The following is a 144,179-nucleotide window of genomic DNA, read 5'->3' on the forward strand; positions in this document are numbered from 1 at the left end:
ATTTGAAAATGTTAGGGAAACTACAGAATCTGAAAAGGGAAATGCTGATGCTTAATCTAGATTAGTGGGGCTCAAAGAAGAGAAATGAAAAGTAGACTAGGATTTCTAGTCAGATGAGTATAGGGAAATACCGACAGCAGCAGAGAATGATATAATGGGAATAGGATTCGTAATGAATACAGGAGTAGAGGAGAGAGTGGCCTACTGTGAACATTTCAGTGATAGGGTTATTCTCATCAGAATCGACAGGTAACCAACATCGACAACAGTAATTCGGGTATAGACACCGACGTTTCAAGACGAAGATGCAGAGATAGTGAAAGTATATTTTGATACTGAACTGATAATTCAATACGTAGAAGTAGACGAAAATCTAGTAGTCATGGATGATAGGATTGCAGTTGTAGGGAAAAGATTAAAGAAAGGTTACAGGAGATTATGGCCTTGCTATTAGTAATGAGATAAGAGAAAGAATAATTGAATTCTGTAATAAATTTCAGCTAGTAACAACGAATACTCTCTTCACAAATCACAAGAGGAGGAACTTAAATTACATGATGGTCAAGCAGGGATACCGAATTTAGATACTAAACTGTCAGGCGTACCCAGGAATAGTTATAGACTCAGATCACAATCTAGTTGTGATGAATTTGTGATAAAGTTAGGCTGAAGTTTAATAGAGTGGTCATGAAAGAGTACACCAAAAAGCATGCTATCGAAGTACTATTGGATGAAGAGATACGCTAGAAGCTATTTGTCGCTATAGATTCTGCGACAAGAAATAGCTCAGGATGCAGTTCAGCAAAGAGGACTGGACACCTTAAAAAGGCCAGTCACAGATATTGTGATGAAAAAGATAGTTACAGACAAGATAAGTGGGAAGAAACCGTGGGTAAGACAAGAACTACTTCAGTTAATCGATGAAAAAACTAAATACAAAAATTTTTAGGAATACAGTTACAAGCCACTTTGGAATTTGGCAAATAGAAATTTATAGGTCTTACGACGGTGTAAGGCAGAATGGACGGATAGCTAAATTTCTAAAATCATTGGGGAAGTGAGAACAAAACAACTATTGATCTTGGTGTGCAGAATGTATGAGAAGTGATATACCATCTGATTTTTGGAAAATCATCATCCACAATATTCCTTACACAGCGAGAGCAGAGAATTGTGAGAATTATCGCACAATCAGCTCAACATCTCATGTATCGAAGTTTGTTGGTTGGTTTGGGGAAAGGACCAAACAGCGAGGACATCGGTCCCATTGGATTAGGGAAGGATAGAGAAGGAAGTCGACCGTGCCCATTCACATGAACCATCCCGGTATTTGCATGAAGCTATTTCTGGAAATCACGGAAAACCTAAATCAGGATGGCCAAACGTGGGTGTGAACCGTCATCCTCGCGAATGCGAGTCCAGTGTGCTAAGCACTGTGCCATCTTGCTCGATTAACGTTGCTGACAAGAATAATATACAGAACAATGGAAAACAAAACCTGAGTAATGTACATAACGATCAGTTAGGAGAGGTAAAGGTGCCAGAGAGCTAATTCCGACATTGTGCAAGACTGAAAATAAATCCAGATTTGTTCGTAGGATTTGCCCACATCGAAAAAGTGTTAGCCTATGTAAAATGATGGAAATTGTTCGAAATTAGGAGAAAAATGGAGGTACACTATAGGGAAAAGCGTGAAATATGCAACAGAAATACTCGGCAACATAAGATGTGGGTCATTGCTGCAGTCCAACGTGTAGGACGAACCTGAATGTATGCATCCAACATAGCATAACTGCGCCGCAGGTCCTCTAAAACCTCAGCAGTACACTCGTTTGACTTCACACAATGAATACCACTAGAGACTACTAGACAACACGGCTCATTATCGCAATGAGTCCAGAGGTAAACCAACACTGTCAAACAATAAGTATTAGAAAACAAATTATTAAAGATGGGACAGACCCTAACACTCGTAAATTAAACTTCATTACATAAAGTGACACTAAATCTTGCCATACTCATTAAATGACGTGACGAGTTGTTGTTCATGATACGAATTTGAACGCACCGTTAACGAAACAAACATTGCGGGCAGATCCAAACTCGACTAGGCATAAAGAGATGTAAAATATCGAAGTGTTTACCAGTATCCGTTTACAAGGATGAATGTCCGAACCTAGAAAGAAATGACTATACGTTTATCACTGCACGGGAAACCCCATGAAGGTTATATTGTCCCTGAGAAGTGAACAAGAGAACTATGTAATAAAGTGCAACACACAAGTGTGAAAAACAATAGAGTAAAGTTTTAATGTTGGACACGGAGTAGAGCCCAGAGTTGTAGCTATGAACAGGGAATAGAACCCAGTACCTATATGAATTGTTAAATAAGCATCATCAGATGTCAGATATTAAATATGCTCACAACAGCGTGATATTGTAACCTGCAGTGACGACAGATACGAAGGGATATGAAACGCTGTTTCTTCACCAGTAGCGAGATGCCAGATGTGCACCAGTTCGGAAATAAATGACAATACATTTAGCACTGCACAAGGAACAACGTGAAGCTTATGTTGCCCCTGAGATGTAACCATGAAAGGTATGTAATGAAGTTCAACGCACAACTGCAGTGATAGACAGGCTTGGCTCTGAGCACTATGGGACTCAACTTCTGAGGTCATTAGTCCCCTAGAACTCAGAAGTAGTTAAACCTAACTAACCTAAGGACATCACACACATCCACGCCCGAGGCAGGATTCGAACCTGCAACCGTAGCGGTCTCGCGGTTCCAGACTGCAGCTCCTAGAACCGCACGGCCACTTCGGCTGGCAGTGATAGCCAGGGAGTAGAGCTCCGTACCTATATGAATTATGAACTAAGCACTATCAGGTGTAAGACAGTAAATATGTTAACCAATAGCATGATACTTGAGCCTGAAATGACGATAGAAATGATTTTTGTCTAGTAGGGATTTGAACCCGGCAACTTTCGCTATTTTCTTACAGCTACGTATAGACATGAAACATTTATTGTTTCTTCGGCAGTAGTGATATCTGAATATGTCAGCTACATGTAACGCAATGAATAGTTCTGTACTGCCTGGAACTCTAACCTCTCACGTATCATCGTTGGTGTCCCCACACGTGTCAATTATCAAATTCCCTTTAACTGGTCGTTAGGATCACTCCATTCGTACGGACCTGGAGAAGTTTGGCATCGTGAGGAAACAACGAAATGATGTCACTGTATCGTCTCTAAGGGATCAATTCCAGAGAAAAATGGGATTCAGAGCTCGAATCAGAGTGGGTTATCAAGATTATCTGTGTCACTTCCAATCAGAAATGACGTTACAAGAACATCAGTTTGTCAACTTAAATAACATTACTAGCATAAGAAATCCTACTAGAGTTACAGCGACTACCGTCTCTGACCGCCAAAACCAAGCCATTTCCGTCCCAGTTAGTAGTGAGTTCACGTGTTTAACGCTGACTTGGAACCATATCACAGTTCTGCGTTATTTACCTGGGTTACTGGAAGTGAAGACACTACGCCTTTGGCTGTTAAAAACTGGTAGTCCCTCAGCGGGAATCGAACCAACACCTTAGCCATTACAAGCTAGCCGCAGTCAGACAACCACGGAATTTCACATGCGTTAACATAAATTTTTTTCTCATAATGAGGTATGCAGCACACGGCACGGAAAGTGTCGAATTCCACTTGAGCTGGTGTTATGAATAACCTATTCAATGTCTAGTAGTCAACGTCACGCTGCGCGAAAGCGAAGCTAGGCTATCAAACCTACCCATATTTCTTTCTCCTTTCAGCAGTGTACCGTGTGCCTGCTAAGATCATCAGTCGACAGAAGGTCAGAGACGGTTTCGTTCATTTTCTAACGAGCCAGTAATATAAAAATATTCTCGAAACATATTTGTGAAAGGGGTATTGGGTGCCTGACATGGCACGATCAGTTTCAATGCCATCAGCCAGCGGCCGCTTGATACAGACCAGTGTCCGCCCAGGTGATCACGACGCATTGTGCATAGAGCCCATGACCTCCAGAGGACATTTCTGGACTATAATATATACACTGTATAACGTTGCACATGATATAATACTATGTGTATTTAACTACGCTCTTATTTTGTTGAAGTCTCATTTTTAACGTTATCAGGAGCGTTATTTATGTATTACAAAGCGGAGTCTAAAACGGGGTAAAGTCTAACATCTGTGACATTGTGTTCAGTTTGTGTTTCATGAAAGTGTGAAAACTGTGGCGGTAATTCGAATCTCCTATGCCCTGTATGGGGTGAGTACAATCGAGAAAGTCAAGTTGTATCTTATAAAGTACGATCGTTCTGAGATAAATTAAGCACCACATTCTGTTCTTCAATTTACTACTATGGCCAATGACAGTGTATCTGATTACTGGCTAATGTGACGACCAATTAATCTTCGTGCAACACTTGCCTTTAATAGTCATACTGACGTCAATAAAATGGAATGGTGATTATAGTACAACGTGTCAGTGGAAACGAGATTAAGGAGGAAGAAGAACCTCGAACTGGAGCAAATGGGGAACGAAGTCGTCTGTGCCCTTTCAAAGGACTGGTCCTGGAATTTGCTGTAATAGATTTAAAGACGTCACCGTGAAGCTAAATCAGTTCCAGTATCGTATCATAACTTGATAAGGAGAAAATAGCGGGCAAGCCACAATAAATATTATCTCAAACGATGGCCTGTATATATCCACAAAATATTTGTGGTAGCACAAAGAAGGTTTCTTGTGTTACGACCTGCTTCACAGCAATGTGTTCTTCGCAGCTGACATTTGTTACTAACTAATGAGATGTCTTGCAGTTGCAGAATAACAAATGCTACCTTGCAGTCGGCACCAAGGAGGCTGGTAGGCAAACACACCTACCGTACGGCTTCTAATCTGGGACACGCATGTGTTTACCTTTCTCGTCCCTGATCGATCAACCGCCAAGATAGTTTTGTTTTCTTTATTTATTTCGTTTTGGGGATTGCGCTTTAAACGTAGCTTAACTCAGAGACAGCATGTTTCTACAAGCATAAATCTAAAAACTAGCTGTACATCATAAGACACCTTTCGGTATTGAGGTAGAACATATAGTTGGCAATTTCTCTGATGTTGGTGTCTATTTTGTTCAATAACGTAACGAGAAACCATACAATGTATGGTTATCTTAATTAAACCTGAATCTTTTGTCATATTCATGTAGTTTTAGCGGACTAGGACGTAAATACGACAATGTGGCTGTGAGAATAGTTGCTGAATGAAACATAATTAAGAGAGTAGTCAGCGATACGATTGCATTAACTGACTTGTGTAGTTTCATTACCCATGCCGCAGTATTTTATGTTCGTTACCTCTAAATCTGCTGTTTACTGAACGTAGCGAGACGTCTTAGGGTGACAAAATTTCTAAACATGTCGTTCTTGATTCGTTATTGCTGTTTGTAGCTCTGTCATGGTGGCGGTAAGATATTACTCTCGCGCAAGATGGGAACTGAGAGCTGCTGCATCTTACTCTTTACAATGTGTCGATATTTTGAAGGAACAAGAGGTCAACTGCAGCTCTCATCACCTTCCCATTACCCTTGTAATTGCTGATACTGATAACGTGATACTGTGATAATGTTGACAATGAGAGTAGTTGTGGTTGCTGTGTGAAAGTAATCTTCCGTGTCTATAAACATTTATATGATACGTTGATGACACACCAAAGTGGAATTCATTCAGAGTCTTTAATTGGTGTTGCACGAATATGTCAGGTGAATCTTTTAAGCTAATTCTGTCATTCCAGTAACTAACACAATTATCACAGCGAAACCATACAGGTTTCAGTAAGTTGTGATGATCCAGTCATAGTTGTAATAAGAATATTATATTTCTCCAGGCTAACAATTTAGCGATGCATCTTATATATCAACGATACAGCAGCTTAATTATTTTTCCTACAATATCATGAGGAATATTCTAGAATTTATGGTGAGAGAGAAGAATGGAAAATTGCACGGACCACTGCAATATGTACGATAGAAAATATACGTAAATTAGTGAGTTACAAATCCATTTCATCGACATGTTGCAGGATGAATGAACAAACACTTTGTTCCATCGCTAACAAATACCTATTGACAGCAAACGAGCATCTATTTGCAAAGCATCACTATTGTGAGATACAGCAGACACTTTATCTACACCATGTATTCCGTGCAGGACATCTCAAGTTGATTCCCTATTTACGGAGTTCCGAAAAGGCTTTTGATGTCATTCCTCATAAGCGCCTTGCAACCACATTGCTTTCCTGTGGACTACCGTCTCAGCTGTGTGACTTGACTCGTGATTTCCTGTCTGAAAGGTCACAATCCGTAGTAGCTGACGGGTTATCAGACAATCACAACATTTCCCTTCGGATTGTGCCAGGTAACGCTACAGTCTGTAAAAGTCCCCAGAAGAGCAAGCCGAATTGGTTAATGACTTTGAAGTTTCATCTTCACGGTGCAAAATATAACAATTGACCCCAAACAATAAAAATGTGAGTTTCTCCACAATATTACTCAGAAGGTTTCCTCAACCTTCGAAAAGCCGACAAGTAAAACAAATATGAGAGCTATAGAACTAACGAGAGTCCTATGAGTTACAAATACAAATAACGCAACTGGGGTACATCACATGTTATGGCGAAAGTGAAACATACGTTGGAATATTGACAGAATCTACTACGGATAGTGCCACCACTATGTTTGTTCTATCTCTTCCGGAATACTGCTGAGCCCTGTGCGATCTTAACCTGACGGACTGACAGAGTTCATAGAAAACATTCAAAGAAGTTAGTTGATTTTGTAATATAGCGAATTATTGGAGAGAGTGTCACAGATGTTTTTCTTTTTTTTTTTTTTTTTTTTCTTTGAGGGGGGAGGGGGGAGCAGGGGGAAGAGTTGGGGACGCAATAATAAAAGAAACGCTTTTGCACTGAGACACATTATTTCCTCGACATTTCAACCACCATCTTTCTCCTCCGAAAACAAACAGGTTTTGTTGCCATCGTCGTACAAAGTATGATATTACAACTGCAACAGCATAGTAGACATTAGAAGTCTCACATAAATACATTGGTGTTCATTTCTCTCGAGCTTCGTAAGTGAGTGGAACGTCGAGAAATTGAAGCTTTTCTGTGAACTCTGTGAATTACAGAGTAACCGGGTATTATTGCGATGCAAATGAAGTGTCTCAGCAAAACGTAATTTTCTTCGTCAAGCAGTTATTGCTTCAGAGACAATGAGTACACTTTATAACTGCTTAAAATGTGAATAATGTACTATATACACACAATCAATTGATAAGACTTCCACCAAAACTTTTTACTTTTACAATGCGCTTAAATGGCTTGGTATAAGTCTTGAGGCAATTGCGATTGGTAACTAGCTGAAATGTTTTGTGGTAGGTACGCAAAGAAACATCGAAAGTAAACGTGGTGGCTCAAGTTATAGCAAAACAGCTCTTGCTGCGGTAGTTTTATACTACAGAGTTGGGTAGGTTGGATGACACGTTTGATCCTTCAAGGGGTGAGCGTGGCTTTGCGGCCTGGGTCAGTACTAGATGCGGCTCACCAGCTACGGGCCAGCCAGGCTGCCCGGCTTACTGTGCTGGCCGGCCAGCTACAGCCTGGTGCCGAGGCGAGTGAGACTGCGGCGGCGGACCAACAGCAGCCCCCCTCCCCCCCTAAACCCATTCCCCGCTGCTTGGGACGGGCCAGCACGGTCGTTGGGTATGGGTCTGCCTCTGGTGCTATTTCTGACGTAAATATATTTACTACATCTCCTGGCATCAGTATAAGGCGGCAAGCGGAAATACACATCAGGAAGTCTGTTGCATTGCCTTACAGGGAGAGACCGACTCGAGAAGAGTCGTCGCCCTTGTTAAAGAAGGTAGATGTTCTATCAGAGAAGCTGGCAGAAGGTATGCCGTGCTACATACCACTGCAACGAGATGGTGGCGGATCTGAAAGATGCACTACCAACAAAGCTCCTCGATCGGACAGGAGGAGAGTGAGCTCAAAGCAGGAGGACAGGGAGCTAATGTGTAAGAGCGAGACAACCCCTTTCTGAATGCGAAGCAATTGCGTACCAACTTCCCCAGTCTAGCGTCACGATTCGCCGAAGGCTGAGAACTCCGGACTGCACGCACGGCAGTCCGCTGTAATTAAGTCAGTGAAGGTAATGTTTTATACTGGCTGGCATTTGCGGAGCTCCATTTCAGTGCGTCGTTGGAAACGTCAGTTTCACTAACTAGAAGGTGTTTTCCACCAATAACGGAGATCCAAGAGTCGTTTACAGACCGCAAGAGACTCGTCATCGACGCAGATATGTAACCATGACCAGAAAAAGTGGTCTGCTATGCGTTTCCTGCTGGGGATGCATTTCTGTGAGAGGAGCAGGAATTCTTCACAGGATAGGAAGAACTCTCGACAGCGAGCAGTCCACCCTCGTATTGGAAAATAAGATGCTTCCGTCAGTGCAAATGCTATATGAAGATGGGTACTTCATATGGCACGAAGACGTTTCTCCCGTTTACAACCTTGAATTCGTTCAACAGCGGCTCTCCACGATTCGCCGGAGGCTGAGGAACTCAGGACTGCACGCACGGCAGTCAGCGAAGCTAATGTTTCATACTCGCTGGTATTTGCGGAGCCACAAACAATTTCAAATAACAAACGACTGTAGGCCTGAATTAGAAGTCAGGAAAACAATTCTAAATAGCACAAATCTCAACAAATACCTTGCTTTTAACACAAGTTTGCTTCTTTTTAAGAAAAGAAAAACTTAATTTAACACGGCTGAAGCCCTTATTATGAAAGAAGTGACATTATTGCTTCGCTGAAGGCCACACCAACAATAATTAGAAAATACAAATATCCTTAAAGCAAATATTACCATCTAAGGAATCAGAACAAGCGGTTCTCACCAAGTGTTTCAAGGATCAGCCTGGGAAGGTAACTCAAACATAAGGTAAGGTGAGACAGGCAGCAAATAATTGTACTCACGTAACAGGATGGCAACTCAAACTAGAGGCAGCGCTGTCGATAAGCGCTGCTGCTGCCACTCACGGAGAGACAAGGGAAGCAAATGCAGTGGAGCCAGTGAACACACTAAGAAAACGAGACGTCACTATCGCTATTACAAGATGCCTAGCTATGAACGGCATCAACGCGAGCCGCACACGGCTCACAGACTTGTGTGGGAGAGATGTCGGAGGGAAAGTTGATTGTGGGATGGTGGATGACGGGATATGCCTTTGTAGCGGCTTACCTGGAAGTTGTGCCATTGTTTGAGCGGGACTGACGTCTGTTGGTGCGTTGAGGCTCGTGGAAGCGTTGACTAAGACTTCGTATGTTGCTACTGTTGCCTGTTCGCCTGTGACGCATGTAGCTGTGGTGGATGTGGTGGCATTTGAGTTACAACTGAATGAAGGGACGTGGAAAAGGACAGATATTCCTGCGTTGCTTTTGTAGTGGGAGAGTATGTGATAGGTAGGGCATGACAGACAGGTAAATGGAGGTAAATGGAGGGAGGGGAATTATAGCTATGACGTTCTCTATGTCGTGATGGGGAGGTACAGTCTTAGACAAAAAAAATTGTCGCCGGCCGAGCGCCACGGAGGCTAAGTCGGTGCCTTTTACTTAAGGTGGCCAATAAAGTCGCTAGCCCCCTCAGAATTCTAAATACGGCGATATGCATCGTGTGGCAACACTGTAGAATGCGGAAGAGGCTGTAACTGTGTGTGGTCTAGTGGTAAACGTCGCACAATGTGACCAGCAAGTCACGAGATCAAATCCACTCCATTCCGCCTTCCTTTATAATCGCCTTTTGGTTGACTGCGAAAGTAGTCAGTGTGATGCAGCTCAAAAATAATTCCCTTCACTTTCTAAACCACCCCCGGAAGTCTCCGCAACAATTCCACCACAGTTCGTGGCTGTGTCAAGAGCAAGTGTACGCTAGGGGATTTCGTCGCCCTAGAGCCGCCCCTGGCAACCGGCTACCAGCCGCACGCCACTCGCCAATTTTCTCAGGCGTCGTACGGCCAGGACAACGTGCCGCTATGATTGTGTTTGCCAATTATCACTTTCTGATTTGAAGTTCTTTCATCATGCAGTTACGTACTGGATTTTGCCTGCTCGAATCTTATGAACGTTGTTCTGGGCTTATATAACAGAGTCGCAAGAGGAAAAAACATATTGTTTGTTTTGGGTTTAACAGAGGTGTGAAGGCAGGAATGCAGCTCGAACGAACTGCGGGTGGAGCGAGTGCTTTCGGGCAAAACATATCAAGAAAGGGTTTTATGAACTTCCAGCATGCATCTTTCAAGAAAAGTCTGTCCTTCTGCCATGACTCATTTTCCACATTCAGGAAGTCTTAGTAACTGACGTACGTGATCAACCTCGACCATTTAAAAGTATTACGCCAACTGCACACGATACAGTAGGATGAGATGTCAGGTGTAGGAGTACAACAGCCTGTAACTGAACGCAACAAAAATCAAAGGGAGCGACTCTAACTGCAACACTTGGTTTATGAATAAAAAACGACCTTTCTTGCTTGCATGTATTGTCTCTCTCTCTCTCTCTCTCTCTCTCTCTCTTTGACGTGCTTACCCCTTTTTTCACTTTGCCGGCCGGAGTGGCCATGCGGTTCTAGGCGCTACAGTCTGGAACCGAGCGACCGCTACGGTCGCAGGTTCGAATCCTGCCTCGGGCATGGATGTGTGTGATGTCCTTAGGTTAGTTATGTTTAATTAGTTCTAAGTTCTAGGCGACTGATGACCTCAGATGTTAAGTCGCATGGTGCTCAGAGCCATTTGAACTATTTGAACATTTTTTTCACTATAAAGCATCATCAGTGGGGTGAACGGCGACACAGTTTCGTTCTAATATGTGTTACGTTTCGCTCAAGTCTCGTTTTTTATACAAATAAGTAATTACAGTTCTATTTGGGAGGCAGCCACTGAGTGGGGCGCACGTATGGTAGAGCCGGACATTCTTCCGATGTAAACAACGATGCATGTTACCGCGTATCAGGTTTAGTCTGAGCTGTTAGCTACTTGTGCGCCTCACCATATTGTTTTGTAATAGATATGAGTATTTCAAATTATCAAAGGAAAAAAAGAATTATGTTCGGATTTTACCGTAACTTTGTACGATCTAAGGCGATTGAAATCAAGATGTGATTACAGGAAAAAGTAGAAGTATTTTCAGACGTTATTGTGGACATTCACTTATCTATTGTTACAGATGCTGTATGTTTGAAGATGGCAACTACGGAAATATGCTGTTCTGTTGTGGAGAGATATGGTGGTGCCGTGAAGTTCAATCATTGGGATGAAATAGTTAGCCACTCGCCAACGTCTTCAGGCGGCATACGACCAGGTAAACACGGCGCTATGATTGTGTTGATCAATTGTCGCTTTCTAATTTGAATTTCTTTCGTCTTGCAGTTATGTACTGGAACTTGCATGCTCATAGCTTATGAACGTTGTTCAAGAGTTGTAAAATAGAGTTTCAAGAGAAAAAGAGTTTAACATTTGTCACATATTGTTTGCTCTGGATTCAACAGAGGTGTTAAGGTAGCAAGTATCTCGGAACACTTGCGCTGTGTGTGGACCGAGTGCATCTGGCAAAGGATTTTGTGAACTTCCAGCATGCTTCGTTATTCTGAAAGGGTTTTACTGTTTTGTCTTTCCTCCTGTGATGGTTCATTTTATACATTCACGAAGTCTCTCTAACAGACATATGTGAAGAACGGCGGCCATTAAGCGTAGTCCCCGTTCGCACTCAACAGACAAGGTACAGACATCGTGTGTAGAAGTACAACAGCCCATAACTCGAAACAACACAAATTCTTCAAAGGGAGCGACAATTACTACAACACTTGTGCTATAAATAAAAAAAGCCTTCTCTTGCTGCTTTGTGTTTTATTTCTCCAAGACGTGATCCGCAATTTTTCACTTTAAGGCTTCATCAGTGGGATATGCAACGATACAATTTTGTTTTGATATGTGTTATTTTCAGATTATAAAACAATTCACGTCTCGTGTTTTATGTATGTAAGTGATTACTTGCAGTTTTTTTGCAGTTTCAACTGTCGAACTACTATAAGGAACCACTTATTTGCATAAGAAATAACATGTGAACTATACTCCTGGAAATTGAAATAAGAACACCGTGAATTCATTGTCCCAGGAAGGGGAAACTTTATTGACACATTCCTGGGGTCAGATACATCACATAATCACACTGACAGAACCACAGGCACATAGACATAGGCAACAGAGCATGCACAATGTCGGCACTAGTACAGTGTATATCCACCTTTCGCAGCAATGCAGACTGCTATTCTCCCATGGAGACGATCGTAGAGATGCTGGATGTAGTCCTGTGGAACGGCTTGCCATGCCATTTCCACCTGGCGCCTCAGTTGGACCAGCGTTCGTGCTGGACGTGCAGACCGCGTGAGACGACGCTTCATCCAGTCCCAAACATGCTCAATGGGGGACAGATCCGGAGATCTTGCTGGCCAGGGTAGTTGACTTACACCTTCTAGAGCACGTTGGGTGGAACGGGATACATGCGGACGTGCATTGTCCTGTTGGAACAGCAAGTTCCCTTGCCGGTCTAGGAATGGTAGAACGATGGGTTCGATGACGGTTTGGATGTACCGTGCACTATTCAGTGTCCCCTCGACGATCACCAGTGGTGTACGGCCAGTGTAGGAGATCGCTCCCCACACCATGATGCCGGGTGTTGGCCCTGTGTGCCTCGGTCGTATGCAGTCCTGATTGTGGCGCTCACCTGCACGGCGCCAAACACGCATACGACCATCATTGGCACCAAGGCAGAAGCGACTCTCATCGCTGAAGACGACACGTCTCCATTCGTCCCTCCATTCACGCCTGTCGCGACACCACTGGAGGCGGGCTGCACGATGTTGGGGCGTGAGCGGAAGACGGCCTAACGGTGTGCGGGACCGTAGCCCAGCTTCATGGAGACGGTTGCGAATGGTCCTCGCCGATACCCCAGGAGCAACAGTGTCCCTAATTTGCTGGGAAGTGGCGGTGTGGTCCCCTACGGCACTGCGTAGGATCCTACGGTCTTGGCGTGCATCCGTGCGTCGCTGCGGTCCGGTCCCAGGTCGACGGGCACGTGCACCTTCCGCCGACCACTGGCGACAACATCGATGTACTGTGGAGACCTCACGCCCCACGTGTTGAGCAATTCGGCGGTACGTCCACCCGTCCTCCCGCATGCCCACTATACGCCCTCGCTCAAAGTCCGTCAACTGCACATACGGTTCACGTCCACGCTGTCGCGGCATGCTACCAGTGTTAAAGACTGCGATGGAGCTCCGTATGCCACGGCAAACTGGCTGACACTGACGGCGGCGGTGCACAAATGCTGCGTAGCTAGCGCCATTCGACGGCCAACACCGCGGTTCCTGGTGTGTCCGCTGTGCCGTGCGTGTGATCATTGCTTGTACAGCCCTCTCGCAGTGTCCGGAGCAAGTATGGTGGGTCTGACACACCGGTGTCAATGTGTTCTTTTTCCCATTTCCAGGAGTGTATATTGTAATCGCCGGCCGCGGTGGCCGAGTGGTTCTACGCGCTTCAGTCCGGAAAGGCGCGATTGCTACGGTCGCAGGTTCGAATCCTGCCTTGGGCATGGGTGTGTGTGGTCCTTAGGTTAGTTATGTTTAACTAGTTGTAAGTTTTAGGGGACTGATGACCTCAAATGTAAGTCCCATAGTGCTCAGAGCCATTTGAATCATATTTTATGTTGTAATCCACAAACAACACATATGAAAACAAAACTGTATCATTGTAGAGCCCAATGATTGTGACTTAATAAGAAAAAGGCGATAAGCTTCTGCTGTATCAGAAGGCGTATTTTATTTCCAAAACAAAAATTTTTGTGCTTGGTGCAGGGGATGGCCACGGAAGCAAACTCGTAAGACTATTACTGCATTTTAGTTTGAACGTCATTTTTCTCACAGAGAATTCGTATGCAGTGTTGTTACTGGTGTGTAGTTATGACCTCTTCATGTTGAGCCGTAAGAAAAGACATTTCCTCGAACAAAGGGTATTGTGAACGTAATATTTTGCAGTTGGTGGCTCAAGAAGGATGTTGTGCCCTACGAAACCCTCCCTATGGCCAAGTCAAACGAAGCTGGCCATCGTTCTAAACAACTAAGGACTGTAATTCAGGTGGCCCCGCTAACCTTACGAGGTAAGTCGAATTTAATAAAACTGAAAATACTATAAGACGAGCGTGCCTATTACAACACAAATGAATTAGATATTAGTTATTCTGGTCTGTGTTTATTTTCTGTCCTCTTTCAAACTATAACACTATGAACCTTTCGCAATTCGTAGTTATAATTAATTTATTGATTTAGGATCTTACTGCCTGTAGTTCTGTCTCGAAAGGGCTAAAAATTCTTGCCTTTACTGGCGTTGAAACCCTGATCGAAAGCAGTACTTGCTTCAGAAGCAAACACGTCACATCAGCGCCGCTGAAACGTCGTTGTGTTTATCTGTTCCTAACTGTACGAAAGTAGCTATGTCACTCCTTTAAGGAAAATAACCCAGATTATTCAATCAAACAAACAAAGAGATATGAAGTGAATCTGTCAGCACATTTATATGTGATCCTGGAAGTAACTCGGCAGTCAAACAGTTGACAAATGTATTCTACGGCAGCGGAGAGTGGCTTCGTGGTCACAGGCGCCATGTCACGGATTGCGCGGCCCCTCCTGCATAAGGTTCGAGGTTCGTGTTCTCCCTCCAGCATGGGTGTGTGTCGTGTTCATAGTATAAGTTAGTTTAAGTTATATGCAGGTCTACGGACCGATGACCTCAGCAGTTTTGGTCCCTTAGGAATTCACACACACACACACACACACACACACACACACGCGCGCGCGCGCGCGCGCACACATATTCTACGTTGCTGCCAAGTTTCAGTTATACTACCAGCGGAAAGAATTCGTTCCACCATACGTACTGAAGCCTGGCGCAGAAGTAAGCAACTCTTGTTTCCGATAGACATGGCGAATGAGGGCCTGAATACCAAAAGTATAAGTCAATGGATTTTTTTCGCGTTTCTGAACTACAGCGTAGTTACAACTTATACTCAGATGCTCCGACTGCAGATTAAAAGTTATAAATCAGTATCTGTCACATTTATTTCAGTTTTTGTGTCATAAGCACATTTAAAATCGAGCAGCTACATCACCAAATGCGATCCACATGTTCGGATCATCTCGAGTGGTTATACTGCATACGTTATCAGCAAGTAACACGCCTTTTGATCGTTAGAGGATTGGAAAATGTTTTTCTGAAATTCTGTAATATGCATCTTCCCTGAAGCAGAACTCAACTGAAAGGAAAGCTCATATTTCACTGTAAAACGTGAACATCCAAGGAGAGGCTTCGTAATCTACGAGTAACTTTTCGTTCCAAACCAAGAATTAGCACAAAGGCGGTGTAGTGGCACCACGATTTAGGATAGGGAAAGTTAGTTTTGTGTGATATTCTGAGCACAAGTTACAGCCAGGTGCGGGCCGGATTGCAGTAAGTTACGCTGACCAGTGGTTGCGAAGTGAAATCGAAGCCACAGGGCCGTCGAACCGTTGAAAAGAGTAAACACAGCGGTTCGCATGGTGCAAGCTATAGGCAGAAGTAGTCCACTGGTGCAACTGCGGTGTGGGGCGTAAGTGAATCGAGCGGTGCGTTAACGAAACAGAAGAGTGCAGCCGAGTATAAATAGGTGTTTTTTTCTAACGAGATTCATTCAAGTGTGGCAGCTCTCCTGGATGGTAGGGCGTGTCACTCCGCCGGTCTACACGCAGGAACAAATGTGGCGACAGCGTCACAGTTCACTGCGGGTCGTTGGTTCGACCCTCTGAGGCCGATGCGGAGTCCACAGCCAGCCAAGTTGGGGCACTCTTTGGCTCGCTACTATGGGCAGTTGTCTCGGCTCCCAACATACGCCGGAAACTTCCATGCCAAGGGCCGCGGATTCGGAGACCGGATCGTGGGGCAGTCGTTGTCGCCACATTCCCAGGTACACCAGCCAAGGAAGAAGCAGCTGTGGGGCCAGCCTACGGCTCCCGGCAGTGCATAGCGAAGTTAATGGGGATGGTGACCACTGAGTCGGAACTCTGCAGCTGGCGAACAAGGCCGGCATGACACAGTGTTGCGTTGCACAGGTCGCCTCAGCATTACTGGGTCTGTGACGCGGACCAAGGTGAACTAAGCACTATAGTGGAAATGAATAGATCATTTGGGAAGTTCTCGCCGAGTTTTAAGACGGCACCTCCTGGCTCCCACCCATTACACTTGGTGTTAATACACCACATTCTGGCACAAACCACAACAGCGGCTTCAAAAAATTGTGTAAACATTTACTAATTGATGCCAGCGTATATGTACAGTGTAGCTGGATTCGAGCTGCTGCTAAGATGAAAGGAGAAACGGTTGTCATCAGAATGGGGAATAAGGAATGAAAAATGTAGACAGTAATGTCTAGAGTAAGTCAACACGAAGCAAAACTGCCATTAATCCTATAAATACTGAATGAATGCCAAGCATCTACTTATAATGGTTAATGTGCAACCATTGTTAATGTTTTGTCAGTGAAAGCGAAGAGCACCCATGTTGAAGAGCTTTTCAACTCGTATTATGCTTAAGACAGAGATATACCGTGAGTCCCTTGTGGTATCATTTATGAACGACGCCTCTATCCCGCTACAATACTTAAACGAAAATTGTCAGGATGCGATACGACGGCATAGATGGGGAAACGATTCTAGAATTTTCAGAGTCTATCCATACGCTGCTGATTCATGATGTCGAACTACTACGACTTTGGATTATAGCTCAGATTTATTTTCGCTTCACGAAAGAGTTTCTCAGCAGTGGATGAACGGCATCCGCACCCTGCTACATCCCACATATCACAGACCCATAATATGCCAGTTAACGGCAGTGAAGTGCTATATGCTCGCGTCTTTCTGGCAGCGTATGTTTTTTTCTTGTTTCCTTTTTTCTTCTTTTGCAGTGTGCTGTCTCCTCGTTTTGGAAGCGATAAACAATTGTTACAGTCTACCATAGCGTAATTCACACCCACTCCCTCCCCTCCCATCCCCAACAACCATGGATGTTCCTCAAAGTTTGACACTGCATGCCTTTTCATACCTACCTTAACCGGCTTTTGTTGTCAGTGTTTTTGGGTGGTTATTGTGCTATTGCTCTGAAGATGAAGACGTAACGTAAATACTAAAATTCACATTCCACCACAAACATATGTTTAAGGCCAGATGCTTTTCCTCTTCTTCTATTTTAATGGAAAACGACCGCAACGAAATCAGCTATAGGAATTCTGCGAAACATTTGAGTTTAATCGTCAGATGACTGATGGAAGTCGCCACACTTTGGCAGTTACTGCTAAATATTGCATATCAGTCATAAGCGCTTTTATGTCTCTCACTTTCACCGTATTTCGAATGGTGGAGCTGAGTGAAAAGAGACATTGGATGTTCACCATCGTTAAATATTAGTATTTACGTTACATATTTATCTGCAGAGTAGCAGCAGAATAACGACTCAGATAAGCTGGCAAGAAGCCGATAAGATAGATATGAAAAGGCATGTAGTGTCAAGCTGTAAGAAATTCTGGAGGGGAGGGAGTAGGTGTGAAATTTGGCGTTGTAGACTGTAACAATTCTTTATCGCTTCCAAAACGAGGTGACAATTTACTGCAATAGGAGGAAAAAAAAAAAACAAAGATTCGAGCATGGGGCATTTCACTGCAGTTAACTAGCTTATCATAGGTCTGTGTTACGTCTGAAGCACGAGTGTATATGCTGTTCCCCCCCCCCCCCCCCCCCCCCTGAGTAACTCTTTCACGAGCAGAAAGTAAGTCTGAGCTACAATTCAACTTAGTGGTTGTTTGGCGTCATGAATCTGCCCATCTCTGTCGTTGTATTAAACCCCAATAATTCTCATCTTAGTACTGTGCAGGATAGAGGCGTCGTACAATAGAGGCGTCGTTCATAAATGATACCATCAGGGACTGAGTTAATAACGATGTGCATCGACTGTGGAGCAATGCAAAAAAAATTAGCACAACGCTCAGCACGGTGAATGTATTGTTATCTCGATATCTCTCTGTCTTAAGCATAATACAAGTTGAAAATCTCTTTAACACAGATGCTCTTCACTTTTACTGACTAAACATTAACAGTGGCTATACTGTAAACATTATAAGAAGATACTTGTCATTCGTTCAGTATTTATAAGCTGAAAGGTGTGAAATTCTTTTGAGTCGAGAGAGGTCATTCCATGCGGAAATTTCAACTATTATCGTCATTTACGTTGCAGTTTATCAGTTCTAGCCACCAATGAGACAATAAGGCAGAGACGATCACAACACCGTTTCAGTGGCAGTGAGGTGACGTGTTTGCTTCTGAAGCGAGTGCTGCTTTTCGCCATGGTTCCAGTCCAAGTGAAGACCAGAATTTTTAGTTACATGTGAAGGTTGTATCTGTTCCCGAAAGAACAACTACCGTTGATGACCATGCAGGTTCGCTAGAATGAAATGATAATTAAATTGACACCCCAGCTACAAACAGGCGTTGATATACTTCATTGGGGACATGTGTGCCCCGACCGGGACTCGAACCCGTGATATCCTGCTTACATGGTAGACGCTCTATCTATCTGAGCCAGCCAGGGCACAAAGGAGAGCGTCCAATTATAAGTTCCTGCAGGTGCCCTACTCTCTGTGCTGTCGGTGGCTCAGATGGATAGAGCGTCTGCTATGTAAGCCTGAGATCCTGGGTTCGAATCCGGCTTGGGGCACGCATTTTCAACGTGTCCCCAATGAAGTGTATCAACTCGTGTTTGCAGCTAGGGTGTGCATTTAATTATCTTTTCAGAATTTTTAGTCATTACGTGACAGAACAGACAGTAAGACGCAAAATCAGTAAATTAATTATATCTATGAAATGCCAAATTTGCATACTGTATCAGTTTAGAGAACAGCAAATAAACGCAAACCATGTATAAGTCCGGAGTGAAAAATTTCTTTTTCCTTTGTGCTCTAATAGGCACGCTCGTGTTATAGTACTTCCTGTTTTGTTATATTTAACTTTCGGTGTAAGGTTAGCATGGTAAGCTACATTACAGTCCTTAGTTGTTGGCAACAACGACCAGCTGCATTAAACAAAGCCCTGGGGTGAGTTTCGTAGGACACAACATTCTTCTTGAGCCACGAATTGCAAAATATTACATACGTAGTACCTTTTGTTCGAGGAAATGTCTTTTCTTACGGCTCAACAATGAATTTTCTCTTAAGAAGTTAACATAAAGAGGTCACAACTACACACTAGTTACAATACTGCACGGAATTCTCAATGAGCGAAAGAATAATGTTCAAGCTAAAATGCAGTAATAGTCTTACGAGTTTGCTTGCGTAGCCATCCTCCACAGCAAGTACAGAAATATTTGTTCTGGAAATAAAATACGCCTTCTATCACAGCACTGTATTTTATTTTTCCCAGATGCTTTTCGCCTTTTCTCTTATTAAGCCACCGTAAATAAATGGTTACTTACAGTTCTTGGATAGTAAAAAATACAAAGATCTGAAAGTAATCACTTACATACATAAAAAACGAGACGTATACTATTTTATAAGCTCCATGTAGCACATTTCAAAATAAAACTGTATCAATGTAGATCCCACTGATGATGCCTTAAAGTGAAAAACTGCCAATCACGTCTTGGAGAAATACAGAGCAGCAAGAGAAGGCCTTTTTTTATTTACAAATCAAGTGTTGTAGTAATTGTCTCTCCCTTTGATTTGTGTTGTTTTCAGTTACGGGCTGTTGTACTCCTACACCCGACGTCTGAACGTTGTGTGTTGAGTCTTGAGTGCTAACGGTGACTACGGTTAAATGGCCGCCGTTCTCCATATATGTCAGTTACAGAGACTTCCTGAATATACAGGATGTTACAACAAGGTACGCCCAAACTTTCAGGAAACATTCCTCACACACAAAGAAAGAAAATATGTTATGTGGACATGTGTCCGGAAACGCTTACTTTCCATGTTAGAGCTAATTTTATTACTTCTCTTCAAATCACATTCATCATGGGATGGAAACACACAGCAACAGAACGTACCAACGTGACTTCAAACATTTTTGTTACAGGAAATGTTCAAAATGTCCTCCGTTAGCGAAGATACATGCATCCACCCTCCGTCGCATGGAATCCCTGATGCGCTGATGCAGCCCTGGAGTGGCGTATTGTATCACAAAAAAATGGTTCAAATGGCTCTGAGCACTATGGGACTCAACTGCTGAGGTCATTAGTCCCCTAGAACTTAGAACTAGTTAAACCTAACTAACCTAAGGACATCACAAACATCCATGCCCGAGGCAGGATTCTAACCTGCGACCGTAGCGGTCTCGCGGTTCCAGACTGCAGCGCCTTTAACCGCACGGCCACTTCGGCCGGCATTGTATCACAGCCGTCCACAATACTAGCACGAAGAATCTCTACATTTGGTACCGGGGTTGCGTAGACAAGAGCTTTCAAATGCCCTCATAAATGAAAGTCAAGAGGGTTGAGGTCAGGAGAGCGTGGAGGCCATGGAATTGGTCCGCCTCTACCAATCCACCGGTCACCGAATCTGTTGTTGAGAAGCGTACGAACACTTCGACTGAAATGTCCAGGAGCTCCATCGAGCACGAACCACATGTTGTGTCGTACTTGTAAAGGCACATGGTTCAGATGGCTATGAGCACTATGGGACATCTATGGTCATCAGTCCCCTAGAACTTAGAACTACTTAAACCTAACCTAAGGACATCACACAACACCCAGTCATCACGAGGCAAAGGCACATGTTCTAGCAGCACAGGTAGAGCATCCCGTATGAAATCATGGCGGTGAATCGAGGAAGTAGAGTACATACTGACGAAACTAAACTGAGCTCTAACATGGAAATTAAGCGTTTCCGGGCACATGTCCACATAACATCTTTTCTTTATTTGTGTGTGAGGTATTTTTCCTGAAAGTTTGGTCGCTCCTCTTTGTAACATCCTGTATAAAATGAGTAATGACAGAAGGAACGAAGTTTCTACAAACAGTAAAACTCTTTTCAGTATAACTAAGCATGCTGGAAGTTTGTAAAATCCTTTCCTGGTGTGTTTTGCGAAAGCCGCGCGGGATTAGCCGAGCGGTCTAGAGCGCTGCAGTCATAGACTGTGCGGCTGGTCCCGGCGGAGGTTCGAGTCCTCCCTCGGGCATGGGTGTGTGTGTGTGTGTGTGTGTGTTTGTCAGGATAATTTAGGTTAAGTTGTGTGTATGCTTAGGAAATGATGAACGTAGCAGTTAAGTCCCTCAGACATTTGAAAATTTTTGTTTTGTTTTGCGAAAAGCACTCGGTCCACACACAGTGTAAGTGTTCCGAGATGCCTTGCTGCCTTAATACCTCTGCTAAACACGGAGCAAACAATATGTTGTAAATGTTAGAGATTTTTCGAGTTGAAATTCTGTTTTACAGCTCTAAATCTATTTTCATGAGATCTGAGCATGCAAAATCCAGTATGTAACTGCAAGATGAAAGAACTTCAAATTAGAAAGCGACAGTTGATAAACACAATAATAGGCCCACGTTCACCTGGTCGCACGACGCCTGACGAACTTGGCGTGTGGCTTGCGGCTGGTAGCAGTGTGCCGGAAACCGCTGTAGAGCGAGGAAAAAGCCGAGCGTACACCTGGTCTTCAGACAGACGCGACGGTATAGACACAGCCGTGACCTGTGAGACGGAAGTGTTGTGGATATTTCTGGTACTGCAGGTGAGTTAGGAAGGGAGGGGAATTATTTTTGAGCTCCATTGAACTGACTACTTTCGCACACTATCGAAATGCTATAGAAAAGTCTACACTGCGCGATGTTTACCACTGGCTTTCTTTATTTATTCATTTATTTATTTTTTATCACTGTATAACCAAGAGACCCAGCCTTACAGCCTCTCTACGAAAGGATAACACTGCTTTCAGACATTTCCGCATTCTACTGTGTTGCCAGATCGGGCGTATCACCGGAATTCTGAGAGGTGATCGGCTTTATTGGCCAACTTAAGTGATCGACTTGGACAGCCTCTGCAGCGGCTGACCGACGATCAAGTCTTTGCTCTAAGATTGTATGTGATGAATGTTGCGGAATGATTGATTATGGTGGATGGTAACTGAAGCATTTAACAGATGTAGGCGACCGCTGAAGCGGCGCTGCGGACGAAGATACTTAGCTGTGATGGGCTCGTCGCCTGTAATTAGGCGGCCGGCGCTGAAATGTCTTTGATGTGACTGGGAAGACTGCAGGATGATACGGGCAGATGTAGTGGTGATGGGAAAAGAATACGTTGGCAGCGGTGACGAGGACTTTGTTGGCGATGAGACTTTGGCGGCGAGTCGGAAGCGGCCAGACGTTGGCGGTGAGAGGCCGGTTGATGGGTAGTAGATGGTTGGCAGCGACGAGGAACTCCGCGTCGAGGGGGGGAAGCAGCGAGATGGAGACGGCTACAATGATGAAGATCCTCAGAGTTAGGTAACTATCAACACACACGCTCTCACACACAGGACAAGTCACCAAGATGCAAGTGAACTACACACTCCAACAAGTTCTCAATTGAAGCATGGGAGAGTAACCCTGCCACTCTATGCCTAACGATTACTGTAGCCATGTGCAGTACCCTAACCAGTCTATTGCAGTAGCTGTCGGAGAATGCATAACGATCTCGCCTGCAGAGGTTGGTTTTACGACGAAAGTGTGGGACATGACGCGAGCTCTTAAGTTAGATCGCTCTATAGAATGGCTGAAACTAACTGCAAAGAACGTCAGCTGTATACTAGTATTGTTGTGCTCTTCTTCATTGGCAGTACCATCTTTCTGAAAAATATAAAGGAGAACGCGAGCAGACTGCTAGCAGTCTTGTCTGGCAGCCGGCACTTTGCACTCGGCTGCAGACGCCATCTGGCAGCTCGCTGGAAATCACGGTCGTACTGAAACTTGATATTCGCTGCGCTATTCCAGAAACAGCAGTGCTGATATTGCGCCCTAGGTTTCTACCGAGCCATTGCCCCACTTTACCTCAAACAGTATCTTCGCAGGTTCTTACTGTTTCCTTCATTGGAAACCACAGTCACGATACTCCTTTTTCAGACTATAAAAGAGAGAAACAGTGGCTACAGCAAATGTGCGCCACCCAACCAAGAACGTTCTAAGAAACACTCCAACACAGCTGAGAACGATTTTGAAAACCTTAAGCCTTTGCTTTGGGACAGAGAAAACTGAATATTTTACATACCGGGTGATCAAAAAGTCAGTATAAACTTGAAAACATAATAAACCACGTAATAATGTAGATAGAGAGATAAAAATTGACACACATGCTTGGAATGACATGGGGTTTATTAGAACCAAAGAAAACAAAGTATTGCTAGACGGGTGAAAGATCTCTTGCTCGCGTCGTTTGGTGATGATCGTGTGCTCAGCCGCCACTTTCGTCATGCTTGGCCTCCCAGGTCCGCAGACCTCAGTCCGTGCGATTATTGGCTTTGGGGTTACCTGAAGTGGTAAGTGTATCGTGATCGACTGGCATCTCTAGGGATGCTGAAAGACAACAGCCGACGCCAATGCCTCACCATTACTCCGGACATGCTTTACAGTGCTGTTCACAACATTATTCCTCGACTACAGCTATTGTTGGGGAATGACGGTGGACGTATTGAGCATTTCCGCTAAAGAACATCATCTTTGCTTATGAAGCGCCATCTGTCGGGAATTTTTTGAACGTTTGTATTTTTTTGGTTCTAATAAAACCCCATGTCATTCCAAGCACGTATGTCAATTTGCACTTCTCTGTCTACATTATTCCGTGATTTATTCAGTTTTCAAATTTTTACTGACTTTTTGATCACCCAGTATAATACACAGGTTGTAAATATTTAATGAGTCCAATATTAAGAATAAGTCTGATTTATTTAACCTCTAGTTTATTTACTAAAGATCGTCAAGCACAGTGCTGAACAATAAGAAATTTAGACTGCCAAATCACAAAGAATAAATTGTAACATGTGTCTATGTATATAAAGAACATTGCACAAAATTCAATTCTAAAACGTTAGTATGAAATTGTCGTGTGTGTGGAATCTAAGAAAACGAACATTATTGCAATGTGGCTGTAAATTACTTTTTTATGGTGACTCTTAAAATAAATGTGGCTGAAGGTACCTCGTACCACACAAACAAAAACTAGAAAGAGTGATAGATTTCAATATCACTTATAAATTATTTTTATTATGAATAGCTACCATCACTGAAAGTGCACTGAAAATCAGCCGGAAACACAAAATAGCTGATGTATATATGCAGCTTGAAACCAAGATTACCATCTTCACATTTGATGTTTTGATTACGTTTGTTAGGTCTATTTATTCAATTTATATTTACGGTTCGATGAAAATTGTTTCTATAATCTCGAATTCTCCATCCCCACCAACAGGTGGAGAACTGTACGGGTCGCACTCTTTATAGATCAGGCGTGCTCTTCATGCAGAAAGCAGCTACTGAAGTGGCGGAGTACCTGTGACGTACATGCACGTGGGCTTTTAGATTAAAGAGGCCATCTGCCCTCCTTTCCTTGCAATCAGTGAAGAACTGCTTACAGAAATCGAGTATGCTCATTAGCGCCCACTATCGGCTGTAGCTTACGTATCAAGTATAGGACGCCTTCAGCCCACGATTAGCACTAGCCGCATACCATCGTGTACATATTATTCGACATTTGTATTTACAGGATGACAATTATTGAACTGTATGAAAGCGTCATAACTTCCGAACGGTTTGCGTTAGAACGTTCAAACTGCAAGGCTGGCGCGGGGCATGATGGAAGTTGGTATGCGAATAATGGTTTGGTTTAGCGACGAAGCTCACTTTAATTTGGAAAGGTTCGTCAATAAGCAAAATTGGGGCGTTTGGGGGATTGGGAATCTGCATATCGCTATCGAGAAGTCTACTCAACCTCAGCCAGTGACTGTGCGGTGTTCACTGTCCAGTCACGAGATAATCGGTGCGATATCCCTCGATGCCACCGTGACTACTGAATGGTACGTGAAGATGGTTTCATCCCCATTATCCAAAGTGACCCTGATTTCGACAATATGTGGTTCGTGCAAGACGGAGCTTGACCCCCATCGAAGCAGGAGAGTTTTTGATGTCGTGGAGGAGCACTATAGAGATGGCATTCGGCTATTACCTACCAGAGGCCACTGGCATGGGCTTTTATTGACCAACACAATCTCCGCATAGGAACATGTGGCGCTATATTTAATACAAGGTGTATAGCAATAACCCCAAAACCATTTCTGGGCTGGAAACAGCCATTCAGGACGTCATCGACAGCACCAATGTTCCGACACTTCAGCAGGTCATGGAGAATATATCTATTCGTCTGATCCACATCGTCGCCAATAATGGCAGATATATCGTACATGTCGTAATCCAAATCTGAATATATGTATTGACGGGTAAATGTTGAATGTAGTGTGTGCACACCGTAGTTTGTAACTAATTTACGTTCTTTTTCATATAGTTCAATAATTGTCACCCTGTACATCACAACATTTTTAACGGTATGTTGCGGCTGTTCTCTTCTGTTCCAAGATTTTATCTTTTTTATGTATTCTTGGACTATCGGTTTATTTATTCTTTAGCTATTTGAACTTACTGTTGTAACATTAGTGTCTTTTTTTTCTGTTTTGCAACAAGGTGAAGATGTTAATAAGCCGATACCGGTCATTGCGAATTATATTCTTACAAGCCATCACGGCATAAATTTACTAAACATGATCGAAGACACATTTACAGATATTTTAGCTTCAACTGAAAAAATGTTTCCTTTAGTAAGCAACTTACGTCTATGTGACGTTCTTCAAAATTTATATTACTAGAATCGGAAATTATGATATTGAAGTTTAGATCCCTTTAGCGCAGATAATTCAGAACAAATAACAGACCTTTCTGGAGAAGTCAGCGTTGAATTGTCTCTATGACATGAGACTATATGTTGCTCTTCCAGTTGATATTAAGTTATCACACTGCTGACTAACGTTTTATATCTGATAATCCACTCCTGGAAATTGAAATAAGAACACCGTGAATTCATTGTCCCAGGAAGGGGAAACTTTATTGACACATTCCTGGGGTCAGATACATCACATGATCACACTGACAGAACCACAGGCACATAGACACAGGCAACAGAGCATGCACGATGTCGGCACTAGTACAGTGTATATCCACCTTTCGCAGCAATGCAGACTGCTATTCTCCCATGGAGACGATCGTAGAGATGCTGGATGTAGTCCTGTGGAACGGCTTGCCATGCCATTTCCACCTGGCGCCTCAGTTGGACCAGCGTTCGTGCTGGACGTGCAGACCGCGTGAGACGACGCTTCATCCAGTCCCAAACATGCTCAATGGGGGACAGATCCGGAGATCTTGCTGGCCAGGGTAGTTGACTTACACCTTCCAGAGCACGTTGGGTGGCACGGGATACATGCGGACGTGCATTGTCTTGTTGGAACAGCAAGTTCCCTTGCCGGTCTAGGAATGGTAGAACGATGGGTTCGATGAAGGTTTGGATGTACCGTGCACTATTCAGTGTCCCCTCGACGATCACCAGTGGTGTACGGCCAGTGTAGGAGATCGCTCCCCACACCATGATGCCGGGTGTTGGCCCTGTGTGCCTCGGTCGTATGCAGTCCTGATTGTGGCGCTCACCTGCACGGCGCCAAACACGCATACGACTATCATTGGCACCAAGGCAGAAGCGACTCTCATCGTTGAAGACGACACGTCTCCATTCGTCCCTCCATTCACGCCTGTCGCGACACCACTGGAGGCGGGCTGCACGATGTTGGGGCGTGAGCGAAAGACGGCCTAACGGTGTGCGGGACCGTAGCCCAGCTTCATGGAGACGGTTGCGAATGGTCCTCGCCGATACCCCAGGAGCAACAGTGTCCCTAATTTGCTGGGAAGTGGCGGTGCGGTCAGCTACGGCACTGCGTAGGATCCTACGGTCTTGGCGTGCATCCGTGCGTCGCTGCGGTCCGGTCCCAGGTCGACGGGCACGTGCACCTTCCGCAGACCACTGGCGACAACATCGATGTACTGTGGAGACCTCACGCCCCACGTGTTGAGCAATTCGGCGGTACGTCCACCCGGCCTCCCGCATGCCCACTATACGCCCTCGCTCAAAGTCCGTCAACTGCACATACGGTTCACGTCCACGCTGTCGCGGCATGCTACCAGTGTTAAAGACTGCGATGGCGCTCCGTATGCCACGGCAAACTGGCTGACACTGACGGCGGCGGTGCACAAATGCTGCGCAGCTAGCGCCATTCGACGGCCAACACCGCGGTTCCTGGTGTGTCCGCTGTGCCGTGCGTGTGATCATTGCTTGTACAGCCCTCTCGCAGTGTCCGGAGCAAGTATGGTGGGTCTGACACACCGGTGTCAATGTGTTCTTTTTTCCATTTCCAGGAGTGTATTTTTTGAGTTAAAATTACCAACGTGAAATGGAGGTACAGTCTTAGCAAAAATGGCTACTTGATTAATGATATATTCTGAATCATGAATGTTGTAATGCACACAAATAACAAAAATGTGTTTAAGTAATGGTCGTCGTAAATAAAAAAAAGGAGAAGTAAGTAAATTTTTCCTGATTCGGTAATGATGTTGCTGTTAATGAATACCTGACATGTTTCATGCGTTGGTAAATGTTATGTAATAAATAAGTGAAGTATCTATTTCACCCACCAGATGGTTTTTTTGTATGTTTTCTAAGTATTTGCGTGCGTGTACGTGTCTGTGTGCTGAGTTACAATACAATTTCGTAATTTATTCTTGACGTACGTAGCTCATACATAACGATATTTTCTACAGTAGTAGCTTAAAGAACTACAGATACATAGTGGGAGACTGTTCCCATGGACTGAAGGCAGTTGAGCAGCGTATACGAGTACGTCACGATTTTGTTATATAGCGTGGTCTACTGGGGGAAGCACATTTTCATTGGCTGATTAAAAGATTTATCGTGTATTTACACGAAATATAACTTATAGAGGACAGGTCTACACACATCGACTTTAATAAAAAAAATGAACACAAGATTAATTCTTGATGGTTGGGGATTCTAAATGGTCATTATTGTGCAGTCGTTGTGAAAAATCTTTGTTCGTGAGATGGCCTTGCAGAACATAAAAAAGTCAGCCGCTGTTTTTTTATGTAAGGTTATTTCAAAAACAAAGATTTTTCACAGCGGCTCCACAATAACGATCAGTTGGAAGCCCCAATCATGGCCGAGACAGGTGCCGTTCCTCAATAAGTGGCTCAGAACTCAAGTTGGGTCCTTCGTGGTCGTCTTCAGTGTGTCGACAGTGATGAATGCAAATGTGTGATGCTCTTTGTAAGAAATAGTCTTGTGTTTACATTTGTCCAAGTGTCAATGAGTGTAGGCTAGTTGTGTATGACTTATATCGTTGTAAATATCCGCTAACCCTCATAAAAACAAAATGAAAAATTTCTCCTTCCCGTGGCTAGCCTGTATGACGGAGGTATAAGGAGCAGCTCGCTACGTGATAACTTGTTCTCTGGCTGATACATCGGGGATGATTAGAAGAATGCCCAATAAACAATCGCAACTTTAACTATAAATAACTAATGTTTATCTTAGTTGTGGCACTATTGGTGTGCAGCATCGAGCATCACTAAATAAATAACGTGAGCAGAATAGAAATAATACGAAACCGTACGATGTTTTGGTAACATATTTGGTAGCACATAAAGTCGATCAGTCGAAACCGGTGACTGCTTTCCGCTGAAGCGACACCATATGCGTTATGACACTTTGCAGTAAAGGTCGCGCTACATGGCGCTTATCCATGTGACACTTATGCCCTCACTGGAGCTGTACAGCCAGCAACAAGGCAACACGAATGATGTTTCTGTATCAGCTGTAATCATGAACTCTTCTGAATAGGACGTCGTTGTGTATTACTACTACTTCACGCTCAGAAAACGGAAACGTACCTGCTCAGTTTTGCAAGTATCATAGTTCGACTACGGGTTCATACAAGCTCATTCAACATGAACAGAACTTTTACGAATTCCACCGAATGATTCCAGACTTTTTTCAGGTTAGGGTCAATGAGAATCAGCTTCTCTGTCAAGGCAAGACACAAATATTTGATCATTTCTCCTGCTGAGGAGCTACTCACTACAATGAGTTAAACTGGACAGGTGTTTTAATGAGGCTGTAAATGCGAGTATGAAAAGTTTGTTATTAATGAGAACACCTTTTTCAGTGAGATAAATGTATAACTAATGGTTTCAAGTTAATAAAACTACGCTAGTCTTTCCTCAACTATTTAGCAAGATAGTATGAGATTCAGTTTGTGATGTATTCAAAGAAACGTTGCTGGATTGGAAGTGAGATCCGTTGCCACTGATGGTGTGTGGTGAAATACGCAGAGCTGCAGGCAGTTTTAGAGTTTGAAAGCACATGTAACTGATCACTTCGACTTGTATCGGCGGCAACTACATAAAGGAACACGAGTCAAGAGCCCCTGTGTGCGGGGAAAGCTTCAGAACTGGCCAGTAGTTGCCAACTTCGTTGCAGACAATGTTTAATAAATATCATCTATTTACTCGAGAGTGGAAAGTGGTATGGCTCTCCTTCCACCGTTAAAAACAATTTCGATGTCTCAGCTACATTTCATATGCTGAATATATGGACTAAAATGGACGAAATGTAAACTGGCCTTCGATTACATTTTTTACCTTAAATGTTTTCAAAACATGCATGATGGTTTACTTAATTTCATCATCATGCTGAGAGGCAAGTCTACAAGATGTAAAAAGATCGTTAATAAATTATAACAAATAAATAAATAACAAATAAATTATTCTTTTAGCGAGTAGAGTCGAATGAGGAAGACAGCATGTTCAAGAACACAAGTGAAACTGAGAACTGTTATTTTTTTTTTCACTGATAGTATGGAGAAGGATTTAGTTTTGCTTAATTTACATAAACCAACTTTTTTCAAGGAACATAAGATGAAACGAAATTTGTTTATAAAATCCTCTTCCCACATATCCTACGATACTGCCGTTCATATGCACTCTACAAATTGATGTTGGTTCTGCTTCGTATTGTGCGCCACGTCATGTAGTACATCATATGCATCATCTCACAGAAAACGGCAACTTAAGCTATGACTATGCTGCAACTTCCTCAATAGCACATGGCTGGTGATTCGTTGTGAACTTTACTATCATTAGTGTGAAACGGTGAGTGATCTTCAAGCAGCTACAGCAGGTTTCGAGCCATGCAGGACTGCAGTATAAACATGGCGTTACACATGGTCCATATGAGGTTTTGGTGTAATCTTTTAGTTAATGCTTCCCATTTTCAAGTTACTTGTGTTGATTAATATCGGAAGTATATTTGCAATACATTCACTGTAGTGGCTCCCCTGTTTTTCATTTATTAGTAGTAGGTTCCTACAACCCTATCAGTTTAGAGCACATTTGTGCCACTGACTGTGAGGGACACCAAAGGAGAACTATAACACCGACTGGGTACGAGGAAGTCTAAATGCTTATTCAAGAAGTTAATTTGGAGACCGTGTACCTAATTTTGTCTTCTAGGTGAAATGATTTTCTCTCTTGTATACCTACGCCATCAGGTTCAGTGCTTACTGGCGAAACGTCTGTTTCTAATTAGTAACATAAGTACCTGGGCCTGAGAGGGGTGTTGCAACGGCTCCGCTCACATTTCAAACAGTTAAGAATGGACCGCAGAATTTAAATGTGATCGGAAAGCTCTTCATGCGTTTGAAGTGAAAAACTGGCTAACTGAGACAAAAACATCGAGAAAGGGATCCGTTTGTTATTAGACATTTAGTAGTTATAGGGGAGTGAAATACCTTTCCAATTGAGAAAAACAAAATGGAAGGACACAGTGGACATCGGTCAGGCGCTTCTTGAATGATGAATAAAGTGAAACACAATATGAGCATTCCTGCAATATCAACAATACTTAAAAATTAATCTGCCTATAGGTATCTGCAGACGAGACGATAACTTAATCCTTCACTGTGTCATGCTACAGTTAAATTCAAACTGAAATGTTTCAATATTTTGTTTAAACTGTATCGAATGAAAATCTTTTCAGTGAACTTATCGATCTTCTACCAAAGGCTATTATTAAGGATGTTATCATGACGACGAACGATTCGTCGCCAATGTTGACTGGTGGCCAATGCTAAACAGAGACATATAAATCAAAGCAGGTTTGTCAGTAACGTCGGTAAGGTGCTGGCTGCGTGGTCTGCATCTGCAACGAATATAATTATAAACAGATAGCTATTGAGGCCTCACTTGGGCGATACGTTACTGAGCGCCCTGTTAGAGGTTGCTTCCTATCAGCTGAAGGCTATGCTACTTTACCACTTGACGTCCCGAGCAAGAGTGGACGAGCGCTCGCTAGAAACTTGATACCAGGCGCGGAGCGGAGCTAGCGTTGCTGGTCGTGACTCGCGGTATCAAATGTGGATACCACAAAGGAAACCTTTGTAACTATGTAAAAATGTAGAAGTGTTATTTCTGCGATAAACATGCATTGGAAGGAGTGTGTATTTCGTGAAAACATCAATAATTTTATGGAAGATAAAGTATGGAAATGAATATAATTTATAAATGTAATGACAGTAATATTCTAAGGGTCTTAGAACATGCAATTCGCTTAAACAAACAGACATAATAAAGGTAGGGAATCCACTATGGGTTTTCGACTGGCAGTCTTTCGGACGACCTTGTCGGAAGCAGCGCTAGGGAGGAAGTGACCAGAAAACCTGAGGAGTTGCATTCGAGCCTTGGCAGTGTACGTATTGTGGGGTGCTGTGTCTGGCGATGTGAGGCTTAAACAGTAAGTATTTGGCATGGAACTGCTTAGTAGTTGGTATGGCAGTGGATTGTACTTCCTGGTGTCGTCTCCAGCTCATTTTATGTCCGACTGAGACAATGTTATGGAATATGGAGCCGACAGCAATTAAAAGTGGCAACAGAATGTGCTTGGTAGTTTTACATTAATTCTGTCACTGGAGACGTGCAAAGCGTATCAATATTTACATTCGCAAGTAATAATTTCAATACCGGTAGGACGGAAACCAACAATGTAAGACATTTTGATATTAACCCTATTCAGCAGTGTATCAGTATGTTACAGTCATCCCCATAGTTTGCCATAGTTTTAATACAGTTCTGTTAAATGTATTTGTTAGAATCGTTGTCCCTATGTTATATCGACCCAAAGTTCCTTGCCCGTTTTATTAAATGTAAATTTTGTGTCACTCTGTATAGTCAAAAGATCGTAATTAATGTATTTTGGTGTCATGAAAAGCTTTCAGTGTCATATAAAAGTAATTTCCGACAATAATCTTTAGTTTCATTTTGAAGAGACAATAAGTTTGGCCGCTTTGATATGCCACTGCAGAATTCAATTTTATGGCACTTCTTAACTTAAAATTTGCTTTAGCAGAATATCAGTTTTACATAATTATTCAAATTAAAAAAGGCAGCCACTAAATTGCATAAGTATATCTCAGCCTGCCTGCACCTTGTTTCAGAGTACAATGTTGCCACAAAAGTCATTAATTAAACTTATTTGTGGCACATTCAAAAACGTGAACTGAAAGAAAGTATTTAAATTGTTCCCTGGGAGCTGGCGGCCATATATAGTGTTGCTTCCAGTGCATCTGTCGTAAGATAAGGCTACGAAATAGTAAGCTGTTTGCTATGGGTTTGCGGATTAGACCAACTACAGGGATGCCATACAAAGTGTGAGTAATAACGTGAGTGGTGTACCAATCCTGAAAACTGAGCCCCATTACCACACCTCACTTTGGGGCGAAGTTTCAATCATAAACATGTGCCTTGCTAACAATAGTACTCTACCAGCTAACATGTGCCAAAATTTTTTGTTACAGATTGTTAGAGAATGTTGGTAAAGACAGTGTAATGTAGTGCAATTCTAATGTAAATTCTGTACTAGGCGATCTAAACCCTGTATTTTTCTATGAAGCAGCACCCAGGCAGCGCAGGATGGACCAAAGTTTTTTTTTCTTTTTTTGGGCAGTCCCAGCGGCTAGCAGTACACTCATGTGGTATCGTAAATTCGATCGCCAACCAGGTTCATTTTCCACAGTGCGTCAACGGCGTATTTTCACTTCCGGAGTGTGCATTGTTATTTCCATTTTAAGCAATATTAGCGGGTAATACGGTTAAATATTGTCAAGTTTATAGTTCAAAAGCATTTCATTCCCTGCTATGTTACGTTATAAAAAGAGGTTCCACTACTCGTGAAAAAAATGGGTCAAATGGCTCTGAGCACTATGGGACTCAACTGCTAAGGTCATTAGTCCCTTGAACTTAGAACTAGTTACAGCTAATTAACCTAAGGACATCACAAACATCCATGCCCGAGGCAGGATTGGAACCTGCGACCGTAGCGGTCTTGCAGTTCCAGACTGCAACGCCTTTAAGCGCACGGCCACTTCGGCCGGCCCCACTACACGTGATTCGGATATTTAAAATACAAAGGCGAATCGGTCACACATGGAATCTGCAAGTTAGGTTACAACTATCAAGAAGAGAAAGAGAGCAGAAAAGAAAAGAGATCGAAAGAGAAGAGAATTTCATTTACTGTTAAAATACTACTACTACTGTGTTCCAGAAGATAAATTACTAGGTATTACGTACCACGACGCGTAAAAAAATGTTAGAAAACATTCATGAGAATGAAGCTATCCTGAAATAAGAGAGCGATATTTCATGCTTGCCAAGAGGTGTTGATGAAAGACGCCATTAATAACTACACGTCACCTTTCTGTGGCATAAAATGGGAAAGTCTTGCTGTGTCGCCTAATAATGTAAAACCCATCCTTCCTCATATTGCCATACAGACTGCTGTAAATAGCTTACTGATACCTGAAGATAATCAAACTATCGAAATGAGGATTTATTTCACGAGCAGATCTTGGAATTTCTAAAGTATGACTTCTCACGAATATCTATCGTTGTATGACATTATTTGTACGAAGTATTTATAAATAAACTAAATTCGTGGTACAGGTTACTGAAACTTTCATCGCTTTCACAAAATGTGATTTGTTGTTATCACCCATGTTCTCATGAGTGAAGATATTTTTTGACGAAAATCTGTGAAGTCAATCAAGATGTTATCGCTGCTGCAGATGAATGTTTTTCAGAAGACTGGAGAAGCATTGTGCGTACAGTCAGCATTAACAGCAACAGGAACTGTACTTAAGCCTTTAACAGAGGTATGTACGTGACACACATGCATGTATTTTTGTCAGATTGAGAATACTATTTGAGACAGAGGTAGGAATGCCTCTGTAGATCCACCCATTCTCTTTGTCAGTCTTATGGTGAGAGTCAATGTTGATGGTGACGGTTACACATGAAGTAATAGCTGTTTTTTTGAAATATCTTGGAGTCTGTGAAAGAAATATTTTCAGTTTTTTTCCATGCCTATTAGACATGCATTTCCGAAACCAGTTCTTTTATTCCTATTGAGCAGAACGGGACGCAGTGAACTGTCTTTTCTTATAGACATTCCATTAATATATCATACAGATGCAAAAGGAAAAAGAAAATGGATCAAGTTCTACATACGTCACGAATAGGAAGACGAACAGCAGTGCTGAGAGGAAATTATTCAAATTTTGAAGATAAACTTCCTAGGATGCAGGAAGGAGTAGACAGAGAATAAATGGATGTAGAGGATTTATTTTCTATAACCCTTCAATTTCTCTGATGAAAAGACTGCTGCAGGTGTTGACTTCCATTGAATAGATGACTAAGCAAGTAACGAATTAAACTTCCTTTTGTTTACAAAGGGAAAACGGGTTTTACGAGTATTAGGAATCAAAAGAGCCAAGTAAAGCTAGACGACTCTCTCGTGATAAAATAATTTCGCGATTTGGGATTAAACAAGGGCTGCTTAAACTTTAGAGGATGGTCCTAAGGTCAAATGTATTTGGTCTTTTATGTTTCTTCATAAGGTAGAATATATTTCTTCTTTGATTTTTGATGATGAACTCATAGAAGTAATTGTGAAATAGCCAAATTTTAAACTGAAACAATACAGGAACAGAATTGAAGTAAATGAGGAATTTCATTCAGTCTTTGTCCTTACCAAACCACTCCAACACTGTGCGTAAGTGTGTGTATGTGTGTGTGTGTGTGTGTGTGTGTGTGTGTGTGTTTGTGAATTGTGATAGATCTGTATGCCTGCAATATTCCTGTAAATGTGTGTTAAGTGTTTAAAGGTTTAATTAACTAAAATACTTGTGAATTTAAAACCTATCATTGATATTAATTTTTTATTTATACAACTAACGTAGTTCTGTAGAGCTCCGTTAAGCGACTTCTTGTAGAGCACATTGAGTCTGACGGTCAGTGTGTGAGCGAGCATTGTCTTGTAGGAACAACGCATCACCTTCTTGTTGCAAGAATGGTAAAAGAACGAGTCTAACAACATTCTACACATACCGAACGAGGGCTGGCATATACTCCAGAAGCACCACAGGTGACTGATTGTTGTAACCAAACGCACCCTAGACCATAAGGCCCGGTGTGCGGCCAGTGTGTCTTGGACGAATGGACTCTACAAGACAGCGGCCACAGGTCTACGTCATACCCACATGACTATCAATTGCGTGCAGACAGATTTTGCTGTCATCGCTTAAGACCACAGGGCGCCATTTTAGTTTCCAGGTGATCTGACAGCACCAGTCGGGCCAGAAGTGCGCATGCCCGTAATTCCACTACTAATAACAGGTCGCAACAGCTAGTGTTGACATGTGTGGTATCAGAAGCCTTCTTATCTGCGCTGTGGTATCAGTGTGATCTGTCGTTGCTGCCCTTACGACAATCCTCGCGGGGGGTATATGCTGCATGGCCGTCCAGAATCTCATCTACAGGAGTGGGAACTTTCACATGACCACTGATGCCAATGTCATTGTACAATTGAGGTATCACGTCAGACTTGTCTGGCAGTTCTCCGAAAGAACCATCCCACCACTCGGAGGGCCACAGTTTGACTCCTTTCAAATTTGCTCAGTTGGCCGTACGTGTGTGTCAATGTTGCCTTCGTGCTTCAGACGTCTGCACTGCACTCAGCCTTCTGGCTTTGAGTATTCCCTATTAAAGGGCAGACACAGATGGTGCTTTAGTAGCTGTGCCACTACGCTATCTGTTGACGAACGACGTTGAAGTCATTATCAGAATATGTATTATTCCCCGGCATGTGCCGTCATGGGATCAAAATCGAAATCTTTCCGAGTGTACTAATGTTTCTTTTCCACCAATGTATGTTCCGACCTTTAATTAATGACTGTATTCTGCACGTCATACCATGAACCACATTATATTAATATGAATTATTAACTGTAAGATGTGCATGAGACTGAAAAGTGACTGACTTGTAAGCCCCTTCACGGTGTCGGCTTTGATCGACTACAAAACCGCTGCCAAAGGAGCGCGAGGGTCACGTTATTGGAGGCAAGAGGCGAGTACAGTGTCGTTTGGAGGGGACCGCTAATTTCGTTAGCAGCCCATCAGCTAATGCGCAGGTGAGGCTGGAGAGCCCTGCGGTGGCTTTGTGTTTCCCTGCACACACACACGCACACACATACACACTTACATTGGCGCGGCACGCGCACACACGGGCGTGTACACAGTGAGGAGCAGGTCCCTCACGTCACGTGATGAAACGGGAGGCTCCGGCTAGGCTGCGCGTAACAAACGGGCGAGCGCACCTGGCGCCAGAGTTGTGCTAATTAGCCGGTCTGCGGCGCTCGCGCCAGTGCCGGCGTTTCCCGGTCTAATTGCGGAGGGCGACCGCGGATGGCCCACAGGTTCCACCACTGGCGCGGAAAGTCGCCGGGATTAACGACCAGGTCGGTACCTGGCTGCGCCGTGTCGCGCCGGTCTCCGATCGCCTCGTTACAGCTGAAGCTGTCATTTGGCGTTTGCGGTTACCACCGGACGGACGCTCCCCACAGCATCGCTTGGTAGTAGGCTCTAAGCAGTAGGGAATACTGATGCCCAGTGCTCGAAATATCGTCACAACAATCGCAACTTTCCACCTGCCTCTAACAGGTCTTCTATTCTGTAGAGCTACACACTTCGTTCGCAGACCCTGTCCTTGCGTAACGCCGGTCGGAGTGGCCGAACGGTTCTAGGCGTTACAGTCTGGAACCGCGCGACCGCTACGGTCGCAGGTTCGAATCCTGCCCAGGGCATGGATGTGTGTGATATCCTTCGGTTAGTTAGGTTCAAGTAGTTCTAAGTTCTAGGGGACTGATGACCTCAGATGTTAAGTCCCATAGTTCTCAGCGCCATTTGAACCATTTTTGAACCTTGCGTAACCAAACAGAACCCCAAAGACCAAATAGTTTCATCAAGTTCCCATTAAGTCCAGTTCAAGGGCTACAATAAACTGATTGGAAACCGTGTAATAAAGCACTTTGCAACGCCAATTTGTTGCCTCGTGCAGTTATCGAGTGAAGCCGTCGGCACACAGACTGTGCGACCTGTGTATATGTTCTCAGTGGGGTACACGCGATTCCAGCAAGCTCCAGCGGCAGATGTCGGTGCTTTCTCGCTCACTCATCGGCAGTTTTTGACTGCATGCGTCTCACACATCTCATGGTTTATGAAATGGGTGGGCGTAAGATTCCTCCGTTAGCTGTGTTAAAACTCGCCGGCCGGAGTGGCCGTGCGGTTCTAGGCGCTACAGTCTGGAGCCGAGCGACCGCTACGGTCCCAGGTTCGAATCCTACCTCGGGCATGGATGTGTGTGATGTCCTTAGGTTAGTTAGGTTTAAGTAGATCTAAGTTCTAGGGGACTTATGACCACAGCAGTTGAGTCCCATAGTGCTCACAGCCATTTTTTGAATTATTATATTGATGCATAAGTTCGTAGCGTTTTTGTTTTATGTGTGGTATTCCAGTTGCTACTGGTTTATTTATTGATTGCCATTTATCATTAGTAGCTCACTGTGGCTATTTGAGTTTCCATATTGCAGTTTGTCATTTTGAAATTGCAGGTGAAGCTGTGGATGCTAGAAAATGAAGTGACAAGTGGAGAAATGAGAATATTTTCGATAAATTTTTCTGGCTGAGTTCAGGATATGCGTGAAAGTAGCAGAGACAGCCAGAAACATTCACGCCGTGTATGGGGATAACTCCATTGGACAGAGCAAGGAAAGAAAACGTTTTTTTTCCCTTTTAATGAGGATCTCCACTTTCAGGAAGGCCGTCGGGGTTTGTTGAAGTTCATTTGAACTCATTGATCTACAATGATCCACATAAGCGTACATCAGAACAGCCTGACGTGATGAGCTGCAATTATTTGGCTATGGTGCGACATTTGCATGCTATGGGCAAAGTTCCAAAAACGGGTGAATGGGTGCCGCATGCTCTAAGCAAAATCACGAAAATCAGAGGCTGGCAGTATGTCCATGTCTGCTTATTAGTCATCAATTCGCTCGTGAAAAAAACTGACCATTCGTATCGTGTATCGTTACTGGTGGCGAGAAATAAGGAAACATAATGAAACAACAGGAATGATTCAGTCCAAAAAAAGGTGGAACTTACAAAGACCTGTCCGCATCCACTAAAGATAATGTTATGCATTTGGTGGAACGGTGACGGTATGGTCTACTACGAATCACTTGCCGGAGGGTAACTATCATACCTGACATTTACTGTTAACGACTGAGATGTCTTGCAGACGCAATCGAAAAACAACGATGGCTGCATGAAGTGATGCTACTCAATGATAGCGTCCGCCCACATACTACTACGCTGACAAGAAAAATTATACATGGATTGAGAAGTCATTCCACACCCACCTTATTTACCTGAACTTGCGCCCTCAGAATTAACATTTTCCGCTGTGTATCGAATAGCATTCAAGGAACTTCGCTTCCGGATGAAATTCCTCTCAGAACATGGCTCGATAAGTTCTTCGTCTCAAAACTACGTGATTTCCACAGTCACGGAATCGGAAAGCTATCCAAGCATTGGCAGACTGTCGTAAACACTGAAGGAGAATATATTATTGATGACTGAAGTTTTTGTTACATGTATCTGTTGCGTCAAATTAACTTATGGAAAAACGCTACGAACTTACGCTTCAACTTAATATCCAGCAGCTGTGGAGTATTACCCTGCAAAAACATTCAGTAGAAATGCTCAGACGAGGAGCGGAGATAGGAAAAACTGAGTGAGGAATGGGCAAGCGAAGAGCAAGCAGTAAAGAAGGAACAGAAAATTGTTGGCACGAATAGACTGGGGAAGATAAAGCAAACTGGCTTAGAAATCTGCTGAAAAGCTGAGTCAAAGGCTTAGAAGTTACCATAATTCTCCTGATTGTTCATGCAAGCAGATAAGTAGAGTCCGATCGAAATGTTTGGACACTGGAGTATTATAAAAAAAAAACAGAGAAACTTTTAGATGGTGTTTGGTGCTTCAGATTTTCTACATATTCTCCCCTCCCGCTTCATAAGTCAGGATGAAAGTGTCAGAAATTCCTTCTTTAGGAGGTGGTTCAACTTTCAGGTCAAATTGACTTTACTTTCGGTTATGTTGTTCTCCATATTGTCGATTTGTGACACGTTAACATTGATAACGATAAATCTCGTCACACGTGATGATTTGGTCCGGAACATGATTGTTCGCGTTTTGCATTTCTGTCAAGTTGCATAGGGGCCCACACGCGTCGCTGTTTTAGTTCGTTAGTGAAGTTGTGCAGGACAAACATTGCGCTCACTTTTTTCCTCTTCAAACCGATTGAGTAGGGTGATCAGACGGTATTTTCCAGGAATCGGTTTACAGAAGAATCGAATCCACTACGTTATTCTAATCAAGAGTTATCTGATCACTTCCCCACGGACTAGAAACCGTTGAAACTTCCATTATTTGTTGATATTACAGTCCCTTACGACGCTTTGATTTCCCAAAATGGAATCATTTAATGTTCGAGAATAACATTTTTAAAGAAGAGAGTTTAGAAGTCGTTTCAAATCTCAACGAAATATATTTTGAATAACTTTTGATTTTGAACACCCAAAACCTTATCGACCACTACAATGAAATTGGAAAGTGTGGCTACCATAGTTGATGCAAACATTCGTAATAGATGAACTGATAATCAGGCCCCTTATGTTCTTGTAAACGTTCATACATATCGTGTTATAATGTGTGGAATTCCGACTTTATCCTCCAAGTCATTAACACAAACTGTAAACGGTTATAGCCCTACCGTAATTCCTTGAGGTAGTTCTGAAATTATCCTCTTACCAGTTTGTTGTTTAATTATAGACGTAAACAAAAGTCATGCATCGCCCTCTTATTTCGAAAATGATTCTACAGGAAACGAACATTCACTCTCATACTTGCGTACATGTTCATTTGCAATGTGTCCTGATCACCACATATAAAAAGCAAATAAATAAAAATTAAAACCGTTTGTGGACGAAATATCGTCTGTTGCTACTAGCAGTTTCATAAAGCACTCCAGAGCAACGTCAGTACGTAGTGGAATGTCCCCTTGCTCGTATGCAGGCTTGAATCAACCGTGGTGTACCCTCGATGAGATCATCATGCCAGTCATGGTTCAAATTGTCCCCCGTTTCGATGGTGGTTCTGCCGATGTCGCGCACAGTACTTGGTCGCCGCCGACGTCGACCAACAGTTCGTTCTAATTGATGCCACACATGTTCGATTGGGTTCATGTTTTGTGAAACTGACAGTGTAGGGAAGCAGCATACTCACGCCTTATAAAACTCACATCAGTCTTTCCATTGTGTGCCAGCCTAGTCCGCTGTAACTAGCTCTGACGTCATAAATATTGCGAAATACTTTAAAAATCATGTAAATAACCTGAAACGTTTCTAGCATGTCAGGAGTAATACTAAATCAATATGTGTTGAATATCAGTTCAAAAACTTTAACCATATTCGAAATTTGGACGTTTTTCAGTAAAAATCATTGGCGCAACAGAATAGAGCTAGAAACTTAAAAATTTATGTTTAGATTCCTTTTGCATAATAATTTAGTAGAAACAGTATTCTGGATCTCACAAATTAAAATTTTAGTTGAAATTCATGATTTTCTGGTTTTTGTCTTAGAAATTAAGGAAGCAAGATAGATTAAGTAGGCGAATAAATAAAGCTATGATGTTTAAATTTAAGCATATGGGAGATCCGCTATAATAATAAAAATGTGAGAAGTTTGAACAGAATGACTATAAAACTATAGCTATAGCGTATCTCCAAAGAGCAAGTTCAGAGCTCGTCTACTGCATGTAGTGTAATGAAATTAATTCTCTCGCCTAAAATATTTGACTTAGCCACGTCAGACTTTTATTATGATTACTTACTTGTGTGCTGATTGCACAATTAAAATGAAAGCTTCAACGGCCATCAGCAAAGGAAGCAATGATTTATTCGATAACTTAAAGTGGTGAATTACTACCCCAGCGGCTAGTCGGGAGAGCACATTTGATCACGCGTTCCCTTAACCGTCCGCACCGCGGCTTTGTATGTAAGAACGCTGCGCGAGAGAAGAAGGCCCCATTTCTCTCCAGACGTTGATTAGTACAGCACCTGTGCCGGCCCGCATCTCGTGGTCGTGCGGTAGCGTTCTCGCTTCCCACGCCCGGGTTCCCGGGTTCGATTCCGGGCGGGGTCAGGGATTTTCTCTGCCTCATGATGGCTGGGTGTTGTCTGATGTCCTTAGGTTAGTTAGGTTTAAGTAGTTCTAAGTTCTAGGGGACTGATGACCATAGATGTTAAGTCCCATAGTGCTCAGAGCCATTTGAACCATTTTTTTGAACCTGTGCCGGGAGTCGCGTCGTGTAGCGTTGGTATCATTGCTATAAACAGCCTCGGATGCAGTAATAAGCTACTCGGGATACGCGTAACCATGAAATCGTTTTCGAGTGATGTGTTAATTCTGGGATGACTTTAATGATCTATTTTCGGTTTGCGTATGTCGTATTTTCACGTGCCGCCGCAGAACAGACATTCTACCATTATTTAGGGTGGTGATTGATGAACGTTATCGTCAATTTATGGCGAGCATTCACTTAAAGATTTAATTTGAACTGTTATAGTTGCATCAGCGCGTTAGACTCTGAATTGCCCTCGTAGTTGGATTGTGTGGATTCATTTTGGTCTGTGACTTTCAGAATATAGTGAACATTTTAGAGAGAATGGTTTTTGATTATGAATCCCAGACAATCTCCTAATTCCTCAGAGCTATAAGCTGTAGCTATAAATGTATTTCTCAGATGAAGTGGGCACTAGGAATTCTAATTACATGCTTCACGTGTTGCTAATCACTTTCTGGTTGCCAATATTGTAGTTAGAGAGGCAGTAATGAGAACGGCAAACAACAGCATTAAATAAATAATAGGAACATTAACAATTATTCCACCTGCCGCCCCACATTTGGTGCATCGGCCGGGAAAGAAACTGAGTAAAGGTGAAAGTGATTTGTAAATAATCGGATTCGGGAATGAAATGCGATACGCAACTGAGTAATAGAACAGTGATAGTGTTACGTGTGCATGTGGACGAATTAACAACGCATCTGGATTGACGGAGCTGGCACTGAGTCTAGCGGCGCTGCCGGCATCGCAATAAGCCAGTTTCGTTTCACTGCAGTCGTCCGCCGGAGCAACCGGAGCTGTGCCTGCAGTTGCGGGCCACGCAAACACACAGTAGCCGTCGAAGTGCCGTCTGCAGTTCAACATGCCGCGTCACATCAGTAAACCTGGTACACCGCGCCGGCTACGCCATACGTCGTGCAGAAGGAACTAAGTTAAGTGAAAAGCTGTTAAAATTTTTACTAACCTGCACTAAAAGACTGTCGGCGATGGAACTGCCAGAAGAAACTGAGGTTACACTTAAATCAGAACCTATGTCTGTTGAGGGAACTGTAAATCCGGACAACGGTTCAAGTGTAAATATGCATAAAAATAGTAATGTTAAAGTGAAATATGAAGTATTGTCTCCTGACAGTAGTGTGAAAAGGGGCAATGATTCAATAATAGAGACCCCTGTAGTAGAGCAGAAATCAGAAATTGTTAATTTATTGGATGATAGTTTATCTGATGAGTTAAAAACGGAACAGTCATCAGAGGTGGTAGAGTTTAAAAAGGATAAGTTAGGTATGACTGAACAATCAGATGTTTCATTTCGTTTTGATGATTCTGGTATTGGAGCTAGTTTTTCGTCACCTGAGTGTGATAAAAAACCAGCTAGTGAGCAACCCAAAGATACTGGGGCTATTGATTTAAATGTTATATTACAAGCAACAGCTACAAGTAATGCTAAAATGACAGCTGAATTAAAGTCTGAAATAACTGAGGTCAAAAGCAGTAATGCTGAATTAAAGTATGAGATTGTGGCCAGCCAAACTAATTTTAATAAACGATTGGAGGTAGGGGACAATACCTTCAAGGCTGGTTGCAATAAGTTGAAAGAGGATCTGGACAGTTTGAATTATAAAATTGATTACAATCATGAGGATATTAATAAAAAGGTTGCTCAACAATTTTCTGAAATGTATAAAACAGTAAAATCCGAAGTTGCTGAGGTTCGCAAAGACTTCCAAATGGAAGATACGAAGCTGGAGCACAAGTTAACAGAAAAGATCGAGGTGGAATCTGAACTGTGCTCAGATAGGTTTAACGATGTTAATATAAAAGTAAACGTATGTCAAGCAAAAGTAGATGCAATCAAAACTGATACTACACATATTGTGCAAAAAGTAGATAATGTTGAAATGAGAGTAGAAAATATTAGTACTGACATTGAGAGTAAAGTAGCTTGAGTAACTTCTGGTAATGGTAGTACACAACAAGTTGTAGCTGCAAACACCGCATTTATCGGATGTCGGCAGTTCTTGCGGTTCGATCCAGATAAAAATATCCACCCGCTAGATTTCTGGAACGATTTTGAAGATGTGATTCCAACAACTTGGTCTGAACGAGAGAAAATCTCATTTATTAGAAGCCATCTAGCAGGTGACGCCATGCGTTGGTCAGCTGATGTTATGTTGAAGTGTAAAACATTAGCGGAATTTAAAACAGCTTTCATTAATGAGTATTGGTCTAGCAATAAGCAAAATGAAGTGTTGAGAGAATTTTGGAGTGGAAAACGCTTCAATGTAGGCAAGGAATCTATTAAAGAGTTTGCTACGTAATGGACTTCACGTTTGTCACATTTGGCAGAAAAGCTGAAACATGAAATGATAATACTAGGTCTTGAAGCCAAACTGCCATGGTAGTGGCAAACTATAATTATATCTGCCCCTAGAGACAATCTTGATCGTTTCATTGAGCATTTGGAACGTGTAGAGCGTGCTGCTGCCAATGAGGAGCAAGCACATAATAAAAGAAATGGTAATAACACTAGTAGTAATTTTAATAACGAGCAGAATGACAATGTAAACATCAGAACAGTAGTTGTTCGTCATCCTAAGAGAGGTAGGAATTGGAGAAATAATTATCAGAACCAACAATGGCATCCAAATGATAGTAATTTTGTTCTGAACAAAATTATGCAGGTAAACAACAGTGCGAAAAGCAATGCTGTGCCAGTTAACTATAACGGAAATGAAGGAAACAGTAATAGGCCGAGGCAGGAAAACTAGTTCCCGTCTATGAGGACACTGGCACTCACCAGGCGGTTACTTTTCCTAAGCCAGTAATAACAGTAATTGGTAAGACAGATCAAAATACTCAGACTGAACATGTGGATGAGGTGTCGGTAGCATCTAAAGATACAGCAGAAATATTAGATCACTCACAGTATTTAATAGATACCATCTTAGAAACGCTTTCTAAGTGGAAAGAGAAAGAGAAGGCGCAGCAGTGTAACGGTAGGGAAGAGCTACAAAATACTGAATTGTCAGGTGAAGAAGCAGAAGAAATTCATGCTTATATTTACGATGATGATGTGCTCTTATCTAAAGTGCCTGTGCAGGATGTTGATACTGTACTAATAGATTTAGGACAGGAGGTACGTGAGAATGTAGAGGATAGCCTGTTGTAGGTCGATGAACCCAGTACCTGTGACCAGTTGTCACTTGAGAAGGAACCCGACGATAATAATGAAAGTGGTTTAGCTGTAATTAGTGTTATTCCCGGTGTGGAGGCGCAGAATCGCTCAGACTACAGTAATTTGGCTCATGTTCAGCAAACTAAATGTAATGAAGTCGTGCGGTGTTCCGATTTAAAATTAATAGACTGACTGGAAAAGGCAGCTGAAAATGGAATTCAGGAAACCCCTACACACTTTGACCTAAATGTAATGAAGACAGATATCGATCAGTATAGTTGGAGACAAATCCAAAAGGAAGTATTGGATGAGTTTGAGGAACCACCTGTACAACCTAGAATAAGCCACCCTATAATAATAGTGAATATGTTGGGTATTGATGTACGTTGTCTCTTAGACAATGAAAGTGAGGTGAGTGCGATATCTCAGTCCTTCTTTGATGCACTACCTAGTAAAGACAAGCTTACCGTAATGAGGGGATCAGGACTAAGAATAATTGGTGCTACTGGCAAGGTGTCAAAAACGGTAAAACAAGAAGCTTTGCTGCCCTTAACATTAATGGTAATTTAATTGATCATCCATGCTTAATTGTAAATAATCTCAGTATTGAGGTTTTAATTGGCATAGATTTCTTGTCAAAATATCAGAGTGTTGTTGACTTTGAAAGAAGCCAGTTAAAAATGGTCTTGCCGATAACCGGAGTAATTACGGTACCTTTTATTGATAAACATGTAGTAACTAATGATGAAACTTGGGAGCTGCCTATACGAGTTCTGAAAAAAGGAGATATTGGGACGAAGGTGTTAATCTTAGTAAAAGTAAGCTAAACACAGAAGAAGAAGCAATTATTTTGGACGAGATAGAAGCTAAATTGCAGGACATCGATAAAATTTCAGCTAATCAGAAGGAAGAACTGAGACAGGTTTTAAATAGGCATCATAAGGTATTTTCAAATCGACCTGGCGTGGTCAAAGGTTATGTATGTCGATTAAAGGTGAAACCTGGCCAAGTGTTTTTCAGGATGCCATGACAAATACATGTAGCTAGGAAGGAGGCGGTTCGAAAGGAGATACAGAGAATGCTAGAGTGGGGTGTGATTGAAAAAGCGGTCAGTGAGTACAATAATCCTCTTGTTGTTGCACCAAAAGAGACGGGAGTGTCAGATTGGTCTTGGGCGCTCGTTGGTTGAATGAAATAGTGGTTAGGGAAAGTGATAGACCGCAGAACATGGACGAGTTATTGCAAAAGTTCCCCGGAGTAAAATTCTTAACTTCTATGGACATCACGTGTGGATATTGGAATTTGCCACTTTCGGAAAGTTCAAGGAAGTACACAGCTATCTTGTACGAAGTAGTTTGTTACCGATACCGTGTGGTACCTTTCGGGCTTAATATCTTTGTTTGTGCCTTCGTATGTGTGATGTGCCATGTTTTAGGACCAGCCTTAATTAATAAAACCACAGTCTACGTAGATGATCTGTTAATAGCAACTCCTACCTGGGAAGAACACATAGTTTTATTAGAGGAAGTGTTAGAAGCTATTGAGAGAGGTGGCATGAAACTAAAGATTGAAAAGACAGAGTGCGCTACAGAGGAAATAGGTTTCTTGGGATATAAAGTGGAAAAGGTATTCTGCCTGACCCAGGCAAGCTAGCAGTCATTGATAAATTTGAGGCTCTCAGAAACAAAAAGCAGTTGACATCGATGTTCTGTATTTTTGGCTTCTATAGGCATTTTGTTGGTGATCAGGCTTTTAATGCGCCCTGTCTTCACCTCCTGCTGAAAAAGAATACCCCTTGGGTATTGCCAACAGACGTTCGAGGTGCTTAAACAATCTTTAATTAATAGTCATATTTTACATCATCCTGATTTTGAAAAACCATTCTGTATGTCTGTTGATGCTAGAGGCTATGGTATAGCTGTGGAGATATTCCAAGTAGAAATAGAGAACGAACAAGAAGTGCACAAGACTATAACTTTCGCAAGTCGATCTTTACAGGCAGCAGAGAGAAATTATGGCATCTCAGAACTGGAAGCATTGGCAGTTGTATTTGGGGTACAGAAATTTGAGCAGTATCTATTATGTCACAAGATAATTGTTTACAGTGCCCATAAGGCGTTGACCTTTTTAAAGACCTGTAAGTTGAGGAATGCTCGTTTGGTAAGATGGTCATTGCATCTCCAGCACTTTGACCTTGAGGTTAGATATATTCAAGGGAAAGATATTTTGGTAGCTGATGGGTTATCTAGAAGTGCGGAGCTCTGTGATGACGCGGGAATTACAGCAACAGACCTAAGTGAAGTACGAATGTTTGCGTTGCACGAAGTAAAGGAAGAAAGTGCATTAAAGAGGGTGATTAAGAACTTGAGGCGTTAGCAGAATGCAGATGACTAGCTGAAATTAGTAAAGAGTTATTTGGGAGATGGGAACTATCATAAGGTTTCGCAATACTACTGTCTGCATAAAGGTATTCTGTTTAGGAGGAAAAAGGTAGGTGTTTCTGAGTGGAAGCTGTGCTTTCCCTCACAATATGTAGACTTACTAATCGACTATGTACACCTGAGGTATGGGCACTATGGTACAAAGAAGTGCATTGCAAAATTAAAAGAGAAAGTTGTGTTTGACAACATGCACCGCCGTGTTGCCAAGCGTCTAGCATCTTGTGTAGTGTGCCAGAAAGTCTGTGCTGCTAACACCAGAATGAAAGGGGAGCCAACTGAAAACCTAGAATTACTGGCTTGTGATTTGTTTGGCCCTCTTCCTGCTTCTAGAGGTGGGTGCACCCATGTTTTTGTTGTTGTGGATGGATTTAGTAAATATGTTAAGCTATACCCAATTAAAAGAGCAAATGCAAAAACGTTGGTAGAAAAGTTGGAAAAAGATTTCTTCATGAACGTTGGCGTTCCGAAGAGTTTACTGTCAGACAATGGGCCTCAATTTACTTCCGATACTTTTAAAGAATGTCTGGATAAGGCCGGAGTGAAACATCTGAAAATATCTGAGTATTTTCCCCAAGGAAATATGAGTGAACGTATTATGAGAGAATTGAATACGCTTTGCAGGACTTATTGTGCTCGGAAACACTCAAGTTGGGCAGAGCATATGAAGTATTTTGAGAATGTAATTAACAACTTGAGGAATGATGCAACTGGTTTTGCGCCTTGCGAATTGATGTTTGGCCAAGAACCGCACAATGTGATTGCAGATATGGTGGAATTCCCTATTCTAACGCAAATATCCACAGACGAGAAGAAGTTAAAGGCTAGCGCAAATATAAGAAAAAGACCATTGGGAAGGAAGAAGCGTCATGACGCAAAAGCTATACCCACCAGTTTTGAAATATGTCAGTTAGTCCTTGTCAAAACCAAGGAAAAATCAAAGAAAATAAATGCAGAAACAAAGAAATTCATGTTCATATGCCAAGGACCTTTCAGGATCATAGGAAAACCACATGCCAATGCATATAGGCTAGAGTACCTTAAGAGTAAAAAGCTATTAGGTCTCAGGAACGTGATCGACCTAAACAAATTCATAGGTAGTGAATGAATTCTGTAGGGAGGAAGTCGTTCTGTAACCTCTACGCAGTGTGGCAGCTGTACAGTCCCAGCTGTGTGAGATCTTCTTTCCCATTTCAGATTTCACTCTCTCTTCATCTTTTCTATCCACCTAAAATTTCGACCTCTTCTTTCCAACACATTAAATTTTCCTGTGTGGTTATCAAGCCAATAATAAACTAATGAATTCTGTAGGGAGGAGATTGTTCTGTAACCTCTACACAGTGTGGCAGCTGTGCAGTCCCAACTGTGTGAGGTCTTCTTTCCATTTCAGGTCTCACTCATTCTTCATCTTTCCTATCTACCAAAGTTTCAACTCCTTCTTTGCAATACTAAAATTTTCTGTCATGGCTATCAAGCCATGAGTTCTGTAACCATTCTATCCACCGATTAGTGAAGAAAATACCTAATGTGACAAACCTAACAGTGACATAAACAATAGAGAAGTATGACGTAATTAAGATACAATTGTATTTGAGTAACAAGTATGTATAGAACCCTGGTAATATTGTAAGTACAGAGTGTTGTTTTATTGGAAATGGACCCACAATAATATTTAAAAAAGATATACAAGTTCGTTTACATGCAGGATCTGAAGTGGCAGTGAAACCTATTGTATGCTGTAGAGCTAACTAATTAATAGTAACAGAGACTGCTTAGTGTTATGAAAAATATGCAGATAGGATGTAAGAATGAACTCACCTTGTGTAGCAAGGAATGACAGTGTAATACAATTGAACAGTGTTTGTAAGGCGTCAGGCAAATCCAACACCATCCATGAAAACCCTGACATGATAAGCAAATTCAGTAGTATGTCACATAGCTCCGAATAAATCGTGACATTAAATTAACCGAAGTAATACGAGTAACGAGTGAGCAAATGGAATACCACACACCAACACAAGAATGCCTAAATGGATGTCATACCTTCCACCGTGGGACAGACGCAGTTCCGAGGGAAGAAACGAGAACAGAAGCCGAGAGCAGAACCGTGTTAAGAGAGAAGGCCCTACGATAAGGGACGGACGGACACCCACGTCGCCAGCTAACCGCTAGGACGACACCACCCGCAAGTTTTTAGCGTGAGACTTTTTCGCGTCTCTGTCACGTTAGGACCACCCCCCAGCCCATGTTAAAAGCTAGAGCCCTCCAGAAAAACAGTACAGATCTTACGATAACACAAAAAGGGCTACACCACCTGCAAGTTTTAGCGTGAGACCTATTCGCATCTCTGTTACGTTAGGACCACCCCCCAGCCCGTGTTAAAGGCTAAAGCCCTCCAGAAGAACAATATAGATCTTACAATAACGCTAAAAGGACCACACCAGCTGCAAGTTTTAGCGTGAGACTTTTTCGCTTCTCTGTTACGTTGCAAACTTTAAAAACATTGCCCCACCATGAAAAGTATAACGTTTCTCATTGGATAGAATTTTTGTAGGCGGAGCTTAAGGTTAACATTGAGACCCTGATTGGTCACATGAAATCACAGCCAGAAAGTTTTTTTTAAACCAACCTCTGTAAATTGTAATAAGGAGAGAGTTACTTCCGAGACGGCGAGGTGAGCGGTCCGCCACCCCCTGACTAACACCGACAAGGTAATGAACGCAAGCGATGACGCATAACAGCGCATAAAGCTTCTCTCAGAACTGCAGAAGTCTCATCTGTTACATCCCGTTTTTGTGTAATAATAGTGTCGATCGTCAATTAAAGCTCATGGTGTTCACATTTGCCACTTGAAGTAAAAATCGGAAATGCGATGATTTTTCTATTATAGTTATTGAGAAGCCACATAAACCACTGTAATTTACAACAAGTTAGATAAGTAATTAAAGATAATTGAGGGTCACTGTAGACCATTTTGATAGTTTTCTCCCTTGTGAAACTTAATTTAAACCTAGATTATAGATGATAGGTCATCCTTCGATCCAAATTAGAACTTGGAAACCCATTTAGGGAATATTCGTTCACATTTTTGTTGAACGCAGTTGGTTTTTACCATCCTGTATTAAAACATTTCCTTTTATCAATAGTGCAATTTATAAACGATGTTTTGTGAGTAGAATAAAATTTCCAATGGTAAACTGCTTTTTCGACGTTATTTTATCAGCTAACTAAAAATAGGAAGGCCTTGAACCCCTTCCACTAAATTTAGTTAGTATTAAGATTCCTTTACAGGGAGTGCATTGGAGCTGACGCTGAAATCATTAAGTATTTGCTTATATCATCGCTAGTCTCACTGAACTCTTCTGAATTCTACATGTCATGTGTGGTCTGACGTCTCCTTACCAGCAACAGGTCCCAGGTTCAAACTAGTCAATTCCCTAAAAAACATACTCAGAGCATCGTTGCGCGAAAGTGGTAGGGAGACACGACATAGAACAACAGACACCACGCAGAATGTTAGAGAATGGCGACCCTGCCAGGATGGTAAAATACCGTGATTGAAGGTCGACCACATGCTTAACTAGGTCAGAAAAATATCCTGTTGAAAAATTTTCGTAATAAAATTTTTTTTTGAGGGGCATAAATAGTTGAAAACAGTAGCTGCAGCGATAGATAGTAAGAAAGTAGTGAATAGAAAGTGAGACATTCTAGCAGAGACAATAGCATAATTAAGTTATGAATTTTAATATTGTTAGAATTCAGTTTTCTCTCCAATGCAAGCGCACAGGTGGCGGATACGTCGTTGACGAGTTGGTTCTGACCCAGCAAGTAAGTGAATGGATTGTCAGCCTTGGGTGTAATAAGTGGCAAGTCGTGTGAACAAAAAGTTTATGAAACGCGTGAGACCGTTGGAGCGCATGTTGACGCGAAGTAGGGCCCGTGAATTGCTTCTAAAACAGAAAATAAGGGATTCGGAAAGATTAGCAATGGCAGATCGAGACCTTGACCGAATTGAGGTAGAGACCCAGCATGAAAATGAACAGAGAATAGAGGACAGTACAGCAGACGATGCAGTATCGCGAGAAATAGGACATATAACGCACCATAACGAGGATAATGTACGTCAAGGCACAGAAAACCTTGGTCAGCATACGACAGAGGAGCAGGAAAGTAGAGAGACAGTCGATTAGGATTCTAACTTACGTCTTGAATACGTAGAACCCATAGTGCAAGTAATCTGAGCTCCCTCACCACAGAGTACAAGGAATGCGAGCAGAAACGTGTCACAGCACAGTTCAGTGCAATCGGTTGCGAACCAACACTTGGGCGAAAACACAGAGCGTAGGACGTCGGAAGAAAACGCAATTGGACCCACCAATCTGGCAGAATTATTACAATTAATGACAGAAACCATGACAAGACAAAATAAAGAAATTGCGAAACAAATTGAAATTCAGAATGCAGAAATGACGAAACAAAATGCAGAAACGACGAAACAAATTACAGAAACCACGAGACAAATGCGTGAGATTAAAGAACAAAACAAAAAAATTCAGTTGCACCTAAGTCATATTGAAGACGAGGCAAAAGAATCTCGAGAAGTGATAGGAAACTTAATAACAGGTCACAATCAATTGAGAACAGGCATTGACAAGGAACAAGCGGACGTACAAACATTGCGTAATGCCACTCAGGACGAGATCAAAACATTACGTAACAACACCCAGGGAGAAGTCAAGAAACTAGAGAAACAGATAAACGAAATTACTAGACAAGCAGCAAGTACTGCGCATGAAATTGTTGAAAACAGTGTGTTATACAAACGTATCACGAAAGCAGCGCTGAAAAGATATGATAATCGCATAGTCAAAATCGAAGCGCAAACGAAGCGACAATTTCAGAAATTGCGAACAGAGTTGTTGCAAACCATTGAAGAGGGTAGTGAACAGGATCGAACAAGCACAGAGTCTGCAACCACATCCGTATCTGTAACAGCACCGGAAAAACAAGCAATTAACGAAGATATTACACATTTGCGATTCCAATCACAGGCGGAAAGTAACCTACGTGAAATCAGACAGCCTGCATAGCAACAAACACGTTTCGAAATTCTTGATGAACAAGCGTCATCACAAACACATGCGGAACCACAAATGTGTGTTTCAAGACAGTTTGGATCGTGCAATGAAGCGGCAAGGTTAGCCAGACAAGATACCGAACCAATGCCTGATAATGGAAAGCCAGGTCGCGAAGAGTACAGTGCAATGCATTCAGCTACACGTTCACAACCGATGGAAGAAAATTATTGCGTACCACTCCAACGATACTACGCAAGGGTAGGCGAAAGTTACAGTGGACAATATCCAATGGATCTACCACAACCGGAAAGAACGACGGGAGAAATGATCAGAAACAAAAGTGGCGAAGAATCGCGAATTTCATATGGAACTATGACGAAGTACGACAACGATCATTTCCTCAGAGTCAGAAAATTTCAGCACTTTCGAGAAGGAAACTCATTACATCCACGAACTTTTATTGGTCAGTTCCGAGTAGGATTACCAGAACACTGGCCGCTAGCACACAAATTAGACTTTATATGTGCACACATGTCAGGAACAGTCGCAGAAACCATGCAGAATGTTGCAGCGACATGCCGATCGTACGAAGATTTCAGAGAGAAGAACCTCTCACGATATTGGTCCGGCGAAGCACAGAACAGAGTGAAGTACGAATTATTACAGAACCCATATTTTGAAACTTCAGGAGAGAAGAGTCCCGTGAAATTTTTCGAATTAATGGCAAAGAAAAATCAATGCTTAGATCTACCATACAGTGATGGAGAGTTGACTAAATTATGCGCGATGAAGCTACCATTTAAATACCATCAATCATTAGTAGGTCGCGGAGGCAATGACGTCGAAGCATTTGAAGGTATTCTAAGGGAACTAGAGTTCATATTTTCGGAAGATGACGCAAGAAAAAGACGAAGCTCACGTGAAAATGAAAGCAAAAAGCAGTGGAATCCACAAGACGCAGTACGAAGAAACTATAATTACGAACCATGTGATAACGTCGCACTAAGAAACGACAATAGATTTCAACAAAGAACCGGCTATGGATTTAGAAGAGAATATGGCAATAGCTATAATGCACCCAGGAATGGCAACAACTATTACAGAGGGAATAACGACAACCGTAACGGGTACTGGAGAACCAATAGACCGACAAATTATCAACAAAGAAACCACTATCAACAAGCTGAACAAGAAAAGAGAATACACATAGAAGAGGTGGAGGTAAGACCACCAAACCCCGATAAACGTTCGAATTGACAGCTAAGCGCCCATGCCAAAGAGAATGACGCACCGACCCAGGACAATTGCAGCACCTTGAACAGAGAAGTAAAAATCTTATCACAAGAAGAGAGGAAGGAAGAAACAAATCCGCAGAGACATTAAATTAACCAAAGTAATACGAGTAACGAGTGAGCAAATGGAATACCACAGACCAACACAAGAATGCCTAAATGCATGTCATACCTTCCACCGTGGGACAGACGCAGTTCCGAGAGGAGAAACGAGAACAGAAGCCGATAGCAGAACCGTGTTAAGCGAGAAGGCCCTACGATAAGGGACGGACGGACACCCACGTCGCCAGCTAACCGCTAGGACGACACCACCCGCAAGTTTTTAGCGTGAGACTTTTTCGCGTCTCTGTCACATTAGGACCACCCCCCAGCCCATGTTAAAAGCTAAAGCCCTGCAGAAGAACAGTATAGATCTTACGATAACACAAAAAGGGCTACACCACCCGAAAGTTTTAGTGTGAGACTTTTTCGCGTCTCTGTTACGTTAGGACCACCCCCCAGCCCATGTTAAAAGCTAAAGCCCTCCAGAAGAACAGTATAGATCTTACGATAACACAAAATGGGCTACACCACCCGCAAGTTTTAGTGTGAGACTTTTTCGCGTCTCTGTTACGTTAGGACCACCCCCCAGCCCATGTTAAAAGCTAGAGCCCTCCAGAAGAACAGTGTAGATCTTACGATAACACAAAAAGGGCTACACCACCCGCAAGTTTTAGCGTGAGACTTTTTCGCGTCTCTGTTACATTAGGACCACCCCCAGCCCATGTTAAAAGATAGAGCCCTCCAGAAGAACAGTATAGATCTTACGATAACGCTAAAAGGACCACACCAGCTGCAAGTTTTAGCGTGAGACTTTTTGCTTCTCTGTTACGTTGCACACTTTAAAAACATTGCTCCACCACGAAAAGTATAACGTTTGTCATTGGATGGATAGAATTTTTGTAGGCGGAGCTTAAGGTTAACATTGAGACCCTGATCGGCCAGATGAAAACACAGCCAGATAGTTTTTTAAAACCAACTTCTGTAAATTGTAATAAGGAGAAGTTAGGAGAGAGTTGCTTCCGAGATGGCGAGGTGAGCGGAGCTGTGCTGCCGGCCGCCACCTGACGAACACCGACATGGTAATGAACGCACGCGATGCCGCATAACAGCGCATAAAGATTCTCTCAGAACTGCAGAAGTCTCATCTGTTACATCCCCTTTTTACGTAATAATAGTGTCGATCGTCAATTAAAGCTCATGGTGTTCACATTTGCCACTTGAAGTAAAAGTCTAAAACGCGATGATTTTTCTGTTATATAGTTATTGAGAAGCCACATCAGCCGCTGTAATTTACGACAAGTTAGATAAGTAATTAAAGATAATTGAGGGTCACTGTAGACCATTTTGATAGTTTTCTCTCTTGTGAAGCTTAATATAACCTAGATTATAGATGTGATATGGCATAGGACATCTTTCGATCCATTGTAGAACTTGGAAACCCATTCAGGGAATATTCGTTCACATTTTTGTTGAACGCAGTAGGTTTTTACCATCCTGTATTAAAACATTTCCTTTTGTCAATAGTGCAATTTATAAACGATGTTTAGTGAGTAGAATAAAATTTCCAATGGTAAACTGCTTTTTCGACGTTATTTTACCAGCTAACTAAAAATAGGAAAGCCTTGAACCCCTTCCACTAAATTTAGTTAGTATTAAGATTCCTTTACAGGGAGTGCAGTGGAGCTGACACAGAAATCATTAAGTATTTGCTTATATCATCGCTAGTCTCACTGAACTCTTCTGAATTCTACATGTCATATGTGGTCTGACGTCTTCTTACCAGCAACAGGTCCCAGGTTCAAACTAGTCAATTCCCTAAAAAACACGCTCAGAGCGTCGTTGCGCGAAAGTGGTAGGGAGACACGATATAGAACAAACAGACACCACGCAGAATGTTTAGATGTTTGTGGTTGAGATCTGAAGGACACGTCCTTGAAATGTTTATAAGGTTGGAGCTGGCCGTTATCTGATGTAGTGTGTGACAGGACACACCTACACGTATTGATGTTATGAGCTGGAGGCGTGAATGCGACCATAGGTACCCTTATGTTAGATGAGACATAGCAGCTCATGGTGTCCTATAGGTTTAAGGAATTTAGCATTACGCTCGGCCATAATTACTTAATGCACTTTAGTGGTAGGTCGAGAGAGACTACCTGTGATTTCAGCATCCAATCAAGTGGAAATGGATTGCAACGTGAGCAAACATATCAGCTGCAACACACTATAGATATGAAATAAATGTGCTATCCTATGTGTTAAATGTTAATAGAGTGAGTGTTAAATAAGTACATAAACTAGCAACTTAAATGAGTGACATAATGGCAGACGTGAAACATTATTTATAGCTCAGTATAAATACACTTCGATAAGGTAAGTACATAATTGCAGATGTGGAACTGACACAGCAGCAGAGGACCAATAAGTGGATTTAGTAGTCAACTAAACGTATTGTGTTTTGAACACTCAGAACTGTACTATTACGACAAGTTACTCTCATGTACAAAGAGGCTGAGAAGACAACTGCTAATCAAATATACTCATACTATCTCTAAGAATAAAGTAATTGAAGATGAGTCGGTTAAGTAGATAAAATACAGATTTGTCAGAAACGTACCGAGCATAGGTTCAGTGTTCCGGCCCAGAGATAATAAATTGAGATTAAATAGGATTTATGAATGTATGCCTTGAGCATAAATTTTCTCTAGTAAGTGACTAACGGCGTTTTGAGCCATTTGTTTACCGATTTTATGACAGTTAAGTAACCGCGAGAGTAAAATTGAAAAAGTTCAGTTAACTTTGTTCCAGTAACATATTGAAAGATAAAATGTGTATATATATATATATATATATATATACATTTTATCTTTAAATATATATATATATATATATATCCCCATTTCATTGTGACCCACCCTTAGATATTAAGTGAACAGAGTCTGAGGCACTCTTTTTGTTTGTTCTACAGGACAAACCAGATAATGGCAGCCTGGTAGCTGCGTGAAAGCATGCAGTGACTTGAACACAACTTACAGTGACCCCTCCCCTTTCCCCATGTAATTTAAAGTGAACGTGAAGGACGCCAACCATAGCAACTTCCTCTCCTCTACCCTTGTGAATGGAAGTGTAGAACGCCAGCCAAAGCGCCTACAACCACGTGTGTAAGAATGAAATTGTCATGCTTTGTGAAATTTTCAACTGTGTTATTTCCTTTGAATCTGTGTATGTAAAAATGTTTACAGACAATTTAATGGATTTAAGATTTTCATAATTTTACATTTTTTTATCTGTTTGTCTGTCTAAGGCAATATGTATGCCAAAGTGTTTAATTGATTTTGCTTAAATTTTGAGTGATAATGTTGCTTAAGAGGCAGTGAACATGCCAGCAATTTAAATAATTGAAGTAGGTAATAAGTTTTCTTTTAAAATTTCTATACGTATACATTTCAGTTTTAATTTTCATAGGGAGTGGAGCTGTACTCTTGCTTCCCTTTTTGTAATTAAGTTTTTCTTATTTACATTCAAAAATATTAGGTAGAGGGTGATGTAGGGAAGCAGCATACTCACGCCTTATAAAATTCACATCAGCCTTTCCATTGTGTGCCAGCCTAGTCCGCTGTAACTAGCTCTGACGTCATAAATGTTGCGCAATACTTTAAAAATCATGTAAATAACCTGAAACGTTTCTAGCATGTCAGGAGTAATACTAAATCAATATGTGTTGAATATCAGTTCAATAACTTTAACCATTTTCGAAATTTGGACGTTTTTCTGTAAAAATCAGAAAAGAGCTAGAACCTTAAAAATTTATACGTATTTAGATTGCTTTTGCATAATAATTTAGTAGAAACAGTATTTTGGATCTCACAAATTAAAATTTTAGTTGAAATTCATGATTTTATGGTTTTTGTCTTAGAAATTAAGGAAGCAAGATAGATTAAGTCGGCGAATAAATAAAGCTATGATGTTTAAATTTAAGCATATGGGAGATCCGCTATAATAATAAAAATGTGAGAAGTTTGAACAGAATGACTATAAAACTATAGCTATAGCGTATCTCCAAAGAGCAAGTTCAGAGCTCGTCTACTGCATGTAGTGTAATGAAATTAATTCTCTCGCCTAAGATATTTGACTTAGCCACGTCAGACTTTTACTATGATTACTTACTTGTGTGCTGATTGCACAATTAAATTGAAAGCTTCATCGGCCATCAGCAAAGGAAGCAATGATTTATTCGATAACTTAAAGTGGTGAATTACTAGCCCAGTGGCTAGTCGGGAGAGCACATTTGATCACGCGTTCCCTTAACCGTCCGCACCGCGGCTTTGTATGTAAGAACGCTGCGCGAGAGAAGAAGGCCCCATTTCTCTCCAGACGTTGATTAGCACACCACCTGTGCCGGGAGTCGCGTCGTGTAGCGTTGGTATCATTGCTATAAACAGCCTCGGATGCCGTAATAAGTTACGCGGGATACGCGTAACCATGAAATCGTTTTCGAGTGAAGTGTTAATTCTGGGATGACTTTAATGATCTATCTTCAGTCTGCGTATGTCGATTTTCACGTGCCGCCGCAGAACAGACATTCTACCATTATTTAGCGTGATGATTGATGAACATTATCATCAAATTATGGTGATCATTCACTTAAACATTTAATTTGAGCAGTTATAGGTGCATCAGCGCATTAGATTCTGAACTGCTCTGGTAGTTGGATTGTGTGGATTCATTTTGGTCTGTGACTTTCAGAATATAGTGAACATTTTAGAGAGAATGGTTTTTGATTATAAATCCCAGACAATCTAATTCTTCAGAGCTATAAGCTGTAGCTATAAATGTTTTTCTCAGATGAAGTGGGCACTAGGAATTCTAATTACAGGCTTCACGTTTTGCTAATCACTTTCTGGTTGCCAGTATTGTAGTTAGAGAGCCAGTGTTGAGAACGGCAAACAACAGCATTAAATAAATAATAGGAACATTCACAATTATTCCACCCGCCTTCCCACAACAGGTCACTCCATTCTAGCTATCCTATGCTGAAGGAACGTGTTCATGTGAACAGCACGACGGCTATCCGAGCTGTCATACATCAAAATGAAATCTTCACTAAATTGTTGGCGATACGGTTCCAGTACTGTTTGCAAGATATCGCCCCTTTACCCTAGAGCTGTGAAACTGTCCTCAATGACCACGAGGGTATACGATGTCCACATGTAATGCCGCTCCAGAACATTCCCCGCCACTACTTCGTTGTACTTGCGGGGCACGGTGTTGGAGGCCATTGATACTGCAGGGTTTTCTCCGAACCCTCTGTTTATGATTATCAGGGTACAGGCAGAGGCGAGTTTCGTCTGTAAACAACAGACGACGTGTGATTTCTTGTCCATCTGTAATGGAGTCATGGCGTTGTGGTGTACAAAACAGTGGTCGCCATGGTCATCGGGAATTTAGATTAGCATCATGCAAACGTCTATTAGAAGTTTGAAGCGGTACATGATGTTTCTTAGCCACTTCTAACGCCTAATTCGGTTCTGGGCTAACTGGCCCATGGTTATTTTGCCTTTAATTTCGTAGATGTCGATCAACTGTGCACCTGCCGAACGTCAGTCTCCTGCGAGGCTTAAGTTCTCAACACTACCTACCAATTCGAACCTATTCCATGTCCGTAAACCACAATTTGAGGCCGTGCACAAGTCAAGCAACATCCTTGATTTACAAGCTCTCTGCAATCAACGTGATAATCGTTGGTCACCACTTTTACTCGCGGCATGATGTATTTTCACTCTTCTGTTCCACAGAAGTCTCTAATGCCCTCCTACTGATACAACATTTCAACTGAAACGGTGCATTACTTGCGAGTGCTTAGTTTTGCCCGTAAGCAGTGCTCATAGTAGCTCTACCCATCACTGTAGTCCTGGTCGCTATCTGTGGGGTGGCCGCTGTAACGGTGGTCGCTACCTGTGAAGTGGCGCTCGACTGGGAGGTAAGCCGGTTCGAATCCTGGGGGTGCATGAAATTCTCACTGCCGGTATTTGGCTGGCAAGAGGAGGTGAGATGGTGATGTAAACTTCCTGATCGCCAGACTTCACATTACTATCCGGGTTACATTCCAAATCTTTCCACAGTGTTTCATGAAGTGAGGGCACGTGACAATGTTGAGCCTGATGTGTGCGTCGGATGGGAACTTTAAGTTCAGCGGTCCCCTTGGTGCTTTTCGAGCGGAGTAGGCCATGTGCCGGCGCTGGGTTTCAACTTGTCTCTTGTACTGTCATCTGCAAAACGAAAATGACACTACACTCCACACTCACCAACTTAGATTTAACAGGTACACATAAGTACACGGTTCGTATTTCATGGCTGGAAAGGTGCTTGCTATAGCAATAGATACAGAAACCGCCGGCCGCTATGGTTGAGCGATTCTAGGCGCTTCAGTCCGGAACCATGCCCCTGCTCCGGTCCCAGGTTAGAATCTTGCCCCGGGCATGGATGTGTGTGATGTCCTTAGGTTAGTTAGGTTTAAGTAGTTCTAAGTCTAGGGCACTGATGACGTCAGATGTTAAGTCCCATAGTGCTCAGAGCCATTTGAACGGAATTCCTTTCCAACTTGATGTATGAACCTACCCATCTTGGTTTCCCAGCCTTTCATGCCATACGACTTTACTTTTTATAGTTACAGTAACTTAACAGACAATGGTCTGTGGCGATTTTCCGATTGGTACAGTAGCAGTCACAACAGTAAGAAATCTGCACAACACATCGGGTTGATGCAAAACTTCTATTGACGTGTATACAATATGTTCATAGGAAAGCATTTGTTCAAACAACTGTTTTTCCCTACCATTATTAGTTGCTGCTACAACTGTAACAGCAGATTTAAGGTATTTGCGTTTATAAAGCATCATAGCTTTTGGAATATGTTAACTGGAACCCTATAAATCACTAAGTATTAGTTTTCACGATACTGCCTTCTGTTTTTCTGCGGTATTCACTGTTTTCATTATCGTAAGATTTCTTTAAACTGACCGTATTACTCAGATTCATTATTCATATATGTTCAAAATCCGACCAAAATGTATCGACTACAGAAAAGCGCGTGTTAAAGAGGCAGGTGTTGAACACTTTCCCTGTTGCGTCCAATAGCCCTAAACGTGGCCTCAAAAAGTTCTCCGTCACTGGCAAGACGCTATGGCGCTACCCCTGGCATATTTCCCTTTCCACAGGATGTATCCGTGAGAATTTTACTAACTTTCAGGGATCATGGACAAGGGTAAGCATATCAATTTGTGGGAAGGCAGTCTGTTCCGGTAACGACCGGATTGCAATTTATTCTGATACGTCTGACAGTGGACTTACTGTACTGCAAGCTCTTCACTTTCCATATCTTGGAAGGACATGGGATGGGCCAAATAAAGGAAAATTTTTCAAGTAAACGTGGGTTAAAAAATGCACACCTTGAGGGCTATGACCACTTTTTCAGTATGAAAGTTATTTTTCACTGTAGTGAACATGAACAAGTGTTCATAACTCTTAAGGTATCAGCTTTGGGATCTATGTTTACTGGACTTTTTTCTCTTGTTTTGGTCCGTGCTACCTCCTCCCAAAACATACGAAGCGCTTTTAGTGTAAGAGGTCCAACCTCAGAGGTATCAAAACGATTTTCGCTCATAAATTTCGATTTAATCGTTTCCTGTAGAGGGTCTGTTGCATCGATTCATTTACCCTTCCCCATCATCACGAAATGGTCCTGTGTAGCAGATATCTCCTGTTATGCTGCTCACTGGTTCGTTGCCGACTCACCATACAATGAAAGCAGATACGTTAAAACCACCACTCCATATCAACCTGAGGACTGAACACAATTCACGCTGATAGCTAACTCTAACGTCCTGAAAAAAATTTGAGAACACATAAACAAGAATCAGTAAGAAAAACAGCGAAAGTTTCTGAAAATAAAACTGATTACATAACTACTGAAAGAATCTATCATTTACACCGCCAGCAGTAAGCCACAACTCTGACATAATTAATCAACTGAAAGTCTGTTGTGTGCTGTTGGTATGGGAACAAGTCTGTGTAGCTGTAAAGTTCACTTACAGGGTGACAATTATTGAACGATGTGAAATAAAACCGTCATAACGTCAGAAAGGTTGGTTTGCGTTAGGACGTTCAGACTGCATGATTAGCACGGGGCATGATGGGATTTAGTATGCGCATGGGCACGCGACTTTTTGTTGTCGGTCATTTCATTTAGATGGGATCGTCAATAAGAACAACTGGCGCATTAGGGGGACTGAGAACCCACATTGCACGATCGAGAAGTCTCTTTACCCTCAACCGGTGACTGTAGGGAGTGCAATGTTCAGTCACGGTATAATCGGTGTGATATTCCTTGATGACACGGTAATTAACTAACGTTACGTGAAGGTTTTGGAACATGATTTCATCCCCATTACCGAAAGCGACCATGGCGTCGGCAAAATATGTTTCATACAAGGGGAGATCGACCTCATGGAAGCAGGAGAGTTGTTTGATGTTCTGGAGCTGCACGCTTGGGACCGCATTCTGGCTCTGGGGTACCAGTGGCCACTGTCATGAGCCTCATTGGCCGCCATATTCTCCGGATCCGAACACATGCGACCCCATTTCGTGGAACTATATTAAAGACAAGGTGTACAGCAATAACCCCAAAACAACTGCCGAACTGAAAACAGCCATTCAAGAGGACATCGACAACATCGATATTCCAACACTTAAACGAGTCATGCAGAATTTCGCTATTCGTCTGCGCCACGTCATCGCCAATGGTGGTAGGCATGTTATATATGTCATAACCCAGACCCGAATATTTTGTTTTGTCATCCTGCACTTGCAGCACGCCCATACGGAGCACTGCACTTTAACTAAACGGTTCTTCAGCATGTCAATGAATTTACAGGGCACTCCACACATTTCTAGCGATCACTCCTGAGACGCCCATCTTTTCTTTTAAGACTAGTACCCTTGCAATTTAGACATTGCTAGTCTCGAAACTGGCAGCGAAAGCCAGAGTTATGATGGTGGTGTAATGTGGATCCCACGTTGTACGTAGTCGACCATCGAACGACGATGTGCGCCCCTCTGACACGCCCCTGATGGCTGCATCGGCCATCGCACAACAGTCACAGCTTCGTGCTTACATCTCTGACCACCTTCTCCCCGCTTCAAGTCGAATATGAAGTTTTGCCGCGTCTCTTCCGACAATATTGAGCCCACCAAGAAAGACTCTCATTGGGTGGTTTTCTAAAAACTGTATTTATTTATGGTTCAAATGGCTCTGAGCACTATGGGACTTCTGAGGTCGTCAGTCCCCTATAACTTAGAACTACTTAAACCTAACTAACCTAAGGACATCAAACACATCCATGCCCGAGGCAGGATTCCAACCTGCGACCGGAGCGGTCGTGCGGTTCCAGACTGTAGCGCCTAGAACCACTCGGCCGGCTGTATTTATTTACGTAATATTTTTGCAGTCTCACGTTGCTCAGTAAATCATAGAAATTTAGTATGTATATTCTGTGGTTAGTGTAGAATATTACATTCTAGTTTAGTCATGAATTTAACAGTTCACGAGTTTGTAAAATAACATGAAGAGATGCTCTTCGAAACTGCCTATACAGGTATCCACCAGTTATAGGCTTCTTGTCCAGTCTTAAGGACGCTCGACATTCTATGCCTTGGGTTGCTACGTAAAAGACAGGTTGGTGTCCTTCTTCGCATTCTAAATTCAATGCAGCACCATAGTAGACAAAGAAAAACTGTTAGACCAATGTGTCAGAACCGGTACATGTTCCAAAGTACCTGAAACTAATGAATCCTTGCAGTTGTAGTAGCAGATCTTCCCTGGAAAAAAGAATTACATTTAATTACGAATTAATTTTAACGTGTAATTACTGTGCCGGTATCATTTTACGATTTCAAGAGTCTAACGCGACGTGACTTCGGCGGCAGATAGCCTTTCTGTTAGTGGCTCTTCCAGAAGTGTGGTGCAGTTTCACTGCTTGCATCTACTGTTGCTTACTTCTACTATTCAATTAACTGTGGAGATTTAGAGTTATTTGTGACTTTTCATAAAGTGTGAGCTGATGAAAATATGCACGCCGTGGTAGAAATAGAGCACCTTATCGCTTCTCAGTCAACATGCGGTTTGGTATCAATGACGTTAGATTAATAAACGTAATACTACCGAGACTAAATAGGATTTATCAGAATTTTCTCATTATCATAGTGTTTACCTTACAATACTGGACGCTGTGCTACGTAAGGAAAAGCTGCACATGGGGTTCATGTAGCATGGCGCACCAGCCATCTTTTCAGCAAAGAGTGTGTGCAACTCATGCTGCCGTTTCGAGAGCACTACACTCGTCGAGGAAGCCCTCATTCTCTCATTGACCCCAAACCCAAAAACTAGCATATCTTGATCTTCTCAATAACTGGAATTCTTTTTAATGTCCATATTTCTCGTAGAATCCCTAACTAGTTTCTTTTTCTACGTATAGCATATTCATTTCTGTAAGTAAATTATTTACTATGAAAATAACTTATTTCAAATATTAATTATTTTCTTCAAAAAGAAATTTCAACATTAACCAAAAAGTAAGGAGTAAATCAAGATGGCGGCTCCAGTGTGACTTGTGTTAAGTTTAGTTTCCCATTTTGATGAAAATCAAAAGTCTTCTCACAGGTGTTGTTATTCAGTACAAGTGGAACCCGTGTTAACTGCAATGCCCTTTGTATTAGTGCTGGTTTCTCGTGCTCTATCAATACCTGTATTGGAAAAAATGGTAAACAGGAAACGAAACAACAGCGCATCCAGCAGCGTGGCAGCAGCAACTGCGGTGGCCCGCTTAGTCATGGAAGGTGGAGCCTCGGCGAATGGTATTGCAGAACTGGTCCGCTCCGAGGTACGTGCTGAGCTTGAGAATAAATGTAATATTATTGCTGGAACTATATCAGAGTTGGTCTGTGTCTATGAGGAAAAAAGGCATTAGATTAGGGAGAAAATGTGTGTGCTGCAAAGGACGAGTTAGAATGGTGAAAGGCGATTAGGTGCTCTATTTCTACCACCGCATGTGTATTTTCATCAGCTCACGCTTTATGAAAAATCACAAATTTCTCTAACTCTCGACAGTTCAGGGACTAGAGGAAGTAAGCAATACACCTTAGGTACCATTCTAACTCGTCCATCACTGCATCATCATGATTAGTAAGTCAATTGCGCGAATTCGTTCTGGATCTCCAAGACACGGCAATACTACAGTACAAATGATTACTTTCCTAGTCAATCCGTCACTGCTCACAGTAAGGGATATTTTGAACCATTCTCGGCCTTCCAACGTCTTCTAAATAGCCTTAAACCAGGGACCCATAAATCTGCACGCTGTAAGGAATATGCTAAAGAAACCCCACCTCTGACTACAAGCCCGTTTGCATTCTACTAGTATTATCTGAGGCCTCAGAAAATGCAGTTGACGATCAGCTTACAAGTTGAAACTTTCTGGCAGATTAAAACTGTGTGCCGGACCGACACTCGTCTCCTACCTTTACTGGCAGAAGTGAAGCTGTGAGGACGGGGCGCAAGTCGTGCTTGGGTAGCTCAGTTGGTAGAGCACTTGGCCGCGAAAGGCAAAGGTCCCGAGTTCGAGTCTCGGTCCGGTACACAGTTTTAATCTTCCAGAAAGTTTCATATCAGCGCACACTCCGCTGTAGAGTGAAAATTTCGTTCTAGCTTACAAGTTAGTTAACATCAAATAGCCCTCTGAATGAATACCAGTCTGCTTTCCTGAAAAATATCTGCACGATCATTGCTCTTGTAAAAGTGAATGACAAACTTAAATGAGCTATTGACAAAGAAGTGGCGACTATTGGTAGTTTCGGATTTCTGCGAATCTTTCGACACTGTCCACTCTAATATTCTATTTGCTAGACACGAGAGTCAAAAGATTTCTTCAAACGCTGTACTGTGGTTCCACTCATGTATTATATCTTGCCAGCAGTGTGTAATAATCGAAACGAAGTGGTCACAGTAGAGGAATGTAGTGTTTGTGGCCGCACAAGGATGAGTATTGGGTCCATTACCTTTCTCACGATATATCAATGGTCTATCGACTATTATCTTCCATTGAAAATAAGATTTACATCGTAACGACCTTCAGATACACAAAAGTGGGAACCCAAAAAACCACCACCAAGCATTTCATCACATAAATGTTGACTTACTTCATTGACCAGAGTGGGCGCAGAATGTGGGTTAGAAACTAAACTCATCTAAAACGCAAACGATCCTACTCGTCTACGTAAGGCATATTAACAGTGAACTCACATAATCTCTTCAATACTTTATCCTGAACAGTACAGAAATAACGTTTTCCTTTTCTGCAAAGAACTTGGGGATAATTCCTGACCATTACTTATACTGGACTGAAAACACTATTGCAGTCTGTGAATTGATGTTAGCATCACTTTATTCACTATAGTAACATAAAACAGTATGTGCTCTAGAGCTTGAAAGAAAAATTCGTAGGGTCACTAAAACTCACCATCATTGATTATGGTGATCCCATTCTCGAAGGATTTTCGTATGAGAGCACACGCTACCTAACTGTCAATGAAGACTTTTATGTGATACATTTGTGATGGACACTATTTCGACCATATCATCCTGCGTGCGAAAAATTACCATAGTCATGTTCCTATAAATGTTGAGACTACTGTATATTTGCTCTGTCCTATGCGGCTGGTCCCGGCGGAGGTTCGATCCCTCCATCGGGCATGGGTGTGTGTTTTTATCCTTAGGATAGTTTAGGTTAAGTAGTGTGTAAGCTTAGGAACTGATGACCTTAGCAGTTATGTCCCACAAGATTTCACACACATTTGAACTTTTTTTTCTTTTTGCTCTTTCGGCTTACGAATCTTTTCACTCCTTCTTACTTATCTTCAGCCCTTACACTGCTATCTGAACAACACAGCAGAAGCACTCGTACTCACCGAGGAAAAATCCTCTCTGTACCACTTCACAACGCTGCCATTTTATTTAAATTATTTTATGTATCCGATATCCGACTTGAATAATCTTCATCAAAGTGTTTGAGAAATTAAAATCGTCTCGAACATTAATGGTTACCCTTCCATCACAATAGTGCTCTCTCCCATATACTTGTCTGCAGGTCACTCTCGTCAACCTTCCCTTCTCAGTCGCTTTCTCGTCCCACTGTCCACAGAGTTTTTTTTTGAAACGCCTTTCTTCCCTAGCACCCATTCTCACTTTCGTTTCAATTTTCTTCGTTTTCATTATCCCTTCCGTTTCTTATAGCACAAAGATGGGCTTCAAAAGTTCAAAAGGAATCGGTACCGTTATTAATGCCTCCTTTATTATATTTTGTTATTATTAGTGTTACTACTACTATTATTATTATTGTCAAATGATACTTTTAATAACTATCAAATTATAATATTTAATAACTATTTAATTTCATTCTCAATTTCTCTATTATTTTATTATTCTTAGACTTACTATTATTATAACTTCCAATAATTACTTTTATTAACAATGCAAATTATTATTATTGTGACTTCTGTAATATTTTCAAATATCTTGTTCCTGTTCAGATCTAGGAGAGAGTGTTTAGCGCCCTGATCTGGACACATTAAATAAACAATAAGTAAATAAAGAAGTTCTTAAAGTAAATGAAATACAATCTAACATAATGAAACTGAACTTTCCAATTTTAAATTTAATGATATAAGTGGTATTAGTTCTTACTTTCACCGTCTTTGCGACGAAGGAGGATATTTATTTCGAAACTGCATCAGATTTCTGTCAACCGCTTTAATTTAAACTTTTTTTCCAATGACGAATGAGATATCAACTAAAGAAAAGTTTCATTTCCTTCTGGTGACACTACCGAAGTTCGTCCATTGACAGTAAATGAAAGTTTCAATAACAATTAATTTTGGTATTTAATCTACTGTTAATTTATAGAATATGGTTCAACGCTTAATTCAAACCTTTCTCTAGCCGAATAATTTCGTCGATAAATGTCTCCTATCTTTCTACTTCTAAAAAGCCATTTATTGCTTTTAGGTAACCATTTGTTTCGTGAGCAATATAAAAATTTATTTGTTTCTCTCGAAGCGATAAATTAAATCCATTGATCTTTTCTAAATAAGTAGCCTTGATCTGTTACATAATTGACCATTCACTTCGAAATTATGTTCTCAAAAACCCTCGTTTCTCAGCTCAGAATTGCGGGTTAGTACCTTTCTTCGAGATAACGAGATCTTCACTCGTAGGATTTATTCATGGCTTCCGAGTGAGAATTTACAAGAGGAACGTAATGATTACTGACTCCTGTGAACAAGATGTATTTAGCAGGGCATTTTTCAGGGCATTGTTGTCGAACTTTCTCATTATTTTTGTAAACTGTCTTAATTATTTCGAGTTTCTTAAATGTATTTGAGGACAGTGTTACAGTGTACTTATGCGTTAGATTTTTGCCACATGTGGATCGTTTTCAACCACTGTACTGCGTGTGTTGCGTGATTATTGCACTTGCACAATTTAACAATCTACGAACTAATGTAGTCGGTAACAATTTGCTTTGCTTTAATTCGAACTGTAAGTGAAACCCAATACTCGCCATATAAGTGAATACTTTATACCGAGTGTGTAATTAAAGTGTTTTAAATATTACTCTAGTGTCGACCACAATACTGCTATGGACTTTTTGTAGAACTAACACGTTTCAGCCGTTTTTGTTGCCAGTGCAGCTACTGAGAAGAACAGAAAAAGCTTATGCAAAAGAAAGCAGGCATGTTCCACTATGTACTATATGGTCTAAATGGCTTTGGTTGATGATTGTGTCATATTTTATGTACATCACTCTGATTTGACGGTAATTTGACCAATCCAATGAAAAGTAAAAAAGAGTTTAAGATCATGGGTACGTTTTACAAATACATAGAGAGAGAGAGAGAGAGAGAGAGAGAGAGAGAGAGAGAGATGGGGCAGACAGCGTGGTGACTCGTGGAATCTGTTCTCTTGACGTGACCCCACAGCGACGTCATGTGTGATACACTGCTTCGAGGTTCAGCCTGCGTAGTTTCTCGTATATATTGCGCTGCGTCTGGTTCATTACACCTACAATGTGTCACTTACCGTCAATTGTTGGAACGACAATCAATCTTCTCAACGTGTTATGCCACCCCTGAATCACAGACAGCCAATAGCAGCAAATGAGATAGGGTAGCTCGCAACTTGTTAACGTAGCGGCTGTTTATCTTCCACACATTTAAATCACGTCATTGGAAATGCGTTTCCATTCGTGCAAAAGAGACACGAGAGCCGGAAGTGCGTGTTAGTCGGATGAATCTGCTCTAACAGCAGCTCTGCCACAAACAGCTGTAATAAATATGCTGTTGTAATGGAAAAAGCCTGTTTAAATTGCAACTTAGAATTTTGAAATACCAGGAATATGAGACATAGTATCGAAAGGTAGGACTACAGCAGAAATGTTCCACTAGAAAATCTAAGGATTCAAATTTTGTAACGCAATTTTATAACGCACAAAGCCAAATCGTGTGAATAACTCCTGATGGTACACCACTTTTATAATTTCACTTATTTTCAGCCACTCTTCACAGTCGATCACTGCAATATCCCCGAACATCTGCCTGGCATCGTCTTTTTCTATTTGCTTCTTACTAGAAATCAAACCATAGTAATCTGTCCTTAGCGAACATCTCTTATGTCAGTGAATATCCTCATTCTTGGATTACATTTCACCTGCTGTTTTACCCCTGCAGTTACTCTTCCGAGCCTGTTGGGGTTAAGTAGCACTTTTGATTTATCTACTTGCTGATCCAGTTTTTCGGTGATTTCCGGTGCTAATTGGAGTTGCCAGGTGACACGTCCGGCCTTATAGTTGACGTTCAGAAATGTAATTTGATCCAAGCACCTATATGTTCAGGTTTTGAGAAGATTCCTGTAGAAAGATCGCTCAGCCTCGCGGAAGTACCATGAAGATATCTAACGCCGCTAATCTGGAGTACGATCTCTGACGCGAGACCGCACTCCACAGGTAGTGTTATCAGAAGTCAAAAGCCTACGATTATGAATGGTTTTGAGACTTTTTACAAGATTTACAGTGGCACTGCCCAGTAGTATCGTAGCAGAGCCTAGTACAGAGACGGGCAGCGCCATTCGTGGTAATAACAATTACGCCTATGTCTCTGCTCCGCTTGTACTTTGTTAGACGACTTCATGTTGATTTTCAAGAAACTCTGTCAACTTCCATGTTACAAGCATTTGCTTATTACATTTGTAAAAAACAAGTAGTTTATCACGTGTGTGTCATACACATTGGCCTATCTTGACCTTGTATCGTCCGAATGTTACATCTAAGACTATTTCTTCCTAATTTCAAAGTAATCTCCCTAGCATCATACGGGGCCTAGTGCCTATTCTAAAGTGGTGTGTCATTTAGTACAACTAGCGTACTGGACAACTGTCTGAATCAGAAGGTAATCGCATAAACTAAGTAGGTGTCCGTAACAATTTTATTTTATCTTTGAATTAATTATATTACTTCCAACATCTTTCTTGTGAATATTTCTAGTTTCTTGAAGGTGACCACCTACCATACCCTGTTTGCTTTATGTTAAATTTTATATAATCATTAATGCACGCAAGTGCAAAACGAATGCTGATGTATTACTATCGTATTTGTGTCCTTTACTTGTGTCTGACATGTAAGGTTTTAGATACACATTTGATGTGACTTGTGCTTCTTAACCCTAGCATTATCAAGGTAACTTCCGTTATATGTAATGCCAACGGGAGGCTCAGGGGCCCAGAAAGCAAGTGGCTATTTAATTTATCATAATTCATGTTTATTTACTTCTAATACCACTGAGAACCTTCAGAGCAATGTAGGCTTTGCTTTAGTATACTGGATAACAAAAAATTAAATTGTAACAGGAACAAAATCGACAATCATAAAAGTCACTTTTTGTAAGTTTTTTCCAGTAAAACAACGTTTTAATTTCAGACCATTAGATGAAGATACAAAATTTACTGTCTCTTTCTGAAACACATTTTTCACACAACTCTCTCTTCTTGCTGTGTTTTGCACAAAAGTGTTTGCAGCACTGAAAGCAGGTAACAGTTGATTTTCCGAACTTGTTATACTTGATCTTTTTACACGCAGCTTCCTGGCAGCATAGGTACCACCGTTTACGTGTTCCTGCCTCTGCTGTTGAGGTGGCAGTTCCATAGTGTAGCTAAACTTCCGTTCTGTAATGCTTTCCATTGCCGTTATTACTGGCTTCTGAAGCCCTTACAAATTTCGGGCCCATTTATCTACATCAGGCATTATTAAATCAAGACCTAGTTTAGCGTGAAAAACTGTTCTGCGATTTAGGACATTACTTTCCCCTTTGGAAGGTTGAGCAGGAAGAGTGAATATGCATTTGTTGCTGCTACATGAACGAGTGTGTAGAAGAGGGACTGAAGCCATCTCCTTGTTCCATAGAAAAACTGTTCTATGTGCTGTAATGTCTTGCCGAATGGTATATGGTGTCCAAGCCCAGATTTGTAGAATTATCAAAAAGATGTATGTCAGGCTTCTTTGAGTCTTCACTAATTATCCGTTATGAATGATAAGTCGAAAGCATCAACGGCAGTCGCTTTGGTTTCTCGCGGGCTACAGTTGATGCGAGGGTAACTGGTGGTCTTTATGCCCGAGGGTCAGTATATGCAGAGATGGAAGAGCGTACTCTGCGGCCAGTTGTCGTTGCCAGCTCTTCAGATATGTGTCGTCTGTTCGACCGCAGTGCGCCAACAAGTGTGAGGTGAATATCGTTCCATGGAGTCTTAGCAAAATCCGCTAAAGTGTAGTATCGATCCGTGGTAGCAATGCGGCGTGATTTCTCAATGGGTTTTCTCAGTCTCTATACAATATCCATTCCCGGACAATATTTTGTACCGAACGCCTAATTTCTAGAGATGGCCCCTCAACATATCCGTGTCCACATTTGGCAATGAATTTATCATACTAGGTATCACTAGTATCTAGGGGGCTGGGATGAATCTCATCTTCATTCTCGGACAGTGAATCACTTCCAATTTCATCCACATCATCATCCACTTCACTTTAATCTAAGCACTCTTTCAATAGAACTTTACGTAAACGTTGTTTATTCATGTTACTTGTTCAACAGCAGCAGAAACAATGAAAATAAAAAGGTCGACTTCATAAAAGTATGTTCGAAGACAACACTGCAAAAGTTCATATTGTATTAAATATTTAAAATCAAAGTCTCATCCACATGAAATTATTGGTTAGTATTACGCTCCAAGGCCGATGGAGAATAAAATCAATAAATGAATTTTAATCAGTTTAATTAATAAATTTTGTAATCACCCAGTTATATAAGAAGTAATAAACAATTAGCTTTGATTTAAAATACGTGTGTCAAAAGAGTGGATATAACACACAAGTATTGAGTCAGTGGACCTATCAAGTCTTCCCCCATACCGCGACCCTTCCGGTGGTAATGTTAAGGTTAGTGCAAGCGCATGCCACATATAAAATTTTTTTTCATATTAATGCTTTCTGCGATTATGTTACAAATAATACATAATGGGTATATTAACATGCACAGCATAATTTTTTCTGTCTATCGCTCTGCAACCATTTATAGATTTTATTTATATTCTTTAACTTCTTAAGCTAGCGACATAGATAAGCCCACAAATCAGAAAATTTATATATGGATTTTACTGCTTTAGAACACAAAATAAAGTCTGCAACATACAGAAATGTATACACTACCTACGTAATTTATTTTTTCTTCCATTTGTTTTCATATTCAGATAACGTATGATCGTTCAATACGGTAGAAATCTCTCCAACCGTAACTGTGTTTCAACATAGTAAAGAGCAGCAATCAGTCGCTGTTTCTACTCTAGCATTATTGTCGCAGATCCAAAAACGTCAACGTCATGAGGATGCAAAAGGCAATGGAAACCGCTGCATTAAAGACGCATAACGTGTATCCTTAAGAAATAAGGCCTGTAATTAGAAAAAAGTGTTATGATGATGTCTCCGTTGCCAAAACATTCCGGAAAGTCCTCCATTCGGATCGCCGGAAGGGGAGTGCCAAAGGAAATGTGTCAATGAAAAAAACGATTGAATGTACAACAAAGGATAATGTTCTACGAGCCGAGGCATGAAATGTCAAAAGCTTGGACGTGGTAGGGAAACCAGAAGATTTGGAAAGGGGAATCAGAGGCTCAGTCTCGTTACAGTAGTGGTCAGTGAAGTGAAATGGAAAGAAGACAAGGATTTATGGTCAGATGAATATAGAGGAATATCACCAGCAGCAGGAAATGATACAACGGGAGTAGAATTCGTTATGAATACTCGTAGAAATGCAGGGCAAAGAGTGTGTTACAGTGAACAGTTCGGTGACAGGATTGTTCTTATCAGAATCGACAGCAAACCAACACCAACAACGATAGTTCAGATATACATGCCGACATCGCAAGCTGAAGATGAAGAGATAGAGAAAGTGTAGGAGGATATTGAAAGGCTAATAAAGTATATAAAGGGAGATGATAATCTAAAAGTCATGCGGGACTGGAATGCAGTTGTACGGGAAGAATTAGAAGAAAGTATTACGGGAGAATATGGGCTTGGGACAAGGAGTTAGAGAGGACAGAGAATAATTAAGTTCTGTAATAAAATTTCAATCCTTAATATCAAATATTCAAATATGCAAATGTGTGTGAATTATTAAGGGACCAAACTGCATAGGTCATCGGTCCCTGGACTTGCACACTATGTAAACTATTTTAAACTAGCTCATGCTAAGAACAACGTACACACACATGCCCGAGGGAGGACTCGAAACTCCGACGGGAGGGGCCGCGCAGTCCGTGACATGTAGCAAATACCCTGCTCCAGAATCACAAGAGGAGGAGGTATATTTGGAAAACGACAGTAAGATTTCAGTTATATTGCGTCATCGTTAGACACAGATTCCTAAGTCCGATATTGTATTATAAGGTGTACTCACGAGCAGATATAGACTCAGCTCAGAATGTAGTAGTGATGAAGAGTATGCTGAAGTTCGAGAGATTAATGATAAAGGATGAATACGGAAAGAAGTGTGATAAGGATGACAGATAACTCTGGTGGGACTATTTAAATGATTGTGAATGTTGGCAAAATTTTGTGTACTAACAACATTAAGGTGATTTAATTCCAAACTGGATGGATCCTTATTGGCTAAGACAGTTTCACTCAAGTACTCTGGCCCTAAAGATGTGGATAACGCAAGCTGAATTAATCTGACGCTGAGCTGACTTTGATTGATTAATTCTAATGAGGTTTCTCTACATAGGTGCAGCTGAAAGCAACTGGCGATTGAGATCTGTAAGACCTGACAAAGCCGGAGCTGCAATACGTTACCCTGTTTACTTAGTGCAGCCAAGTGACCAGCAGCTGGCGAGATGTGTGCGGTGGGGGAGGTGCGACGTGGAGGCGGCACCTGTGATTGGATCGCAGCCACCAAAGAAATTCAAAAATCTCACCGTCTAGCGATCAGGCAGACGGATCGCAATTTACTCTCTACCAGAGCCCTGAAGTCACGGTAGATTGCAATGTGTGACACACCCGTTCCGTGGTCGTACCAAGGATCAATTTGGCTCACTTATATGACAGAGCGCACAAGGATTCCAAACTTCAAGACTGGTAAACCAAAAGACGAATAAGTGTGTCATCGGCAAATGAGTAGTCCAAGACGTTTGAAGTCACACTGTCGGTACAGTACGAACTTCACCACAGGCTCCCCAGTCTAAACAACTCGCAAGTGAAGCACGAACTATACCACCACCTCCACCCCATCTAGAGCCATTTAAGGCTCTAGAGGCGCTAAATTTCCCCTCCCACACGACTTCACAAATTCACGTAGAACTAGGGCAAGAGTTAAGAAATCTGTGTCTCTCAAGGAAAAAAAAAAAAAAAAAGAAACCGCCAATTGCTGGCTTATTTAAGTTTTCGCAGAGGGGAAGAGACTATTTTTTTCCAAAGTCGTCTCACTTCCCACAGTAACAACAGACACAATCTCAAACGTCTTTATCTAAATCGCCTGGTCCTTGGAGCTTGTTAGTCCTAGCTATGAGATGTAGCTAATAGAGATCCTATATCTAAACGTTTCTCAGACGCCGGCGTTTTCTTATACAACTGAGGCTGAGGGAAGTGGTTTACTGGCCTACTAAACTATCGGAGAACACGAAAAGCCGACCGGTGTAGCCGAGCGGTTCTAGGCGCAACAGTCCGGAACCGCGCTACCACTACGGTCGCAGGTTCGAATCCTGCCTCGGGCATGGATGTGTGTGATGTCCTTAGGTTAAGTAGGTTTAAGTAGTTCTAAGTTCTAGGGCACTGATGACCTCAGCTGTTAAGTCCCATAGTGTTTAGAGCCATTTGAACCATTTTTTTAACATGAAAACATGTGAATTTTTTATTGCGTGTAGCTGTGCACACAGAGCCCAGTTTACGACTCCACTGTGTAGATGCTTTCCTTAAGACCGTTGCCCCAGCCCAGGCTTCTGCTGGCACGGCGGCTGATATGTGGTATTGTTCTGCTGGAGCCCTGTCTCGACGAAGGGCTGCTCTGTCTGTCCTGTACGGCTGTGGGCCTGTCCGGCAAGATTTACTAAGGGATCGGCTCACCGCCAGTTGCTTTCAGCTCCCAACAAGCCGTTTCTATGAGCTAAGTATCATAAAAATACCTCATGCTTTTAGCGTCTTACCATGCTCCATCGTCCTCAGGTGGTTAACTTTCTAAAGAGTCTTGCTCAAGGTGCATCAGGTTGTAATACAATCTGTGGTGTCACCGCCAGACACCACACTTGCTAGGTGGTAGCCTTTAAATCGGCCGCGGTCCGTTAGTATACGTCGGACCCGCGTGTCGCCACTATCAATGATTGCAGACCGAGCGCCGCCACATGGCAGGTCTAGTCTCGCCCCAGTTGTACAGCCGACTTTGCTAGCGATGGTTCATTGCCTACATACGCTCTTCTTTGCAGAGACGACAGTTTAGCATATCCTTCAGCTACGTCATTTGCTACGACCTAGCAAGGCGCCATATTCAGTTATTATGTGTCTTGAACAGATAATATTGTGAATCATGTACCGTCAAGAGCGACGTTCATCATTAATGGATTAAAGTTAGGTATCAATCTAACTACGTTCGCTTTCTGAATTATAATTCCTTGTCATATTCCAGACGTCACGTCTGTATAGTCCTTCCCTCCTGACGCCAGCCTGCGTGAGCTAAACGCGTGCATTTCGGCCTCCTCTCGTAACACGGTGTTGGCTCTTCTGCCAACCCAACACAATCTCTAATAATTTTCCGTATGCGAAAAATAGGTGAGAGAGTGACTTGACCTCTTCTAAGGAAATACTAAGGAATGAAGAGACAACCTTGAAGTTCTCTAAGACTATTAATAAAACAATAAGGAGTAGCTGATGAGGCAGCACATTTGAAGAGGAATTGACATATGTGTGAAGAAAACGTGGGTAGCAGAAGAAATAGTTCAGCTGATAGATGAAAGAAGGAAGTATAAAAATGTTCAGGAAAATTTTGGAATACATAAATACAAGACGCTGAGCACTGAAATAGATAGGAAGTGTAGGGAAGATAGGCGCTTCAGTCTGGAACCGCGCGACCGCTACGGTCGCAGGTTCGAATCCTGCCTTGGGCATAAATATGTGTGATGTCCTTAGGTTAGTTAGGTTTAAGTAGTTCTAATTTCTAGGGGACTGATGACCTCAGACGTTAAGTCCCATGGTGCTCAGAGCCATTTGAACCATTTTTTGTAGGGAAGTTAAGGTGAAATGGTTGCGTAAAAAATGAAAAGAAATCGAACGAGAAATGGTTGTCGGGAGGACTGACTCAGTATCTGGGTAAGACAAATTAACTTTCAGTGAAGTTAAAAGCAAGGGTGGTAACGTTAAGGGTATAATGGGCATCCACTGTTAAATGCAAAGGCGAGAGCAAATAGGTGGAAAGAGTACACTGAAAGCCTCTCTGAGGACCAAGATTTGTCTCGTGTGACAGAAGAAGAAACATGAGTCGATTTAGAAGAGATATTGGAGCCAGTATTAGAATCAGAATTGGAGGATCTAAGATCAAATAAGGCAGAAGGAAAAGGTTACATTCCATCAAAATTTCTAAAATCATTGGGGTAAGCGGCAACAAAACGACTACTCACGTTCGTGTGTACAATGTATGAGTCCGGCCACATACTGCCTGACTTTCTGGAGAATATCATCCAAACAATTCTGGAGACTGTAAGAGCTGGTAAGTGCGAGAATTTTCGCACAATCAAGTTGCTTCAAAGAATGATATACAGAAGAACGGGAATAAAACTGATGATATGTTAGACGACGATCAGTTTGGCTTTAGGAAAGATAAACTTACTAGAGAGGAAATTTGACGTAGCATGTAATAATGCTTTCAAGACTACAGAAAAATAAAGACATGTTCATAGGATTTGTCGACCTGGAAAAGTGTCCGGCAAAGTACAGTGGTGCAGGAAGTTCAAAATTCTGCGGAAAATAGGGGTAAGCTATAGCGAGAGACGGGTAACATACAATATGTACAAGAGCGAAGAACGAATAACAAGAGTGGAAGACCAAGAACGAAGTGCTCGGACTAAAAAAATGTGTAAGACAGGGATGTAGTCTTTCGCTTCTTCTGTTCATCTGTACATCTGTACATCGAAGAAGCAATGATGGAAATAGATGAAAGGATCATTAGTGAATTAAAATTAACGGTGAGTGGATATCAATTATGCGATTCGCTGATGACATTGTTATCCTGAGTGGAAGTGAAGAACAATTACATGTTCAGCTGAATGGAATCAACAATGTAATGAGTACTGATACGGGCTGAGAGTAAATCGAAGATAAAGGAAAGTAATACGAAGTACCAGAAATGAGGACAGAGAAAAACTGAACATTAGGATTGATGGTTACGAAGTAGATGAAATTATGGAATCCCAGTACGTAAGCAGCAAAATAACTCATGACCGACGAAGCAAGGAGGACAGGAGGACATCAGAAGCAGACTATTCTGACAAAAAGGGCATTCCTGCCCAAGAGAAGTCTACTACTTTCAAACATAGCCCTCAATTTCAGGAATGAATTTCTGCACGTTTGGAGCACAGCATTGAATGGTGGGGAAATATAGACTGTTGGAGAACCGGGACGGAAGAGAATCGAAGCAGTTGAGATGTGGTGCTACAGACGAATGTTGAAAATTAGTTCGAACATTTAATTAAGGAATGAGGAAGTTCTGCACAGAATCGGACAGGAAAGTAATATGTAGAAATCACTGGCAAGAGAAGGGACAGGATGATACGACATCTGTTAAGACATCAGGCAATGATATCCATAGTACTAGAGTGAGCTGTAGAGGGCAAAAACTATAGTGGAGATTGGAATACATCCAGCAAACTATTGAGGACAGAGGTTGAAGTTGCTTAGGTGGGATGAAGAGTTAGGCTCAGGAGAGGAATTTTTGACGGGCCGCATTAACCAGTGAGAAGACTGATAACTCAAAAAAAAAAAAAAAAAAAAAAAAAAGAACTTTCATCTTGTGTGTTCCCATTATCAATAATATGAATACAAAAAGTACATAGAGCATTATATAAAAAATATATAAAAAAATTGCAGCTCGTAATACTGGTTATGTAATTAGTTGAAATTGTTGTATACTACGCAATGACTATGTACTTTTTGTGTTTTTGGTATTGATATTGGCTGCTTACTAGCCGAAATCTGGATCTACTATAATAACGGCGGATTGCCACGCTTTGCCATTTTGCAAATTATATAACAATCGTAGAGCTCATTCCACTTTCTTGATGGAAGTAGATTTGGTAACTGTACTTGTTTCAAGAAACAATTGTAACTCGTAGACAAACGGAAATTCCTTTAACATTTATACTTGTTACAAATTTCAAAAGCCTTGCGCCTGTTAACGTCTTGCCAAGTCCCTTTTATTCTTATACAAAGATTATAAAATGCAAAAGTTATATCAAATTTAGCGGAACACGACGAATACCGAAATTAATACAACGTTAACTAACTGTTGAAACCTTATTCGACTATGATCAAGACTTTTATTGTTAAATTTATTTCACAAATATAGCAGCAGATGTCTCGGGCCACGTTTAAAAACGTGTAAGGATCTATAAAGTAATTAGTGCATACACTATCGTGTTATAAAAGCATGAACACGAGGTATTTAGAAGACATTCACTAAGTTATTGTGCCGGAAATATAGTTTGTAATTGTCACAATTACGCAGTCATCAGCCGGTCACCTAAATTTACTTAAGAATACTTTACAATGAAGACATTACAGTAGCAGCAATTGTGTTTTATTAATAACTTATTACTGCTAAAACCCTCATCAAGTTGAAGATGGTTCGTCTATTTTATATAGTATTCACATTATTATATGCCTGTATATGGCACTGTGTATGGGGTTCGAGTGCACAACTTCAAGATGTGAATGGTTCAAACGGCTGTAAGCACTATGGGACTTAACATTTGAGGTCATCAGTCCCCTAGAACTTAGAACTACTTAAAGCTAACTAACCTAAGGACATCACACACATCCATGTCCGAGGCAGGATTCGAACCTGCGACCGTAGCAGCAACACAATTCCGCAAAAGCGCATAGAACGGCTCGGCCACAACGCCCGGCCTCAACATGTTAAAAGAACACCTTTATAAAAAAAACGATGTGGTCGGGCGCACTTCACGAAAAAGAATGAGCAGCATTTTCTGGGACAAAAATGTATATTTACTAATTAGTGTTCAAATGATACGCTAATAGCTAACGAAATCCATGAAAGTTGTCAGTCATTATTTGCAAACATACATTACAAATACCCATTCCAACAACGGACACATGGATGTTACATGACGACAATGCACCTATATAAAAATCTTGGGCAAAGTGGGTGCTCAGAGATTAAAACTAATAATTAAGTCATCCAGCTCATCTATCCGAATAGCACCTAAACTAAGGGAAGGAGTCAGGCACTAGTAGCCGACCGCGACAGACGCAGCAACAGATAAGTAAACCGCTTCGGTAACATTTACGAGCCTAAGCAAGAGAGAATTTTATTGTGTCATCTGTGTGCTTTAATAGTTTAGTTTCGTGAGTTTCTGCTCGTAAATTTAAAATCTAATAGCCACAGTTCTCGCATTTTCGTTTGTGTCAGAATGTAAACCGATTTTGTGATATATTACAAGTTCCTTATCAGGGGCAAGTTATTTAGTTTCACCTGAGTGTTTCGGTAGTTAGTCTCTTGAATATATGCGTATTACTAGACAAACTTCGTGCGGTTTCGTCACGGTCTACATCAGACTTGCGTAGCACGTGCCGATCGTCCGTTTATCTGCATAGTTCAGCTTTCTACTGTCTTTGGTATGGACAGGGACTGGGATTGTTGTATGCGGATGCGAGCCGAGTTGGTGAAACTTCATCTGCATAGTTCAGTTTTCTACGGTCTTTGGTATGGACAGGGACTGGGATTGTTGTATGCGGATGCGAGCCGAGTTGGTGAAACTTCGTTCTCAGCTTCAGGCTGTGAGGGCTTAGGTTACACAGCTTGAGGCTGCAGTGGATGGGCACCACTGTTGTGGGCCGGCCGTGGCGTTCCAACGGACATCCAGCGCGTCAGAGTCCTCCGATCGGTCCTCACGGGTGGCCAACCCAGTTACTGCTCACACTGAGGCTGACCCCCCACCTGTGGTCGAGTGGGAGGTCGCCCCGAGGCGAAGCAGGTGGCGAAAGACTTCTCAGGCGGACGCACGTAAGGCCTTCCCCTTTTGTCTGACAAACAGGTTCCAGGTGCTGTCTGTGGCTGACACTGTCACTTAGCCGGATGCTGTCGCCTGTCCCGTTTCAGAGAAAAACCACTCAGCCTGCAAGATCCGGGCAATCGTAGAGTGTGGGTCAATTGGTAGTTGGGAGCTCTAACGTTATGCACGTTATGGGGCCCCTTACGGACTTCGCTGACAAGGAAGGCAAGAAAACCAATGTGCACTCCGTGTGCATACCGCGTGGAGTCATTCCAGGTGTGGAAAGGGTCCTCCCGGATACCATGAAGAGTACAGGGTGCAGCCAACTGCAGGTGGTTGCTCACGTCGGTACCAATGATGAGTGTCGCTTTGGATCGGAAGAGATTCTCTATTGTTTCGAGCGGCTAACAGAAGTGGTAAAGGGTGCCAGTCTTGCTTGCATGATGAAAGCAGAGCTGACCACTTGCAGCACAGTCGACAGGACCGATTGCGGATCTCTGGTACAGAGCCGAGTGGAGGGTCTGAATCAGAGGCTCAGACGGTTCTGCGAACGTATAGGCTGCACATTCCTCGACTTGCGCCAAAGAGTGGTTGGGTTTCTGGTTTCGCTGAATGGGTCAAGTGTCCACTATACGCAGGAGTCGGCTACACGCGTAGCAGGGGCTGTGTAGTGTGAACTGGGCGGTATTTTAGGTTAGAAGGTCTCGGGAAAACACAATATGGGCTTCAGTCACAAAGGTTGCAGGCTGAGCACAGGAAGAACATAGATACAGGAACCACTTGTATAACAGTTTTAAATTGTCATAGCTGTGTTGGGAAAGTATCAGAGGTCCAAGCGCTACTAGAAAACACTGATGTTCAAATCGTTATAGGCACTGAAAGCTGGCTAAAGCCGGATATAAGCTAAGCCGAAATTTTTGCGAAGAACCTAAAGGTGTTCCGAAAAGATAGGCTAAACACGGTTGGCAGTGGCGTGTTTGTTGCTGTTAGAAGTAGTTTAACTTCTCGCGAAATTGAAGTAGATACTTCCTGTGAGTTAGTATGGGCATAGGTCATTGTTGACAACCGGAATAATATAATTAGTCGTTCCTTTTACCTACCTCCCAGTTCAGATGATGCAGTTGCTGAAAGGTTCAAAGAAAACTTGAGTTTGATTTCAAACACGTACCCGACTCATACGATAATAGTTGGTGGTGACCCTAATTTACCCTCGATATGTTAGCGAAAATACATGTTTAAGTCCAGAGGTACTCACAAAACATCATCCGAAATTGTGCTAAACGCATTCTCTAAAATTATTTCTAGCAGATGGTTCATGAGCCCACGCGAATAGTAAACGGTTGTGAAAACACACTTGACCTCTTAGCAACATATAATTCTAATAACAAGCATCAAAAGCGATATAGGGATTAGTGAACACAGGGTTGTCATAGCGACAATGAATATTGTAATCCCAAATCCTCGAAAAATTAGCGAAAACTACACCTATCCAAAAAAGCAGATAAAAATTCGCTTGACACCTTCCTGAGAGACAATCTCCACTCATTTCAAATTAATAATATACACTGCTGGCCACCGTTAATGCAACACCAAGAAAGAGGTAGCGCAACAAAATTTATTTTGTAGATAACATGTTGACCAAGTATCAAATGATTACGTTTACAGACGTCTGTGACATGTGGTTCCTGCCAGAATCAGTAGCCAGTGTAGCCGCCATTGTTGGAGATCATCGCTGCCACACGTCTCGGCATTGAGTCAAAGAGACGTTGGATGTGTTCCTGGGGTGCAGCAGCCCAAGCAGCTTCCACACGTTGCCAAAGATCATCTGGTGTGGCAGCTGGGGATGTAATCTGGGTCACTCGTTGAACAATCATGGACCACATGTTTTCTATCGGCGAAAGATCCGGAGAGCGAGCCGGCCAGGGAAGCAATTCAATCTGGTTATTGACGAAGAACCTTTGGACAATGCGTGTCACGTGTGGTCGCGCATTATCCTGTTGAAATATGGCTGTGGCCGATCCCTGAAGGAGAAGGACAACTGGCTCCAGCACCTCGGATATGTAGCGCCGGCTATTTAAAGTACCGGCAATGCGTACTAGAGGCGTGCGAGAGTAATATCCAATACCGCCCCATACCATAATAACCGGTGCAAGACCAGTGTGGCGGTGCATAATGCAGCTGTCCAGCATCCTCTATACACGGTGTCTCCACACTCGAATCCGACCATCTTGGTGCTGCAGACAGAAGCGTGCCTCGTCAGTAAAGACAACGTCATTCCATTCTGCCGTCCACATCCGTCTGTCATCACACCATTGGCGACGGAGACGTCTGTGGTTCTGCGTCAATGGTAGACGAAGCAATGGACGTCTTGCGGACAGACCACTCTGCTGTAAACGGCGTCGAATGGTACGCGCAGACACTGGATGATGCGTTACAGACGCAATGTGCTGTGCTATGGTTCGGGATGTCACTGAGCGATCCGTCACTGCCATGCGCACAATTTGCCTATCAGCACGTGCAGTGCTGCACCGAGGTGAATGCGATCGACCACGTCGGTCCGTCGTACCCTCCTGCATCCAACGGCCACATATCCGCATTACAGTTGTTTGGTTTCGTCCAACACGACTAGCGATTTCTCTGTATGATAATCCACAATCTCGGTAAGCCACTATCCTTCCTCTGTCGAACTCGGATACTTGATCAAAAAATGTTCGCTGTTGTCTACGAGGCATAACTGATCGTCTTGTGAAACAACCACAAGGTAAACACACGTGCCGTACGTACACTCGTCGAAATCGCCAAGCCTTAAATGGCGCTATGAGGTGGCGCCACAGGCGCGCGTGATGTGCGTCTGCGCTGAAATTCTAATCAGTTGCATATCTCATCGCTGCAAACTCATGGTGTAAATTTCACTTGATTCGGATGCTTCCTTCAGGGTGTTGCATTTACGGTGGCCAGCAGTGTAAGTGTAGACCAGATGTGGCTTAAATTCAAAGAAATAGTATTGGCAGCAATTGAGAGATTTATACCAAATAAACTAACAAACGACGGAGCTGATCCTCCTTGGTACACAAAACGGGTTAGAACACTGTTACAGAAACAACTAAATAAACATGCCAAATTTAAACAGACGAAAAATCCCCAAGATTGGCGATCATTTTCAGAAGCTCGAAACTTAGCGCGGAGTTCAATGCGAGACGCCTATAACAATTTTCACAACGAAACTTTGTCTCGAAACTTGGCAGAAAATCCAAAGAGATTCTGGTCGTACGTGAAGTACGTTAGCGGCAAGAGACAATCTATTGTCTTCTCTGAGCGATAACAATGGAGATACTATCGAAGACAGTGCTGCCAAAGCAGATTTACTAAACACAAGTTTCCGAAATGCCTTCACAAAAGAAGACGAAGTAAATATTCCAGAATTCGAACCGATAACAGCTACCAACGTGAGTAACGTAGAAGTAAATATCCTCGGAGTAGTGAAGCAACTCAAATCACTTAATAAAAGGAAGTCTTCTGATCCAGACTATAAACCAATTATGTTCGTTTCGGAGTATACTGATGCATTAGCTCCATACTTAACAATCATATACAACCGTTCGCTCGACGAAAGATCCGTACCCAAAGACGGGAAAGTTGCATAGGTCACACCAATATTCAAGGAAGTTAGTAGGAGTAATCCAATAAATTACAATCCCATATCGTTAACGTCGGTATGCAGCAGGATTTTAGAACATGTATTGTGTTCAAACATTATGAATTACCTCGATGGAAACGGTCTATTGACACACAGTCAACATGGATTTAGAAAACATCGTTCCAGTGAAACTCAACTAGTTCTTTATTTTCAGGAAGTGCTGAGTTCTATTGACAAGGGATTTCAGATCGATTCCGTATTCCTGGATTTCCGGAAGGCTTTTGACACTGCACCACAGAAGCGGCTCGTAGGAAAATTGCGTGTTTATGGAATATCGTGTCAGTTATGTGACTGGGTTTGCGATTTCCTGTCAGAGAGGTCACAGATGGTAGTGATTGACGGAAAGTCATCGAGTAAAACAGAAGTGATTTCAGGCGTTCCGCAAGGTAGTGTTATAGGCCCTTTTCTGTTCCTTATCTATATAAACGATTTGGGAGACAATCTGAGCAGTCATTTTCGGTTGTTTGCACATGACACTGTCGTTTATCGATTAACAAAGTCATCAGAAGATGAAAAACTGCAAAACGATTCGCCGCGCGGTATTAGCCGAGTGGTCTAGGGCGCTGCAGTCACGGACTGTGCGGCTGGTCCCGGCGGAGGTTCGAGTCCTCTCTCGGGCATGGGTGTGTGTGTTTGTCCTTAGGAAAATTAAGGTTAATTAGTATGTAATCTTAGGGACTGATGACCTTAGCGGTTAAGTCCCATAAGATTTCACACACATTGGAAAATTTTTAACAGCGATAGGGTCACTAATGTCTCCGGCAGTTGCGAATTTCTTCATGGACGGGCAGGCACTAATAAAGTGAAAAGAATATCAAAACAAATTCCAAAATGATTTAGAAAAGATAACTGAATGGTGCGAAAGGTGGCAAAAATGGTTCAAATGGCTCTGAGCACTATGGGACTTAACATCTGTGGTCATCAGTCCCCTAGAACTTAGAACTACGTAAACCTAACTAACCTAAGGACATCACACACATCCATGCCCGAGGCAGGATGCGAACCTGCGACCGTAGCAGTCGCGCGGTTCCGGACCGAGCGCCTTAACCGCGAGACCACCGCGGCCGTCAGAGGTGGCAGTTGACCATAAATAACGAAATGTGTGAGGTCATCCACATTAGTACTAAAGGGAACTCGTTAAACTTCCGTTACACGATAAGTCAGTCTAATCTAAAAGCCGTAAGTTCAACTAATTCCTGGGTATTACAATTACGAAAAACTTAAATTGGAAAGAACACATAGAAAATGTTGTGGGGAAGGCTAACCAATGGCTGCGTTTTATTGGCAGGACACTTAGAAAATGTAACAGACCTACTAAGGAGACTGCCTACACTACGCTTGTCCGTCCTCTTTTAGAATATTGCTGCGCGTTGTGGGATCCTTACCAGATAGGACTGTCGGAGTACATCGAAAAAATTCAAAGAAAGGCAGCACGTTTTGTATCATGACGAAATATGGGAGAGAGTGTCACGGAAATGATACGGGATTTGGGCTGGAAATCACTAAAAGAAAGGCGTTTTTCGTTGCGACGGAAATTTCTCACGAAATTCCAATCACCAACTTTCTCCTCCGAATGCGAAAATATTTTGTTGAGAACAACATACATAGGGTACATAGGGCGGAACGATCACCACGATAAAATAAAGGAACTCAGAGCTCGTACGGAAAGATATAGGTGTTCATTCTTTCTGCACGCTATACGAGATTGGAATAATAGAGGATTGTGAAAATGGTACGATGAACCCTCTGCCAGGCACCTAAATGTGATTTGCACAGTATCCATGTAGATGTAGATGTAGAGATAAAATTAGTGGCTGAATAATGTTCGAGTTTTCATTCCAGGTTGTCTATATAGAACGTATTCGGGAATTCCCGTGACAAACTTACAGGACATGTAGGGGGAGGGGGGGATGATTAAATAAGTTTTGAATAGGAACTCATGTCCAGAAACGTCCAACGAACCTACAGGGAGTTATGGATCTGAGATTCTACACTACTAATTGTAGCTCATCTTTTGGAAAATACAAATAACCTATAATTACTAAATGGAGACACTCAAAGGCCCATTCCACCGTACTTCAGATTTCAGGACTCAATTACATTTGTGTTAATAACATCATTGTTAATTATATTATGTTTAATTAATGGCTGTAATGAACAGCTGGCCGAGAAATCGAGTGCCTCTTAGTAAATTTTAGAATTTAGTTCGAAGGACTTACATTTTCCGTTTGAATGAGTAGCATATCAATACTTTCGCTGCGGCTGAAGCTTATTAGCGTCACGAGAAGCCACGAGCCAGTGCGGCTTGTAACCTCCCCCTCACTTATCGACTTTAATGACAGTGAAAAATAAACCGCATGCATCTAATGGAAATTTGGGAAAAGCAATCGTCACCGAACTTAAGCTGTCAGTAAAGAGGGAGGAAAGGGTTACATCTAAATGAAAGGAAAAGTGCAAATGAAATTGGTGAAAACTAATTTTGAGAAAAGGGTAAAATTAATAAAGAACGTAAATGTGAGGTCGTTACGTTAACAATTAATTGGCGTTAATTAGATATTTGAGATTTGGGGAAAATTATCGTCGCCAGTCCTATGGACAACTACTATAATAACTGAAAATGAAACATTAATGCACATATAATTAGCACTAAAAGCGTGACAACTGCAGGTTGACACGTGCTGTGTGAAAACTGAATGTTTGTCAGAAGTAATAAATATCTCTACACACTGACTTAATTTAGCAAAAGAATAAATAAAACCGGAAAATTGAAAATAAATTTAGTGATTGCAGTTAATAGCGAACTTTGTTTCTGAAGCACTGCGACATAATTCAATTAAATAAGGTTAGTTTTGGGTTACCTCAACAATCATTTCAAAAGCTACTTCAATCTACGCAATTTGGAAATAAGAGATTTAACTTTGAACTTGAATTAAATGATTCTGAACAGTTAACAATAGAAAAATTTAGTACGTACCAAGCTGAGCCGCAGTCACAGGTAAGCTAAAATATGGTAACAAAACGCGCACTCTTAATTTCTGCTTGTGAAATCTAAATATTGTACCCACCTATGAATACTTTAACTGAACTTTGAAATTAAAGTGGTGAAATGGAATGATATTACTTTAATGCTGGCGTATGAATTTCAACGACACTCGGGTTCATTCCCGAAAACGAAGGGACCCTGCTTGGTAATGCAATTGGGACAATGAGCAACAAGGGTTCATGCTAAGTTGTTGTATTTTTGTGATGCAACAGTTCGAAAAGCTGAGGTCTGCCATACAGTTCTAAAACTTTACGTGCTTTTAGTCTTCTTTGTTGGTTGATTGAAGGTTTGCAGTCGTCGATCGGGGAGGTGGCGACAGTCACTCATTGTCGGGCGTCGCTTTTGCAGAAGCTGGATGTTGGCGCGCCTTCTTCTCGACACGGTCACCAGGCAAAAATGGGCTCTTTATGTGCCCCAGCTAATGCTTCCCGTCCGCGACACCGTGTCAGAAACTATCATAGCAAGTCGAGCTCAATTACATGCTGCCAAATCCCGACAGCGCGGCAACTCGCGGGAGCGTCACACAACACACCTGCTCCACCACCCTACTCCAGCCAGACTCCCCTGCCCGCGCTCCATGCGGCAGAGTTAACGCTACCAAAGATCCGAAACACTTTGGTTCTCCACACGACCTATCGATGTTATCGTTCGATAGCATGGTTTTCCCTAGGCCAGACTCAGCGTAAAAATCCAAATAATATTTACAAAACAAACCAATTATATATATATATATATATATATATATATATATATATATAGTAAAACAATTACAATATATAAAGACACAGAAATATCATATCTTCAAGTAACAAAATAAGGAAAAAAATTATAGTACAATAGATGGAAATAGGAGGATATGCATTTCCGGCGTTACAAGCTGACGCTTATAAGCGCCCGCGCTCACTGTCGGATTTCTCAGTCTAGTTGCAGGGTCTAAGGTAGCATCAAAGCGTGTAAACTTTTGTTTTGTGTCGTCAGTCATCGAACGTATATTGTTCGTAATGGCGGCTAATGAACCGACACCTGGACTTTCCAATGTGAAAAGGAGCAGGAAAAGTGTTAAATTGACAGAGGAACAGTTACTTAGTGTACTAGACGACAGGGATTTTCTGTGTAGTGAGGACGAGGCATACCACGGAGATTGTCATTTAGAGGCTGCAAAGGAATTGCAGAGTGATGACAGCGTGGAAGCACAGCTTTCGAATCTGTTTCGTGACAGTTCCGAATGTGACGATACGGATCACGATGATTGTGTGGAAATCGACGACGAAAATGAGCCCGACCCGTCACACGGAAATCATCCAGGTGATTCCTGGCGTAAAGAACCACATAATATGCAGTATCACCCATTTACGAAGGAAGAAGGTTTGCAAATTTATCCTGCTGGCAATTCTCCTATGGATTTCTTCAGATTATTGGTAACAGACGAATTGTCGCAACTTGTAGTTGACGAAACGAACGATAACGCAATCAACATACTGCTGAGCGAAAATGCAAAAGAGGGATCTAGGATCTGTAAATTGAAACCTCTAAGCATAGGCGAATTACTAGTTTTCCTGGGTGTTTCCTTTCATATGGGTAACGTTAAATATCCGCGATTACAAGATTACTAGAAGAAAGAACCGGTGTTTGAGAATAAAGGAATAGCGATGAGTATAAGCATACTACGCTCTCTGCACTTTGCAAAAAATCCACTTCTAGGTAACCCGAAAACAGACGATCGTTTATATAAGATACGACCTATATTGGATTATTTTAACAGGAGAATGTCCGAAGTGTATTACTCGGGAAGAGATTTATCAATAGATGAGTCAATGATTCTTTGGAGGGGAAGAGTGTCATTTAGACAATACACAAAAAGCACCATAATAAATATGGCATTAAGATGTACATGATCAACAATCCAGACGGTTTCATAAATAAGTGCGTTGGGTACACGGGAAGTAGTGGAGGTATGGGGGGAAAAGGTCACGCTGAAAAGGGCGTTTTGTATTTGATGCCAGAAAAGCTGCATGTTGGTCATCACATTTACTTGGACAATTATTATAAGTTTCCATTTGGCTACAACTCTGTTGAACCTAAAAACACTTTCCACAGGTACTTAGAAATTAAATAGGAAATATACCCACGAAGACGTTGTATCGGCAAAACTTAGGAGAGGAGAGACAATTGCGTAGTATTCTAATGGAGTTATGATTGAAAAATGGAAGGATCGACGAGAGTTTCCTACATTTCCACAGAACATCTAAATGTTATGCAGCAATTGACGAATGCGCGCCAGCAAATAGTCACGAAACCTTTGACTATTATTAGGCACAATGCGTGTATGTCTGGGACTGATAAACAAGATCAGATCTTATGGTATTATTTATGTGAGCGAAAGACAATCCGCTGGTCGAAAAATCAATTCTTTCATGTCAGTGACATGCTAGTTTTCAATTCTCTATATCTGCACAACAAATACTCAGGAAATAAAATGATGATGTATGATTACAGAATGAACATTATAAAGGGCTTCCTTCCTCCAATGGACGTTACACGAAATGTGAGCAAGAAACATCACAAACAAACACACATTGTACAAAAGCGGGAAGCTACTGCAGGGAAGAAGTAAGTTATGAGGAAGCGGTGTAAGAAGTGCGCGGAACAAGGCAAGCACGCTGATGCACCATACGAGTGTACAACTAGACCAGACAAACCTGGATACTGCTTGAACTGCTGTATAATTTCCCAGAAGTAGCAAAAACGCGATAAAATCGGGGAAATTCCGATTATCAAAGACAACTTCTTTTATTTCTTTTGACTTTGCATGGTTTCCTTTTATGACGTGAAACGGTAGAACTTTTCTTCACGAGTACTTAGAAGATGAGCTTTTATTGTGTGTTAAGTCGACTTATTTCTCATTGCGTTGTAAAGCGTTCACTTCAGGGTTTTGCAAAAGAATTTGTTGTGCTAAATTTGTTTTAATAGCACCGCAAATGAAGTGGTGGGGTACATAAGAGAATCCTCCACGTAGGGTGTGTTTGGCAGACATGATACTTAATTGACGATCTCTATCAGAGTCAATCTTAAAATTGCGCATCTCAAGTAAATATAATTTGAAATGAATCCAGTTTCAGCCGGCCGAAGTGGCCGAGGAGCTCTAGGCGCTACAGTCTGGAACCGCGCGACGGCTACGGTCGCAGGTTCGAATCCTGCCTCCGGCATGGATGTGTGTGATGTCCTTAGGTTAGTTAGGTTTAAGTAGTTCTAAGTTCTAGGGCACTGATGACCACAGCAGTTAAGTTTTATAGTGCTCAGAGCCATTTGAACCATTTTTTGAATCGAGTTTCCTTTTGCCTTTTTTTTCTTCTTAAGAATTTGCGTTTTGGAAACCAAATTTTTCCTAAATGCAGTGGATTTGTTGCTTGTTTGAACTGTATTTTTTATTACATCATCAACAAAACACGAACATTTGAATGACGGCTGTGACTCCTATAGGTGTCAGACAGCAAACAGACTTTAAAACATGACCACAATACAGTCGAAGCTTATGTGAAGTAATGCATCTAAGGTGTCATCATTAAGTTAGTATAGAACATGGTCCTTCAGATCTTACAAGGTCTTGACATCAGCCTGTAGCTCAGGTGTGCTTAGGAGCGTCGGCTGCGAGCGGTACCTGCCGTTTCAGAGCGCTTCCGGCCCGCACTCGCACGTTGCCGGGCGGCATTGGAGAGTTACGCGCCTGCACCGATGCCGAAGCGAAAGTGCTACGCTATCAGTACAAACGGAAGAATCGTTTGGTTTTTTTTCCCAATATTGCATTATTTTTGCCAAATTTGGCATTATTTTTACCAAATTCGCCATTATTTTTGACAAATTCCGCATTATTTTATAGGCAAATTCAATGTCTTCTTTGCAGAATTATTGTTAATCTCTCCAAATCAGTGAGAATTTTTTCAAAATCCATTATTGTTTTGCTAAGTTCAGTGTTATCTTTTGTCACAAGCGTTGTAATTTATTGGCTAAAGTCGGTGCTTTTTCTCTAAAATCAATGTAAATTTTTTGACAATTATGATGTTCTTTTTGCAGAAGTTGATTGTCTTTTGTCAAATTTGGTGCTACTTTCTCAAGATTCAAGCGTTATTTTTTGCTGTGTTCGGTGTCTGTTTACCAAATTCAATGTTATTTCACTGCCAAAATCGGTTTTTTTTGTCAAATTTTAAATTTTTTGCAATTTCTGGGTTTTTTCTCCAAATTTGCTGTTTTTTTACCAATTTAGGTACTATTTTCGTCTTCACATCGAAGTTCCTTATGTGGCAAATGAACTGTCATTTTACAAGAATACACGAACCTCACCCTTGTGAAGATTAAAAGTCAAAATGCACTTTGAATATTCATAATCATCGTTTTCAAATTTTAGTTAATTTATAATTCGCGCTTTCTTTCGCGCTACAATTTCAGCAAATTTTTTATGTTACTAGTTAATTATAAATCTCAGATTCAATTATTGGTCATGAACTCCCACTTCATCTGATTCTATCCGACCTGAGACGTTCAGTCAACGTGGCGGAGAATTGTGGGAACTTGTTTCGAGTCAAGAAGATGTGCGAGACAGCTCATGGAGTCCGTGTAGCAGTATGGGTGGCAATATCTCGTGCAGGACTAGGGCGGCCCTGGGCAGGGTCAGGGAGGTCGCTGAATCTCGGCAGGGGTGGCGGTGGCGGTGGCGGCGGCAGCGGCAGCGGCTGAGGAGGAGCTGGTGACGGCGTCGGAGGCGGCGGGGACAGGGATCCGGGACCCGGGACCTGGGTGCGACCGGAGCCGTATTTCACGGGCAGCCGGGGAGCGTCGCGGGCTGGAATTTAATTTCGGGACTGCTGCTCGGCCCCAACCCGCTGCAGCTCCGGGCCACCACCCCCTGTTCTTCCGTCTCCCAGCACCGACGTGGGAGTCCAGCGAATCGCCCCACGTGACCCCAAATCCCCGACACCCCTGGAGGCGTGACCCGCATATACTTCAGGCTGTCCAACGTAACACGTAAGGCCTGCCGCTCGGCTCGGTGAAGATAGTTCACGCTACCTACTGTACCTCGGTAAAGAAAGCTATATATTTGAAGCCTTTTTGTGCACTTGCTGACGAAGGAATAAACGTACCGTACCAAAGTTGAATCAACCTCCGGAGACGTCACACAGAAATCGTTTAATACTAGTCCTAGTGTTGATAACGACCTCCATTGGGCGAAGTTCTGTAGAGATTCTCATACATTCAGTGCTATCCTCGAAAAATACGTTCTGAGAAATTTCTTAAATTGAGCTGCATGTTTGATAATAGGAGACTTGCTTTGGTCAAGAATGCCTTCTTTGCATGTAATTACCTTCTTTTTACGTCTTCCTTCCTTTGATACTTTTCTTCCAGGTAGGCAGAATTCTTTTACTTCCTCTAACTCGTGGTCTTGATTATTTTCGTTTTCCATCAGTTTACACTGAATCCATATTCGTCGCTCAGTAAACTTTTATTTGTATTCACTATACCGTGCAATTCCTCCTTTCGCAGATGACAATGATGTCATCAGCGAGTCTTTTGGTTGATATTTTGCGGCGGGTTAGAAATGTGGCGTAAATGTTTGTTCACTTACCTTCGGCGTACTGTTCAATACAAAAGTTCCACCTACCTCAGTATGGCGTCAGATCACCAGCCCTTTTCTCTGCATACGTAGATACTGTTCAGACGATGTTAAAAACAGCGTTGAAGAACACCACCGTCAATACTTACGTTTGCAAAGTCAGCGTAAACTCTGGTAGCAAACTATCCTTTAAAACCGTATAATAAATTTCGGATGGAGGACAATTGCTTCATCTCTTTAGAAAAACGTCAAAATTCTCCAATCGAGTTTTTTTTAGGTTCAAAATAAACACTTGCTATCAGACCCCATTTAATTAACGAATAATATCACTGTACTCAACTCACAGTTCAGACAAATTCGGTACATACGTAAGGTACCCAGAGATGTACCAAAGCCTGACCGGAATTATTCCGAGATTTACAGTGCTTTTTCTGCTACAATTCACGAGTTTCACATTCCGTTCTTTTTCAGTGGATATATAATAAGAAAATTGCTCACCAAATATTACACAGACGAATAGGAAACATGCCACACGGAATTTTACAAAGCCCGAAATTTCACACGCATTTATCTTTCTAAAAACACTTGAAGAAAGCTCAAATTTTCACAATCTAGCCGTAAATGAAACAGTTTTCATGACAATAGAATCCGGACGCGAAAAACCAGTAACTTCTTCATTTTACTCATAATGTAGACGAACACGTCCAACATGACCTGCACGTCCGATAGATAGCCAGCGACTGACTGAATACTGCTCCTTCCACAGCCTATAATTACCAGGCCGTGCGTGGGAACTGCTAAACTCTGACTGGTTGATCAAAATGACCAGCCAATCAGCAGAATTGTTTGAGGTCATTCTCCCGCCAAAACTGTCCTACGCCAATCACTATTCCCAGTTGCATTTACGTCACTTCATCAAGCAAATATTAATAAAATGTCAACAAAACGAAATGAAAAGAAAACTAATCTTGAAATGACTTTAGAAAACTATTACTCTGCAAATGGCTATTCTGGCTGCCTTCTTACAAAAGCAAGTACCCTTGGGCATACGTCATCAGCAAGGTGAGGAAAACACAGCTTTCCCACTAGACAGTTAAGTAATGCTGTACATCAAATATTATTGAATTTTTACGTGTGTCCCACATACACACTCTCACTTAATCTCATTTACTCACACAACAGCATATTTACTAAATAATAATCTTTTCTGAATTTTATATTACGAAAACTGAAAAACAGAAAACGTTTTTTAATTATGAAAATCTAAATAAATTACTCTGCCATTTTGTGAACTTCAGTAATGATTCCAAATGATACTAAAAGACAAGCTGTCATAAATCCTACCGGACTTTAATTCTACAAGTGTCGGTTTGGGATGTTTTAGGTAATTTTCTCTAATTCTGAATGTATGCCAGCTAGAAAGCTGAGATTTTTATACAATCTTCTTTTTAATAACAAAGGGGAGTCTATTGACGTTTAACTAAATTGAATAACATTTAATACAGTTTATTTAGATTCTTAGGGGCTTGAATATTCTGTCGCTCTAATTGACACAGGTACCGCTTTCCACGGCTAGGCTAGCGACAGGTACGAATGACTCACGCTAAGATACGAGCGGCTGTTTCTATCACCGCCAACGGCTCCAAAGCTACAAGCCGTACTGCAAAATAGCTTACTGTAATAAAATGCTATTGCGTATTGACTCGCGACGTAACGATGTTTCGACGTTGTACCTTTCCTTTATTTCGGTTATTGCTTCTTCAAATCACAAAAAATACGGACGAAACTGTACATCCCTGTCTTTGTTCCTATATTTCTAATTTTTTCGTCTTGATTATTGTACACATTGTACAAGAATGTACTGAATGTATATTTCGAGCACAAAATTGTATGGAAGTGAACCAAGGACTGTGGGACAAGAGCAAAAGAAGACAATCGAAGCATCTGTGATATCGTGACACAGAATTATTCATACCAAATAAAAAAAAATATTTCTTAAATTTTAACATTCAAGCTCAAATATTGTAAGTGCTGGGAGATTATGATTAATTTTGTTTAGCTATAGCAGTGAAAATCTAAACGAAGCGGGAATGGGTTCTAGCTATATCATTGGTTCATAGATTGTTACCAAGATAATTTTCTTTCGTGTGAAATGCTAATGAGATGAAGCACTGTGACAATATAATTTGTGTTCATAAATGTTTTTCATAAAATAGGTCGACTCCTAGTCAAATATCTCTATGATTTCGGCTTCTAGGATGTGAATAAGCTCATTGAAAGTATTTGACTACGCCGTCTATCAGGAAAATCATCGGATTTCTGTAACGCAGTGTCGGAAATTGCTTTTTCGGATATACAGTATGGTTAAATGACGCTGAAGCAGACTGAAAAATTTTCCAAAAACCCTTTTTTTCAACATTTTCCGCTTGTCTCACAATATTTTTGAAATTACTTTGTGATTAACATTGCATAAGTAATACAAATGACTTTGAATAATACATTAATTTCAAAGTATATTTTCATCATTCATTTACATTAATACAGCAATGAACTGCAAACAGAATCAGTATTTAAATCAGCGAAGGAATGTGAGGCGAATGCGATGAGAATGCAAATGCTAATGCAAGAGTCTACGTTGTTTCGTCACATATATATCAACTGTGTAAGAAACAATTTAGTTTCCCTTTGGTCTTGTGTAACCTTGCCGCAGTGCTTGTACATTAACCATTATTACTTATAAACAACTAAGAAACTGTACGAAGTACGTAAAAACTGTTAAATTTAAGAAAGCAGGTGGCACAGTATGCAGAAAATTAGGTGAAATGATAAAGAGAATGAAGAGGTTCTCTGCAGAATCGGCGAAATCAGGATTACATGAAGCTTAATTGGTACATTTCGCCCGCTGTTCTGGCTACTCCCAGACACTTTGTATAGGACTAAGATCAAGTTATTTAGAGGCCCAATAAAACTGCGTTAGGGTGCCTGACCGTTCGTCAAACCAGGAACGACTGCGTGCTGTCTTGTGAAAACGGCGGTTGTCATATTGGAAGCTGGGTGCGTCCACAGCATATTCGTTATGAACATGAGACTTACATGGCGACACTACGTCCTAAGGATGTCAAATCCCAAGAATGTCAAACTTGCACATTCATTGTAACCTGAATGAGGGGGTCCAAGTTATTTTACCAGAGATACCCCCAAAACGTCACAGGCCGATCTCCGGCCTAGAAAGCACTGTCTGCTCACCCACTGGGTCGTGGTCTCCGGTGCCTCTGCGTCCTTACATCGTTTAGAAACAGGCCGAATCGCATCTTATCGGACCCCACTTCAAGAAGCTTCTTCCTACCATCTGTGCTCTTGGGCCATTGTTGACATACAGCTGTCAGTGTTGCAGTGAGCAATTGACTTTTGTAGAATAGTCTAGAACGATTACTGAATTAATATGCGGAGTGATTAATCGCATGATAGCCTAAATAACCCTGGAGCCACTTCAGTACCATTGAAATAAGCTTTAATGATTACTTACTGTCACTATCAATAAGAAACAAACGGGAAACTACTGCGAAACCTTTTACTGGTTTTCCAAAAAAAATTTGTGTTAAACACTTTCGCCAGACCTGAACATGTCTTGGCTATGACAAGTGAATTTGGCACAAAAACGTACATTCATCACCAGACTCAGCATCATTTGAGGAAGAAGGGGAAGGAGAAGCGTAGGAAGATAACTCTTCATATTCTACACTAGAATAAATTATTCTAGACTAGAAAAACGCAGATATTTGTTACCTGTGATATTATGTTCCACTAGTGGATAAAAACGAACTTTCGAAGAAGGTTGCAACATTTACTGTTCATAACTATCGCAGTAAAGCTCCCTTGCAGCGTTTCCGTGCTATTACCTTACCTTTACATAATGACCTACCAAATAAAACTAAGATCTGTGGCACGTTTATCCAAAGACATCACATTTTCTAAAACTTTAGGACAACAAATTATAGTAAGAATGACTTGCTATGGAGAGGTATTTATTGCAGTATGTAAGTTAAACTACACACATTCGTTGTATGGAAATGTAATTACGAAAATCACCGTGTATGATATGTTAGCTTAGTAAACACATTAACATTGCGGCTAATTGGTTTGCTTCTATGAAAAAAATGTTTGATCTCTAATAGTGAACGAGGATTCCACGTGTGTACCAAAACAAAACTACACTCTAAATTGTCTGTATAACCTATAAAATATTAAAAATTTCTTCTATGACAGTACAAAACACACGTTTGTCACTTGCTGACGGTATTGCTCTAACGTACAGGCAGGCTAAAGTGCGCAGATCAACAATAACTCGATTTTCGTATCACAGCTTAAACCAATTGTCTATATTGTTTATCAAAATACGTTAAAATTTGTTCTGTAACTGTATAAAACAAACATGGTCCTCTTATGGCCATTAATGCACTTAATCAAAAGTTAAAGTGCACTTGTCGACAACAAGATATCGATATTAGTACTACACCATAAAGAATCAAGCATGGTCAGAATTAATCATAAAAATATGTAATGATTTCAGCTATCATGATCGCCTACCTTCCAAATATTAGACCTCTTGACCAGTTACGTTCATGTCGAGAAGTATTCCTGCGGTCTTTTCAATGGTCGACCTAGTGACCATACACCGGTGGGGTGGTGGCGTAGCACAGATTTTCGGATCTCATTTGTGCTCGTTGTTGTTAAAGTTTTCTCCAATTTTTGGGGGTAATTTTGAGTATAATGGGCGATCAATATATTTTAAGTTCCTTCAACATATCTTCATTACTTCCGCGATCCCATCTGGTGTAACCAGCTGTTTGTCTCATGAATTTAATTTCAGAGCCTATTCGTCTTTCCGCATCTCTTACCTACGTTGCGCAGGCCGTGATGCCAAAGCACAGGCTATGCTCATGGCTTGTAAAGGCATTTTGTAGTTGTGCTGTAGGATTTTGAATGGCCTCCTTACTTTATTAGTGACTCTCATTGTTTATGTCTACCCGGTGGCTTTCCATCTAAGTCTGTTTCTTCCAGAAAGGATAATTTACAGCCAAAATATGTGATTATGTTTACTATATCTAGAATTTTGTTTTTCAAACGAATCTTACATTGTACTGAGTTTTTTCTTTAGAAGGTCGCAGTGTGTCTTTCCGAGGTTGATGTTCTTGCTCTATTTCTCGGATGTAATCTTATTAATAGGTAATACGTTTACTCTGCTACAGTGCAAAACACATGCTTATTGGTACTACTGATCAAATTAGCAGATTAAAATACGCTTTGTCATGACTGTCCGACAACGGGAACGTGGCTGGTGGAAGAACATTACATTGGTTTTAATACCTGCATATAGGTGAGAAACGATGGTTGCTATGGTTTCAACTACCCAGTTTTCCGTCGTTGGAGTTATGTTCGTGAAATACACCAGTTAACGTTTTTCGACTTAGATATATTCCATTTCTAGTTTCCTATTTTTTTTTACTTAATCGTGTCAGAAACACAAACTATAGCTTACAAGTTATACAAAATGTTCCAAAAAATGGATCTATAAGCATTACAATTATAATTAAATGTGGCGTCACCAGGATGTAGCAACCTCGCATACTTCCTTGGTGGCATCGATGACTTTCTGTGGCGTGCATGACGTTGAGCATAGGCTACTGACAAGAAGATGACTCAGTGTCTGTTCTTGGGGTGAAGCTGATTACTGGACGTGGTGCCCCTGCATAGGTACTTGGAATCGATTTCCAATACTGAACTCAGCATCAGGATTCCAGAAACAGAAAAAAGTTTCCTACTGGATACATACAACGCATTAACTGCAACTAAAAGAGTAATTTTGGTAATTTTGATAGTGTACGTCTGTTGGGTACATTGCTTCTTTCGGCCACATCCCATATCTGTTTAACAATGTTCTGCAGGGACTGACTTGTAGATGCATTTATGTCGATTCAACGGAAACAACCGCCACAAAATAAGAAAGAGGAGCTGAAAGCATGGAGACCCTGCTTTCGGGCTTTAACGCTTTTTCATGAAGATTCAAGTAGTTTCCACCTGTGAAAGCATTAGGCATTCAGTCACTACAGTTAGTACCTTAACCTATAAGTTAGTTCAGAAGTACTAATAAGCTCTCCACTTGTCTTATGTACTGCTGAAGATTAAAACTCCACATATTTTCATATTCTAATAAATAATACAAGCCATATTATTTACCTCTAAAATGTGATACTAAGCTCGAAGTATTGTTTTTGATAAATGCACTTTAACCTTCGAGAGCAGCAGACCGAATAAGTGAGCCATGCGTGTAATGTACGGCTATAGATGAAATTTTCTCGTGGTTTGGTAAGTAATACAGACAACCTTTTGTTTCAGTGATGTAAGTTATGGTTAAATGATGATGGCGTCCTCTTGGGTAAAATATTCCGGAGGTAAAATAGTCCTCCATTCGGATCTCCGGGCGGGGACAACTCTAGAGGACATCGTTATCAGGAGAAAGAAAACTGGCGTTCTACGAATCGGAGCGTGGAATGTCAGATCCCTTAATCGGGCAGGTAGGTTAGAAAATTTAGAAAGGGAAATGGATAGGTTAAAGTTAGATATAGTGGGAGTTAGTGAAGTTCGGTGGCAAGAGGAACAAGACTTTTAATCAGGCGAATACAGTGTTATAAATACAAAATCAAATAGGGGTAATGCAGGAGTAGGTTTAATCATGAATAAAAAAATAAGAGTGTGGGTAAGCTACTACAAACAGCAGAGTGAACGAATTATTGTGGCCAAGATACACACGTAGCCCACGCCTACTACAGTAGTCCAAGTTCATATGACAACTAGCTCTGGAGATGATGAAGAAATTGATGAAATGTATGATGAGATAAATGAAATTATGCAGGTAGTGACGGGAGACGAAAATTTAATAGTCACGGGTGACTGGAATTCGAGAGTAGGAAAAGGAAGAGAAAGAAACATAGTAGCTGAATATGGATTGAGGGTAAGAAATGAAAGAGGAAGCTGTCTGGTAGAATTTTGCACAGAGCATAACTTAATCATAGCTAACACTTGGTTCAAGAATCATGAATGAAGGTTGCATACATGGAAGAATCCTGGAGATACTAGAAGGAATTATATATATTATATAATGGTAAGACAGAGATTTAGGAACCAGGTTTTAAATTGTAAGACATTTCCAGGGGCAGATGTGGACTCTGACCACAATCTATTGGTTATGAACTGTATATTAAAACTGAAGAAACTGTAAAAAGGTGGGAATTTAAGGAGATAGGACCTGGATAAACTGACTAAACCAGAGGTTGTACAGAGTTTCAGGGAGAGCATAAGGGAACAATTGACAGGAATGGGGGAAAGAAATACAGTAGAAGAAGAATGGGTAGCTCTGAGGGATATAGTAGTGAAGGCAGCAGAGGATCAAGTAGGTAAAAAGACGAGGGCTAGTAGAAACCCTTGGGTAACAGAAGAAATATTGAATTTAACTGATGAGAGGAGAAAATATAAAAATGCAGTAAATGAAGCAGGCAAAAAGGAATACAAACGTCTCAGAAATGAGATCGATAGGAAGTGCAAAATGGCTAAGCAGGGATGGCTAGAGGACAAATGTAAGGATGTACAGGCTTATCTCACTAGGGGTAAGATAGATACTGCCTACAGGAAAATTAAAGAGACCATTGGAGAAAAGAGAACCACTTGTATGAATATCAAGAGCTCTGATGGAAACCCAGTCCTAAGCAAAGAAGGGAAAGCAGAACGGTGGAAGGAGTATATAGAGGGTCTATACAAGGGCGATGTACTTGAGGACAATATTATGGAAACTGAAGAGAATGTAGATGAAGATAAAGTTGGAGATATGATACTGCGTGAAGAGTTTGACAGAGCACTGAAAGACCTGAGTCGAAACAAGGCCCTGGGAGGAGACAACATTCCATTAGAACTACTGACAGCCTTGGGAGAGCCACTCATGACAAAACTCTACCATCTGGTAAGCAAGATGAATGAGACAGGCGAAATACCCTCAGATTTCAAGAAGAATATAATAATTCCGATCTCAAAGAAAGCAGATGTTGACAGATGTGAAAATTGCCGAACTATCAGTTTAATAAGTCACAGCTGCAAAATACTAACGCGAATTCATTACAGACGAATGGAACAACTGGTAGAAGTCGGCCTCGGGGAAGATCAGTTAGGTACCGCAGAAATGTTCGAACACGTGAGGCAATACTGACCTTACGACTTATCTTAGAAGAAAGATTAAGGAAAGGCATACCTATGTTTCTAGCATTTGTAGACATAGAGAAAGCTTTTGACAATGTTGACTGGAATACTGTCTTTCAAATTCTGGGGGGTGGCAGGGGTAAAATATAGGGAGCGAATTGCTATTTACAATTTGTACAGAAACCAGATGGCATTTATACGAGTCGAGGGGCAAGAAAGGGAAGCAGTGGTTGGGAAGGGGTGAGACAGGGTTGTAGCCTCTCCCTGATGTTATTCAATCTGTATATTGAGCAAGCAGTAAAGGAAACAAAAGAAAAGTTCGGAGTAGGTATTAAAATCCTTGGAGAAGAAATAAAAACATTGAAGTTCACCGATGACATTGTAATTCTGTCAGAGACAGCAAAGGACTTGGAAGAGCAGTTACACGAAATGGACAGTGTCTTGAAAGGAGGATATAAGATGAACATCATCAAAAGCAAAACGAAGATAATGGAATTTAGTCGAATTAAGACGGGTGATGCCGAGGGAATTAGATTAGGAAATGAGACACTTATAGTCGTATAGGAGGTTTGCTATTTGGGGAGCAAAGTAACTGATGATGGTCGAAGTAGAGAGGACCTAAAATGTAGATTGGCAATGGCAAGGAAAGCGTTTCTGAAGAAGACAAATTTGCTAACATCGAGTATAGATTTAAGTGTCAGGAAGTCGTTTCTGAAAGTATTTATATGGAGTCTAGCCATGTATGGAAGTGAAACATGGACGATAAATAGTTTGGACAAGAAGAGAATAGAAGCTTTCGAAATGTGGTGCTACAGAAGAATGCTGAAGATTAGATGGGTAGATCACATAACTAACGAGGGGGTATTGAATATAATTGGGGAGAAGAGGCGTTTGTTCCACAACTTGACAAGAAGAAGGGACTGGTTGGTAAGACATGTTCTGAGGCATCAAGGGATCACAAATTTAGCATTGGAGGGCAGCGCGGAGGGTCAGCGTGGAGGGCAAAAATCGTAGAGGGAGACCAAGAGATGAATACACTAAGCTGATTCAGAAGGATGTGGGCTGCAGAAAGTATTGGGAGATGAAGAAGCTTGCACAGCAGGGTTCTGGCCGAAGAATGGTGTCTGAATGTATTTTCATGGCATAGCCTAGGTGATCTCATTTTCTTGAAGGCACCATAGATCACCACAAGTATGCATCTATCCTTAGCGCACATGTGCATCGGTACATGCTGTCTGTTTTTTCCTCGTCACAGTAACATCTACCAGCAGTACTATGCAATGTGTTACACAGTTAACAGCATACGTGCCTGGTTCGAAGAGCACCAGCATGATTTTACTATACTCCGCTTGCCACCAAACTTCTCAGATTTAAGCCCATACCAGAATCTGCTGGGCCATCTTAGTCGGGCTATCAACATCACGGATCCTAAGCCGAGAAACTTAATGCAGCTGCCCGCGGCACTGGAGTCAGTGTGGCTGCATATATTCGACGGTACCTTCCAGACCCTCTGTGACTCGTCCGTTCTGCAAAATGCTGTATTCAGATGTTTGATAGGTGGTCACATTGCTGTGACTAGGGCTTGAGTTAACGCCTTTCCTTGCGATGTGATTGGCAAGTAAGTGCCCCTCTTGATAAGTATGGAGGTGTGATTACACATGTCAATCACATCGCGATTACGGGCAGCATGGGGTTCACGCCTGAGCCTCAGGACGTGCGCTAGCAGCGCATGTCGGGTGTTTCAAGCGTCAACTTCGCGTCTCAATATCTCGTGATGTAATGGGAATATTGCGATGCAATCAACGCCATTGTATATGTGCTTTGTCATGCTATGGATTGCTCAAGAAAAAAATATAGGAGGTCTATTTAAAAAAACATAAGTTTGTGTTAAAAAACACATATTCTTTCGTTTTAGAATGTTTCCAAATATGTACATTCATGGGCCCCAGCCCTACGTTGATACCGGTGAAAGTCGTTTTCCAATAGCTGTTATTGTTCCAGAGATATTTTGGGTGGACGAGGTAGCTGGGACACCCTGTATATCAGATTTGATCCTACATAAAAATTGTGGATAACTGATAATTCGCAAGTGACAGTCAAACGAAATTATTTAATAATTCATAATATAAGACACTCGGGAACAGGAAGTCTACATAATTCGCCGTTTAAAACCTGACCTCTTAAAAGTAATTACACGGCACGGCATCTTCAAAATATCAAAGACTAGCAGTTGCCTTAGCGAAGCAACTCCTCTCACAAATGATACATTCAAATCAGGGCACTAAGCACACACAAATCATTAGGCCTGCATTAAACCAAATTTGTGGGTCAGTACTGAGATATAATGACATACACTGACTGATATTGGGTAAGAAATCACTGTATCACCAGCAAATACCGATTTCGTTCACTGAAATAATCTAGACAAATAGGTGGGAGCGATCGATATTCTTGATAGCTTCGAAAGCAAAAAAATGGCTCTGAGGACTATGGGACTTAACAGCTGGTGTCGTCACTCCCCTAGAACTTAGAACTACTTAAACCTAAATAACCTAATGACATCACACACATCCATGCCCGAGGCAGGATTCGAACCTGCGACCGTAGTGGTCACGCGGTTCCAGACAGTAGCGCCTGGAACCGCTCGGCCACACGGACTGGCAGCTTCTAAGGCAGTGGGCAGTGATTCATATAGCTGTGGAGTAATAACTATTAAAGAAGAAGTATAGCATAGCGTTGGTTTTGCCTAAAATTTTACAGTGGCAGACAGGAGTAATAGAGTTCAAGACAAGATTCAGAAACAGTCCAAGCGCAGAAAAATTTAAGTAATAGAGTCAGTACTACGAAGCGTGAAGCGAGCCAAATGAAGTGTTCTCCAGTAACTTCAGACACATACTCATACCACTTGCAAAGATGGCAATACCCTCTTGCCATGGCTGAGGCATGAGGTACTGCACTGAATCGTTACATGGTAATCCTCTCACGACAACAGAAATAAATAATGATTTGGTTCACTTCACGATTGCTTTTCAACGTAGTATGTCTCCTATAGTTCTACAGAACCTTGCAGTCAGGAGGAAAATTTGAGTTCGATAAGCCTTTGCAAGTTTCAGCTCATCTGTCTCTTCTTTCACAGAAAAAACAAGCCTCCCTGCTGGCTTACGTCTTACATTTGTCTTTTTCCTCAGGCTTTGTGTTTGTGGGAAATAGGACTCTATGCAATGGTTACTATGCAGTCCCTGGCTCACCACTTGAGGTAAGAAAATGCTGCTGACTCACCAGGGAGACATGCGGCAAAAGCTGGAAAAAAAGGCGCTATAAGGCCTGCGTTTGAAGCTCAGCTGTCGTAAATGTCACCACCACCACCGTCATCATCATCATGCTTTTAGCTCCTGTACAACAGTAAATGTACGTCTGGAAGATACATTTTAATTACGAACTTTCAGAATGCTACAGGTAAAAAATAGATCCGTAAGTTGCTTAATAATTGAAATATACGTTGTACTTCCGTCATAAGTTACATTAAGAAGTATCTTTTTTATTTCTTGATTGTGAGTCGTTTCGGAAACCTATGTCTATTTTCAAACCGTTGTACAACGAAAATTAAAGTTGGCATGACTATCTTAACAAACGTGGCGTACATATTTTGCAAAACATTTACATTACGCGTTAAGATACTAAATTTACCATGGTAATTTAGTTTTATGAATTGCTTTACTAGTTACATACCGTATCGTAAGTGTGACAATACAGGCGAAAGCTCGTGTATGAAAAATGCCCCTGCCGTGACGGTCAAAGCCGCACTATGGCCGATTCAGTAACAGTAAATAGACCACCTATGACAAGGATTGGAGAACTAGTGTGCAGAGACATCAGTGGCTACCAGGTAATATCCTGCAGCTGCTGACAGCGGTTCACGTCGAACATATAATGTTTACTAACTAAACCACACATTCATTTTCCTTTCATTAACTTAAAATAGACTTAAAAACTGTAATGTCAATGAAGTTTTTGCCTATACCACTCACTGGTCTCTTGCGGGTCGAATTATACGAAAGTGGTATGCATTACGTCATGAAATGACATCACCTCGAAAGACAGTACAGTTTCATGAGCTACACTCAGCAGTTATACTGTTACGCTTGACACAAAGTTTATGTCCAGTCTCTAAAACGTTACATGTCCTTACTAGGAATAAAAACCAAAGAGTTTTGAAATGTAATGTAGGTGTCCGAAGATAGTCATCACCAAGAAACAAAGGAGACAGTTCCTAACGCAACTAATAACGTACTTCCAGCCATTTATTTCGTGCGCTTTATTATTAACTTCCTAATAACTCATGCATGTTTCTATGTTTTTATCTAATATAAATTTTAATATTTTCAATATAACTGATTACTCATGCATGATTTCTTTCTCAATGTTACAGTGTCTGTGCTCTGTAACCGTGTTCAACCAGATCGAAAAGCAGAAGCATCAGTAGAAAAAGGTCACCTTTGTGGACATCATCGTCGTCTTTGTTCTTGTTATAGTCTTCCTCATGCTCGTAAGACAAAGTAAAATAGTACTTCATATAGAACAATAAATTATTCGTGAACCATATACAACGCAAGTTAAAAATAGTGATAATAGTCTAGAATAGTTTTAAAAATGGATTTATGTACTGGTGTACTAGTCAATCAAGATTTGTTCAAATATCCAAAATAATTTCTTGCCGCACGTCTTCCGTTTTACACCCTTATGCTCTGCGTACTACGAGCCTGGGCACTATCTCGAAAATGGGAACCTTTTGCATACCTAACATCGACAATACAACTGCGACTGGTTCGTCTAAGGCGATATGTAGCCTACAAAGCTCAGTGGTGACAAGATTTTCGTTAAAAATTACTCTCTTTGGGAAATTAGGTCTAGAGGTCAATGCAATCAGCCTAAACCGGTCTCCCCATTACGCCGCAAGACTAATGCCTCCACGTTCCCCACATTTTGCTTGGTTTCATCGAATCCAGGCGCTGTTTATGAATTTGAAGAATTTATTTTCCACACTCTTTCAGTGCATTCATGATGTTTTGTGCATTAATCTCTGTGTGTGCCTTCATCCTCGGAGATTGCCTAAATGATAAGTTTTGATGAATTTTTTTTGATAGCGATGTATTTTTCAAATAGAGCTTCATATATCTGTAGTGAAGGACAACAATTTCTTCGGTTTTTACTGTCTGATGGTGGAATCAATTTTTCAGGACTTAATGGTTAATACGTATGCAAATCGTTAATATTTAAAGGGTATTCAAGGTCGTCTTCTATTTTGTACCCGTGTTAGCATCGTCTGGTACCTAAAACCCACCATAATTTTCGATATACTGTGAAGGCATTCTAAATTGGGTACTGGAAGACGTTGCTACATCGTCCAGCCATACAAGGGATACGCATCCAGATAAATTATGTAGGAGTCACTGATGTTTTCATAATTATCGGACACGAAAATTTTTAGGGAAGCGCAAGTCTGCAGAACAATGAGCACTTCCTCCTCTGATGCGTCGTTCAAAATACGGAGTTGTTCGACATCGTTTATTAGGTATAACTCCTCTTCGATTATCATCACCACAGAGTGACACACAAAACCAGACACGCTAATACAGTGCGCAGGGTTCTGTTCATACGTGTTACGGCAAAGACTACGATTGTTTTGAAGCACATCGGCAAGGAGCAGCACATCAGTTTTTAAATATAAATCGGATTATTTTCCGAGCGTTTTGCTCTTGAATGCGATACTCTGTCTTTGTTACGGTTCCGCCTGTTAACGGACTTTTAAACTTTTCGAATGAGGGTAGGAGATCTTTCAGAAGAACAGATTTACTGCTTACACAGACATATCGGAAAATTCCCTTCTGGTTAATTAAATTAAAGTCAAGTTAGTCGTCAAAATATGCCATTTTACCTGCAGTTAATCTTGTTTCAGATAAGATGCAGACTTTTCTAGGGAACACGACAGAAAATATAACGAATCTGTAAATGGGAAATTTGCGTTGCATCTCTTCACCTGATGCATTAATGGAACCATCTTCGTGAAGGGACTATACGTTTCCATGTTCGTTGGTTATTTAATAGAAACACATCTTGGATTTAATGTAACTTTGTCATTGCCATCTGTTCTCTTTTGTTCACATAGTTTCGTAATCAAGGGGTTACCATCGTAATTGCTCAGATTGTTTACTGCAGTTGGGATGTGTAACACCTCAGTACGCACATGTGTTGTTTTACAACATCCTCCGCAAAGGACATCTGGTAAATGTATCAGACATTAGTAATGTATGTGAGTGTCTTCTGTTCTGTCGGACATGCCCGACAGAAAAGACAGCACTCGGGATGACGTGGCCTCTGCCTCATTTTTATGAAATAGAGAAAGTGGAAGAAACGGAAAGGGTAAGTGAGAAGCCATGACTCCCAGCTGCACGGGGCATTGCGGCTTTGCAGTGACTAAGATTGAATATAAGCGTAGGCTTCCGCGGCCGTTGTCTTCTTCAATAAAATTCTTCAGGGTATCAGACCGCATCGTCAGCTAACGTTAGCTAACGTAAGGCCCTGATGAAGGCTAGCTGCAACGCTGGCCGAAACGTTGGCGCATTTTAAAATTATGACGATGTGGTCTGATACCCTGAAGAATTTTATTGAATAAGATTGAATAGTTGTGCCGGACCGGGACTCAGCCCCGGTTGCTCCGCTTCTCTAGAACAGTTTCCTTAACTTCGTCGACCACCCAAACACTCGTCCCGTCCGACCGAAAACTCGAAGTGCTGCTTGCCACTGGTGTGAACCCGTGCATTTCTGACACTGTTAGAAAACCCGCTGTATTCCAAGGGGACGAACGGTGGTATGCATATGCATTATAATAGCCGTATGGCAGGCGAGCCGTACCTATACCATTACATGTGTCTTTTTTCGGACATTTCGGAAGGAACACTTACAAGTTATCGACTTACGCAACTTTACATTAATAACCTTCAAAATTTGTTTGTTTCACTTTAATTTTAAGTCAGAGGTAACAGAGAAAGAAAATGATCACTTTGCACATAGGAGTGCTTCATTGGCACAGTAGTTCATAGAGAGAACACAAGGTGTACAGAATAATTTGACATAAACAGACAGTATTTTTGCCTATATAATGCGTGTCTTTGACCATGGAGTCGTTTTCATATTACGCTAGAGGTATAAATGTGTATAACTTTTCCCTTGGCTTCACTGTAATATTAAGCCAGAGGTATATGACTTTCACGGAGACAATGGCTATATCTTTGGCTTTAAACAGAGAGTTATGTAATCTTTTTTTCTGCTGTTCTGGTGCTATTTTAATGTTGGTTCGAAAGAGGCGAGGGTGTATTAAGGAAACAATTGTTCTTTACGTGCAAAATATAATTAGACATCTATTTAAATAGAAAATAATGCATATATTTGATATTCAAGGAAATAATGAGACTTTCAAGTTGAGGTTTCATAATTTTATACTGTACATCTGGTGCATTATTTTAATACCTCGTTGTAATTGGTTGGAAAAAGAAGAAAAGGCGAAGTGTGAATGGTAAAGTCGTCTGCACTTTAATGATGTACCTTGTCATCGCCTTTATGCTGAAAATAAGGAATATCTTTGAATTTTAAAGAAATAATGAGATTGTGAAATAGAGGCTACTCAATTTTTATTATATACCTGGTGCCATTATCATGTACTACACTCTGGTTTGGAAGAGTACACAATCGGTCTGGTTGCATCATCTTGAACTTCTTCATTCCGCTGGAGATAGGAGGGGGCAGTTTTGAATTTTTCAGTATCACAGTCGTGCGATTTCCACCATCAATGATTATTCACAATATGATCAGCTGACGATTAGGAGCGTTACACTATGATTCGTTGGAGATAGGGAGGACGACGACATGGTTTCTAATTTTCATGTAACGCAACTGGACTTTTTCCGACGTCTTGAATTTTTAATACTGCCTTATGGTTCGCTGGAGATAAAAAGGGGGAGGGTGGAAGTCGTGGATATCAATTCATAATGATGATGAAGTCATCTATAAGGTTAATGGTGACACCTTCGCAACAAATGCAAATAAAATGTGCTTCAGTGTCGTTAGTAATCCTATTAGTAAAAAGGGTCACCTTTCATCCAGTGTTGTATGGATACTACTGCTCTTCTCAAACGCTGGTGAATTATTTATGAGGTAAATAACTAGTGAATATAAATTTTGTACAGTTAAAATATACAAATCCTTGACGAGGTACATACAGCATGACTGGAGGTGAACAACGCGTATTGTTCCTACTGCTCTCTTCCTAGCTAAGCCGAGAGACTTATTCACAAGACTTGGAGTGTAAATATACAAAATTTGATAGGAAGTTAATTCGTTAGTTTCCAAGATTAGCAAATACATGAACAGCAAAATTTGTTTAATTGTCTCAACATCTGAGCAAATGGTTCCTCGCAGTTCAAATTTTCTTCCATATGTTCTATAAAAAATTAGGAAAAATTAACACGGTTTACTGACTCCGGTTCCTATGCTTCATTAGCTGTCTGGAGAAAGTCTACTTGTTGTAAAGAACTGACTAGAAAGTTTTTCTGAAAATTAGGTAGAGCAGATTTTCATGAGGAACTTCGCTATCTCAAAAATGTCATCACCAACTTCTTCCGTTACCTTTACTCCAACGATAATCATAACATTAGTATAATCTGCAAATGTACCAATGTTGCTTGATGAATGTTAAGTAGAAATCTATTCACATGCACTAGGTGTCTCTCATAAGAGTCGTCCGGCGCATTTTCTCTGATGTTTCGGCAGATATTTGCAATTTAGTTTTTGCACTGCGTAGCTGGAGTCAGTCCAAACAATTACTGCTCGCTGCAACTCTCATGCGCACCCAGCCACAACAGAAAGCGCCAGTTAGTTTCTCAAAACAAACAAAAATATTTTAAAATCGGAATTTTACGTGACCATTCGATAGCGTAGCCCAAAATTAGTCTGGTTCGATATCCGTTTCACTGATATCCATTAACATGGACAGCAAAGCAAGAAGAACAAACAGCAAACGAGCAGCGATTCAGCAGCGCTCGATACTCGACAGTAGCAATGAGGGCGGACCAGGGCAGTGCTGTCACAGCTGGAACAAAGGACATTTTTTCTTTTTACTGTCCTTGTTAATACACATCTCTTAGTCGAATATCGGACTATACTATTCTTGGGTCGCTAGATCGAATGGGGACATGAAATACCGATATCAAAATTATTTTGTTTGTAATGTGAACGATCTACTCTCTTCTGCAAGAAGGAAGTCAGTACCAAGACTAAGTTATCTGTGCAACGTTCAATCTTTCGACGAACTTTGTTGTATGGGAGCGAAAGCTGGGTGGATTCACCTTACCTTATCAATATGGTTGAGGTTACGGATGTGAAAGTAGCTAGGATGATTGCAGGTACTAGTTGATGGGAATAATGGCAGGAGGGTGTCCACAATGAGAAAATCAAAGAAAAACTGGGAATGAACTGTATAGATGTAGCAGTCAGGGTGAACAGGCTTAGATGGTGGGGTCTTGTTACACGCATGGGATAAGCAAGGTTACCCAAGAGGCTCATGGGTTCAGCAGTAGATGGTAGGAGGAGTCGGGGTAGACCAAGGAGAGGGAACCTGGATTTGGTTAAGAATGATTTTGAAGTTATAGGCTCAACGTCAGAAGAGGCACCAATGTTAGCACTGAATAGGGGATCATAGAGGAATTTTATAAGGGGGACTGTGCTCCAGACTGAACGCTGAAAGGCATAATCAGTCTTATATGATGATGATGTTGTGAAATAAACCAACCGTTTATGTCGATGAGCACCGTTTGTTTCGGCTGGCTCCAGCTATATAATTCTAAAATCCAGACTACAGATATTTGCTGAAACAGCAGGGTTCTAATGGCTCTAAGCACTATGGGACTTAACATCTGAGGTCATCAGTCCCCTAGAACTTAGAACTACTTAAACCTAACTAGCCTAAAGCCATCACACACATCCATGCCCGAGGCAGGATTCGAACCTGCGACCGTAGCAGCCGCATAGTTCCGGACTAAAGCGACTAGGACCGCTCGGCCACCGCGGCCGGCCGAAACAGCAGGGAAAATTCCCCTGACGACCCTCAGAAGAGATACCCTGCATAAGGAATAGGAATGAAGCCAAAATTGAACCCTGTGTTACTGCCTTTCGATATAAAATAAATATGAAATGGTTATTCAGGGACACGATCAGGGCACTCTAGCGAGAGAGTAGGTAGACATACACGGGCTTGAACCGAGCTGCACGCGTCACGCAGTCGGCTGCGCGTGCCGGTAGCTGCCGCTTAGCTTGGCACAGCAGAGGCGTCCAGGCGTCGCACATACAGAGGGGCGCGGCGAGTCGGCGCCACACAGGTGCGCACGCCCGCCCCGGCTATCACGCACCGCTGGCCCCTGCGCTTTGCTCGCTGCGACCTCTCATTAGCGCTAGTGCTGCGCGTCTGCCCGCCGTCGCAATAAGGCCATGTAGCCACCGTCCGTAACACAAGTACCTAACCTGTAACGGTAAAGTAAGATGCTGAAGAGTTCTGGCAGTTGGTTAATTGAATGTTGTCGAAAGGGAATGCAGCCATTATGATACAATTTTATGGAAGTTTTTACTTTACTGCCTTGACCAGTTCCGAAACTGATCCACAGTTGGCTACACCTATTGTGGCGCGGTAGCAGAATCGTCAAAAACATATCTTTTACTCAATTACTGCATAGCAATATCAGAGTTTTTAACGTCCTGCTGTGTATTCCATATATATTTTATATAATACAGAAAACATGGTAATAGGCATTCAGTTAAAAACATCTGAAGTAAGCTACACACTGAGGTGATCAATTCTAATGTCGTGTCGGACTTCCATTTGCCCTGCTAGTGCAGAAACTCGATGTGACATGGCCTCAACAACTCTTTTAATGTCCCCTGCAGAAATATATATGATTATACGTTTTGGTACTATGCAGCTATAGCCGCTAACAGACATAAGACAGTACGGAAGGAGCTGGGACTGCTAAGGTACCAGGCCGTGAGAAACACTTTACCTAGAAGAAACACACTTACAAAATATACATTTCAGCTAGCTGAGTAAAACTTTTCTCTTAACATGTGAAATAACAACCTTGTATACATTCAAGGAATGGCCAAAAATTTTTAATATTTGAATTTGATGTGGCAACTGGAAATGGCGCTATAGTGTAAACCCTGACGTAGTCAAGTGCTTCTCCTACCATGTAAATCGAACAAAGAACAACACGACTTCAGTTACTACAAAAAAACTCAATAAGCCCCAGTAATTTCTCTTTGTCCATGATATGTGCACCCAAAAATTGTAGTCCAAGTTTCAGGGCTCTCAACTACCAAATCTGGTCAAGGTTCTTCTCGGAAATTTTTCTCTGAAAATGTTCACTAACAAATTTCAGTGGATGATAGGGAATATCCATGATCAGGTAGCTGTCCATTATACTGCTCTTTAATTGCAGATTTTGATTATCGTTGCTGGTGACTGATTCTCTTCACTCTTTTTTTCTTCTGCTTTTCATATGTAGTTGTTCGAAGTTTTCTAGAGCTGGAAGCTCATAAGCTGGATGCGTGAGACAAGTGTCCTCTTGAGAAAACTTTGTCTCTATAAAACTGTTATACTCTGGAGAAGCAATCGTCCAAAGACAGCGATGCTGGCCAGGGTGTTTCCCAAACTCACGCTGCAGGAGGGTTGAGGGACACACGTTCTTCCGTCATAAGAAGTACATAATTCTTCGCAGAAGCCCTTTCATCCAAATAATAGGTCTCTAGGTAGGTGTGGCTTCTCTCAAGGCGTGCGAATGTTCCTAAGGACGCCCTGGAGTAACGTCCAGTTTCATCTTTGAGAATGGCCCAGTCTTAATGGGTTATTCTGAATGTCTTTGGGAGAGCCCACTTCCTCGCGCTATGCCGATATGCACAGTATTTCATTAGTCAAGAATCACGTCATGGCGATGTCTCCTGGCTCTAGCTGACCACCTCGAACCGTATGGCTGAAGAGTAATGAGATAGTCCTCTCTGAGACGTCAGTGGATAATTTTCATGTTCAAAGACAGTAAATCTATTTGTTATAGTATCCAGTCATATCCATTCGTCACTAGAAAATCCTTCCTCTCATTAAGAGTGTAAGCAACCCATTTGTTACAAGCTTGATACGATCACCCCTATTAATATCCATGTAATAAGACGTTTTCTGTTGAGTGACGTTTTTTGCTTGATCATTTGGGATGGTTCCTCATTCTGACGGGCACCATAATTTGGTTTTGTACTTCCTAAGAGTATGGTCGGACCACAGCCGACACTCCACTCACATAAGCTGACAGAATAGCAAAATGGCTGGTTCAAATGGCTCTGAGCACTATGGGACTTAACAGCTGTGGTCATCAGTCCCCTAGAACTTAGAACTACTTAAACCTAACTAACCTAAGGACATCACACACATCCATGCCCGAGGCAGGATTCGAACCTGCGACCGTAGCAGTCGCGCGGTTCCGGACTGCGCGCCTAGAACCGCGAGACCACCGCGGCCGGCCACAGAATAGCAATCAGACTCTCTCCAAACGATATTCAGTTTCAGTAACTACCCTTAGCGGCCACGTCTCACTAACTTTCGGTCCTGGTCTTTGCTGGGCCATTCTTCAGATGTCTGTAGTCAAAGACTGAAAGAGATCTGATGTGAATCGCTGTTAAATTGGTGAAGCACACAATGGCCCAGAATACAAAAAACCTGTCCAAAAGTGCATAATCTGTTGTAATATGGCCAAAAACATTTATAATGGTGTTCCTGATCCTTCTGATAACTATTTTTATTTCAAAATTTGCAAATTCAAAATAGCGAATGCAATATGCCGAAAAGAACCAGGAAAAAGTTAATGAAGTGGAAAATCTTGTTTTCGGTGAACCTTTTTAATTTTAACGGTAATTATTATTACAAAATTACCCTATCTTAGTGAATTTATTACGAAAAATAAATATTAATAAAGTTTTATGAGTCTTCTTCTTCCTCTAGTGCTTCTTGTCCTTGACCTTTATGTCTTTCTTCATCTACCTCCTCACCGAAATTGTAATCTCTTCATCATTCTCAGTATGTCATTCCTCATAATTCTCTGCAGCAAGTAATAAGACGGCAACAGCTTCCAAACACAAAGTTTTGACTTTCCTCAGAGATTTTTCCCACAAACAAGAACTGCATACTAGTAAAATGTCATGTAACTAAATTACATTTATCAAGGAAAAGCTTATGAATATGCAATATTTTGACTATTTTATAGAGAGAAACTTTTATATTTTTAATATATTTTAAACTAAATTTTTATAATGAGTGAGTATATTTCGATGGGTATGAAAGGAAAGCAGTAGTTGGGAAGGGAGTGAGACAGGGTTGTAGCCTATCCCCGATGTTATTCAATCTGTATATTGAGCAAGCAATAAAGGAAACAAAAGAAAAGTTCGGCGTAGGTATTAAAATCTATGGAGAAGAAATAAAAACTTTGAGGTTCGCCGATGACATTGTAATTATGTCAGAGACAGCAAAGGACTTGGAAGAGCAGTTGAACGGAATGGACAGTGTCTTGAAAGGAGGATACAAGATGAACATCAACAAAAGCAAAACGAGGATAATGGAATGTAGCTGAATTAAGTCGTGTGATGCTGAGGGTGTTAGATTAGGAAATGAGACACTTAAAGTAGTAAAGGAGTTTTGCTATTTGGTCGAAGTAGAGAGGATATAAAATGTAGACTGGCAATGGCAAGGAAAGCGTTTCTGAAGAAGAAAAATTTGTTAACATCGAGTATAGATTTAAGTGTCAGGAAGTCATTTCTGAAAGTATTTGTATGGAGTGTAGCCGTATATGGAAGAGAAACGTGGACAATAAGTAGTTTAGACAAGAAGAGAATAGAAGTTTTCGAAATGTGGTGCTACAGAAGAATGCTGAAGATTAGATGGGTAGATCACATAACTAATGAGGAGGTATTGAATAGAATTGGGGAGAAGAGGAGCTTGTGGCACGACTAGAAGAAGGGATCGGTTGGTAGGACATGTTCTGAGACATCGAGGGCTCACCAATTTAGTATTGGAGGGCAGCTTGGAGGGTAAAAATCGTAGAGGGAGACCAAGAGATGAATACACTAAGCAGATTCAGAAGGATGTAGGCTCCAGTAGGTACTGGGAGATGAAGAAGCTTGCACAGGATGGAGTAGCATGGAGAGCTGCATCAAACCAGTCTCAGGACTGAAGACCATAACAACAACAACAATAACTTATTAGCAACGTTATAGAAATAATTATTCTATTATTATGTGTGTATATATGTTTTACTCACAGATATTTTAGTAAGTGTTTCAATTTTGTTTTCACAGTATAAATGAAGTCATCTTGCAACCGTCGCTTAAAAATGCATTCAGAGCTGATTATGTGGGTAGTATCAGTATTTTAAGGCTGATTCGCTAGATGCTAAACCATACTCAAAGCCGGAATTAAAAATAAGACGGAATGTCGTACAATGAAAACTCCCCTGTTGTTTTCGCTAGCCTTTAACCATTTTTGTCTTGTATTCCGCCAAGGTGTTGATTAACAAAAACCAGTATTTAATTAGAGTTTAAATAACGAAATAAGTGTTCATAATAAAGCACGTACCTATTAGAAAAGCCTCCATGACAAAAATGTCAGTCTGATTTCTCCGAACAAAAATATTTCAGCGAACGAAATTCTACCTTCGGAAGCAACAGCTGGGCGCTTCTAAGACCTGGATTCAAGAGTCCCAATATTACTCTCAAAAACCTATTAAACGAAAATTCTTCACTCGGAACTTATATTTTGTTCATGGCCATTTATTCTGGATTCTGACGCAATGTACGGCAGAGCAAGCACCGGCCGTGTTGGAACGTGAAAGTGGCGGTTGCTTAGCTACGGGAAAGCAGGTTATGTCGAGTTTCGATTCCATATCGAAAGAGCACACAAAACGCTAGTTTAAACCAGGTACATTTACTAATAATGAAACTTGTATCAGACTGTAGCATCTGCAATAAATATCAACTAAAACAGCATAGCTGCAGGAGTACAATCAACGTTCATTACAATTGGTTTACAACTTTTTTGGTTTGCATACATAACTGATGTTTCTTCTTTACACAGCATTTCGAATTCCCGCCAAGCAGTATTCTTCAGATGCCGAGCTCAGATTTGTTTAATGAGACTATTTCAAAGTGAGTGGAAAACCAATAATTCACAAGCCATCAACTTCTCCGAGACAGCTACGTATCTATATTATAATTTTTTTAAATTCTGCAATATTTATCGATTTTACTACGGATAAATCGTGCCAGTTATTCTTCGCAAGAAGTATTCTGTAGCAGTTTACATATTTGTGTAATACGGGAATAATGACAATCTTAGGGCCAATTCATTGGTTATTGTGTATTAGTCTGATACGAACGGAACATTGGCAGGAAAAATACTTGAGAGTGATAAAAGACATCAAACCACCAAGCTGTATTTTAAAATTGTACTTCATTCAGCCCTGCTAGTTTAGGGCATTTGCATCTGTAACAACTTTGGGTATGTCGTCCTCGTCTAACCTCACAAAAGTCAAGTATCACACGTAATAGTGCACAGCGCGATCATCAAAGTGCATGATCTGTGACGCATAACTACAGAAGATGATGATGATGATGATGTTTGGTTTATAGGGCGCTCAACTGCGCGGTCATCAGCACCTGTACAAATTCAAAATTTTTACACAGTCCAATCTAGCCACTGGCACGAATGATGATAATGACGATGGTGATGATCATGACGAAATGATTAGGACACCACAAGCACCTAGTCCCCGTGCAGAGAAAATGCCTAACCCTGCCGTTAACCGCACCCGGCACCCCGTGATCCAGAGGCAGCAACGCAAGCCACTGCACTAGGAGCTGCGCACGCCTTTATCTACGGAACATACTGACACCCAGCTACGAATTGAATGGTTACAATTTGTACAAGCGAACGCGAAAACATTACGAGTTACAAGTATCTGTTTTTGAAGTTATTGTTTCCTTCTCTTAGTCATTTCTTCTTTCGATTACTTCAGTTAGTGTTTTATACCAGTCATTTTACCTATTAGATGACTTATAATGGCGGCTGTTTCTTTCATGTTTGGCCGTTTCTTAAGAATTAGGTCATGTCTTGTCTACCAGTGGTAAGGTGCTATAAACATCATATGTATTTAAATCCTACGTGTTTTCATTCCTGTTGTTCTGCTAGAAATATGCTTCCCTACATACATAATTAACAGAAGAACTAAAAATAAAAATTAAGGCCTTGATACTATAAAGTTGTCACATTAAAAAACACTTATTATTATAAATTAAATAGACAATAATACTCTCATACGCAGTTGGTACACAGGAATGCTTTGTCTTATCATTAATGAAAGATATTCTGCAACAGTTCACTTTGTAGAATCGAATAATAAAAGTTAATTAAAAATCTATCCACTATCGGCATATTATAGTGATGGTCTCAAAACGATAGAAAAATTTGTGTTAAATAGCTCTGGTAAAATGAAGAACACTAACATGCCATCAAAAATTACATAGCTTTGCTTCCAAGCACACTATTTTTCTTTCTGTTTAAAACGAAACCTGTAGAAATTTGCAAATATTGACCCAGAATTGTCCAGTTAGACTTCATGGTGGTTCTTCTTCCACTGTTGGTTTGTTTACATTGTACTTAGTTAAATCTCATAGGCTTGAGAAGAGACAGGAACGCACTGGATCAACAAGTATGTGAAATAAATTAGCAATTGTGAATAAGGACTACTATCAACTGTAAAATTGAATGACCACAATGTAAATTTGTGCCGGACCGGGACTCGAACCCGGATTTACCACTTATCATGAGCGGTCGCCATACTATTTTTTTTTTTGTTAAATTGATCATTTTGTGCGTTTTCGTTCGTTACATTTGGTCGCGGCTAACGTCACCTTCATCGTTTAGTCTTTCACTTAGTTTTTTATTACAGAGAGCAGCCAGCCCTCTGGCCCATCACGCTGAGCTACCGTGCCGGCGAACCGTTTAGCTATACGTCCACGACTCACGACCAGAACCAAACTTCTACATGTCGTCAACCATGTGTTTACGACGCGTTCTCGTACATCCATTATGTATATTACTGTACAGCTCAGACGTTGTACTTGAAAGTTACTTGCCCGGTATCGGCAGATAAATACGATACTGCACTGCGTGTGCTATACTGATTACGATCCAAAGTTCCTTTGGACAAGCACCTACGTCCTAAGGAACTTTGCGTCATAATCAATATCACACAGGAACCGAAATATAGCAACAAGTGTGTGCTTCTTTTGTTGCTATATTTCGGTGCCTGTGTGATATTGATTATGACGCAAAGTTCCTTAGGACGTAGGTGCTTGTCCAAAGGAACTTTGGATCGTAATCAGTATAGCACACGCAGTGCAGTATCGTATTTATCTGCCGATACCGGGCAAGTGACTTTCAAGTGCAGCTTTTCACAACAGGGGATCATTGTCTACATTCGCGTCCTCGTTGGATTCCTTTCAACCATTCAATAATTTATCCTATTTTTTACAGTGTGATGTACAAATTTCGGTTTCCTCCAATGTGTCCAGACTGTATCTCTTGTTGGCCATGAAAAAAAAGTTTACCGATATTTGTAAGGTCATGTTTTTCGAATCGTGATTATAACCTTAACGATGTCTCGTTAATGGCGTATATACGCTGTCTGACAAAAAAAGTGAAACACTCTCAGGACATGCAAGGATGTCAAATTAACTTCATAAACGCACACAGTAGTGGTCATCAGATTGCATTAGTTGTTGTTCGTGTTAAGTGCTGTTACCAGGCCTAGTAAGGCATATAAGTGCCCGAACAATGCAGGCGCTAAGTGATCTTTGTCAAGGACAAGGAAATTCCGTGTACGCTTGTGAGGAGACAGCGTTTTCAGCACGCAGCAGATTTTGGAAGCGGTCTGATTGCGGCTCAGCATTAAGCGGACTGGTCGAGTCGTGCAGTATCATGAATTTTGTATTTTCCGATGTGACAGGAACCCGATGTTGGATTTTATGGGAACGTGAGCGCAGATACACTAGTTGTCACCGTTGCGTTCGACTATAGCAGCAACCCGACCAGAAAATTACGGATTAATTCTTAGGAATTCGTTAACGCACAACGCAAACGGCTGCAACTGGAGTGTGAATCATGGAGTGTTAATGAATGACGTAGCACTGTGTTGACCAAAGAATCGCGTTATTCTGCACTGACCTGTTCGTATAGCGGAGACCTGGGAAGTGGCCCCATCGAATATCGTTTTGGAGGCACACATCATTGTTACTTCTAGCGTCGTACTGTGCCGAGCCATCCGGTATCACATCGGATCACAGTGAGAGAATTCTGATGGCGGCACAACTGTACGTCACGGGCATTTAGCGTCCTAATGCGTCACCTCTCAAGCAACAGTATCGTGGTGCGATATTTGCGCACGACTATGGTCGTCCACATGTATCACATGTCTCTACGAACTGTCTGCGTAATTTTGAGGAACTCTCGTGGCCAGCAAGATCTCTGCCCCGCATAAACCGTGAGGGAAACCATCTCTGACATCAAAAACGTCCCAATGACGGAATAAATGACTTGCGAGAAGTGTAGACCATCTAGCCTCAAGAGAGGATATAATAGCTTTATGAAACCTTTTTGCCATGTGACATTGATAAGTGGACTCCTACCGCAAAGTTCTTTGTCAATATGGGGAGATTATTTAATCACTGAAATAACATCACAAACGCACTCCGTCCGTAGAATTTCACTTCGTTACGTCTTCTCCTTTTGAGTGTTTCATTTGTTTTTGTCATGCAGTGTACGTTCTTTATAACACTTCACGAAAGTTCTCCCCCTTAAACTTTTCAGCGTCATCAAACGAAATTATGTTTACACCTTAACTCATAAATCTACTATTTATGGTTGTTACATCGTGTCGTAGACAAAAATTATTCCTTTCTGTTTTTTAAACGCCACTATAAAGAAAGTTTTTGTATATATTCGCTCGGTTTTATCAGCTGTTGTTCCACTATATTTCATATCACTATATTTTGATTGTCATTTGTACTTTTGTGTGTTACTGTATGTTATACATACGTCCTACTATGTTAGGATGTAATCCCATCTCTCCTTAAATTTGTTTTAAAATTCGCACCTCTTTCTCAATTTCTGTATTCACTAGCGGCAAACGTGGGAGTCGACGTGCCATAGAGAAGGAGTACGCCTATTTATAGCCATCAGTATGATTCGTCTTGGCACTGAGGTTTGCAACCGTGAACGAATCGTTCCGATAATATGGTTTCTCATTTCTCGAGAGTGTAAGATCTACTTGTTTTAGGTCTACCAAGAAACGTTATGTCGAACTCTAGCTCTTGGTGTAATCAATATCTACTCTCAATAACTGTCTGCTGAAGCTTTGTCTTCACCATCCGTAAGACAGTTGAACTTCCGCAATGACAAACATGTTCCGTCTTTCCCCTAAGAGAAAGGGTGTTTCATTCCTGTTCTGATGTCTGTAGGACAGATACTGCAGCAGTTGGGTGGATCAAGCTTGTGATATGGCACACACAGTCCTGGACGCTCATTCGATGTTCCGGCCACCTGATTGTGGAGCGTCGACTTCACTCTGCGTAGCACTCACTTTGGCAGCATTCCTACGGGCACCGCTCTCTCTGTGACGCCAATAGTCGCTTGAGGAGCCTGTGCTTGCAATGTCCCAGCATGTTGGACATAAAGATTCTTGTGGAGGAGACAGGGATAAGAACGTGAGCTGAACAACGCTCTCGAAGACTCTATCATGTGAACCTTATGGAGGGAAATAAATTGAGCATACGCTACTCAGAGACAACGTATGAATAGCTGCAGTAGTTTTTTGTGGGTGGTGGTAAGTGTACCGGTATAGTGTGGTATCTTACGTTAACTATCACAGATACACTACATTTTGCCCCGTAGAGACAAAGGTCATATCTGTAGCACTGGAGCGTTCACGTTTTTAAAAGAACATCTCGTTAAGACCAGTCGTCTTTTTTAAGATAAAAGTTTTAGTTCATCTTCGATGTGTCCCGAATCCTTTCACAGTAGGATGGGAGCCATTTATTATTTATAAATTTCTTTTTCACCTTTCTCTCTATCCTTATGCAATTCACTTGTCATTAATGATACTAGAAATTTTCGAGTCCTCCACACACCAAACGACTTGTAGAAATCCTTGGTACTAAAATGTATGCATGCAGCGTGTCTGAAGGAACAGGCAGACGGGCAAAACGACGGCGATGATACTAACGTTATCCACATTAGTCTCATTAACCCTGCTGCGGGAATCCAACTAAGCTGCGAGCACTGTGGGCGTAGACACTGCGACATACGAAGGTTTACATCGGTCCTGGAAGCGTGTATGGATTGTCCAGATGGATAAGGAAACTGCTCATGAAAAGTGGGAAATCCGGGCTCGAGTCCTCGACCGCCACAAAGTTTCATGTCTCAACAGTTGGTGTTATTTCTAAGCCTAATGCAGCCGATGTCCAAAGTATTCGCAACTGAGGCAAAATTTCGTAATTTATAGTTGTGTTCTCACTGGCTTAAAATGAAACAATTCTTTATACATAGGCTTAAAACCGTGTCTTTAATTTCTTGTCATCGTTATTTGCTATGCGTTTCACAGTACTTCCCTGAGTAGATGAAGATTCTTCCGTCCACATTCGTGTGATTCTGTTCAAATATTTCAGTGACAGCTGAATTAACCGTCTGTTTGTCAGCAGGTAGGTGCAATACTACAATTCATTTCATCGCCAGTGAATTTGTAGATACAGGTATTTACGCGTGTTTCCCATCGTTAACTATAGGCTGTGCGTCTCTTCAGCGCAGTGCCCAAAAACATCGCAGTCCCTCGAGGTAACACTGCCTTGATCGCTCTTTCTTTTGTTTTCTTCAGTATGTAGTAGATGCTCGGAACGTTTTGCTCCGTGACTGCATAAACACTTTGGTGGCGATATAAAAGACAATTCTGTTCGGCGCTGCTGATTCACACCTTCCCGTAGATAGGTTCATCTGTACATGTGGCGAATCTCTGACTATTGAAGGATATGGGTACCCTTTTCTCCGACTAGTACCACAGTATAAAGTTAGAGTGACTATTTCTTAAATATTGTAGTATTGTAGTACCCACAAATGTTGCTAGATTACCAAGTTACGGGAAGAAAAATTATAATCAGAGCACTCTACAGATCTTGTCTGTTACTTCTCTCTTGAGACGCCCTTCATAAATTACAATTTTCTCCAAAGAATTATGAAAATTAGATGTAGTCGACCTGCAACCTGAAGCGTGGGCAGCGCTAGTGGTAGGGAAAGTGGCCTTTATGGAAGAATGCTACACAGGGTGAGTAAGGATGAATTTTCTTTTAGTAGTGCATGCGGTGACTTCCGTAGTTCATGCTGTACTTCATTTCTTGCGTTACTTGTTTTAATGTTTCTGTATTGTGTATAGTGTTTATCCTCGTAAGTAAAGCTGTCATCAATCCGAAGATTGTTTTGAACACCACAGTTCTTTACTATGGAACGTCCTGCTGTAGATGGTACGCCGTTGCCTTTCTCCGATCTCTGAACTGACTTACCCATCCAGTTACAGGGACACCTACATCTGAACGTTGATGTCCAAGCACAGTGAAAGTGCGCATATTTCACATCGACAAACATAGCTAGACGTGCAAGAAGTTATAAGAAACAGATAAAAATTAAAGAATTGGCTGAGGATCGAGCCCAAAAGCTTTGAATTACCTGTCCTGCACTTTTATCAAGGAGCCACAAAGCCACAGAGTGCGCCCGCTTGATGGAAAATAACCACATATTTAAAAGAAGCGCAGTGGAACTGTCGGTAGAGTACTATGAACCAGTTTGTCATCAAAAAATTGTCACATCCTTCCAGTTACAGTAGTCTAGAAGGTAAGGAAGCCTGATAGTTGCTGGTTTTAAGATTTATCAGTTCCAAAATTATGTAACACACCGACCCGACAGTCAGATACACAATCCGTATTAGTTCACTACGAAATTGTTGCAGTCGCAGAATAGGGAAGCAGTTAAATAACAGCTTTTGGTTCTTGGACAACCATTTGTAGATCACAGATCATGATATAAATAGTGTCAAATTAACCTTTATGATACCCGTTTTTAGGAACCATGATCTGAAGATGGTTCCTTAACAAACGATACTAGATACCCAACTGTTTATTTTACTGTGATCAAGTCAATTTCGAAAATAATTAAATTTTCATCCATGAAACAATTTACGAGCGTTAGTTATTTATTGAATGTGGAGGGTTGGTCTCGCATAAATTTGTGTTCAACAGCTGTGTTATTCCGTATGCTGAGGCATTTCTTATATACTCACGAATAGAATCGAAGCACTGATGACAAATGTCGTAGTAACCAATTTCCTGTTCACTTACATATTTCAAGCACATCGCTCACAAGTTTCCATTTATCCACTGTTACCTCTGCGATATGAATAAGAGGGGGGCAAAACGATATTTTCCGATGCGTTGGCAAAATTACTGAACAATATCCTATGAATTGCGTTGCACACAACCATGTGAAAATAACTAGCGCACATACTCATTACATTTTTTCAGGGTGTATAAAAGTTTGTGTACGAAAATCACGTCTCATAAATAAATTTAATTACGATTCCCTCTGATTTAGGAGTCAAATTAAAATATCAACTCCAGCGAAACCGTTTCAACGGGACTGGTATAAAAAGTAATGCACGATTCCCACACTACACATCTCGTTGTATGGGACTAATGTCAGCGCTTTTAACAAGGGACTTTCCGCTTAATCATGGTTTATTAGAACATCACATTGTTTTCCACTTGTCTCAGGTATATTATATCACTAGGATAACACAAAATGACCTTCACAAACGAGCAAAATCCCTAAGAAGAGAATGTGGAGATACATCGGTTTCAGAGAAACACTAATGTCACTCTCTGGATGTGTTCCAGGAAGGTACATGAACAATACTAAAATAGTTCAAGGATGCGGGGATGAAGAATTGGTAAGCCGGTTGACCTACTCTCGGCAGAAAACGTTCACTGAGTTTATTGAAAACAGTTCAAATAAGGCACACGCTGCTAACCTGAAGCTTTTAATTCTTCTGTTATGCGCTGGTAATGTTTATGAAACTGTCTACAATACAAATATAAATATGAAAATGTTTGAACGTGCCAGAGAATAGATTTCCTAGTGTAACATCTAAACAAATATTTGAGCGCCACTAATTAAACATCAACTTAACATCAAAATTTATTTAAAAGCCCCAATTATTAAATATCAGAACCCTTTTAAAGCGCCAATAACAGCTATTAACAAAATTGTTTACAGATGCCAAAGAACACAACAAACAGACAGAACTGTAGTAACACACACAGAATCACAACCCGTAATTTATACCAATACCGCCAGCCAGAAACCGACGACGGACACAAAGTCCTCATCCTAATATCCTGTTCAGAAGATGGCTTATGTCCGAACAGTCCATCCTAGCAGATTTAAAGGTGCAGTAGGACAATCAAATTTCAGAATTCCGAAACAAAAGAACAGTATTACCACCATATCAGAAAACAAACAATTACATAAAATTTAACAGAAGCTGTCAGAGTTGCACCTCTACCACACTTTGACAGCGAAAATGCATTCACGAAAATCAATGTTGCGGAACATAGTCCCCTGTGCACTCATTTGAACTGAGAAAGGGCAGTCAGATATGTTAATCACAAATTTGGGTAATTCTTAGGTATGCTGTAGAGGAACTAGTCATGAGTACCTGGGTAGCGGGTTTTCATGCTACAGCCCTCATTTTCCGAGATAACCGACGCTGAAGCTCTGTGCGTACCTTGTATACTTGTAACATCAGCGACGTTTCATCCACGTAATCTTAGCGCAGTGATGATCTTAAACACTTTTTATTTCTTTAATTTCATTGTACAGCATATCATTAAATAGTAAGATCATACAAAATTTTTCCTAAATGGTCATTTTCTTCGCAGTAAGTTCGTTAACGAATTAATCATCACAGCACCTTTCTTCGAGTGCGTTTGTCGTTATTGGTTCACAGTTAAAATTCCAAATATTTGTAGAGCTACAAAAGGTTCACGACGATGGACCAAGTATTAACAGCTGCTGGAGGATTTCAGGTACAGACGAAGGTAGGAAATCCTAATTTTTACCTCGTCTACGTAATTAATATCTATCAATCCGCTTGCCAGTAACTATGTAGATCCTTTGTTGAAAAAGGAGTGGAAACCGACCCCGTGCAGAAAAACGGTTTGAAGAAGACTAGTCAGTCCTTCACAGCGCACTATACTATGACTGCACCAAGAAAAATGTTCCCTTACATTTTGATATGTATCTAGGATACATCCGGGAAATTGGTCGCACTGTTCAAGTAAGATTGGACGATTTGATTAGTCAGTTAAAAAATGTAATTGTGAACTGCACAAAATCAGAGAACTCCACGAAAGTGCTGTACAAAGAGATTCTAAAATCTGTCTTTCTTCTGTACGACGAAAGAAAAATTTCTTTACAGCATTTATTCGTGGGGAGGGCAGACTGATCAGACTTTACGATCAAATCTTTGAAGATGAAACAGAATTATGCACCTCCAACGTGAAAATTTTCCCAGTCAAATGTAATCCACTTTTCAAAACCCTGCTGTGTTTATTTTTGGTGACAGGCTAAAATTTTCACGAAAATAGTCCAAAATGCTCCCGACGTGCTGGAGACTAATACAGAAACTGCTTCGCATGAAGATTTCGCAAAAGTTCATAGCGTAATTCCGCATCAATTTAGTGCACCTGCGTTCACAGGAATGGTCCAATACGCGTGGTTCGCAGCGTAGTTGGTCGAATAAAGGCCAGACTTTTTGAATCCAAACAAACTGTGTTTTCTGATATCGCTTCTGAAAAAGTGGTATCCCTGGTAAGCGACAGCTTCCGTCGCATGTGCATGGTGCTACTGCTGTATCAAACGAAATACACATTTGAGGCAAGTTTGCAGTAATGATTGATTGATTAATGAAATTGATACAGCGAAAATGAGTATCTTAGAATATTTCTGGTAACATCTGTACGATGAAATTGAAAAAAAAAAATGGTACACAGTCAAGATCTGAACACATACCCCAGTACATTAGCCGGGTACCTTAATCCCTGCGCTTCAATCGCTTTGTCAAGACATGACTAACATTTCAGGTATACAACATCCATCTTCGTGAAAACCAGGGGCTATTGTATGAGAAGACAGTACAGATCCCTCTAGAATATAGCTACGACTCATAAAACCTCGTGATTGACAGATCTGCCGGTCCCCTTGTGAGTCTCAGCTCAGGCAGATTAACACAAAAGCCATGTACAGCAAGTTTTCAGCCACGCGGTGCAATAGTTACAGATAAATCTAAAACGCCACAATATACACAGGTTGGTGCAGCCACTCCGATTGGGATTTAAGTAAAGAACACATACATTATGGCGCAGCCAAGTTCCCACGAGCACTATTAACATTATTGCACAGCAGTACTATGTTCACTCGTCTTTGGACAAATTAAACAGTAAAACGGACGGGAGTTGACCATCAGCTTTCCCCGTAACGGGATAGTAATCTCGACAATGGTCCCCCAGCAGGTATACCTCCGTGAAGTATCTACGTGGCTTAACTCCACGCGGAAATGCTCCAAACCAGCAATGGAAATGCAACGAAGGAATAGATGACTTTATATGTGGGCACCAATGACGAAACTACTTCCAAACTTAAAAGCTGCCGCCCTCCCAAGTTCAGACTCGCCACAGTGCTGGGCAGCCTTTATTGTCCTTGCAGCTCGTAGCAGTCTCTCCGTCCAAAATACTGCTCACATCCCATTCCCTAGTACCGCGCTTTCGCATCTTCTTTAAAGACGGCACATGCGAAGAGGCGTCGTCTAACGGCGTGCCAAGGAAGCTCCAGAACTATGCACCACCGCTAGCTTACCCAAAGATGGGAATGAGCTTATCCCACATCTCAACAAGTACCGGTTCACGGACATACCACTGTAAGTTAGTTAGATTATGGTAGATTCTCGTCGGCTTCGAAGTGATTAGAGACGAAGCTCAAGCTCGATTTGTTTTAAGATTGCCACTTTCATAGGAGCCATTCTGCCATATGCCTGCTGCGATTTAAGGGAATCAAGGAGAACCTAAATCTGGATTTGAGGCATTATCTTCCGAAAGCTAGTCCAATGTGGCTACCATTGGACACCCTCCCGGCCATGCCACATTACAGGAACGAATAGGTATTACCTCCTGTAGAAATATGTGACACTTTTTAAGCACCCTGTGTGTAATTTTAAACTAATTTGAGATATTCAGTTGCACTTTTGATATTCCTAGCGTAAAACGACCTCCCGATACAATATGATTCACTAGGTGAATATTGGTAACATTTAACATGTGTGTTACTTCGAAGTGTTACTTTCAGGTTCCATTTGGGTTGTGTTTCACACCATTTACAATATCAAATTCATAAATGTTACATTCCATCTGATTCCAGTACCGTTAATGTTACATATTGTGTGCATTTACGCCCAACTGGATGTATGTGAGTGCTGTCAGGAAATTAAGAAGACTACGGACAGAATACGTTTCTCAAACATCTCTTCTAAGATACTAGAGTTCCAGTTCATTTGACATCCTCTCATTCTGTATTACTATATTCACATACATATACCCGCTATGCCTAAAATCCACGTAAATAGTTTATCGAAAAATGGTTTACCACCTGGAATTCATGTATCGTCTCCAAAATCTTCTTTCGAATTCCTTTCCTATTTCTATTGACTGTAATCAATATATTTTGAGTTTATACTCGTAAATCTACACTCCTGGAAATGGAAAAAAGAACACAATTACACCGGTGTGTCAGACCCACCATACTTGCTCCGGACACTGCGAGAGGGCTGTACAAGCAATGATCACACGCACGGCACAGCGGACACACCAGGAACCGCGGTGTTGGCCGTCGAATGGCGCTAGCTGCGCAGCATTTGTGCACCGCCGCCGTCAGTGTCAGCCAGTTTGCCGTGGCATACGGAGCTCCATCGCAGTCTTTAACACTGGTAGCATGCCGCGACAGCGTGGACGTGAACCGTATGTGCAGTTGACGGACTTTGAGCGAGGACATATAGTGGGCATGCGGGAGGCCGGGTGGACGTACCGCCGAATTGCCCAACACGTGGGGCGTGACGTCTCCACAGTACATCGATGTTGTCGCCAGTGGTCGGCGGAAGGTGCACGTGCCCGTCGACCTGGGACCGGACCGCAGCGACGCACGGATGCACGCCAAGACCGTAAGATCCTACGCAGTGCCGTAGGGGACCGCACCGCCACTTCCCAGCAAATTAGGGACACTGTTGCTCCTGGGGTATCGGCGAGGACCATTCACAACCGTCTCCATGAAGCTGGGCTACGGTCCCGCACACCGTTAGGCCGTCTTCCGCTCACGCCCCAACATCGTGCAGCCCGCCTCCAGTGGTGTCGCGACAGGCGTGAATGGAGGGACGAATGGAGACGTGTCGTCTTCAGCGATGAGAGTCGCTTCTCCCTTGGTGCCAATGATGGTCGTATGCGTGTTTGGCGCCGTGCAGGTGAGCGCCACAATCAGGACTGCATACGACCGAGGCACACAGGGCCAACACCCGGCATCATGGTGTGGGGAGCGATCTCCTACACTGGCCGTACACCACTGGTGATCGTCGAGGGGACACTGAATAGTGCACGGTACATCCAAACCGTCATCGAACCCATCGTTCTACCATTCCTAGACCGGCAAGGGAACTTGCTGTTCCAACAGGACAATGCACGTCCGCATGTATCCCGTGCCACCCAACGTGCTCTAGAAGGTGTAAGTCAACTACCCTGGCCAGCAAGATCTCCGGATCTGTCCCCCATTGAGCATGTTTGGGACTGGATGAAGCGACGTCTCACGCGGTCTGCACGTCCAGCACGAACGCTGGTCCAACTGAGGCGCCAGGTGGAAATGGCATGGCAAGCCGTTCCACAGGACTACATCCAGCATCTCTACGATCGTCTCCATGGGAGAATAGCAGCCTGCATTGCTGCGAAAGGTGGATATACACTGTACTAGTGCCGACATTGTGCATTCTCTGTTGCCTGTGTCTATGTGCCTGTGGTTCTGTCAGTGTGATCATGTGATGTATCTGACCCCAGGAATGTGTCAATAAAGTTTCCCCTTCCTGGGACAATGAATTCACGGTGTTCTTATTTCAATTTCCAGGAGTGTATATCAGTTTTTATGTTAAGCAAATAATTCTTCCCTTCTCCGCTATTCTTCTTCACTTTTAACTCTTGCTTCGCTTACTCTGAGCCTACTCCCTGCGCTATCATCTGTTCATTGAACAAGTTTGATTCATAATTTCTGCCGAAGGTTCTGCACTATCTCTCACCCATAGCATTCATGTAATTTTCTTTTACACACTTCATGTTAATTTGATATATTATGTAACTTCAATTAACTTATTCTTCCATATACTAGTAAACAAAAGTGATAATGTAACTTTCTAACAGATCAAAATTGTGTTTACCGACAGAGGTACCTAAGCACTACTCAGTATCCGCCCTCACAACCTTACTTCCGCCTGCGTCTCATTTCCAACTTTCCAAACCACACAGAAAGTCTCCAGTACACTTTCTGGAAATAAAATTTCTGGAACAAACTGAATTGCGGAGAAATGGCTTAGGAACAGCTTATGGAATCTTTCGCTTTGCAGCAGACTGTGCGCAGTTTTGGAACAGTAGCGACAATGTGCTATTCTGTCTGCAACACTTGTGGTCCAAAATGCTTTACTTAGTCTTCCACTTGAATTTGTTCCATTTCGACGTAACTGTTAATATATAGAATATTAATATACAGAAATATTTAGAAAAGAGTTTCCTCATGAAAACCAAAAATTTCACACAATTTTTGAACTTAATTATCAGTTTTGTTTTATTTCCGTGTAAACTAACTAGAGCCTCTAAGTGAACAACAGGGCCACGTGATGATCGGCTGCGGTGTCTTCCTCTAGTGATGGTGTCATTTCGATGCGACATGCAACGGCATGGGTCAAGTACACCACTCTCCCATTCGGTGTTACAGGTAGCTGTCCAGATGTTGCAGTCACAAATTCTCATCCAAGTAGATCAGTAACGAGCATCAGGTGGTTGAGTGCATCTCGTTCCAGTACTCCTGTCTACGAGAAATACCTAGTTGCATATGGAATTTAACTTGTCATCCACGTGAGAGACGCACTGACCACTAGCCCACGAAGTTGCATCCTCATTTTAATCTAGTAAATATATTCTATTAGTTCCCTCGATCCTCTTACCACTACCTCTTAAACCTCATAACCATCTCGACTGTCTCTCCAGCAAGTGAATACCAGTCCAGTATGATGTTGGTCTGTACTACGTGTGTGGGAGAAGTCTTAACATCACTCGCACCTTGCAGCAGTGACAGCAGCAGCTACCACCACCTGATGATGTCGAGCAGTTGTATCGATGAAATATTGAGAGAGTAACACAATACGATCCGGCGGCAAACCCGAGAAGCACATTCACGACAGATCTGTCTGGATAGCATTAAAAGTTACATTTTGTTACCTGTTAAGATATACAAAAGCCCGTAAGTCCTCAAAGCAAAATTGAAAAAAAAAAGAAATTAAATCCTTCGTATCTAAAGGACATTAACTTCCCTTACTTTATGACATCAAGCTGAAAAGTATGTGTGTGTGTGTGTGTGTGTGTGTGTGTGTGTGTGTGTGTGTGTGTGTGGGGCATGCTTTCGATGGGTGCATGTGGTTGCACCATTTAGGTATGAATGTTGATCTGTGGAATCTCAACGAGTGCGGCAAATACAACATGGCAACTTGATTGTAGCTCCTTTATGCATTCTTGTAGACGACATTGAAGTAATGTGCAGCCAGGAAATTTAAATCAAGTATTGCTTCATACTACTTTCTTTCAGTCGGATTCTCGAATTTGCCAAATCAATTAATGAATATCACCCCCAACCATGCCGCTTAACCTCCGGCGTGTTGGATGTAGTTTTACCTCATCAAGTATGCTAATACGTGCCATGACACTTGTGATTCACCGGGCGCTGTGGCCGAGCGGTTCTGGCGCTTCAGTCCTGAACGGTGCTGCTGCTACGGTCGCCGGTTCGAATCCTGCCTCGGGCATGGAAGTGTGTGATATCCTTAGGTTAGTTAGGTTTAAGCAGTTCTACTCTAGGGGACTGATGACCTCAGATGAAGTCCCATAATGCTTAGAGCCATTTGAACTTGTGATTCCGTACTTAATAAAACCTTGCGTAATTCACTTCTCATGTGTTCCGTCAGATAAAGGTTTACCCTCACTGTGAGTATTGTTCTATGGATACATGACCCAGTACAATGTTTAATGCAGGGATGTAGGTTGAACCCTCTGACTGCCTTTCTTGTTTCTGTAGGCAATAGCGTGTTTAAGTTTCTTCGGTGTGGCTAAACTGTTTACATGTTTGTCATTGATGCTTCCTGTAGTTGCATTTATTACAATCTGTACAATCACTTTCAAAACAGGTGAAGACTATATTGGTGCCGGCCGGAGTGGCCAAGCGGTTCTAGGCGCTAGTCTGGAACTGGTCGATCGCTACGGTCGCAGGTTCGAATCCCGCCTTGAGCATGGATGTGTGTGCTGCCCTTAGGTTAGTTAGGTTAAAGTAGTTCTACGTTCTAGGGGACTGATGACCTCAGAAGTTAAGTTACATAGAGCTCAGAGCCATTTTTGAACTATATTGGTACCACACTCTTTTACCGCTGTTCGGTAACCACATCAATTTTGGATAATGATCCTGCAGTGTCTACTGCCATATTCAAGGTCTTTCAGAATTCCTTGCACATCCTACGCTATATTTTCGTTAATGAACACCACAAAAATTCTTCAAGTGTCTTCTGTTTTGCTTCCTGTAGTATAGCGTTATTGACGCTATCATTCTACACTGATTCTCCATGTTTCTTAAGTACCGCTTAAATTTGCACACAAAATACATGCATTTTTCCTCCTACTCACTTCTACTCTTCCCTATTTTAAGTCCTCGGGCTACTGCGCATCCCTTAAGTTCTCATGGCACATTACATTCTGCCTAGTGTTCCTTGCTTATTTAAATCTAGCAATACTTGATAACAGCTTCACCTCTGTTACGTAGAAGTTTACACTCAAAACTTTACATATTGTGTTTTATAAATGACTGGGCGGATCCCAACAGTCAGTTAAGTCAAATCGTTTACGCTCCATGAAAACTACAAACAGCCTTCGTTACTGCCAATTACAGCATTAGTGCACTACTGATTTACTGAATTGCTAATTATTTCTTTTTAACTTTACCTGTAGCTACTTCAAGGGTGTCTTATTATTTCCTCTGCCTTGTGGGTGTTTTAGCAAGGTAGCAGGACAGAGGTGAACAGAAGAGTCGCTAAGTTCTTTGGCGCTAGTAGCCACTCTTTATGTAGGTAAAGACTTTTTTTTTTATAAGAGGTGGAGCCCCTCCACGCCCACACCGGCATGATGGCCAACACAAAAGGTCTACTGCCATCTCTGCATAAGGGTTAGTATTCACTAAAGTGAGGTGTCGCAGGATGTGGGTACTGCGATGTTTGCGTACGTCTGGTTAGGATTAACCATTAATACGCGCTCATCTGGAGATAGATTGGTCGAAATCTGACGAAGGGTAGCGGTTCGAAGGGCAGAGGGAAAAAAGTGCCAAGGCAAGAGCCAGGGGAAAAAAACCTCTGCGAAAGTTAGGTCGGGCGGCAAGAGCAGTAGCGGTTGTCTTGCTGCCTGCGATAGGTTGTGCAAGGATAGGCTTTGTTAGTAGTGGGTATCATGCATGTCGATACCTTGACGTTGTGCGTTTGTGCTGCTCGGCGGCTGGCGCTGGGTGCTGGTACAGAGTCCTCGTTCAGCGTCCTGCGACCTGCAACAGTTATGTTTGTTATCGGTCTTGTATCCGATAGGTCATATACCGGAGGCACAGTGTGAGGGAGTGTTGGGAGATTGTTCGTGCGTCTGTGGGCGAGCTCGTCGGTGTCCCTGCTGTGGCCTGTTGGTCGGCTCTAATAGCAGCTGGTAGTTGCCAGTCAGTATTGCTGATATGCAGGGGCTTACCGTCGTTTGTCGCTGTTTGCGTATGTTAGTTTACCATAGGTGGTTATGCCCTAGCAGTGTCTTTGGTCGCTTGTGTTTCCACCTGTGGTTGTGATCGTAGTTTCCCAGAGTGAGGATGAAAGGATTGTTCGAGTGTCTCGAGTTCCTGTATAGTCGTGTAGCGTGTTTCTTGAATACTTCCTTGAGGGTATCAAGGCGGTATTCATGGTGAAGATCCACGGTGCGTGTGTAGCGTGGAGCATTGCTAATGATTCGTAGCACTTTGTTCTGTATGATCTGCAGGCGGCGCAGTCGTGTGGGAGCTGCATATCCCCAGACGGGAGCTGCGTACGTCATCAGAGGTCTAATCAGTGTAGTGTATAAGGACCTCGACACCCTCCTATTCAGTGTGCTTTCCCTGTTGAGCATTGGGTAGAGCTGTTTGAGCCTCGCGTGCGCTCGGTTGGCAACGTATTCGATGTGGTCCCCCCATGTAAGTTTCCGGTCCAGCCAGACACCAAGGTATCTGACTTTCTCTCGGAAACGTATTGGGCGTGTATGTAGTGTTATCGGTCTACAGTGTTGGTGTTTGCGCAGTAGTTTCGGTCTGCGTGTGAACAGAACTGCTTCGCACTTGTCGACGTTTACTTTAATACGCCATCGCTCCAGCCAAGGCTCAGCTGTTCTGAGTGCTGTCTGTATTCGTGAGTTGATGTTCGACGGTTTCCAGTCTTGCGCGAGGATGGCTGTGTCATCCGCGTAGACGGCTAACGTCGTGTTTCGTGTCGCTGGGTAGTCATTAATGTACAGGTTAAACAAGATGGGCCCCAGAATGCTTCCTTGGGGTACTCCAGCTTGGATACCGTGTTGTGTTGATTGTTTATCCTGCACGTTAGTGTTGAAACATCTGTTCGTGAGATATGAGTGTATGAGACGTACGAGTCCGTCTGGGAAACCAGCTTCGCTTAGTTTGTGTATGAGTCCGTTGTGCCAGAGACGATCGAAAGCCTTTTCGATGTCTAGGAACACGGCCCCTGTGGCTTTGTTCATGTTGTAGCCGTGTGTTATATGTTCGACTACGCGGAGGAGTTGTTGTGTTGTCGAGTGGTGATTCCTAAAGCCGAATTGCTCCGGTCTTAGGGTGTCGTTGGCGATGCAATGCCTAGTGATACGTTTTAGTATTACCTTCTCAACAATCTTGCTGAGCGAGCACAGCAGACTGATGGGACGGTAATTTTGTGGGAGGGAGTGGTCTTTCCCTGGCTTCCTGAACATCAGGACCTTGGCCGCCTTCCAAAAGTCAGGGAAGTGTTGGTGTGTCAGGATGGCATTCGTTAGGTGTGTGAGGTATTCTACGGCTTTATCCGTGAACTCCTGGAGGACACGGTTTTGAATGCCATCAGGCCCAGGGGCTTTTCTAGCGTTGGTGTGCTTGATAGCCCATGTGACTTCATTTGTGCTAGCACGTCTGATTACGTCGCGCGAGGGCTGGGCTACAAGTCGTGTAACCTCCTGGTCCGTTTCAAGTGTGAATGCTGGGTCTGAGGGAACCAGATTCGGCATGAAGGACGCTGCAAGTGTTGTGGCCATAAGCTCTGCCTTCTCCGTCGCGGAGTAGGCTGGGCCGTCTGGTCCTTGTAACGTGGGAATGTAATGTTTCTCCCTGGTGAAGTGTCTGGCCAGCTGCCACACGCCAGGACGTGTGGTATCCAGCCGAGCGAGTCTCTGTCCCCATTGTTCGTTTCTGAATGTTTGGATTTTATTCCGTATTATGCCCTGGAGTCTGTTGACGTGCAGTTTATAGAACGGACGCCTGGTACGCTGCCAGTATCTCCTGAGGCGGTTCCTCATTGAGATAAGGCCCAGGATTTCCTGGGGCAGGGCCGTCGAGTGTTGTCTTGGTGTTGTAAATGGAATGGCGTCAGTCATTGCGTCTTGGACGGCAGTTGTGAGAGCCTCCACAGCCTCATCGATTTGCTGTGTGTTGTTAATTTCGTGGGTGTCAGGAATGCGACTATCAAGCGTTTCCTTGAACAGTGTCCAGTTCGCACGTTTGTAGTTAAGCATCCTGCGTGGTTCAATGTCCTGCAGTGTCTCTTCCATGTGCAGTATTACAGGCATGTGGTCTGAGTCCAGATCGTTTTCAACCGTTAGGTTGAGTGTGCATGTGATGCCCTTTATGAGGGCTATGTCTAACACGTCTGGCCTATGTCGGGCCTGTGTAGGCACGAACGTCGGAACGTCCGGCCCAAGTATAATGTAGTTTCGGCCTAGTGCGTGTTCGTACAGTTTCTTGCCGTTGGAGGTTCGTATTCGTGAGTTCCAATCGGGGTGTTTTGCGTTGAGGTCTCCAGCGGCTATTACCCGCGGTGCCATGTTGAGTACTGTGCTGATATCGCGTGTTACTATGTTTTTAGGAGGATTGTATAGCGATACCAGTGTGGTGTTGGCTCCGTTGAACTTGACCCTAACGGCCGTAGCCTCCAGTCTTTCAAGTGCTGGGAACTCGATGTTCGTGTGGTCTATGTCTCTGTGTATAATGATTGCCGTGCCGCCTCCCCTCCTGCCATCCGCTCGGTCGGTACGATAGACGCAATAACCTGGGAGGTTTAGTTGTTTGCGAGGCGTAATCAGTGTTTCGTTCACAAGAGCGATTCGGATACCCTTTCGCTCCATGAACGCGGCCATCTCGGCTTTTTTGTTTGCGATCCCGTTGGCATTCCAAAACAGGATCTGTGTGACTGTGTTTAAGTCTGCGTTTCGGGGCTGGTGTGGTGTATTATGCATGTAGTAGTGTAAAGAGCGGTGTGATAGTGGCTTGGAAGCTAGTCCAGTTGAGCGTACCCGACATGAACTGCATAAAGAGTTGTGAGACACACCCCATAATCTTCGTGACTATTTCGGTGGTCGTGCGTCCGGGGAAAGGTAAAGACTAGGAGAAAAAGCCTGCAGTGTCTGCCGAGCATGAGTCTGGGTAACATGGGATGGTATCTGAAGGCCAGGAGAAAACATGAGACTTCGTAATGTGGGACCAGTCAAAAAGCACTGTTGTGCCTTGATGGAATGCTTGCTCAGATTCCAGGAACGGATTTTCATATTGCCACATAATAACTGTTTTGTTAGAAGTGGTGAGTTCCTATGCATGCATACATACAGGATTTTTGATTGGCCGTGATTGAAAGTCTGTACTGTAGTGGAAGAGATTTTTGGCCTTCATCTCCATGTCACACTTGATTGATTAACTTTGACGAAATCCCCAATACTGGGCAATTGTTGCATATGTTCATAAAGTTACCATTGGTCAGAACTTCCAAGGTCTTCTGCAATTTCCTGGCAGAATCAGACACTGATAGAACTAGCGAAGACTTTTCTGGATGTGCTACAGACGACTACAGACGACAATTGCTTCACGGCTTGAGCCGAGCTGCCGAGAGAGACGTGAATCCAAATTAGAACAATGTACAGAGGTCGAGGTAAACCCAGAAATCTCATCCACTACTGCAGTAGTCTTCCACGTTGTCACAAGTTAAGGATGGTAACCATGCAGTGTTATCCTTTCAGAGATCTGAATTGTGAGGTAACCCTTTCAGAGACTGGGATCATAGCCTTGAGGAGGAAATAACGTAAGTTACCTGGCATCCGGAATCGGTGAATATATTCCGTTGCAGACTAAGTAACTGGGAAACTCATTTGTAAAGTTGCGTCAGCTACATTGATGTTATTTTTGCATTGATAGGCGTTTTACAAGCCATAATTACGTTTATGGCAACTGTGGTAGCTCTAAACAGTTTCAAAATCAGCAGTAGCGTCTTCATACAATTATCTCCTAAGTCAGAAGGACATGATAAATCAAGCATATTATGTTTGGCTACGGAATGTTACAAACTAGGCTTAGTCGTTTCCATAAACTTCAGAACACGCAGCTATCTCTATAGTATTCGGAAACGTACGTTTGTGCCCATTTAAAATATGACTGTCACCATCACAGTGTCAGTCGAAGAAGTGATGGTGGAAATAGTGATGACAAAGTGCGGCTTCGTGATGCTTTCTTTACAGGCCATTCCTGTCGCCAGTGACTATAAACGAAGTTATCCACAAAGTCGACTAATTCAGTTTCCAACATGTGACCTTTATCAAGTGGAGTACGGTAAAAATCTCGTTTTAACAATGGTTATGATTTTTAAAAATAACTGACGTCAAAATGACGTGTTTATTCTGGATATTCAATTGAATACATATGGATGTGATGATAACCTATACATATTCCGATTATTTTTTGAAGATTTGACTTGTACAGGGGTATAATTTTCACAACACTGCACGCTGTTGAAATTACAATAGTGATTGTTATGAACAAATATCTTAAGAGTCAAAGGCGATTATCATGTCCATTAAAAATTATATGAATGAGAATCGTAGCCACAAAAATATTTCCGAATGTTTATTCCTCCTGACAACAAAAACTGGAAACAATAGATATATACACTACTGGCCATTAAAATTGCTACATCAAGAACAAATGCAGATGACAAACGGGTATTCATTGGACAAATATATTATACTAGAACAGACATGTGATTACATTTTCACGCAAGTTGGGTGCATAGATCCTGAGAAATCAGTACCCAGAGCAACCACCTCTGGCCGTAATAACGGCCTTGATACGCCTGGGCATTGACTAAAACAGAGATTGGATGGTGTGTACTGGTACAGCTACCCATGCAGCTTCAGCACGATACCACAGTTCATCAAGAGTAGTGACTGGCGAATTGTGACGAGCCAGTTGCTCGGCCACCATTGACCAGACGTTTTCAATTGGTGAGAGATATGGAGAATGTGCTGGCCAGGGCAGCAGTCGAACATTTTCTGTATCTATAAAGGCCCGTACAGGATCCGCAACATGCGGTCGTGCATTATCCTGCCGAAATGTAGGGTTTCGCAGAGATCGAACGAAGGGTAGAGCCACGGGTCGTCACACATCTGAAATGTAACGTCCACTGTTCAAAGTGCCGTCAATACAAACAAGAGGTGACCGAGACGTGTAACCAATGGCACCCCATACCATCACGCCGGGTGATACGCCAGTATGGCGATGACGAATACACGCTTCCAATGTGCGTTCACCGCGATGTCGCCAAACACGGATGCGAGCATCATGATGCTGTAAACAGAACCTGGATTTACCGGAAAGATAACGTTTTTCCATTCGTGCACCCAGGATCGTCGGTGAGTACACCATCGCAGGCGCTCCTGTATGTGATGCAGCGTCAAGTGTAACCGCAGCCATGGTCTCCGAGCTGACGGTCCATGCCGCTGCAAACGTCGTCGAACTGTTCGTGCAGATGGCTGTTGTCTTGAAAAGTCCCCATCTGCTGACTCAGGGATCGAGACGTGGCTGCACGATCCGTTACAGCTATGCGGATAAGATGCCTGTCATCTCGACTGGTAGTGATACAAGGAAGTTGGGATCCAGCACGGCGTTCCGTATTACCCTCCTGAACCCATCGATTCCATATTCTGCTAACAGTCATTGGATCTCGACCGACGCGAGCAGCAATGTCGCGATACGATAAACCGCAATCGCGGTAGGCTACAATCCGACCTTTATCGAAGTCGGAAACGTGATGGTACGCATTTCTCCTCCTTACACGAGGTACCACAACAACGTTTGTGTATGAGAAATCGGTTGGAAACTTTCCTCATGTCAGTACGTTGTAGGTGTCGCCACTGGCGCCAACCTTGTGTGAATGCTCTAAAAAGCCAAGCATTTGCATATCACAGCATCTTCTTCCTGTCGGTTAAATTTCGCGTCTGTAGCACGTTACCTTCGTGGTGTAGCAATTTTAAGGGCCACTAGTGTATGTATAGTGGAATTCAAATAACTGTTTTATATATGAAAATTTGGTTAGATCTCCACTTTTCTGTCCATTTCAGTCACTTTCTGATCCAGATAAATTTGTCTCTGTACTTATTGCAGTATCGTGGGCTCACACTTACTTGCTCTGCAACCGACAGTACATCCAAATTGCGCCGGCAGCCCGATGCCTGCCACGCAACACATGGCGACCAGGCAGCAACTGAAGCGCCAGCAGAGGTACTGTCCACACGGACCTCTTTTCTATGCAAGCCACATGAGGGGACGAAGGACCGATTGCACCCCGGTACCGAGAGCTATGCTTAAGGTGGCACGTGGGCTCTGAGTAGGCAGGTCACTCCGAGTGAGATTCATGGGCCACACGCCAAATGGTTATGCATATCTCCAATGAGGATTTCGCTTTGAGCCCCCGGAAAGACGATGTAAGGCTTCGTGTTAGTGTTTGTGCTAGTTGACTTGTATGATTTTATGATAATGTTTCCATCTGCGATACGTAGGGCCTCACTATTTCCGCCATACTGCTATCTTAACAGTGGGCTGTCCCCCGAAAGCTTTGCCTGTAAAGGAGTCTGAAATTACAACTGTTTATTTTGGGAATGTCCTGTCGGAATTTAAAACTTTTTCTAGCGTAGTGTTTCGTGTACGCGCTAGTTAGGAACATTTTATAAAAGTGTTTGCTTTCGTTCTACAGACATTGTGCCTTAGATAATATTTATGGTAATCTTTCTTATCATCGGCCTTCGGTCGCCGTAAGTTTTTAGTGATTTACCTCAGTTGAGAACACTTTGCTTATTTACAGTTAATAGGCACTCTGTCTCAAGTACTGTTTTCTGTTCAAACTAGAAAGAACTATTTTGTTCTGGAATATTTCAAAACTTTTGTTTCAATGGAAAATTGTGTTCTCTTATTTCTACAAACTTGGCTCATTGTATACCTGGAATTTTACTTAATGTGGATCACTGCATACCCGTGATTTTAGTTTTTCACTGCGTGCGGCGGATTCTTTACGTGCCATTTACGAGTATCTGTTAACAATATTAAGCAGATTGCTTGGATATGTGACACAAAATTAAATACAGAATACAATATTCAGTTACGATTACTTAACACTAGAAGCACCAGACTTCGTCGTATTATAAAGCACAACATTTCAATACGTTGTAATTACCTAATTGTAAGTACCTAACAAGAGTTTCTATATTACATAAGACGGAAATGTTTCCATCTGATTGGTCAGTTACATATATTACAGTGATAGAAGGTTGCGTTGGAAAGCAATGCCTCCGAATTTTTTTATGAAAAACTCATAAAGCCTTTTAAATAAAACAAACGTTATTAACATTCTATGTCTTTATTCTTCATGACTACATACTTATGTCTCAGCATATTCACCCTGGTATCGAACACATTTCTCACACGGTAGACCAGTTTGTTGGTACCGTCACTGTAGACTATTTGAATTTGTTGAAGGAGTCACAACCTCATCTCTGCCTACTCCGCTTCATCACTATTAAAGTGAAGTTCTCGGACAAGTCCTTTAAGTTTCGGAAACAGATGAAAATCTTATGTGGCGAAGTCATTATTGTATGGAGGATGATCGGTAACAGTGAACTCACGCGTCGGATTGGTGTGGATATCGCAGCGCTTTCATTATCATGCTGAAGAAGAATGTGCTCTGTGTGTGGACGAACTTCTCGAACTCATGGTTTCAGCTCACTGAGGGTCTCGCGTACCTTGCAGAGTATATGATAGTGTCTCTAGATGAAATCTAAATTCGCAACACCTTGACCATCCCCGAAGAACGTGAGCATGACATTACTAGCTGATGGCAAGGCCTTGAAAGTTTTTGGCATCGGTGATCCTTTTTGGCAGAACTCAATATTTTGGGTCAAAATGACGAACGTACCTTTCATCACCTGTCACGATGTCGTTAAGGAACCCGTCCTACTCGTGCAGAAAATGGATAAGAAATTATTGACAGATGTCCAATCTCCTCTGTTTTATCTCAGGAGTGAGCGTTCGAGGCACCCACAGCGCTCACAATTTTCTGTACTGCAGTTCCACAACGGTGGCACGTACTCTCTGTCGTGAGAGGCCACTATTACTTGAGAACCCTGTTTTCGATACTAGAAAATTTTCTCTAATGATCTCATTAACCGATTTCAATAAGTCTCGTCAGTTGCTGCACGTGATTGTTCACTCGGAGCTCAGTTACACACGTTTAGGTTAACTCCACAGTTTTCTTCATTACGAGCACGAACAACCCAAAGTTGCTCATTCTGATGTCGATACGACCATCACCGCACAAAGCTTACATTCTTCTACGGCTTTCAATATAAGGCACATTTTTTGCGACTAGAAACTCGATTACCTCATGCTATTTCTCACGCGCCGCCCTAGTTACGTTACACATCGCCGTGTTACGAGCTACGATTCGGAGCCCCTTAGCGGAAGAGGTTTGAAAATTCCGTCGAAGAAGCAGAAGAGTTGACCGAGCAATATGCATAACATGTAATGTCGTATCTGAACCGATAATGACAACAGTATAAATAATTAAAAGACATTACATTTCAGTACGACCTCCTACCAGTCTCGCTATATCAGATAAAAACGAGGAAATCTGTTGTTGTGAAATTTAATTATCGTGCGTTGTATGTCATCACAGGTAGCTGTCAACATTTACTTATGCCAAATTACGGAGAATAAGGCAGAAATCAGAAACACAAGAAATATCAAGATTGAATTGATTGAATCGCTCATACTTGAAAGCCACTAAATCCACATTTTTGACAAATTCGTTTAAACGGTTCTTTGCGTTCTAAGAAGAAAGATGCGTGTCTTGGTGTTGAAAGGAACCACGTCCTGGCAGCACTTACGTCATTACCACAGCCATCAGATTAGTTATTCCGTGTTGAAAGGAACTTACTACCGCAGTTAGTACGTTTCAACACACAATGTCTATCACCACCAACCAACCTAAGCAGAGAGCGCTGCTGTGTTTTGGATGTCAGGATTAGCGCGCTTCTTTGCTTACATGGGTACTGAATGTTGTCGTTGACGATATGTCCTACGTGGTTGTGGCGTTTTGCGTATTATTGAAACATTTCTGGTTGTGTTCTTAAACTTATTTTCATCATCGACAAAGAAGTTATGACAGGTAATAAAAGTCAACCCAGAAAGTAAAATTACGCCAGGAATAGTTTGCAGGAAAGACAGTGCATCAAAAAAGTATTTTATCTCCATGCAGGTATGACAGAAATTATCGTTTTTACCTAAATATTATGTGTTCAACCACTTCACTTCCATAAAAGGGATTCGAACTATTATTGATACAGAAGTTATGATTGCTTAATGGATGTCTGACAAAGATTTTGCCTAGGCAGCTAGAGTGTTTGTTTCAGGTAGAATCGCCTCTGCTTCAATGTACTAGAAGAAGATAAGCATAAGAGATTTAGTGCTTTTTACTATTACGAAATCAAGGGAACATTCAGTAAGAAGACGCATTCTATATCATTTGAATTCTGCGCTGAAATTCGGGAACACATTCTCAAGTTTCCTGTGAAACATATCATGTGGTAAAGAAGTAAATAAGTTGGACGCAAGTCTGAACGTTAAAGATATGCATGATTAAGTTTGTGAGGAATGCCCTAATATTGAAGTAAAATATATAATTTATATTGATTATTTTAATAAGAAATTCGTCTACCCCAGACAGATTGCCCCCCCCCCCCCCCTCCAGACCCCACATGGATGTGTCAAGCATCTGCGAAGGACTTCAAGACAAAACAAAGTGTCCGCACTTATCACAAAATGTTAAATTAGCAGCAGCAAGCGAGCTAAGAATTCACAAGAACAGAAATCGCAAATCTTATTCCTCTATGAAATCATGCTCAGAATCCTACCTGCTCGATGGTGCAGTCTCTGTTGCCATTGACTATATGCAGAATTTACCTGTACCGCATACACCGGATCAGAAAATATTCCACCTAGGGTACCTATGGGTACATTTATTTACTATAAGCAACTTCCAGGACAGTATTTCCTAAGAATACATGTATTATGAGACGCAACCCAAGAAAGGGGCCAACATTCGTATTCAAATATCTCACCAATGAGGTTAACGCAGTCACGAAGAAATTTCATTTGTACTCGGATGCGTATCCAACTAAAAAGATGAATCTTTTATTTCTTTCTTTCTGCACGAGTTTGGTCGAAGATAAA

This window comes from Schistocerca piceifrons, chromosome 3 (genome assembly GCF_021461385.2).
Source record: "Schistocerca piceifrons isolate TAMUIC-IGC-003096 chromosome 3, iqSchPice1.1, whole genome shotgun sequence".
Lineage (NCBI taxonomy): Eukaryota > Metazoa > Arthropoda > Insecta > Orthoptera > Acrididae > Schistocerca > Schistocerca piceifrons.